Source organism: Lampetra fluviatilis, chromosome 52 (genome assembly GCF_964198595.1).
Source record: "Lampetra fluviatilis chromosome 52, kcLamFluv1.1, whole genome shotgun sequence".
Classification (NCBI taxonomy): Eukaryota; Metazoa; Chordata; class Hyperoartia; order Petromyzontiformes; family Petromyzontidae; genus Lampetra; species Lampetra fluviatilis.
This window is the reverse complement of record NC_136326.1, coordinates 6,117,768-6,255,345: the sequence shown is the minus strand read 5'-3', so window position 1 is coordinate 6,255,345 and position 137,578 is coordinate 6,117,768. Positions and strand designations below refer to the sequence as shown.

Sequence of the window (137,578 nt, the reverse complement as noted above, 5' to 3'; positions counted from 1 at the left end):
AAATCTATAATCTTTCGGTAAAGTCACGTAGTTAGACGAGCTGCTTGTGTTGCGATCGAAACGTCGTGTTTTGTTTGATTTTATTTCATTTCTAACTACGTGACTTTACCAAAGGAACCAGAGAGTATGGCCTGAAAACGATAACCCTCCCGTCTCGCGTTGAAGTCGGGTCTCTTGCGATGAGCTCCTAACGAACGCGCAACACAAAATCATCTCGTGGGTTGTCATCACCAACGCTGGCATTGTCGTGTAAATGGCGATGCTCTCAGATGCGCTTCTGCGACCGTCTGGAACGCTGTTTCTTCCGATATTAGGAAGCCACTGGAGCTAAGCACTATACACTACACTATACACTACACTATCCACAACACTATACACTACACTACACACAACACCACTAGACTGGATTGCAAAATGCATTTCTTGAGAACTGCTTTTTGTGTTTAGTTTGTTGTCCTTCCCCCACACACCCCCGATCAGCGCGCCTGGCTACGTACGGTGCGAAAGAAGTTCAACATTTTAATTGTCCGAGAGGCGAGATGAAGGGCGTGTCTGTCACGTGGTCGTGGACTTGGTGTCACAGCTACGCGTGGCTCGCACTCAGACTCAGACGCAGAGGTCGCAACCGGGTACCCGATACCCGTACCCTACCCGATACACGGCTACCCGTACCCGGCCGGGTACAGGTATCCGTTTGCGACCCTGGTGCGGCCGGGTACGGGTAGGCCGTGAGTCACTGGTGAGTAACTGTCACTCATTTCCCAACGTCTTGTCTCTTCTCACAATTCAAGTTCCTATAATCAACCCACCCGCGCCTGCAACATGGCTTCATCCCAGAGGTCGCAATCAGGTACCCGATACCCGTATCCTACCCGTACCCGGCCGGGTACAGGTAGAGGTAGGGTCCGGGTACGGCCGGGTACGGGTAAGGAATCAAAACCCGTTTGCGACCTTTGCTCAGACGGCTGTGACGTGGATCCGTCGACGCTTGCTGTCTCTGTCTGGTTAAAACAACAACAACAACAACTTCAACTTTGAAACTTGGCCACAATAATGAGTACTTCCTGGCTAAGGGGCCGTCAATAAATGACGTCACGCGATTTTGGACGATTTTGGACCCCCCCGCCGCCGTTCGTCACACGGCGTCACAAAAAGTCAGACCCCCCCCTCAAATATGACGTCACAAAGCTCTGCCCCCCTCCCCAAAAATATATATAAAACATGCTTCAAATCGCTTTAAACTATTGTCAGTGTAGTGCCTGTTTAATGTGGCGCTGCACTCTGATGTTGTAGGAGAAAATATTTATTTAAAAAAAGTATATTTTATTAAGTTGAACGTGTTGTCTATATTTATTTAAAGTTGCGCATCTTGATGTGACGTCACATTTCTCAACCCCCCCCACCTCGTCACACATCGTCACAAATGTCTGACCCCCCCCCCCCCTAGGTGCGTGACGTCATTAATGGACGGCCCCTAAAACATAAAAAATCTTATCCGGTCCATCGACCACGGATGTTTGATTGTGCATATTCAGCAAGAATTGTATAACAGCGCCGTGTCTAAACCCACATCAGAATGTGGGTCAGTGACCCAAGTTCACGGCAGGTCACCGAAGAGATGGAAACAAGGACACTAGAATTTAATTGTTTCTTTAGTTCCCATGTTGCCCTTACATTAGGCTCAGAATCTGGCATTCACAACTTTTGATTGGTGTGAAAAGTGCTGTTAGCGAGCACCTATGAAGGCCGGAACGGCACACGAGGGGGTGGGTGGCCAGCACCACGCCCGGCAACTTGTATCTCCGCAGTGCCTATGTTTTACACATCGCACCAGATTCCTATTTGAGGCTGAGTTGACCTAGGGGAAGCCCAGGACTGGTTCAGATAATCGTCACTGGTGTTAGTGGCCGTGAGTGGGATTCGAACTCGGGTCGCCGGGTTCGTAGCGCAGCGCGCTAACCGCTACACAACCGCTCAAAAAGAGCCAGACGGCGTTTGTGCCAGGCTAGGTGCACTTTGAAACTACGTGAAGTGTCAACGACTCGCTGGCAGGAGGTCACGGGGCGGACCCAGGTGCCACTGGTCGACTGACTGAGATGACTGGCTGATGCACCACCTGTGCCCCCCTACTGTGCCAACTTGCTGTGCTATAGCCACCCTGCGCTCCGCTCGTTGTTGTGAGCGTCGCTCCTCCGCCCTCCGTTGTTGTTGGAGTGCGACTGCCTCCAACTGCCCAGGAGCGTCCTTCACGAGCCTCCTCCACTGAGGCCGATCTCGACACCGCCGGTACCAGTCATCGGCAAGTCCACTCAGCCCCACATCCTCCTGTAACCACATCACTCCATCTCTTCTCCAGCCCGTGCCGCGCCCGTTTAGCCCCCCTTCGATACCCGCAACACAGAGACACACACACACACAAGCACGTGCTGACATCTTCACAGAAAGTTGAACATATTTCGGGACGGGACTGGGGCAGTTGGCTCAGGCTGAATCTTCGCGATGCAGCGGCGTCGATTTCTCGGTTCGACCAGGACAGGACCGGTCGCATCCAACCCAGCCTCGCTCTCACCCGCAGAACCGCTCCTGTGATCACGGCACACGGAGAGGAGAGAGCTGCCAAACAAAAACAAGAGGGCTGTTATCCCCGTGGAGAGGAAGTCGCCCATGCCCGTGCTCTCAAGAGCCGTTAACGAGCGCCTATTACGAAGAGGGGAACGCCCCCCCCCCCACCACCACCCCCCCCCCCCTCTACGAGGGAGTGGTGTGGCCAACACCAGGCCCGGCCGCCTTTGTCTCCCCACAGGGCTGCTGGTTACACACGGGACGAGGCTCTCGATCTGAGTGGAGCTGGGAGTTTTTTCAGAATGTCCGCATGTATACTGCAGGAGGAATCCGATTAGCTATGAAGCTCTTTTTTTCACAGATTTCCAGTCGGAGCACGGGGTCAAAACGTACCAACAACAAAGTGCACAAACGCGATAGGAGCGCAAAGTATAGGAAAGGTTAACAAATCACTAAAATGTATACGAATAAATCGAGTCTATATTCTGTGGGTCTTTCTGTAAAGTCACGGGTTGTCTGAACGGGTAAAGCTCACCGAGCCATCAGTTTCTTTCTCAACGAAGTGGCTTATCAAGTGGACATTTAAAGCGGCAAAACACTCAACAATCTTAACGCATGTCTCGAAATACCCGTCCAGTATACAGTTTATATATAGACTGCATTGACGTGGATTGTCTCAGCTTGTCCTGGGATTGAACTCGGGTCACTGGGTGTGATGGGTGGCGTTCGCGGTGCGGTGTTCGGAACGATCGCGCGCGCTATTCTCAATCCACTGTTGGATGAAGTGCACCCCCCCCCAACAAAGACAAAGACAAAGATCCCCCGTATAGCCTTAACAGACTGTAGGGGCAAGTGCTGTTAGCGAGCACCTATGAAGGCCGGAACGGTACACGAGGGGGTGGGTGGGCCAGCACCACGCCCGACCGCCTTTGTCTCCCCAGTGGCGATGTTTACACACCGCACCAGGTACTCATTTAAGGCTGAGTCGACCTAGGGGAGGCCCAGGACCGGTTCAGATAATCGTCACTGGTGTTGGCCGTGAGCGGGAATCGAACCCGGGTCGCCAGTATCGTAGCGCAGCGCGCTAACCACTACACCACCGCTCTCCACACCCCCCCCCCAACACACACACACGCCCGCGTGTGGCTCATGCCTGTCGGTTGTTTATCCTTGCGATAGCGCGACCGGCTCGGACGGGTTCAGTGAAGGCAACGAACGGTAAAGCAAGGACCGGTTCAGGTATCGCTCGCCACCGATGTTATCCGTGGCCGGGAATCGAACTTAGGTCATCGGGGTTCACGGCGAGGTCCGTGCATCATAACGCCCGCCACTCCACCCCGTGAACACGTCCTCCGTGGCTCTCACTTTGGCTCCGGACAATGTGGGTGTTTATATTCTTGGTTCTTTCGGTAAAGTCACGTACATGTAGAAGGCAAACAATGAAAAAAAAATTATAGTTTGATATTTTTATTATTTTATTGTTTCCCTTCTACGTGACTTTACCGAAAGAACCAAGAATATGAATCGATGCAGTCACGAAAGCTTTAAATCAACAATATGGGTGTTTCTTTATTTTTTTAGATGCACGCTCTCATACGTGGTGCGTACCGTGCACTAAAAACGTAACACGCAACGCGTGATATTGCAGTGGCGCAGAAGAACGCATTACAACAACAACAACTACTACTACAACACATCTCAACACATTCAGCAATACGTATCACCGAAAGAGGACAACGTGTGCACTGTATGCTAAACTTCTTTCGTACCGTACGTAGCCAACCCTGCTAATCGGAGGTGCTGGTACATATATATACACACGTGAACAGGCGACGGTTCGGTCAACGACCCTTCATCACGACATAATTATCTCGCTCTCTATGTAAACCGTGTCGGTAATCATGGCCTTCCTTCCACTCAGCTCTGTCCAAGGATATTTATTCGAGAACTCGTGAAACTTCAGAGTCACAAATCTTAGGGGTTTCATTCTCCCGTCGAGTAGAGCCCCGGGGAGCTAAGGAGCTCATTTCTCATGGGGGGGAAATCGTCCAGCAGACAAAAAAAATCAACGAGTTCCACCATTACAGATTGAAAAAAAAACTGAATAAGGGCAATTATTTTGTAAAATTACATTCACACTTAAACTTTAACTTTCGTGAGCCAAGGAGCTCATTCTCATGGGGGTCACTCGGCAGTCAGACAACAATCAACTCATTCCACGATTACAGATTGAAACAAGCAAACAAAAACCACTGAATGACAGCAAATATTTTGTAAAATTACATTCACACGTAAACTTTCAGTGATCGTAAAATTGTCGTTTCAAATGAGGACAGAGATGGCAGAATGTAGATGCCAAGATACGAAACTGGGGGCTGTTCCAAACACGTTGGGGCAGCAGCTACATTGAATTAATTTTCATCCACATTGTGTGCGGGTCTTTGTTTTGAATTGTCCAACGGTAACTTAATTCGCCAACCTTTGCTGGCTTATTCTTCTTCGTAGACTTCACCTCTGAAATTCCTCGTCGAAACAACATTTATACATCATATTCAGTCTCGTGCTTTTTCCTTCCACGTTCAAGAAATCGAACCGCGCCTCCGCTCATGCTCATTCATTCACAGCAGATGGCGCTTAATAACAGAGCTAGCGACTGCACTTTGAAGGAGGGGGTCATTGTCTTTTGTGTGCCTCTGTGTGTGTGTGCACCGGTGTGTGTGTGTGTTACATGCACATCAGCCAGTCATCTCGGTCATCTCAGTCAGTCGACCCGTGGCACCTGGGTCTGCCCCGTGACCTCCTGCCAGCGGGCGTTCGACACTTCACGTGGCCTCAAGGTGCACATGGCCTGGCACAAGCGTCGTGGTGACGTCACCGCCACTTAGTGGCGAATGGCGGTTGTTGTGTGTGTGTGACGCTGTGCTACGAACCCGGCCACCCGAGTTCAATTCCCACTCACGGCCAACACCAGTGGCGATTATCTGAACCGGTCCTGGGCTTCCCCTAAGTCGACTGTGCCTCGAACGAGTACCCCGGTGCGGTGTGTAAGAACATAGTCACTGGGGAGACAAAGGCGGCTGGGCGTGGTGCTGGCCACCGACCCCCTCGTGTGCCGTGCCAGCTTTAATAGGTGCTTGCTAACAGCACCTGCCTTTCTCTCCTCGGTCCATTCGGGAATCTGAGTCTGTTACAATTTGTATATCGCGTCCTTTAAAACGCATGTGTCATTACAACAGCCTTTCTCAATAACTTTGCAAACTTCATATTCTTTGGACAGGCAGGTAGGAACCTACCTACGCGACTTTTCCGAAAGACCCCAAAGAATATGAATTCCTGCAGTCACGAAAGCTTTAAGTCAAGATGTACAAGCTTCGTTTAAAAAATAAAAGACGCTTTGAAACCTTGCACGATTTTTTCTACAGAAACCGGAGTTTATTATGACAATAATTATTATGATACACATAATCATTATTGTTTTTGTGCGTTTCGCTAATTATTTCGATAATCCTAAGCCGGCGGTCTGGACAAATATCGAGTGATACAAATGAATCCAGATTTGAAGTTTTCGTGACTGCAGGGATCTATACTCTTTGGTTCTTTCGGTAAAGTCACGTAGGTAATTAAATAAATAAAAAATAATTAAATGACGACGTTTCGGGCACTACACAAGCGTCCGTCATCAGGTGGGACAACCACAGCAAGAAACAATTGCTGAAGTGGGCAAAAGGGCTGCTGCAACAAGAGACGGACGCTTGTGTTGCGCCCGAAACGTCGTGATTTAATTCATTGTATTTCATGTCATTACCTACCTGACTTTACCGCAGAGGTCGCAAACGGGTTTTGATTCCTTACCCGTACCCGGCCGCACCAGGGTCGCAAATGGGTACCCGTACCCGTACCCGAAATGAGTGACAAACGGTGACTCACCAGTGACTCACGGCCTATCCGTACCCGTAACCGGCCGCACCAGGGTCGCAAACGGCTACCCGTACCCGTACCCGGTACGGGTAGCCGGATATCGGGTAGGGTACGGGTATTGGGTACCCGGTTGCGACCTCTGCTTTACCGAAAGAACCAAAGAATAGGAATTAATTCGTTGGGTTCGCGTGCAGTGATCCCCTCTCGGCACGACAGAGAGCGCTGCTGGGTCGGTTGGCAATCATCCCATGGGTCGCTTGGATATCTCTGAGCAAACAAAGTAACCGTGTAGCCATTTGCTAAGCCGTTGCGGGTAATTCCACATTGAGTAACCGTAATAATCTTCTTGGTTCTTTCGGTAAAGTCATGATAAAATAATTCTCATTATTTTATTATGTTTTATTATTATTTTATCATTTCCCTTCTACATGACTTTACTGAAAGAACCAAGAAGATGAATCCCTGCAGTCACGAAAGCTTTAAATGGAAATTTAACCGTAATAATGATTATTTTTTTAATATGTGTGTGTGTATATATAGCGGCGTCATTCATGCAAATTTTATCTCAAATCGCCGCTGTTTGCAGATTTCGCGCGCAGAGCCGCGGGATTTTTTTTGGAGGGGGGGGAAACTCCGAACGAGCTTGGAAGGCAAAGTGACAGCCACAACCGGCGCCACCCAACGCATTTCCCGAGCTCTGCGGTCCTACGTTTGGAATGTGTGGCTCAACTCAAAACGTGTGTAACAGGTGAGCAAAGACGTGTTAATACATAAATACAATTACAACCTTTTACTAAATTGAGTCAGTCGGAGTCGCGTGTGGGGTGGGGTAAAGTGTGGGTACTGCCACATTTCCCGAGATGCTTTGCCTGCGTGCAAGAGGGTTTCTAGAGCGCTCCCCCTAGTGGAGACCCTTCCGCCAACAGGCGCTTGGTCCAGCAATTGCAGGGCTGCACCTTCACCTTGCAAATGTTAATTCAGTTTTAATTGCAACGTGTAACAAGATACTGAAAGCAAAAATGACCACCAAAAGCCGGCAACAAAAATTACGTAACTTTCATTTCAAATAACTCGACGGAAAATCGTTCTTCCACATTTCACGCAACGGGTAGGGTCGATTGCCAAAGATCCCCCGCATAGCCTTTAACAGACTGTTGGGGCAAGTGCTGTTAGCGAAGGCTTACGAAGGCCGGCACGGCACACGTGGGGTGTGGGAGGTCAACACCACGCCCGGCCGCCTTGGGAAACCCGAGGACCGATTCAAATATCTCGCTACACTGCAATTGGTCTAGAGCGGGAATTGATTTCGTATCGCAGTGCGCTCACCTATGGACTACCGTGGTCCATTGCCACACAATCACGGTCGCTGTCTGCTCCAGACAGAGGCGACTGGCGGTCGTGTGCTGCATTAATTCTGCGCCCTCGTTTAAAGGGGTTGTTGGGGGGTCTCGGCAACTCGAAACTTCCACCATCTGGATTTACCGGATTTATCTCGCCATCTAAGGCACGGCCAAGATCCCTTTAAATGCCATCTTCGATATATGAGGGCCAGTAACACAAAGCCGGCGCTGAAAGTTGATATTATTTTTCGACACGCTTGGAGGCTTGGCACCCCCTGCACCACCACCACCGCCACCACCTACTCCAACCGATTGCGAAATCAGCGATATCACCCACACCAGCATGACAGGCCCATTGCAGAGATGGGGTGCGTCGACATGATGTCCTGTTTAGTCATGGGGTGAGTGCCGAATGTGCCCCCCCACCCACCCACCCACCCTCTTGTCGTGTGACACGCTGTCACAGAAAAGCCGACCTTCCTCGTCATCGGTAGAACCATTCAGGTTCAAATTTTTGGGGACGGGGAGTGGGACTGCGGTGGCGAGATGTTAACTCCCTCGCCTGGTCTGCAGGATGTCGTGCATGGGTTTCATTCACGATTTCTGACAACTGTTGTATATTTTGGGGTTTGCGTGTGTGTGTCTCTCTCTCTCTCTCGCCGTGGTCTTGTGGATTTTTCCCTCCAAGTTTAGTTTTAGTTCTATTTGGCTTCTATAGCACTGGTCAACACACTTTTTCTGGCATAAGGTATTCCAACGGTTTTAAGGTGATTTTGGGGGTGCTGATTCCAAATCTGGCATCAGCACCCCCAAAATCATCAGTTTTTAAGATCTCAAATATTGCATTTTCAATAAAAACTGCAGAAGAAAAGTATTAAATAAATGTGGATATCTACACAAAATGATATTATAAACACACTATCCTAGAAATACAGCACCATATTTTAACACTAAAGCAGTCACTGACTCGCAACAACTTGCAATCATAAGTGACAGAGTTAATTTCGGGTAAAATCAATGAAAATGTGGTTTGCCGATAGCATAAAAATGAGATGTGATAGGGAAAATCTGAGATCAGATTTGGAATCAGTACCCTGAAATTAGTCTAAAACAGCTGCAAAAGTCCAGGCCAGAAAAAAAAATTGTTGACCAGTGTTATTTACCCGCGACGATAAGCCACTTCGTTTATCTTCTTGGTTCTTTCGGTAAAGTCACGTAGAAGGGAAATAATAAAATAAAAAAAATTAAACATAATAAATTAATTCTCACGACGTTTCGGCCACAACGCAAGCAGCCGTCCTAAGGTGAAGAACAGGTCTGTCGGAAAGACAGCGTCTTTATTATTTCCCTTCTACGTGACTTTACCGAAAGAACCAAGACGATGAATCCCTGCAGTCACGAACGCTTTAAACCACTTCGTATAGCCACCATTTCCGGTCAGGTCGCATCTGAAAAAGAGTTAAGCAGCTTAGTGCGCCCTACCTGGTAAAATAAAAAATAATTGTTCCTGTTTGTGTTGTCCCCACCCTCTAATTTCAGTATAACCACAGACCAGGCGGTGGATAGCAACCGGACGGACGTGAGTTCAACTCCCAGTCGGAGTTGTGAGACGGGCAGGTGATGGTGGGCGGGTGGGGAGAGGCATGACTCATCATCACCAGGGGGGTTAGTAAAATAAGTACCACTGTCGGCACAAAGTCAAAGGTTACTGTCCCTGTGGATAGACTCGATCGCGTCATAGTAATGTGCAAATTCCACCACTGACTCTGCAGCGCTATGAACGAGAGATGAGCCACCAATGCCCCAATGCTCATTTGAGCAGGGCATCACTTTGACCCTGTTGACCTTTGCTGACTCTGCGTAAGAGCATCCGCGGAGTCGTTACGACTGACGACTCCATTGAGCTGTGAACGTAACACGAGCTACAGGTGCAGCCCTGCAACTGCATACTCACGGTAATGCTGGCGGGAATGTGTTGCACTTGAAGGAGCTCTAGAAAGCCCTCCTATCGAGGGCATTTTGGCCTCCTCTTCCACGCTGGTCAGACAGCTTTGGAAGAGGCGGGAGCAACCACACTTCACCCCACATTTGTAACTGATGGGTGGAGAGAGGCGCGTGGGTGCAAGGGAGTGGCGGTGGAGGGGGAGGGCGGGGTGAGGATTTCAGATGCTTTGCATCATTGACCTCTGGAGCGCAAGTCCAGCGCGTTAACCGTCAACGCACGGCATCGATCCCTCTTCGTTACCGGTAACGTCGGGTAAGATGCCCCCGGTGATGCAGTTGTACGATCCAAATCTTCGGCGAGTTGGCGGAGGGGTTGGGGAATTTTTGGTTGTAACGGTGTCACCGTTAGCTAATGGCCCGGGGTTCGTATCAGCCGGATATGTTCGGCTCGGCGACCCTGCACACCACATCCACGATACCTTTCGCCGCGTGCTGTGGCTATGAATCCCGTGGCACCGAACACTGCAGTCTGCCGACCACCCGAAGACTGCTCTCCGTTCCCCGGCACACCACATCCACTGCATCTCTCGCTATGAGCTGCGGGAATTAAACTGCCAATTAGTAGGGACAACAACAACAACAACAGCAGCAGCAGCAACAAAAACAACAACTACATGAGCATTTCTATAAATAATTTGCATTGCAAGCGTACGCACCCACCGAACAATGAGGTCTTTCTAGTGCACTTCCCTTACGAAATAAATAAATAAGCGGCCACACATATTTCTTTCTATTTTATTTATTATATAAAGAAATGTTACACGAGCTGCTGCGCCGGTGAAGTGGTTTGAGTGTGGCTTGGGATGGGCATGGGCGCTGAGTGTTGTGTGTGGTCAGAGTTCGAAACATCCCCTTGACACTTAAACGGAGCCCGCAGGCCCTGCCAATAACCACCCCCTTATTAATTACCATCTATAAATCATCATCAGCAGCAGCCATGGTCAATCCACTGCTGGATGGAGACATAAACCACGATACGGCGATTGGACGACTCGTCCATCACCCGACTGGACACCCCACAATTGCTAATTTTAAGAATCGGTTTGACCCTTACTGGCAATAAAACAGCACGTGTTAGAATGTTCAAACACCAAACCTTTTGCAAGGGATCATGTCTACATTAACCACAGGTACTTGATACTGGAAAAAATGTCCCTGCTAATTTGAATATAAAACTATAATTTAAATCTTGATTTGAAGCTTTCGTGACTGCAGGAATCCATATTCGTTGGTTCTTTCGGTAAAGTCACGTGGGTAGAAAATTAATAGATCACAGGTGAGAGAGCCTGAAGACGGTCACTTGTGTTGCGATTGAAACGTCGTGATCTATTAACACAACACAAGCGACCGTCTTTAATTAATTTTAAACTATTATTTTTATTCAACTATCATTTTAATTGTCCACGAATGGGATGCGTTTTCTTTATCATTCGTTGGATTTTCCGTCCACGTGCCCTCTCTGAACCGCATGCGTCACCAATCGATCAGCCGTGCCAATCAATATCCCCTGTGCTAAGACAGCGCTCCGACTAGCCACACTCGATGGCAACACGGACGGCGGCAAGTACGATTGTGTCACTTTCTTACGACGAACGACCGACAACAACAACAACAACAGCAGCAGCAGCAACAACTTCACACTCAACAATCACCGAAAGTCACTCGGAGGAATTTCCTGCTTGACTCTCTCGGACGCGAGTGAGCTAAACAATCGGGCAGCAGCAGCTTCAACAGCTTCAACAACGGCACGAACACCACGTGAACGTGGTTTCGTGACGAACGCGGAGGCGACGGCGGCTTCCGCAGATTTCGAAACCCATTGCAATCGTGTGCGCCGATCCTAGCGTGGCTTTGAATTGATGTGGTTGATACTGGTGAATGTGCGCCCTCTTCTTTAGCGCGGGCGTTATTTATTAATTTATCTCTTCGAATTTCCAGATTAACATCTCGGCTCTGCCGTGTGTGTTTTTTTAAACAACTGTAATGGGACACTCGCGAGGAAATCTGTAAGGCGCTTGCACGCGCGTGCGCGCGCGCGCCGTGTGTGGGGGCGTGCGTGTTGTGGGTGTGCGCGCGCGCGTGCGCGTGTTGCGTGCGTACGCGGGAGCGGTGGCGCAACGGTTAGCGCGCTGCGCCACGAACCCGGCGACCCGAGTTCAAGTCTGTGTCTCACGGCCAATAACAGTGGAAGATTATTTGAACCGGTACCTGGGCCTCCCCTAGGGCGGCTCAGCCTGAAATGAGTACCTGGCGCGGTGTGTAGCCATGGCCACTTGTGAGACACATTGCGAACCGGGCGTAGTTCTGGCCACGCACCCCTTAATGTGCTCTGCTGCCCTGTTGAAGATGCTGCTTGATAACAGCACTTGCCCTCACAGCCTGTTAAAACAATATATAGGGGACATTTGTGTTTGTATCTATCCGTGTGTGTGTGTGTGCGTGGTAGTGCAGCGGATAAAGCACTGCGCTACGAACCCGGTGACTCGAGTTCGATTCCTGCCCACGGCCACCAACATCCGTGGCGATTATCTGATCCGCTCCTGGGCCTCCCCCTAGGGCGACTCAGCCTCAAATGAGTACCTGGTGCGATGTGTAACCATCCCCACTCGGGGAAGGGAAAAAAGGGGGCTGCCTTCATAGGTGCTCGCAAACAGCAAGTTCCCCAACATTCTGGCCGAGGCCGTACGGGGATGTTTTTTTTTATTTTAGTCTTTGTCTGAACTTTGTGCGTAGGCGCGCACGTGTGCGCCCGTCCTCGCCAAAGCTCCGCCCTCTGGTGCTTGAATAGGTGCTCGCTAACAGCCCTTGCTCGCCCCAACAGTCTCTTACTGTTACAGGTGGGCATGTCGGCGCGCGCGTGTGCGTGCGTGTATGCGGGGAGTGGTGGCGCAGTGGTTAGCGCGCTGCGCTACGGACACGCCGAACCGAGTTCGATTCCCGTTCACGGTCACCGACATTAGTGACGATGCTAGGTGTCACCTAGGTCGACTCAGCCTCAAATTAGTACCTGTCGCTGTGTGCAAACGTCGCCACTGGGGAGACAAAGGCGGTCGGGCGTGGTGCTGCCCACTCTCCCTTCGTGTGCCGGTCCGGCCTTCATAGGTGCTACTCGCTAACAGCACTCGCCCCAAAAGTCTGTTGAGGCTGTTAGGTTAATTTACGATGCTGTGTGCGGGCGTGTGCGATATTCCGTGTGTGTTGTGTGTGTGCGAGATTGTGTGTGTGTGCGAGAATGTGTGTGTGTGTGTGTGCGAGATTCCGTGTGTGTGTGCGAGATTCCGTGTGTGTGCGAGATCCCGTGTGTGTGTGTGTGGAAGAGAGATTCCGTGTGTAGCCGTGTGTGTGTGCGAGATTCCGTGTGTGTGTGTGCGAGATTCCGTGTGCGTGTGTGCGAGATTCCGTGTGTAGGTGTGTACGAGATTCCGTGTGTGTGTGTGCGAGATTATTTGCATCAATCAGATGTAGCATCACCCGAATCTTAGGTGGATCTTGAGACAATAACACACGTTTTTTAATTATTATTATTATTATTATTGTACTCGTCCAGGTATGATGGATGGATGGATGATTGCGTATGCAGGTGGCGAGTTGGTATTTAAAAGCCGGAGTGGATCGCGCCTAGGTTAGCTCAGCCAGAAATGGCCCACATCAGCAATTGGGAGACAGGTTTACAGTGGTCACAGCTGGTGACCTCCTAACGGCAACATCGGATTCTCCGACACACAAACAAACACACTTCAAATAATGAAATGCAAAGTTGTATTTTTACATAAGCTTTTAACATTTCCTTTGAAGGCGGTGGGGGTGGGTGGGGGGGGATGCAACTTTTATAACGAAATTATCTTGTTTAAATGTTACTTGCCGAAGGCAGTATGCGGGTGGAGTGGGTGAATCGCGCAGTGGTTAGCGCGCACTGCGCTATGAGCCCGGTGGCCCGAGACCAGATTCCGTGCCACGGCTCGCATCAGTGGCGAAGTGCCATCTGAACCGGTTTTTGGTTACCGCTCCACCACCTAACCCACCTGAGTCCACCGAGGAGAGGTGGCCGTGAACGTAGCGCGATGCGCTAACCACCGCGCCACCGCTCCGCACATACGTACACACATGCATGCTCAACAAGAAATATTTCCCCTTACAGAATTCACAGACTGTTGGGGCAAATGTTGGTAGCGAGCACCTATGAAGACCGGCACGGCACACGAGGGGGTTGGGTGGACAGTGCCACACCCGACCGCCTTTGTCTTCCCCCAGTGGCGAAGCTTACACATCGCACCGGGTACTCATTTACGGCTGAGTCAACCTAGGGGAGAACCCAAAACCCGTTCAGAAAATCGTCACTGGTGTTGGTGGCCGCGAGCGGGGATTGAAACTTTGGTGGCCGGGTGTTTCGGCAGCGCAGTGCGCTAACCACTGCGCCACCGCTCTCTGCCTACACACACGCAATAACATACAAAAGACACGCGCGCGCACACACACACAAGCGCACGGGCGTTCGCTCCGAGGCAAAGGAACTCGCGTGGGTGTGTGCGCAAGTGTGCGTGTCAATCCGTCATTTGGAAGAAACTGGCTCAGTGCAAAGCATGACATAGCCGGACGGTCTCTAAACCCCGACTTGCAAAACCTGCCCAGCCACAGCGGCACGGGGGCCCAAGGATCAGCCTCTGTCTATTGCCTCAATCTACACTCTCCGGCCTTTGCAAATTCTGGAATATTATTCGATAAAGTCACGTAGGAAAGAACCAAGAAGATGAATCCCTGCAGTCAAATCGAAACATGTTCTTCGACTTGGTATCTCCTCTGTGGTGGCTCGGAGATGTTCACTACCTCGCCTGGTATGCAGGAGGTTGTGGATTCGACCCCCGACCCTGACGCCTGCTGCTGTATATGTGGAGTTTGCGTGTCTCTCTCGCGAGGATTGTTCTCCACATCGTCACGCGTTCGGAGTATTTTGGCTGCTGTAAATGTCCACACGATGATAAGCCGCATAGTTGAGCTCACCATTTGTGATAGCCAGTTACCCCTCTGAAAAAAGTGGACGCGTGGATTTTTCTCCGGGTCCTCCGGCTTTTTTCACCCCTCCACATTTAACAAACAAAACGCGTTTAGAAGTATTTGGCTGCTATAAATGTGGCACGTGATGAGCCACTTCGTTCAGCTTTCATTTGTGGCATCTAAAAAAGAGACATATTTAGCTCAGTGGGCCTTACTAGGTAATATAGAAACATTTTCTTGGTTCTTTCGGTAAAGTCACGTAGAATGGAAATAATAAAATAATAAAAATTTAAATTCTAAAATAATATCATTTTCACTCCCACCCCGTAGTGGGGGTTACATTTCGATTTAAAGAAATCGAAATTAAATCGAAATTAAATCGAAATTTAACCGCCACTACGGGGTGGGAGTGAGAATTATATTATTTTATTATGTTTTATTTTTATTATTTCATTATTTCCATTCTACGTGACTTTACCGAAAGAACCAAGAAGATGAATCCCTGCAGTCACGAAAGCTTTAAATCGAAATTTATAGAAACATTGTTGAGTTTTAGTTTATGTATGTGTGCAGTTTATAAACAAAGCATGATGCAGTCGCGAGTGATGGTTCGCCCAGTCGATCGACAGGCGGAGTGAAGTCACTTTTTCACGACGCTTGACCAGCGTGGAAGAGTAGGCCAAAACAACCTCGTGCGCGCCTTGTGCATGGATCTCCCTCTCCAGGAGGCCCCTTCCCGTCTGCAGTGGCGTGAGCAAGTCATTGCGGCGCTGCACCTTCGCCGCTCACATGCAAGGCCCTTTTCTCAATCCACCTCTGGAAGTGGTTTTCGTGGGTGATGGTTGACCCACAAGACCCACGTGGTGACCGTCAGCCGTGGCGGGGAATCGAAACTCGGGGATCGCCGGCTGCATAGCGCAGCACGGTTTCCACTTGGCCACGGGTCCCCTTGCACACAGATAAAGATACCCCCCCCCCGCCCGCCCGTATAGCCTTAGCAGACTGTTGGGGCAAGTGCTGTTAGCGAGTAGCACCTGCAAAGGTCGGCACGGCACACGAAAGGGTGGGTGAACAGCACCACGCCCGACCGCCTTTGTCTCCCCAGTGGCGATGTTTACTACAACACCGCACCAGGTACTAGACAACTTTAAATAAATCTATTTAGAAAAAAAACGGATTGTCCCAACAAATTTTAGATTTGAAGTTTTCGTGACTGCAAGGATTCATACTCTTTGGTTTTTTCGGGAAAGTCACGTAGGTAAAAAAATGTAATGAGCAAACAATTGAATTAAATCACGACGTTTCGGAGGCAACACAAGCTTCCGTCTTCAGGTGGAACCGTCACAGCAAAACTACTGAATCAAGCGATACAGTAATTGTAACTTGAACCGTCACTATACACGCAACGCACCCGGGTTACTCGTGTTGAGGCTGAGTCGACCTAGGAGAGGCACAGACACACACACGCGCGCGCGTATCTTGATGTGTCCTTCGGTAGACGTCATCGGCGTTGTACACTCACGAAGCAAAGGAGATGTCACGGGTCAAACCTTTGCAGAAATGAGATTCAACTCCACTCACCCTTCGCCTGAACACACACACAAAATATCCAAAACAAAAATGGAACCCCCACCGCTACCACCATCTTATCTTCTCTATACTCGCAGGTAAACATTCAGGTGCCAGTGCTACGTCTCCGCAATGAGCTGGACATTACCTGCACGTGAGTGGCCACCGATAAACACGATCATTCGGAGCGGGCAGGTAGGAACTTGGTCGGACAGCGCATTCGTGCACGGCAGACAGACACATAATCCCCGGTGGGCAGTGTGGAACCTGTTGTTCCTACCTGTATAAGTGTAGTGTATCGTGTATAGTGTAGTGTGTAGGTTAAACGTTGAGTTTTATAAGCGCACCACGGGGTGACCAGCCCCTCCCCACCCAGCCTCACTCCTCCCACCCCCCACCCAGCCTCACCCCACCCTCCCCACCCAGCCCCTCCCCACCCAGCCCCTCCCCACCCAGCCCCTCCCCACCCTCCCCTCTCCACCCAGCCCCTCCCACCCCCCCCACCCTCCCCTCCCCATGTGCATGACAGACAGACAAATAATCCCTGGTGGGCAGTGTGGAACCTGTTGTTCCTACCTGTATAAGTGTAGTGTATCGTGTATAGTGTAGTGTGTTAGGTTAAACGTTGAGTTTTATAAGGGCACCACGGGGTGACCAGCCCCTCCCCACCCAGCCCCACTCCTCCCACCCCCCCACCCAGCCCCACCCCACCCCCCTCACCCAGCCCCTCCCCACCCTCCCCACCCAGCCCCTCCCCACCCTCCCCTCTCCACCCAGCCCCTCCCACCCCCCCACCCTCCCCTCCCCATATGCATGACAGACAGACAAATAATCCCCGGTGGGCAGTGTGGAACCTCTTGTTCCTACCTGTATCATTTTACCGTCGTGAAAGTCATCGCAGCGGGGTCACGGGTGGCAGCGGGAGGGTTCGTCGCCGGTAACCGAATGATAAACAATTTCAACCAAACGGTTACCGGTTAACAACCCTGGCAGCAATGTCCAAAGCGAGTCTAACATTTCCCGACAGCGCCGTTCGTTCTTCATTGTAAGGTCACGTGGGTCACTGGCAGTCACTGGTGGCCTTTAGGGCGGCCCCTGACAGTCCACAACGAGTGACACCACCACCACCCACCAATCAATCATCATCATCGGGCTGCTGTCAAACTCCCCAATGGTTTCAAATTGTGTGGCGGCCACTCACTCACGCTGATGATGTCTAATCGGCGAAAGTGGCCCAAGTCCCCCCCCCCACCACTCCCGGTATCTGAAAAGTAGTGAAGAACACTGCCCTGGACACGTGTGCGTGCGTGCGTGCTGTGCGATTTCCCGGAGCGGCAGTTGAAACGACGGGGTGAGTTTATTCAATTCCGCCCGCCTCTGCAACTGGATTCGCCGCTGTCAAATGCCTGGTGCGTGGCATGTGACGGTGGTTAGGGGGGGGGGTGGGTTGCCTCGTGCTTTTTGGCACGATGTCCGACGTTTCGCGCCACGTTGCAGGGAGCTTCCTATTCAAGAAAATCCGGTTCCTGAAGAAGCTCCCCAAAAATGCGGTACGAATCGTCGGACATCGTGCCCGAAGCGTGCCAACAAGTTACTATCCAGAGCGGGGTTTTTTTTTGGGGGGGTGAGATCGCGTAAATCTGTGTCGTAAAAGCCCGCCACCACCCGACACTGCCAATTAGTGAGGTTTGTCACTAAACAGAACAATGATACTTCAACAACACAGGTGTGTCGGAGAGTAAACCCTGAACTAGTGGCTAGTTGAGCACGTTTTCATGTCCGTGACAACCCTTACTAATTGGCTGTGTCGGGTGGTGGTGGGTGAACGACACCACATTTAGATTTACTCGATTTAAACCAAACACAAACTTTATTACCAGTGTTAAAGCGATGGCTTTTTTGGCTGTCTCATTCACGTGCCCCCCCCCCATCACTCCCTCCCCACCCGCTCCCCCCACCCACTCCCGCACTCCCCCCCCCCACCCCCGAGTCCCCCCCCCCCACTCCCACCCGCGCCCCGCTACCCCCAACTTTCACCCCACCCACTCCCCCCTCCACTCCCTCCCCACCCACTCCCCCCCACCCATTCCTCCCCACCCACTCCCCCCTCCACTCCCTCCCCACCCACTCCCCCCCACCCATTCCTCCCCACTCCCTCCCCACCCACTCCCCCCCCCACCGCACGTCCTCATCTCCCCTCCTGCCTACATCGGTGGGGGTGTGGAGGGGGGTGTGGAGGGGGGGTATGGAAGGGGGGGGTGTGGAGGGGGGTGTGGAGGGGGGTGTGGAGGGGGGGTATGGAGGGGGGGGTGTGGAGGGGGGTATGGAGGGGGGGGGTGTGGAGGGGGGTGTGGAGGGGGGGTGTGGAGGGGGGGGGGGTGTGGAGGGGGGTGTGGAGGGGGGGGTGTGGAGGGGGGGGTGTGGAGGGGGGGTGTGGAGGGGGGGTATGGAGGGGGGGGGTGTGGAGGGGGGGTATGGAGAGGGGGGGTGTGGAGAGGGGGGTGTGGAGGGGGGTGTGGAGGGGGGGTATGGAGGGGGGGGGTATGGAGGGGGGGGGTATGGAGGGGGGGGGTGTGGAGGGGGGGGGTGTGGTGGGGGGGTATGGAGGGGGGGGGGTGTGGAGGAGGGGGGGTGTGGAGGGGGGGGTGTGGAGGGGGGGGTGTGGAGGGGGGGGTGTGGAGGGGGGGTGTAGAGGGGGGGTGTGGAGGGGGGGGCTGGAAAAATCCGCTCCGCTCCGGAAGCGCTGACACGGCAGCGGCTGCCCTCTCGCTCCGTCGCACCCAGCGGCAGCAGCAGCAGCCCGCACGGTGACACACGCGGAGTGCGTTGGGTAGCGGGGCTGGGTGGGCTGGGCGGACTGGGTGGGCTGGGTGGGGGGGGACCAGGGGGGGGGGGGCAATCGGTGGACTGCAGGGTCGGTCGGTCGGTCGATTTCACAGTTTCGATTCGATGGTCGGTTTTCATTTTCGCTCGTTCTTTCGAATCGGTGCCTGCGCAAGGCGGTTGTTGATTGTTGTTTCTGCGCAGATTACTATTTGCTTGTTGTTTCTGCGCAGATTTCTATTTGGTTGTTCCTTCTGCGCGGATTTCTATTTGGTTGTTTCTGCGCGGATTTCAATTTGCTTGTTGTTTCTGCGCGGATTTCTATTCGCTTGTTGCTGCGCAGATTTCTATTTGCTTATTGCTGCGCCCATTGCTCTCCGCTATTTTTTTTCATTTTGCTTTTGGAATCTCGGGCCACCCGGGTAACTCTCTCGCCAAAATGAGACCCAACGCTGTGACCCTCGAGTCGTCCCTACGGGTGATGAAGCCGACATCGATTTGAACTCGGGCCACGCCGACCCGAGTTCAAGAGGAGACCCTCCCGTCGAGCTGCGGTCTTCACTGCAAAGGCCCCAGGGACCACTCGCGGCCCCTGGGGGGACCTTGAGTGCGGGCCCTGACTAGCGCGTGGGCCTCCGACAACACCGACAATTGGTGAAAACACCCATTTGTTGGTATTGAGTGAGTGGGTGGGTGAGTGGGTGAGTGAGTGAGTGAGTGGGTGGGTGGGTGGGTGAGTGAGTGGGTGAGTGAGTGAATGAGTGGGTGGGTGAGTGGATGAGTGGTTGAGTGAGTGGGTGGGTGAGTGAGTGAGTGGGTGAGTGAGTGAATGAGTGGGTGGGTGAGTGGGTGAGTGGGTGAGTGAGTGAGTGAGTGGGTGAGTGAATTAGTGAGTGGGGGAGTGAGTGAGTGAGTGAGTGGGTGGGTGAGTGGTTGAGTGAGTGAGTGGGTGAGTGAGTGGGTGTGTGAGTGAGTAGGTGAGTGAGTGGGTGAGTGAGTGAGTGAGTGTGGGTGAGTGAGTGGGTGAGTGAGTGAGTGAGTGGGTGGGTGGGTGAGTGGGTGAGTGAGTGAGTGTGTGAGTGAGTGGGTGAGTGAGTGGGTGAGTGAGTGAGTGGGTGGGTGGGTAAGTGGGTGGGTGGGTGGGTGAGTGAGTGGGTGAGTGAGTGAGTGGGTGAGTTAGTGAGTGAGTGGGTGGGTGGGTGAGTGAGTGGGTGAGTGAGTGGGTGAGTGAGTGGGTGAGTGGGGGGTCCTTGAGTGCGGGCCCTGACGGGCGCGTGGACCTCCGACAACACCAACAATTGGTGAAAACACCCACCCAGCCCTCAACAGAGTGGTGATGTCTTTTCCGAGAAAGTGCTACTCCCCCCCTCCCCCTCCCCATGTGAAAATGAGTGAAGACCGCTGACATGGAGACTTCAGCGGAGACGGCTCAGCCAATAGAATGCCGCCTTCCTTCTCCTGCCCCCCCCCTCTCTACCTGTTCCACCTGAAGACGGAAGCTTGTGTTGCCTCCGAAACGTCGTGATTTTTATTTTATTTTTATTTTACTTTCATTCATTTTAAAAAAATTTTACCTACGTGACTTTACCGAAAAAAATCAAGGAATATCAATCCCTGCTCGTTTCTCTTAAGCCGAAGCGGTGTGCTTTCGCTAAGTTATCCCCACCTGAAGAAGGATGCTTGTGTTGCGCCCGAAACGTCGTGATTTAATGTATTTAATTTTTTTTATCTACGTGACTTTACCGAAAAAACCCAAGGAGTATGAATCCTTGCAGTCACGAAAACTTCAAATCTAGAAAGGAATTCAGGTGTCTATGCCATGTGGACTTACTTGGAGGCTATATTTATTTATGCATTGTCATTTGCGTTTCCTTCTCTCTGTTTGTGCCGCTGTTGTTGTTGTTGCATTGTTTTGTTGTTGTTGTTGCATTGTTTGTTGTTGTTGTGAGTTGTTGTTGCTGCATTGTTTTGTTGCTGTTACTCGCTGACCCGCCACCCTATTGGACATCTGCGAAAAGAGCTTCACAGATTTTCGGATTCTGCCTCCAGTTTAAATAAAGATTATGATTGTGACGGTGGTTGGGGTGGGGGTGGTGGGGATGAGATGTGTCGGTCACTACTTAAATCTACACCCGGGGTACTTTCCGCAAAAGTTGGCTTACGCGACGCTGGCTTATTTATTTAAACATATCAACAGTGCGCGCTTGACATATTGTGTTTTGACAATAGGCAAGTTATTAAGCTGTTAAATAATTTTCTGGCTCCGTTCAGAATTAGTGGATGTCTGGGCTAGCGGAGTGCAGCTTTGGGGAGCCTATTGTTAGTGTATTTTTGTACCCAGGTGAACGTACGGGTGGGTGGGTGAATGCGTGGGTGGATGTGTGTGTGTCTGTGTGGGTGTACCTGTGCGTGTGAATGTGTCTGTGTGTGTGCGGACTTGTAGCATAGCGGTTAGCGCGCTGCGCTACGAACCTGGCCACCCGGGTTTGATTCCCGCTCACGGACAACACCGGTGACGATTATCTGAACCGGTCCTGGGCCTCCCCAAGGTCGACTCAGCCTCAAATGTGTACCTGGTGCGATATGTAAACATCGCCACTAGGGAGACAAAGGCGGCCGGGCGTGGTGTTGGCCACCCACCCCCTAGTGTGCTGTGCTGGCCTTTATAGGTGCTCGCTAACAGCACTTGCCCCTGCAGTCTGTTAAGGCTATACGGGGGATCTTTGTCTTGTGTGTGTGCGGACCGATAGCGTAGCGGTAAGCGCACTGCGCTACGAACCCGGTGACCAACACCAGTGACGATTATCTGAAACGGGTCTGGGCCTCCCCTAGGTCGACTCAGTCGTAAATGAGTACCTGGTGCGATGTGTAAACTTCGCCACAAGGGAGACAAAGGCGGCCGGGCGTGGTGCTGGCAAACCTCTGCCTCGTGTGCTGTGCCGGCCTTAATAATGGGTGCTCGCTAACACCACTTGTCCCACCAGTTTGTTAAGGCTTTATAGGGGATCTTTGTCATTGTGACAGTGTGTGTTCACACGTGAGCTAAATGTGTGTGTGTTTATTTCTGTGTATGGTGGGTGTGTCTTTTGTAGATATGTGTGTGTGTATTTGGGGAGCGTCAGCGTAGTGGTTTAGCGCACTGAGCTATTAAACAGCGGAGGCTCGAGTTCGATCCCACTCACAGCCAACATCAACATCGTTGACTCATATCTGAACCGGTGCTGGGCCTCCCCGAGGTCGACTCAGCCTTAAGCGAGCACTTGGTGCGGTGTGTAAAGATGAGCACAGGCGAGACAAAGCTGGTCAGGCGAGTTGCTACACGGGGGAATCTTTGTCTGTTGTGTCTGCGGGAATGTGTGTCCGACAACTATCAAGGCTTAAATTTCGATTTAAAGCGTTCGTGACTGCAGGGCATAATATGACTTTGAAACCCCCCGCCCAACCTCCTACGCATTTCACAAGTAGTACTAATCACATACCTGCATTTCCCATAAATATGCTAAATTCCTCTTGATATGCAAATTATTTTGTCAAGGCGCCCTTCCCCCCTTTCCAACCCAGCTTAAATATACGCTCCAGGCGTGGTGGTGTTTCATTCAGACGCTGTCTCCCCGACATACCTGGTCTTCACCTGAGGACGGCTGCTTGCGTTGTGGCCGAAACGTCGTGAGAATTATTTTATTATGTTTTATTTTTATTATTTTATTACTTCCCTTCTACGTGACTTTACCGAAAGAACCAAGATATATCAAGGCTTAGTTTGCGAGGAATCACGACAGCTACGGGGCATCGCTTCGGATGATTTGGTCGCAGCCGCTGATAGTGGCCACGTGGACTTGAAATGTCTGTCTGCAGAGACCTCGGACGGAGAAGATGAACGCGCACCCGCCCACCCACCCACCTCCCCACCCACCCACCCACCTCCCTCCCACTCAACGTGAGCGACACTTTGACAGCACGCGAACTTGTCTTTGAACTTGACTTTTGGAACAAAGATTCCAGCGGCTCAAGACGAGAGAGCACCGAAATAATTTCGCAGGTGGCCCACTGTCGTAATGCCATTCCTTCCCCTTTTTTCTTTTTTAAACAACGAGAGAGAGAGAAAGAAAAAAAACTATCCAGGGGCTGTTTTTAGAACGCCCGAAAAAAAAATGGAAATATATTTTTATATTTTTCTTTATCCATCCAATCAGCACGCCCAGTGGCCCTTTCCCCCTGGAGGTGACGAGCACTCACGTGTGTCCACAAGGAGACAGAGAGAGAGAGAAAGAGAGATGGATAAAAGAAGATAAATCCTAGGTGGGGCAGCGAGGCGGAAGTCGTAAGTATTAAATCCACCCTGTGTGGAGATGACGGTGGTGACGGTGGTGGCTGTGGGCAAGCATGAGTGAATCTGCGACTTGGATGATTCTGTGACTTGCCCGGGCATGCCTGCTGCTCACAGCTCTAACCTAACCGTCTTCACCATCATTATCGTCGTCGTCTTCATAATCATCAGCGGCAGCAGGAGCAACATTGTCGGTAGCCGCAAAGGCAGTAGCGATGAAATTGATTTTCGTAAAGCAATGATTGCAATCATTGCAGGTGTTGGCGTAGTGTTGTTGGAACGTTTTGACCTGGCCCTTCTAGACACGTGTGAAAACAATAGTGTACATCTCATCGGATTCCTCCAGTGTGAATAAATATTCTGATTATAGCTGCAGGGTTTCACAAACTCCAGTGCTCGCGGGCCCACACCGCCACCACACTCCGTCTTTCCACCAACGCACTCCTCCCCATTCAAATATACATCAACTCGTCCCACACTTCACGCACCCGATGATAGTTGAACCCGTCCCACGGGAGACAAAGATTGGGTGCTACTCGCTAACGGCACTTGCCCCACCGGTCTGCAAAGGCTATACGGGGCGTCTTTGTTTTTATATAACCGCAAAAATTACGCGCCGTTTGCTTTGTAGTGGACAGTTAAAGACCCCGTGACGTCGTCCGCAGGAGGAGGACATGATTTGCCTGCGCGACGCTACAAATGTCCCAACTTGTTTTAAACGTTACCCATCAATTACTCATTTGGGAATATACAAAAAAAATCTATCCCCTCTCCACTTTCTCTCTCTCCCTCTGACTTCTGCAAGAATTTGGCAGATCCCTCGGTTTCAATTTGGCAGATCCCTCGGTTTCAATTTGGCAGATCCCTCGGTTTCAAGAGATCCATCTTGAAACTGAGTTGTGGGATTCGGTGAGTCTATCCTGGGGAAACCCGCGGCGTCGTCATTGTTACAATGGGTATTTGTGTTATCGCGTGCACGGTATTGCAAGGAGCCATGGTTCGTGCTTACATTGGCACACACAATTCTGTCGATTTTGAGCAATGCGCTACAATAACGAGACTTCATTTCTGAATAAACATTCGAGCTCTTGCTATTTTATACAAATGTCTAATAGAGCGCGGTTATTTTGTCATTTATGCGCTCTTGAATACGTACATATTTCAACGTAGGTTTCGCAATAATTCTACAATGCGATTGTAATGGCAATAAAAACCCAGTCAAACGTTGGATGTTGTAAGAACGTTTTCCCAACGTTCGTCCAACGGTTCCAACCACACGCAAATACGTTTTGGCCAAACGTTAGCGCGTGTCCAGGAGAGACCTCCACCTAGGAGATGGAGCAATGCGACGAGTCTGCGTTGAGCTACTTGATGAGTTGTCACATCGCAGGATCGGCTTGGATTAATCATTGCTGATGCTGCTGATGATGATGATGAGCGAAGATGAAAATGAATCATTGCCAGACCTCTGTTTTTATTTTTTTTCCGGATTTCTCTTATTTTTCTTCTCCTGCCGATTAGCATGGTTGGCTACGTACCACTTGATACGTGCATACAATCCACTGCTGGATGACAACTTCCTCCGTGACAAGTCGCTCATGTGGGCTGTTCGATCATACCTCACCATACTGGCCAGTATCGGTTTGGAGAAGATGGTGCGAAGGAGGGGCAAGGCCGGTTTGAGGTGCCAGTCGCCGCCGCTGACGTTAGCCGTGACCCGCTGTCAAACTCAGGCCCGCTGGAGGGTTGGCCACGCGCCGCGCTAACCATTGCACCACCGCTCCACCATCAGCGAACGCGCATTGCCCGTGACGCATCTGCGCTTGCCAGTAGACAAAGTGTAAATAGTGAAAATGGAAAGGCCAGGGGAGATATGAGATAAGGGCCTATGCTGTATCGCTTTTACCGGAATGTATACGGTAATTGAGTCAATAATAGATGCTCTTGATGGATAGGTTCATAGACATGAGCAGAGAGGATAAGGAAGCGGTTTAAACTTACGAACGGGTACTTAGACGGGCATGTAAATTGCGAAGGTGTGCTTGCATTTTGAATGCCACTGATTCACTCACGCTAAACTTGTGGTGTACGCGCGCACAGAGGCGCAGCTCCGCAATCATTTCCTTACGTCACTGCTGGCGAAATGGCCTCCGCTATTGTGAGCGGTCTTTGGCCTACTCTTCCACGCTGGGCGCAGACGTCTTGGAAGTGGTGGGAATAGCCAGATTTTATCCCCACCACCTTCTGCCATGAAGCCGTTAATACCGAACAGAGGCTGTCGTGGAGATTTAGGTGGGAATTGCGCACTTGTTTCAATTCACTGCTCCGAGAGTGTTTCAATTCACCGCTCCGGGAGTGTTTCAATTCACTGCTCCAGGAGTGTTTCAATTCACCGCTCCGGGAGTGTTTCAATTTACTGCTCCAGGAGTGTTTCAATTTACCGCTCCGAGAGTGTTTCAATTTACCGCTCCGGGAGTGTTTCAATTCACCACTCCGGGAGTGTTTTAATTTACCGCTCCAGGAGTGTTTCAATTCACCGCTCCGGGAGTGTTTCAATTTACCGCTCCGGGAGTGTTTCAATTCACCGCTCTAGGAGTGTTTCAATTCACCACTCCAGGGGTGTTTCAATTCACCGCTCCGGGAGTGTTTCAATTCACCGCTCCGGGAGTGTTTCAATTCACCGCTCCAGGAGTGTTTCAATTTACTGCTCCGGGAGTGTTTCAATTCACCGCTCCAGGAGTGTTTCAATTTACCGCTCTGGGAGTGTTTCAATTCACCGCTCCAGGAGTGTTTCAATTCACCGCTCCGGGAGTGTTTCAATTCACTGCTCCGGGAGTGTTTCAATTTACCGCTCCGGGAGTGTTTCAATTCACCGCTCCAGGAGTGTTTCAATTCACCGCTCCGGGAGTGTTTCAATTTACCGCTCCGGGAGTGTTTCAGTTCACCGCTCCGGGAGTGTTCCAATTCACCGCTCCGGTTGTGTTTCAATTTACCGCTCCGGTTGTGTTTCAATTCACCGCTCCAGTTGTGTTTCAATTCACCGCTCCGGTTGTGTTTCAATTCACCGCTCCAGTTGTGTTTCAATTTACCTCTTCGAGAGTGTTTCAATTTACCGCTCCGGGAGTGTTTCAATTCACCGCTCCGGGAGATGGAGTCCAGTGCGCCGCTAACCATTGCACAGCTGCAGCTTTCCTTAATTAAATACACGTGGGTGTGTATATTTAAAAAAAGAAAAATCCCGTTAGGGTTTATTGCAAAATAATTGTCACTTGTAGAACGGTACCATTTAAAAGTATAACACCGATTTAAACAAACATTTGTACGGATTACTTTTTTTTTAAGTTCCATGGCTATGCTTTGATTCATTATTTTTTTTGGTGGTGGTGGTGTGGTTGCAGGGTGTGAGGCAGAGGAAGAGAGCCCTTTAAACATTTCTCATTGTTTTGGACATTTAAACAGAGAGAGAGAGAGAAAAAAACGCGTCCCTCATTCTTATTGGCTTTAAAGTGTTGGGTTTCAGCGTCAGTAATTCTTGTCAGAAGCCAAAAAAAACTACTAACTCGAGAAGAGAAAAAAAAATCCCGAGTTACGCTATTTGCACACCGAGCGCGCACGCACGCACATCGGGAGAGAACGAAAGAGACCCACCCACTCTCCTCCACCCACACACACACACCCTCCCTGCCGAACCCGTCCACCCGTCCACCGCAAAGCACACTCACTCACTCACTCATCCCCCCCCCTCACGCACACGCACACAGAGGCACGGTTACTTTGGAACGACGGCAGCCAACTGGCCACGAAGCAGGCAAGCCCAGCCAGCCAACTTGCACGGTTCATATTCTTAGGTTTTTTCGGTAAAGTCACGTAGGTAAAAAATTTAAATTAATGAAAGTAAAATAAAAATGAAATAAAAATCACGACGTTTCGGAGGCAACACAAGCTTCCGTCTTCAGGTGGAACGGTCACAGCACGATAGCTGTATCAAGTGACGGAAGCTTGTGTTGGCTCCGAAACGTCGTGATTTTTATTTTATTTTTATTTTACTTTTATTAATTTTAATTTTTTACCTACGTGACTTTACCGAAAAAAATGAATCCTTGCAGTCACGAAATCTTCAAATCTAGAATTGCACGGTTCATTTTCAGCCTGGATGGGTTGTTTTATGTGTGGGGTGGCAGTTGCAGTGACAGCGGTGGTGGTGGAGGTGATGGTGGGGGGAGTTTGGGGTTGTGGTGGCGGCGCTGCTGGTGGTGGTGGTGACATCATTGGTGTGCGGAGAGCCGGTCTGACGGCATGCTCCGAGCACACAGGCTCTGGGTGGGGAGGGGTGGGGAGGGGTGGGGGCGACGGGAGGGATCCAGATGATGGGTGGGTCACTCCTCAAGCTTCTCGTGACCGCACTCCCTCCCCTGGGCTCTTTCTCACCGATCCGCGATATTTTTACATTTTCGGTGACGCCAATTGCGGTTTTAATTCTGGCATTTTTATATTTATTTTTTTTGCTTTAAGCCAGAGGCCTTGCACAAGTCACCGAAATGATGACAAGCTGTGGGATCCTTTTCAAATAGATTTTTTATTTAATTAATTCCTGGGGGTGTTTTTTTCCTGCCGTGCTTATGAAAGTGGAAGGTCCACCGCATTTTGATTTCTGTCGACGTTTCGCAATACGTGGCGAATGTTGCTCCGCCACCGAGACTCATCCAAACGCACGCACGCACACACGCACTCACTCATTCACGCACGCACGCACGCACACACACACTCATTCACTCACTCACACACTCACGCACTCACTCACACACTCACTCACCACACACACACTCGCACACGCACGCACTCACACACGCACTCACTCGCACACTCACTCACGCACGTACACACACACTCACACACACCCTCACACACACACCCACTCACACACTCACTCACACACACACACTCACTTACACACTCACGCACTCACTCGCAAACTCACACACGCACTCACTCGCACACTCACACACACACTCACACACACTCACACACGCACTCACTCATTCACTCACACACTCACTCACTCACACACTCACTCACACACTCACACACTTACTCACTCACGCATCCACTCACACACGCACTCACTCACGCACACACACACTCAGTTACTCACACATTCACTCACACACTCACTCACGCACACACTGACGCACACACTCAGTTACTCACACACGCACTCACACACTCACTCACTCCCGCACAAAGACAAATATCCCTAACAGGCTGTAGGAGCAAGTGCTGTTAGCACGCACCTATGAAGGCCAGAACGGCACACGAGGAGATAGGTGGCAAACACCACTCCCGACCGCCTTTGTCTCCCCAGTGACGATGTGTTCACACCGCGCCAGCTACTCATTTGAGGTTGAGTAGACCTAGGGGAGGCCCAGGGCGGGTTCGGATAATCGTCACCTGGTGTTGGCCGTGAGCGGGAATTGAACCCGGGTCGCCGGCGCGGTAACCGCTGCACAACCGCTCCCCACGCGCGCACACAGAATGATGTTCATCACAGGTGCTCATAGTCACAGACACCAAGCCTAACGGGCCCCACAAGGCACCACGCACAGTGATCTCCTTCACAGCAGCTACAGCAGTCACACAGCGCCCCTTACCAGTTCGATGGCGGTCGGTGAGGGAGGTGACAGAATTGATGGAGGGACAGGGGCAGGGAATGGAGCTGATTCTAGATTTGAAGCTTTCGTGACTGCAAGGATTCATATTCTTAGGTTTTTTTCGGTAAAGTCACGTAGGTAAAAACTATTTAAAATAATAAAAGTAAAATAAAAAATAAAATAAAAATCACGACGTTTCGGAGGCAACACAAGCTTCCGTCTTCAGGTGGAACCGTCACAGCACGATAGCTGTATCAAGTGAGAGAAATTCCAATTTACAAATACTGTTTTCTTGGTATTTCTCTCACTTGATACAGCTATCGTGCTGTGACGGTTCCACCTGAAGACGGAAGCTTGTGTTGCCTCCGAAACGTCGTGATTTTTATTTTATTTTTTATTTTACTTTTATTAATTTTATTTTTTTTACCTACGTGACTTTACCGAAAAAACCTAAGAATGGAGCTGATGTTTGCTGGGCTAGGTAAGGCAGCAATAAGGTGGAACGTGATGGTGAGTGAGGGTGTCTGACGGGTGCAGCGTGCATGAAATACAGTGATGGGCTATGGGGCACGTTTGGGAAGTGGTGGCATGGGCATGGGTGATGGTACGTGAAGGGTGGTACGGGCAGAGAGGTCTGGTGGCTGGATAGATGAGCTGATGGAGGAGCAGAGAGTCGGGCTGGGCAGCGATGTGTTTAATTGTATTAGTCACCCATGGTATCCCACTGGGATTTTTGCACACAGCGATGGTGTACGGTGATTTTTTTTCTGCAATGTTTTGCTGTCTTTTCTTGGATTTCTGTTTGCACTTAGTCACATATTCATCTTCTTGGTTCTTTCGGTAAAGTCACGTAGAATGGAAATAATAAAATAATAAAAATAAAACATAATAAAATAATTCTCACGACGTTTCGGCCACAACGCAAGCAGCCGTCCTCAGGTGAAGAACAGGTCTGTCAGATGTTTTTTTATTCATGTTTTTGTTTTTTGTTTGTTGCGGTTGCACCCGATTCAAGAGCCGAATGGCTCACAGGGCTATACCTAATAAATGAACTTGAATTTGAAGATGCTTGTGAGAAGTTTTTTTTATTATTATCGCGTAACCAGTTGAAAGGGACATTCCTGACATTGACTAAAATGACCATCACAGCAAACACCAGTTGGTATAATTTAATCCGTGACTGCAGATATAAATACATCATGCTGCTGTTCGTCCATGAGGCCATTGGATGTCCAGGCCAATATTATCCAGCGGCATTTTGTTGAAGCAGGCGAAACGTGGAACCGGTTTTTTGTCAAAATTTTGACTTAAAACTTTCGTGACTGCAGGAATTCATATTCTTGGTTCTTTCGGTAAAGTCACAAAGATAGAAAGTAAAAGTTGTACAATTAAAAATTGTAAACGAAACGTCGAGGGTTTTTTGCTTGTAATATTTTCAATTAAATAAAAAAAAAATTCTACATTTTATTGTACTACTTTTATTTTATGTTTTATTTGCTATCTACGTGACTTCACCGAAATAACCAAGAATACGGTTTATGGTTCTCTGGGTCTCATCATCAGCAGAGTGAGGGCTTTGTTAAACAGACGCTACCCCGATTTACCAGACGTTTGTAGAAACACTCCAAATAAACTGTCATCTCACGAGACGTTCGACTTTGCGGATGGCAATAAAGTCACGAGATTTCATTTCAACATATGGATTTACTTTATTATTTTAATAAATACCAAAAATAAAGGTCACGTGTTTTGTTTTTTAAAGAGCCGTATCATCATTTGTCTCGCTCTCCACACGCTGATCCAGATGTGTTGTGAGCCCCATTCCATTCTCTAAAAGGTAAATAAAAATGTAAGTAAGGTTTAGTAAAAAATAAATATGCAAAGGAAAAAAAATTAAGGCTCAATTAATTGGGGGGGGGGGGTCACAATACATCTGGATCAGCGAGCATGGCTTTTCTTCCACTCAACTCTGTCCAGAATGCTTTACTCAACAACTTTGCATCGCGTTTTTCCCAGTTGCATCCAACTGTTCAAATTGCTCGTCGTGTAGATTAAATCCCCCCGCCCGCCCCCGCTTCTTATTTTACCCAATCGAAGGTGCTAATCGCCACACCTACGATTAGCATGGTTGACTCCGTACGGTGCGAAAGAAAGTCAACAAGCATACGTGCTATAATGCTCCCGGTTCGAACAACAATTACGTTCCGTCTCTTGCGTTCTCATTACACGTCCAAAAAAACCCATCTAACTTTCCCTTATTTTCAGTTTTATTGTTTTGCAAACCTGCTACCCACGACACGTTTTTGCCTCTCATCCTGTCCTCGATCTCCGTCCTTATCTCGTCCTGACCTCATCCAATCGACGTCCATTCCTTGCGTCTCCAAGCAGCCGTGTGATTCCAAAGAGCATCACGTGATCGGCGCGGAGCATCACGTGATCAGCGCGGTGCATTCGCGACGGCCTGGACAAGCGATAAAGAACTTTACGACATTAACTTCACCATTAAACCGAATTATTGTTTTGTTTTTCTTCAAAACTTTTAAAGAAACTCAATGAAATGGTAGGGAGGCAGTTTATTCTTGAAATAACATTGTAATCTAATCTCAAGCAATCCGTGAAAGTTATGTCTTCATAGAACAACTCGCGTTCAAGATGAAAATCTACAAGAATCAATCCGTGCCGTTAGCTGTACGATCTTATAATACGGCTTAGACACAAGCACCCAAGCCCACGTCCTAAGCTTAGAGCACTGGCTGATGATTGCGTTAAGAGTCGGGGCATTTAAACACGTGGATGGAGTTTGAAACAAAAAAATATATAATAACCCAACAAATATGTCGGTTTAAATATAAACTCAATAATACATATTTATTAATAGTATCCCTCCCGTGTCAGTAAAGTTTGTGTTTTGACATTATACTGCCTGTAGGGAACACCTGCATTCCTGCGATTGGCCGGGCCTGTTGCTATGAAAGTCCGTGCTGTCGAAAGCTTGCACGGGGATTGGCTGACTCGTCAGATAAAATCAAAACTGTCGGCTCATCAAATCCAGACCATGGCAAAAAAAATTTGCATCCAGATTTTATCCACGCTTTGTTCAGCCACCACATCCACAACCACCACCACCGCCGCCACAATCACCGCCACAACCACCACAACCACAACGACAACTACCAAAACAAAATCCCGCGCAAAGCCAGTAACAGACTGTTGTGGCAAGTGCTGTTAGCGAGCACTTATGAAGGCCGGCACGGCACACGAGTGGGTGGGTGGCCAGCACCACGCCCGGCCGCCTTTGTCTCCCCCAGTGTAGATGTTTACACACCGCACCAGGTACTCATTTGAGGTTGAGTCGACCCAGGGGAGGCCCAGATTCGTAGTGCAGCGCGCTAACCGCTACACTACCGCTTCCCATTACAACTACCACCACCACAACCACCACCACAACCACCACCACAACCACCACCACAACCACCACCACAACCACCACCACAACCACCATAACCACACAGCAGTTCACCTCGCTTCTATTTCTGCGTCTTCGCTCACGCTGCTCCCTTACGGAATTCCTTCCCATCGTTGCTTCTCCCACGTTCTGAAAACCATCATGATCATCATCATGCCGATGACAATAACCACCACCTTGCTCAATTCAAGTGGTGGCAATTCCACATTCCTACTGTGAAGGGCGGGGGGAGAGCAAGTCCATCCATAGGACAACCACTCACTGTTGACTTCCCCACAAAGTGATACATATTTTATCAACCGCGGAGGGATGATGATTATGATGATGATGACGACGGGCTGAGTCAACCCCAACCAGGAGTTGAACTCGCAAACTTCCGATTTGCGAGCCGCTCGCTCAACCGCTGAGCCACGTGACCGGATTTTATATTTCCAATAGTGCTGTTTGTTTCTGGCCGTTTCGAATGACAGACCTTTGGGTCTGAACTCAGAAACTCAGCGCAACCGCAAATTATATTCTTGGTTCTTTCGGTAAAGTCACGTAGAAGGGAGATAATAAAATAATATAAATATAAAAAATAAAAATTCTCACAACGTTTCGACTTTAACACAACCAATCATCATCACGTGTGAAATCCACAGCAATAAAAATCCACAGCAAAAAAATCTTGCTGTGGATTTCACACCTGATGATTATTGCTTGTGTTGCAGTCGAAACGTCGTGAGAATTTTTTTATTGTTTAATATTTTTATTATTTTATTATTTCCCTTCTACGTGACTTTACCGAAAGAACCAAGAATATGAATCCCTGCAGTCACGAAAGCTTTAAATCAAAATTCAACCGCGAATTGTTCTAAAGCCATCGGTGGACAGCTGCTTGGGAGACTGCCGTGTCACGACGCACTATGGCTCTGCACTTTAACATCATCGAGATTGAAAACGCATTTTTTTCACAACAGTTCGTTGTTTTTACGTTTGTTGTCCTTCCCCCGCCGCACCTTTGATTAGCACGGTTGGCCACGTACGGTGCGAAGGAAGTTCAAAATACGTGCATACATCTCGTACGCAGAATCGCGTCTCGTTGGTGCCGAGTGGTGGTGCCGTGCGTTTGGCACCTGCCCTGGTTGCACCGAATTACCCACCTCCCCACCCCCCACCCCCCCACCCCACCCACCCCCCAAATATAATCATCGATAATATTCAATGCAATATTATCGACCAACTGCGTTGTAACCCATCACATTCCGCTGGGTGTCAAGTCGAGTGAACACGTGACGTCTTTCAGTGGCACCAATGTGCCATTGAGAGCGCCGTGACATTGAACAGACCCCGATGGACATCGGGAAACAAATGGGCATCACCTGCCGCGCCCGGAGATAGAATCGAACCCGCAACCTCCGTGGGATCGCGAGTTCGGTGACGCTGCCAAACCGCTGCGTAACGCAAGCCGCGCTGTCCTCACAACGCCCGTTTAACCTCAAGGGCGAATCCCACTTCACAAGGTCAACAACTCTATCTGTTCGCGAATGGATTGAACTCCAGCCAAGGCAGCAGCTACCCTCATGCTCAGGTGTGTGTCTGTGTGTGTGTGTGTGCGTGCGCGCGCTCTCTCCGACTCACAACACAACTCATGGGCGCGCGCATACACGCGCACACGCACGCACCTGCATATTAGAGCCGATGCCAAAAATGTCAACAAGACACTGCCAGTGAAATTGCTCTGACACCTTAGTTTACAGGCAAACGTGGGTCTGTCTGACTTACACTGCTCCCTCCCCACCCCCAGTTTCTCACCCCTCCTTCCCCTCTGCCCCCCCCCCTATCCCATACCGACCTCCTATTTCGTTTTCGTTATTTATTCCATTTGAATGCTGCCACAGTTCGTGTATGTATGTTGAACTTATTTCGCACCTACGTAGCCAACCGGGCTAATCGGAAGTGTACGTGGCGTGAATGAGTAGGTGAGTTAAGTGAGTGAGTTGGTGGGTGGGTGGGTGAGCGGATGAGAGAGCAGAAGACTGAGTGGGTGAGTGAAGTAAAAGGGCGAATGAGTGGGTGAGCGAGTGAGTGAGTGGATGGGTGACTGAGTGGGTGAGCGAGTAAGTGAGTGGGTGAGTGAGTGGATGAGTGGGTAGGTGAGTGAGTGAATGGGTGAGGGAGTGGTTGAGCGAGTGAGTGAATGGATGAGTGGGTGGGTGGATGAGTGAGTGAATGAGCGAGTGAATGTGTGGATGAGTGGGTGGGTGGGTGAGTGAGTGGATGAGTGGGTGGGTTAGCGATGGTGCCAGTCTTTTTTTGCTTAACCCACCCACCACCGTTGCCCACTCAGCAGTACACGTGACCGTCACATCGCAGTGAGTTGGTCGCTTGCAATGGGGCAAAGTGCGTTTGCTTCCAAACTCTTCCCAGGACTCATATTCTTAGGTTTTTTCGGTAAAGTCACGTAGGTGAAACATTAAAATTAATAAAAGTAAAATAAAATCAAAATCACGACGTTTCGGAGGCAACACAAGCTTCCGTCTTCAGGTGGAACCGTCACAGCCACGACAGCTGTATCAAGTAAATAAGAGATTGCAGGAGCTACCAATCCGTTTATATAATGGTTGGAGAGGGGGGAAGGGCCAAGTACAGCACACTTTTTATTCATATGGTAAGGTGAGGCTTAAGAGGGTGAGCCTTTGTTATGGAGAGGTACGGTTTGTGACTCAACCTGTGACAAGGAGACAACCACTAAACATGGTAGACCAGGACGTCTGGCGCAGTGTGGATGAGTCGGCCAAAATGCCCTCTGGTAGAGGCCCTTTCGCAGGCAGTGGCATGTGAAAGCAATTGCAGGGCTGCCCCTTTAGCTTGTGTTTATTAATTATTTGGTTATGTGGGTTTGTTTGTGTATACCCTGCTTTATTACTTTGGCGCTGTGTGTGTCCCATCGCGAGACGAAGCGGGTCACTCCTGGAGCAGTACGTCGCTTCGTGTTGCAGAAAACGGCCCGCGGAAGTGGGTATTACAGAGCTATACCTCTGATCAGAATCAAAATATTTATCTAGACTGCAGGAGGAATCCGATGAGCTGTAAAGCTCTTTTTTCAGAGATGTCCATTCGGGGGAACGGTGTCAGAACTTTAGAACAACAAACAATACAAAATAACACGATTGGAGTGCAAAGTATGGGAAAGACAAACAAATCACTTGAAAAAATAAATACAAATCAAACTGAAACAATTTTTGTGTACCTTACCAGGTCAAGCCCACTGCGCTATCAGCTTCTTTTTAAAAAGCGACCCCGGCGATCACAAATAATCTCGCCCGACGAAGTGGCTTATGATCGCGTGGACATTTATCGCAGCCGAACAATTCTGACTAATGTGACCGATGTGGTCAGGACATAAAACGTTATTTTGCTCATCATTATTTTGTTTATTATTCTATCGCAAATGAGGAACGGGGGGACCGATTCGCGCGTTGACAAAACGGCCGAAGAATCACGCCCGCTCCGGCAGCCTCGGCACGGCGCCTCCGTTCGCAGATCTCTCGCAAGAGCGGTCGCAAGCCCTTCGCGTTCGGCAGAAAAGGGCCCCGCGAAAGTGGGTATTACAGAGCCACCTCTTAGACCTTCCCACCCCCCCGCCCCCATTCAAATGACGGCACCGTCTGCCACTCGATCAAAATCAACACCTTAATTCTCAGAGCTGAAATTTGTCCAAAATTAAATGCGATGTGGTTTGTTTTTGTTGCGTGCAGTCATTAGTGACCTGGCTGAGGCCGTCAGCTCACGACAGGTTTCATCACCCGCTTTCATCACAGGCAGTGACTGCAACATCGATTAATTGACTGATTTAATGCATTGAAATAAATAAATAAATTTGCCCATCCATTCTCCATCCACCTACGAATGAAGGTGTCCTTTAAGCCATGTCCGATTCAAGAAGGGGGGAGGAGGGGGGGGGGGTTTGACCATACTTCACCATGCTGTTCTTAGGTTTTTTTCGGTAAAGTCACGTAGGTAAAAAATTAAAATTAATAAAAGTAAAATAAAAATCAAATAAAAATCACGACGTTTCGGAGGCAACACAAGCTTCCGTCTTCAGGTGGAACAGTCACAGCACGATTGCTGTTCCACTGAAGACAGAAGCTTGTGTTGCCTCCGAAACGTCGTGATTTTTATTTGATTTTTATTTTACTTTCATTAATTTTAATTTTAATTTTTTACCAACGTGACTTTACCGAAAAAAAACTAAGAATATGAATCCTTGCAGTCACGAACGCTTAAAATCTAGAATTCACCATATTGGTCAGTGCTGGTTGGTGAAGGAGGGGGAGGGGAGAATGAAGGGAGGGGCCGGTTCTGATATCATTTTGCACAGATGTCAAAGCCAGGGCTGGGTTCCTTCAGTGTTGCAAAATCTGAAGGAATTATGCGCTTATGCAATTTGGACTTACATACTTTGATTCTTCATATTAAGTTACTTTCATGACTTGTTTTTGTTGTCTGATGTGTTATTCTTGATTCTTTCGGTAAAGTCACGTAGAAGGGAGATAATAAAATAATATAAATATTAAACAATAAAAATTCTCACGACGTTTCGACTGCAACACAAGCAATCATCATCAGGTATGAAATCCACAGCAAGAAAATTTTTCAAATTTTTCAAATTTTTCAAATTTTCTTTTTTATTGTTATATATTTGTATTATTGTATTATCTCCCTTCTACGTGACTTTACCGAAAAAACCAAGAATATGAATCCCTGCAGTCACGAAAGCTTTAAATCGAAAGTATTATTGTTGTCGTGCCTTGCTGACCCCGTGCCCCATACCGGACATCTGTGAGAGAGAGAAAAAACGCTTCATAGCTCATCGGATTCCCTCCTGCAGTCTAAATAAGCATTCTGATTCATACTCTTTGTTTTTTCGGTAAAGTCAAGTAGGTAAAAAATAAATAAATGATAAACAACTGAATTAAATCACGACGTTTCGGAGGCAACACAAGCTTCCGTCTTCAGGTGTATTTAATATCAGATTTTATTTAGTTGCATTTTCATTTATTCATTTTTTTTAAAACAATCAATCAAATAAAAAAAATGAAAACAACGAAATTAAATCACGACGTTTCGGAGGCAACACAAGCTTCCGTCTTCAGGTGGATTTAATTTTAGATTTTATTTAGTTGCTTTTGAATTTATTCTTTTTTTTTTAACAATCAATCAAATCAAATAAATGAAAACAACGAAATTAAATCACGACGTTTCGGAGGCAACACAAGCTTCCTACCTAGATGACTTTACCAAACAAAACCAAAGCGTATGAATCCTTGCAGTGGCGAAAACTTCAAATCTAGAATTAAATTCGGATTCACAGCGGAGCGCGCTCAGCACCGCGTGACGAGTGGCTGCAGACGTCTGGAACGTTCTTCCTGCCCATATTATTCGGAAGCCACTCGGGCTATGCACACTCAAATCATCCACGTTGAAAACTCACTTCTTCGGCACCGCTTCGTGTGGTCAGTCTGTTGTCCTTCCCCCACACCTGCCATAAGCGCGGTTGGCTACGTACGGCGCGAAAGAAGTTCAACACACGCACGCGCGCTAGCGCAACTCGCAGGAGTTTCCGGCAATGGACACGTGGTTATGGCTGCAGGGTTTGGTGGTAGATGTTGTTTATGTCGTTTATTGTGGAAATTCGGTCACGGTTCCTATGATCACTGTTGCATTGCTTGCATAAAGGTGTCAGTTTTTGTACCAGTTGAAAGGGTAAAAACCTATTACTATATTTTGCCACTGGTAAAGGAAGTCTCATAGTGTAATGCTTACCCCGAGCTCTCAATACTCTGATAGTGCACTGTTTTTGAGTTGCACGCCTTTTGGCGTCATCTGGTCCTACACCAATGGAGACTAGGCTCTAAGAAAAGCTGTCTCGGGTGTGGACCAATCAACTTCAAGGACAGTGCATATCATTATCATCATCAGAGTTGTTTCTTTTTTGTTTGCATTTTGACTGCTTGTGTTGTGGTTATTACAAACATGATGCCTTGTATAAAGGTGTCAGTTTTTGTACCAGTTGAAAGGGTAAAAACCTATTACTGTTGCATTGCTTTTATGGCTTTATTTTGGTGGTTTCGAAAACGTATTTTGGTTTGGCCATGTTTGTTTGTTGTAGTACGGAGTTAGACTGATGGCCTTAATCTACGTTGTCTTGTGGTTGTTGTTGTTGTTTGACTTGCATCCCACTGGGATGTTTGCACACAGCGTTGGTGTACGGTGCTTTTTCTGTTTTTCTCTGGATTTTCTGTTTGCACATAGTCACTTTAAGATGTTTTCTTGTTCATGTTTTTGTTTCTTTGTTTGTTGCGGTTGCACCCGATTCAAGAGCCCAATGGCTCACAGGGCTATACCAAATAAATGAAACTGGAAACTCGAATCAGCCGGTCGCTCGATTTATCCTTGAGCATCGATAACTACACAAAGCGGCTCTCCGCTCACTTACTGGACTGGCTTAGCCCCGCGTTGCTTGTTTCTGGTCGCAGTGGTCAGGAATGCGTGGGACGGACGCTGCTGCAGTTTGAACGAGAGCTGGAACTGGTCCCAACGTGGATCGAGGAGGCTGCTACAAACGAGCTGTTCTGGTTTGTGCAGGAAGAGACCGTGGTTCATCCAGTCGCGGTATCTGTGTCCTGCCGACTTCTTAGTTTCGGTAGGGGGTGAGGTGGGGTTGGTGGTGGTGGGGGGGTATGAAAGTTGAGCCTCCCCCCACCAAACAACCCATCCCCCTTCTGGATTTGAAGCTTTCGTGACTGCGAGGATTCATAATATTCTTTGGGTTTTTTTTCCGCTACGTTGTCCCCACTTGAAGAAGGACGCTTGTGTTGCGCCCGAAACGTCGTGATTTAATTTAGTTTTCATTTATTTTATGTATTCTTTACCTCCGTGACTTTACCGAAACAACCAAAGAGTATGAATCCACGTCTCCTATGCGGTATTCATCTAGTCAAGTCAAACAACCGTTGGAACGATGCGACACGTAGGCTTTCGCGACACAATATATTCCATAATAGAGGTTGTTTTTGGGGTTAAATCGCGTAAATATAAATGCGTCGTTAAACCCGCCACCACCCGACACAGACAGTTTTGTTTCCGTGCCAAACTTTACAACTTTGTCTGTGTCGGGTGGTGGCGGGTTTAACGACACATTTGCGCGATCTAACCCCAAAACAACCTCTATTATGGACATTTAAATGATAACACTGACTTGGGACCTTGTGGTGCGTTAAAAATAAAGAAATCTATATTCCAGGCCGTAGCCATGAAATCAACATTGGGGGGGGGGACCAAATCTTCCAGGGTGTCTAGGGGGGTCCCAACCCAGAAAAATATCGACATTTGAAAACTAATTTCCTGCCTAAAATATTAAAAGATTCACGAACACGTGGGATGGACTTTTACTTATTTTTTACAATAATGTCGAATAGTGTATTGTATTACATTGCTCTGTTTTAACTTTTTTACCATTTCTTGTTTCATTGTATGTAATGGCAGAGATTAGGGATTAATAAAGTACAACCATAACCACAATCACATACACAGAAATCTATGCATTGAATTACATGAAGACAAGTCTAGATATTGTGGCCAAGGTTTAGCAAATTGTTGTTTCGATTTAAAGCTTTCGTGACTGCAGGGATTCATCTTCTTGGTTCTTTCGGTAAAGTCACGTAGAAGGGAAGTAATAAAATAATAAAAATAAAACATAATAAAACAATTCTCACGACGTTTCGGCCACAACGCAAGCAGCCGTCCTCAGGCGAAGATTATTATGTTTTATTTTTATTATTTTATTACTTCCCTTCTACATGACTTTACCGAAAGAACCAAGAAGACAAATTGTTGTTTTTATTTAAATAGCATAGCAATTATTTTTTATAGCATAATATTGGGGGGGGGGGACATTTTGAGCATATTTAAATATTGGGGGGGATGTGTTTCCCCCCCCCCCCCCAAATATACTATAATTACGGCCTTGTCTATATTATTTTACCAGGTAAGGCCCAATGAGCTACACAGCTCTTTTTCAGAAGCGAACTGGCAATCACAAATGATAGCTCAACTAAAAGTGGCTCATCAACATGTGGACATTTATGGCAGCCAAATACCCTAAACGCGTGAATTTTGATAATAAATGTGGAGGGAAAACCCAGAGGATCCGGATAAAATGCACAGTACAAATATACAAAACAAGCGTCAGGGTCGGCATCGAACCCACGGCATCCTGTATACCAGGCGAGGTAGTTAACATCTCCTAGCCACCGTGATGAAAATTATGATGAGAGAAGAGAGACACAGACTCCAAATATATAGCAGGCGTCCAGGTCGAGATTGAACCCACGGCCTCCTGTATACCAGGCGATGTAGTTAACATCTCACCGCGGGAGAGAGAGACACGCAAACTCCAAATATACAGCAGCAGGCGTCAGGGTCGAGATTGAACCCACGACCTCCTGTACACCAGGCGAGGTAGTTAACATCTCACCGCGGGAGAGAGAGACACGCAAACTCCAAATATACAGCAGCAGGCGTCAGGGTCGGGATCGAACCCACGACCTCCTGTACACCGGGAGAGATAGTTAACATCTCCTAGCCACCGTGATGAAAATTATGATGAGAGAAGAGAAACAGACTCCAAATATACAGCAGCAGGCGTCAGGGTCGAGATCGAACCCACGACCTCCTGTACACCAGGCGAGGTAGTTAACATCTCCTAGCCACCGTGATGAAAATTATGATGAGAGGAGAGAGACACAGACTCCAAATATACAGCAGCAGGCGTCAGGGTCGAGATTGAACCCACGGCCTCCTGTATACCAGGCGAGGTAGTTAACATCTCACCGCGGGAGAGAGAGACACGCAAACTCCAAATATACAGCAGCAGGCGTCAGGGTCGAGATTGAACCCACGGCCTCCTGTACACCTGGCGAGGTAGTTAACATCTTCGAGTAAGGGTACAGAGAGAGGAGCGTTACTCAGTGCAGAGCCACAGCCGTGACCGTTGCACGGTTCGGTACAGAACTCTCGCGTTAAGGAGAAAGGATGAAGGCGCAAGCCCTGCAATTGCCGTGCTCACTCCACTGCTGGTGGAAGGGGATTCACGATAGAAATGAGAGAAATAGATCTAGAGAACAGCCTCTTAGAGAGAAACATTTTCGGCCTCCTCTTTCACGTTCGCCAGACGCCTTGAAAATAATAATAATAATACTATAATAATAACAATAGACACGATTGAGAGCATGGACGTTTTTCGCGAATTGGATGCAACGTTCAATCGATAATGAAAATATAATAATAATAACAGCCTCTATTTTATGCAGCGCCTTCCGTATCGACATATCTCAAAGCGCTGTACGTAAAAAATATATACACTCGTAAGTATAGATAACATCAAAGCGAAGGAGAAAGCATCTGAGCGAAATCAAATACGTATGAATTTATTTATTACCTTTTTTTCTCGTGTATTTGGTGCTCTAACTGTGTAAAAGTAGCGTGTAAAAAGCATTCGCTGAATAAATAAATTTAAAAACATACGACAACCACTCACTGTTGACTTCCCCACAAAGTGATACATAATTTATCAACCCCGGAGGGATGATGATGATGACGACGACGGGCTGAGCCAACCCGAACCAGGAGTGCCCACACTTTAACCCACACTCACTGTGGTGCCACCCGTGTATTAGTACCACACATGATGTACTAACGCTTCCTCCATCTCTCAAGACCTCTTCGTTGTTGTCCCTCGGGTGTGCTTTCTTTCTCTCCCGTTACGCTCTGACATTCATTGTTTAAGGGCGCCTTATACATTAAAAATGCTCAATATAAATTAGAATAATACTGGTAGGAACCTCCTGGTTACACCAGCCCACAGGGGATTATTGTGTCCGTCCGTCCGTCGTGCAGGGAGGGGCTGGGTGGGGAGGGAGGGGCTGGGTGGGGGGTAGGAGGGGTGGGGAGGGTGGGTTTGGGGCTGGGTGGGAAGGGTGGGGCTGGGTGGGGGGTGGGAGAGGTGGGGCTGGGTGGGGAGGGGCTGCTCACCCCGTGGTGCCCTTATAAAACTCAACGTTTAACCTACTCACGCCGGCTTGTCCCCGCCCTCACAGTCTGGCATATTTGCGGAATACACCACGCCGCCGTTGACCCTGGCCATTGACCGAGCAACCCAACGTTCCTACCAGCTCCCTCCGCAGCAGGAATGTGTTCGGTTCCAATCTTTCACAGACTCGCGGGGAAGCTTTCCGTGAGCGGACAGGCACCTCCTACGGCCCGGCCACGGCGCGCGAGGGAAGTGGAGTGGCCGGAACGGCGCCCGCGGTGCCCGGCGGTGTTCATCGTGTCGGTGGCTCGCGTGGAGAGCCGAGCTGGGGCGTAGCGCAGCCGTCAACGAGTGGGGGGTGGGTGGTGGTGGTTTGGGTGGTAGTGATGGTTTGGGTGGTGGTGGTGGTTTGGGTGGTAGTGGTGGTTTGGGTTGAGGTGGTGGTGGTGGTTTGTGTGGTAGTGGTGGTGGTTTGTGTGGTGGTGGTTTGTGTGGTGGTGGTGGTTTGTGTGGAGGTGGTGGTGGTGGTGGTGGTTTGTGTGGTGGTGGTTTGTGTGGTGGTGGTTTGTGTGGAGGTGGTGGTTTGTGTGGTGGTGGTGGCTTGTGGTGGTGGTGGTGGTTTGTGTGGAGGGGCGGTAGTGTAGTCTTGGTTAGCGCTACGCTGCTGCGCTACGAACCCGGCGACCCGAGTTCGATTCCCGCTCGCGGCGCCAACAACACGGGCGACGATTATTCTGCACCGGTCCTGGGCCTCCCCTAGGTCGACTCGGACCCAAACGAGTGCCTGGGCGTGGTGTTGTTCAACATCGCCACTGGGGGAGACAAAGGCGGCCGGGATGCGATGCTGGCTACCCACCCCCTCGTGTACCATGCCGGCCTTCGTAGGCGCTCACGAAGCACTTGCCCCGACAGTCTTTGAAGGCTATACGGGGGATATTTGTCTTTGTGAGGCGGAGAGGCGGGGGGTGGGGGGCGTGAGGGGTGGGGGGCTCTCGATTGCTGTTTTCTCGACCTGGCGGGGTCGTGATTTAGGGGAGGGGAGTGTGGGGATGGGGGGGTGGTGATTTAGGTGGGGGGGGTGGTGGGGGTGGGGGGTGATTTAGGGGGTGGGGGGGGCTACACCTGTTAGGAGGGGGGCCCCCACCCGGCAGTCGCATGACAGACTGAGGCGTGACGAACGAGCGAGACGGGTCCAGGAGGCACGGCCGTAACCGCAACGCGCCCCACCACCACCACCACCCCTACCACCACCAAAGATAAAGATCCCCCGTATAGCATGAACAGACTGTTAGGGCAAGTGCAGACAGCGAGTAGCGCCCTTGAAGGCCGAGGTGGTGGGTGGATGGGTGGCCACAAGCACCACGGCCTAGACGCATTTGTCTCCCTCCCCCAGTGCTGACGTTTATACACCGCTCCACCAGGTAGACATTTGAGGCTGAGTCGACCTAGTGGAGTCCCGGGACCGGTTCAGATAATCGTCACCGGCGTCGGCGGCACCGCGTGCGGGAATCGAACTGGGGTCGTGGCCGGGCTCGGAGCGCAGTGCGCAAACCGCTGCGCCACCGCTCCTCCGCCCTTACCACAAACAAACAAACAAAGATCCCCCGTATAGCCTCAACATACTGTAGGGGCAAGTGCTGTTAGCGAGCACCTATGAAGGCCGCAACGGTACACGAGGGGGGTGGGTGGCCAGCACCACGTCCGAACGCCTTTGTCTCCCCGGTGGCGATGTTTTACACACCGCACCAGGTACTCATTTGAGGCTGAGTCGACCTAGGGGAGGCCCGGGACCGGTTCAGATAATCGTCACAGGTGCCCTTACCACCACCACCACCACCCCCCACACGGGGAAGTGTTAACAACAGGTGAGGAGTGTTTCAGCTCAGGGCTCGCGAAAGCTGACGGCGGTTTAGGAGATGGGAGTGGTGGTGGGAGGGCCTTCATCCAGCAGTGGATTGACCATGGCTGCTGACGATGATGACGCTGTTGACGTCTTGTGGCCCCCGACTTTCGTCGATGCGGACGATGTCAGCCTCGCTGCGTCGGCCACGCGGCACTGGTTTGACCATACTTCACCACACCCCGAGTGAAGGCGCGATAAGGATGTATTGCGGGAGCACAGAAACACAGTACAACTGTTGAGATTCTTAGGTTTTTTCGGTAAAGTCACGTAGATAAAACATTAAAATTAATAAAAGTAAAATAACATAAAAATCACGACGTTTAATGTTTTACCTACGTGACTTTACCGAAAAAACCTAAGAATATGAATCCTTGCAGTCACGAAAGCTTCAAATCTAGAAACAACTGTTGATGTTGCCACCAGGAGCCTACAGTAACCATGCACGATCCAGGCTCAACCGTGCTTAACTTTCAACATCCCAGAACCGGTTAAGATATCGCGTGCCACTGATGTTTGCCGGGAATCGATTGCGTAACTCTGCATGGATCTCACAGCGCACGCAGCGCGATCACCACCGTGTCCCAACGGAATCTCGCTTGGGTCGCCCCAAAAAAACCGGCGCGCCCGCCCTGGGAATGTGGAATTTCCACTGCATCGCCAGTGTAGAAGCGCACTGACGTCGTCACGAAAGTGCGTGGGAGTTGAGCGAGCGAGCGAACGAGGAAGCGATGATAGAAGTGAGGTGTGGTGTTGCTTTCACTTCCCCCGTAGAAGTTGGGCTTCGGTTCCTACCCTGGCTCTACCACGACCCCCCCCCCCCCAAACAAAGACAAAGATGCCCCGTACAGAGTGAACAGACTGTTGGGGCAAGTGCTGTTAGCGAGCACGTCTGTAGGCCGGCACGGCACACGACGGAGTGGGTGGCCAGCACCACGCCCGGTCGTCTTTGTCTTCCCCAGTGGCGATGTTCACACACCGCTGCGCCAGGTATTCATTTAAGGCCGAGGCGACCTAGTGGAGCCCCAGGACCGGTTCATATAACCGCTATCAATGGTGATTTAAAGCTTTCGTGACTGCAGGGATTCATCTTCTTGGTTCTTTCGGTAAAGTCACGTAGAAGGGAAGTAATAAAAAAATAAAAATAAAACATAATGAAACAATTCTCACGTTTTATTTTATTATTGTATTACTTCCCGTCTACGTGACTTTACCGAAAGAACCAAGAAGACGCTATCAATGGTGTTGGCAGTGAGCAGGAATCGAACTCGGGTCACCGCTACACCCCCCCCCCCTCCATACCTCCTTAACAGAGGCGACTTCTCAAAGTTCAACTCGAATAAGTATAACCCGTAAAAACTAAGTTTTTCACTATAAAAATCCTTAATATGCGTGGCGGCTAGAGTCCTCTCGTCCTCTGGCTTGAGATGGCTGCCACCTATGGGTCAGATGATTGTCTGCCAGCATTAAGCAATTGATAATTAAATATTTAAAATTTTTCCCTAAACAGTGTAAAATTTTGGGAATTTTTTTCCCGAACATTAATTGTCTCGCACAACGAGTCTGTGTGGAAAATGTCAGCTCGATTGGATCAAGGGGAAGTGGGTTAAAAAACGACCGAAAGATTTGCACGGTCGTAAACAAGCAAGCAAGCACGCAAGCAAGCAAGCACGCAAGCAAGCACGCAAGCGAACTTAATATAAAGGATTTAAAAATTAACCCGTAAAAACAAAGTTTTTCACTATAAATCCTTTATATGCGTGGCGGCTAGAGTCCTCTCGTCCTCTGGCTTGAGATGGCTGCCACCTATGGGTCAGATGATTGTCTGCCAGCATTAAGCAATTGGTAATTACATATTTACATTTTTTCCCTAAACAGTGTAAAATTTTGGGAATTATTCTTCTCGAACATTAATTGTCTCGCACAACGAGTCTGTGTGGAAAATGTCAGCTCGATTGGATCACGGGAAGTGGGTTAAAAAACGACCGAAAGATTTGCACGGTCGTAAGCAAGCAAGCAAGCACGCAAGCAAGCACGCAAGCAAGCAAGCAAGCGAACTTAATATAAAGGATTTAACAAAAAAGGCCGATTAGCACCACGGCCTACACCGCACGGGACGACTTTTCGTGCGCGAGCTAAAGGCGAAGCCCTGCACGAGCTCGCTCGGGCCGCTGCCGGCGGATGATGGCCCAACCGTTTGGTTTGCAATTCGGGCTTGTACCACCGCTGACGGCGCAGTATCACGATGTTTTTATTAAATCCTTTATATTAAGTTTACTCGCTTGCTTGCTTAGGACCGTGCAAATCTTTCGATCGTTTTTTAACCCACTTCCCGTGATCCAATCGAGCTGCCATTTTCCACACAGACTCGTTGTGCGTGACAATTAATGTTCGTGAAATTTTTTTCAAAAATTTTTACACTTTTAAGGACAAAAATATTATATTTAATTACCAATTGCTTAATGGTGCCATGCAATCATCTGACCCATAGGTGGCAGTCATCTCAAGCCAGAGGACGAGAGGACTCTAGCCGCCACGCATATAAAGGATTTATAGTGAAAAACTTTGTTTTCACGGGTTTACTTGTTACATGCACAAGGTATTGTGTACAAGTGGCCGCATGCGACTCGTGCATTTCTAAATAAATAAAAACGTCTCTTCTTGATGCTTTTGGTTGTCGGCCCGTGAGCATGGAAGTCGTCCACTTCACCATGGTAGTCGTCCAGTTCACCACGAAAGTCGTCCAGTTCACCATGGAAGTCCACTTCACCATGGGAGTTGTCCAGTTCACCATGGAAGTCCACTTCACCATGGAAGTCCAGTTCACCATGGAAGTCCAGTTCACCATGGAAGTCCAGTTCACCATGGAAGTCGTCCACTTCACCATGGAAGTCCACTTCACCATGGAAGTCCAGTTCACCATGGAAGTCCAGTTCACCATGGAAGTCGTCCAGTTAACCATGGGTGTCGTCCAGTTCACCATGGAAGTCGTTCAGTTCACCATGGAAGTCCACTTTACCATGCAAGTCGTCCACTTTACCATGGAAGTCGTCCAGTTCACCATGGGCAGGAATTTGACAACTTGCGGCTGTGTGCAATAATAATACACACAGCAGGATCAACAAGCTCACGGCAATTCGTCTATCGGCTTGTCACGTGCGGTGGGGTAAAGTGTGGGTACACCTACCGCCTCGTCAGAGACGTACTGGCCAGCGTTTGGGGGGGGGGGGGAGGGGAAGAGTAGGCCAAATGCCACCGAGACCGAGAGGGCTCCCTCTCGAGCTCTCTCTCTCGGGAGGTGGAGGAAGCTCTTGCAGGACCGCGCCTCTGTCTTGTGCCGTGCAATAAACACACCGGTGGCCACTGATACACATCAAAGCAGTGCTTGTCACAGCAATATTTAGCTTCTGTTATCATCTCTTGCGCCTTGATTTGTTTTTTTTAAATACCCTCCACTATGGCAAATAACGCAACATGATTTGGTTGTTTTTCACGCTAACACAAATGCCGTCTTGTAATGCCAGCCTATTTTCCATTTGGGATCATAATTACTACGTTATTTTAGATTCCGTATCGGCTGACCTGATAAGGTTGCCACCTCTAAGACAGAAAAGCCAGGACAAATCATCGGAATAACAAGAATATCTTTCTCGAGCAGAATAGGGACAAAACTACGAGGTAAAAATGCATCGTCTTCGGTAATACAATATATGTTTTATTATTATCATGTCTCGATTTAAAGCTTTCGTGACTGCAGGGATTCATCTTCTTGGTTCTTTCGGTAAAGTCAAGTAGAATGGAAATAATAAAATAATAAAAATAAAACATAATAAAATAATTCTCACGACGTTTCGGCCACAACGCAAGCAGCCGTCCTCAGGTGAAGAACAGGTCTGTCGAGAAGACAGAGACTCTGTCTTCTCGACAGACCTGTTCTTCTTTCCATTCTACGTGACTTTACCGAAAGAACCAAGAAGATATTCTCATGTCGTTGTCTTGAGTGCTAGATTCGTTAAATTATTATTACGCCAAGATTCCAGACCATTTTATGTCCCTGGAAAGACAGATTTCCCAGGATGTCCTCTGTGTGCTATGCATAAGGATCACTCCCCGAAACATCGCCTATCATATATTTGGGGCACAGTGGTCGATAAATGTTAATTGCCTCGCCTGGTATACAGGAGGTCGTGGATTCAATCCTTACCCTGACACCTGCTGTATATTTGGAGTATGCGTGTCTCTCTCCCCGTGGTCGCGTGGATTTTTCTCCGGGTCCTTCGGGTTTTTTTCCACCACATTTAGAATCAACAGCACGCGTTTAGAGTATTTGGCTGCTATGAATTTCCACGTGATAAGCCACTTCGTTGAGCTATCATTTGTTGCCAAGCCTCTTCTGAAAAAGAGCTGTATATCTCAGTGAACCTCATCTGGTAAAATAAAGATATTCGTAAAAGCAGTAGCTTCCTCTTATCGGGCCACAGTCTTATTGACAAACGTGTTGACGTTATTTTGCCGTTGGTTATTAATGCTTGGGCTCTCTCTCTCAATAAAAAAACTCACCCAGACCCTCAACCCTCTTTTCCACACAGCAGCATGACGATGATCCGACCCGTGGAAGAAACCCAAAAAAAAATGCCAGGGCATTCGGCAACCTTAGCCGAGCTCCGACTCGCAATGATGTCATTCCGGGGTCCCTTTAAATCGCAGGGAGTTTACAATGAGGCCTGCCTCAGCTCCACTGAGAGGTTGAGAGAGAGAGACTTGCGGTAAACACGGGAGCTACAGAACCGGCTCTACCACCTCCTCCTCCTTCTAGCCCGCAGGTGATTAATGCCCGATATGACGTTATACATGTGTGACTGTTACCTGGGCTCCCGTGGCAAACTGCTGCTCGCGTTTTGTTTTTAATTCATCACAGTCATTGTTGTTGCCATCATAATTGTCATCTTTATTATCATTATGAAAAATTATTTTCATCATCATATTATTGTTATTCTACGTTATCACAAGTTTCTGAACAATCTTCTTGGTTCTTTCGGTAAAGTCACGTAGAATGGAAACAATAAAAATAATAAAATAAAACATAATAAAATAATTATCACGACGTTTCGGCTACAACGCAAGCAGCCGTCTTCAGGTGAAGAATGAAACACTGCTAAGCTTGGAGCGTATATATAAGCTGGGTTGGATGTGGAAGAAGAGCGCCTTGACAAAATAATTTGCATATCAAGAGGAATTTAGCATGTTAAATTCTTTTGTCAAGGCGCTCTTCTTCCACCTCCAACCCAGCTTATATATACGCTTCAAGCTTGGCAGTGTTTCATTCTTCACCTGAAGACGGCTGCTTGCGTTGTAGCCGAAACGTCGTGAGAATTATTTTATTATGTTTTATTTTTATTATTTCCCTTCTACGTGACTTTACCGAAAGAACCAAGAAGATGAATCCCTGCAGTCACGAAAGCTTTAAATCGAAATTCTGAACGATGTTTCACGTTTCCCTCCACGTTGGGCATTGAAGATCCTGAAGAAGCCCCCATCAATCACGACGCGCTTGCAATGATCCGCGCATGCTTATTAAATAATTAAAACTCTTTGCTTATTTCGGTAAATAAAACAAATCACAAATTGTCTTTTGTTTTATTATATTTCTACCCACGTGACTTTACCGAAAGAACCAAAGATATATGGATTCCTGCAGTCACGAAAGCTTCAAATCAATCATTAATATTCAGCTATGATGGTAATTAAGTTTGAAGTTCATTTGATCGGGTGAGAGCTCAAGAAAGCGGGCATGAGTCTCCAGAGGTGTGGACTCGAGTCATGTGACTTGGACTCGAGTCAGACTCGAGTCATGAATTTGATGACTTGCGACTCGACTTGGACTTGCATAACAATGACTTTGTCCCACCTATGAGATGTGGACTCGAGTCATGTGACTTGGACTCGAGTCAGACTCGAGTCATGAATTTGATGACTTGCGACTCGACTTGGACTTGCATAACAATGACTTTGTCCCACCTATGAGATGTGGACTCGAGTCATGTGACTTGGACTCGAGTCAGACTCGAGTCATGAATTTGATGACTTGCGACTCGACTTGGACTTGCATAACAATGACTTTGTCCCACCTCTGTGAGTCTCACGTGCAGGAGTGACTATTTGCAATTGCTGCTTTCGCGACCAATGTTACGAGGTCACCCCCCATGGCAATGTCCTCTCAGATGCATTCCGCTCCTTGGCCGCAGCTCCGTAATTATTCTGTGGCCATCGTCTCATCTCGCCTTGCCGGAACCCGCTGACTTGTTTTGTGGGATGATGACGACGATGACGATGTTGTCACGAACCTCCGAGTGTTTTCTAAATCTCCTCTATCTCCCTCTCTCTCTGCCGTCTCGCAATATAAAACTCATGCGTGCGTCTCTCGATGGTCATCCGACATGGAACAAAGACGGTCGGCGTCTTTGTTCCATGGCCAGCGCTTCTGTGACCGTCTGGAACGCTCTTCCCTTCCGAATCTTCGGAAGCCGCTGCAGCTGTGCACTTTGAATCATCAGCTAGCTTGACAACCTCATTGCTTGAGAAGTGCTTTTCGTGTTTAGATTGTTGTCAATTCCTCGCACCTCCGATGAGCGCGTTTGGCTAACGTACGGTGTGAAAGAAGTTCAACATACACACACGTGCATACGTACGCGCTTCGTCACACGAATGTCCCCTTGTTTTCTGAACCACGTGTGGCACGCGGCCGTTATAGGGCGACACTCTCTTTCCCTCGACCACATTTAAGGCCATGCCGTTCCCTTTCATTGTCAAGTTCAAATTCGCAAATAGCAGTCCCAAAAGCCCCCCCCCCCCCATCGCTGTCTCTTCCCCTCCGTGTCTCATTCGCCCACGTCAACAAAACATTTGTGCCCCGGCCACGCACGTGCCTTCTGCTACAAAGAGCGCGCGTTGTAGCAGTGTAGAGCGTCAAGACACTGAATCAGAGGCTGATCACAGAGGGAGACAGGGGTAGGTGGGGGCGGGAGGGACACTTTTTTTAAGGCCAGTTTGAGACTACTTTGAGTTTACCAGAGTTGTTTGCTTGTTTGACGAATAATCCGTTCCAGGAAATTGTCGCTATGCGGCAACCGGCGGTGTCTGTGTGCGGTCAGGGGGTACGCGCTTAGTTATTATAGCTTGGGCATAGTAGGGGGCACAGGTGGTGCATCGGCCAGTCATCTCGGTCAGTCGACCCATGGCACCACCTGGGTCTGTCCCGTGACCTCCTACCGGCGGGCGATCGAGACTTCACGTGGCCTCGAAGTGCACGTAGCCTGGCACAAGCGCCGTGGTAAGGTCGCCGCCACTTAGTGGCGAATGGTTGTTGTTGTTGTTAGCACGCTCCGCTACGAACCCGGTCACTCGAGTTTGATTCACGTTCACTGCCAACACCGATGGTGGGTATGTTAAAGAAAGAAACCGGTCCTGAACTTCCCCCTCGTGTTGTTGAGTTTGAGTTCATTTGATTTGTTACACGAATGATGCCGTTTGGCCAGTTTTACCGCTTGCTTTACACGGGAGATCCGTGGTGCGTTAGTACAGCAACAACGACGAAACGATCATTAATATTGTCGAGAACGAGTACAGATCCCTTAAGGATTATTACAAAATAAACTTAAATGGTGCGGCGTGCAAACGTCAGCACTGGGAGAGACAAAGGCGGCCGGGCGTGGTTCTGCCCCCCCTCCCTTCCCAACCCTCTTCGTGTGCCATCCCAACCTTCATAGGTGTTCGCTAACAGCACTTGCCCCGACAGCCTGTTAGAGGCTATACGGGCCGTGACCTTTGCCTCATGTTGTTGTTGTGTACTGCCCGTGGAGCTGGCTGCACCGTAGGGCACACCGCGCGTGGACCACCTTGCACCATGGCTCTTGCGCTCTCACAGATACCCCCTCCACACACCTCACCTCCTGAAGGGGCCGTGCGTTGTGCGTGCATCGAAGGGGTTGTTCGGTGGAGCGGTGGCGTAGCGGTTAGCGCGCTGCGCTACGAACCCGGCGACCCGAGTTCGATTGGCCGCTCACGTGCCACCAATAATTAGCCAGCGGGTTTGATGTTGAACCTGTTTCTCGCTGTCAAGTAGCCGACCCGGGGCTAAACGGAGATGCGGGGGAAGGACAACAAACTAAACACAGAGAGCCGTTCTAAAAAATATATGTTTTCAATCTAGAACTGCTTTTGACGATTATCTGAACTTGTTCTGGGCCTCATCTAGGTCGGCTCAGCCTCAAATGAGTATCTGGTGCGGCGTGTACGCATCGCCACTTGGCAGTCCGTTGTATAGATGTGTTAAAATCAATGCCACAATCCTATTTGCTTTGTAAGAATAAATATACTAAACCGATGTATCGTGGCTTTTGGTCCACCCAGTATTATTTTTTAAACAACATTCAGTGGAAATTTTCCGACATTGCAAGATGGCAGTTACGCGCGCAAGTGAAAACAAAAATGTTAGCATATTTTTTCGTCAAAGTGGATGACTTTAAACAACGAAAAATACAATAGAATAGATTATTTAAAAATATCAAACTGTCTTGCGCAAGCACGGCTTTGATGTCCACATCAGGCCGCTGTTTTCACAGCGCCACGGCGAGGTAAGGGCGCAGCCCAGCAATTGCCTAGTTGACGCCCCTGCTGCCAGATGGACCTCCCAACCGCAAGAGGCTATCGAGAGCCCCTCAAGAGGGTACTTGGCCTACTCTTCTACACCGACTAACCGTCGTTGGGAGAGCTGAAAGCACCGCCCACTTTGCCCCCACCTCCCCCATCTTCGCTACTGCCAACCGATGGGATCGTGAACACTGCTGGTTGTGACAAAGAGGTCCATTTAAGAAACTTGCACAATAACGCAACTGCCCTGCTTGGAGATGGAATCGAACCGTGGCTTGCTGCTGCTAATCACCACCACCACCACCACGACGACCAGTGCGGAAGTAGCAGCCGTCCCCCGCTGTTTTTGTGTGTGTGTGTGGGATGTGAGCGAAGTTTAAATGGTGCATCTGCTGCCCCGGGGTGTCTGCGTGACACGAGAGCGACGCGATGAATAACACTGCCGAGTGGTTTGTGAAACCCGGGTAATGAATGGCACCACCATCTCCATCACTCATCCGCTGTCTCTCTCTCTCTCTGGCCCGCTCTCTCTCGATCTCTCTCTTTTTTTTCTATCTCTTTTCTTATTATGTTTTCTTATTTTTTCTTTATACTTTTTTATTTTTCTTCTCTCATTTTTGTTCTCTTTTTTATATTTCGCTTTCTCTCTCGCTCTCTCGCTCTCTCTCTCACACATTTACTCGCGGTATAAATCACAACGGAGAAAGGCAGCAATTTGGACGATGCCTCCTTTGACTTCGAGCTTTTGTCCTCAGATGTTCTTGGCTCCCGTCCTTATTTGTTTGTTTGTTTCAATTGCCTGTCCCACTAAACACACGATGCTGGCCCAAAGTTGCATCTTCACCGGGTTTATGACCAGCAATTTCTGTCTTTTCCCCGCCACTAAACATGTCACATCGCACCAAGGTCACGACCATTTGGTTGACCCAACGTTTAATTTTAGATTTGAAGCTTTCGTGACTGCAAGGAATCATATTCTTAGGTTTTTTCGGTAAAGTCACGTAGGTAAAACATCAAAATTAATGAAAATAAAATAAAAAGAAAAATCACGACGTTTCACAGCCAGATTAGCTGCTAATCTGGCTGTGACTGTCCCACCTGATGACGGAGACTTGTGTTGCCTCCGAAACGTCGTGATTTTTGTTTTTATTTTTACATTTATTTTCATTAATTTTGATGTTTTACCTACGTGACTTTACCGAAAAAACCTAAGAATATGACCTAACGTTTGTTCGACGTTGCCTGTTGACCGGGTTAACGGTTAGCGACGGCCAATCGTGGCGCAGTTTTGAGCCCCGATACGCACGGTGCATCGACCCGACGATTAGCACGACTTGGCTACGTACGGTGCGAAAGACGTTCAACATACTTGCATACATACAGTACACCCATGGTCAACCAATGGAAATTTAAGAACGCTAGCTTCTGTGAAGATCGCCCGGCGCGGCAAGATTCTTTTCGAAGGCAAATCATCGAAAACACAAATTGAGCACGGACACGTCAGCTACAACTTACTGTGTTTCTGGCGAATTGCCCGATGATGCTGGATGCAATTACCAGCGAAACGTCGTACTCAAAATGTTCAATGTAGTGCTTTCACGCTTCAACACACCAGTGGGCTAAAGCAGTGAACTATTTGTCTTTTGTCAACGTGACACTTTTTTACTGATTGGCCGTGTCGGGTGGTGGAGGGTTACGACACATTTATAAATAACGCGATCTAAACCCAAAAACGTTGATTATGATTACTGCGTTTCATCAAACCCCTGTGTGTATTTCTTAACATTGTAAAAAAAACAACATTTCTCAATTGAGACTCGAAGTGGTTCAAAGGCTGCGGTGAAGGTTTTCAACCACAGACGTCGACCTTCACAACCAATGTCACAGGCGACGCGTCGCTCGGAGGGGACATGCCGTGGGTTTTACTCTCCAACACGCAACCGACGTGCGCTGAACTAGTAACGTATCGGCGCGTCGTGGTCACGTGACGCACCGTGCCGATTGCCTGCGTCGGGTGGTGGCGAGCTTAGCGACACATCAAAATTATTACACGCGATCTAACGCCCGACAACAACCTCGATTCTAAATCATCGTTAGTCTATCGTGACGATGCTTCTGGCGCGCCCGCCTCCCCCACCCACTCACCCCCCGATGTGCACGAGGTCCAAATCCCCTTTGACCTTTTTGATACAGAAAGAGGAACCCGTGGCCGTAGAGAACGCGCCCGTGCAGGTTACCGGACATCACTCAAGCGGTTTATAAGAAGCCAGTGGGGGGGGCGGGGGAGGAGGGGGGGAGGGGCGGGGGTGGGGGCTTGAGCGAGGAGGCGTCGTGCCAAGAAGGGACAAGAGAGTGGTCGGAGTGGCACCCAAGGAACGCGACGCGTCTGAACTATGAACTACGCCGTTTGCATTTCACCAGGTAAGGCCCCACCGCCCCCACCCCCACCCCAGAAAGGGCATCTCGCACCCCCCAGGGGGTGCGTGCACCCCAGGTGAAGAAGAAGAACCACTGGCCCACGTGTGGATCAGTATACTGACTCTCTAAGACAAGGTCATGCAAGACGAACGGTTGTTCAGTTGGACGTCCGAAAAAAAAAACTATCAACTAAAGTTTGTTTTATTTTATTTTACCAGGTAAGGCCCCACTGAGCTACATAGCTCTTTTTTTTCAGAGGCGTAACTGGCTATCACAAATGGTGAGCTCAACTATGTGGCTTATCATCGTGTGGACATTTACAGCAGCTAAAATACTCCGAACGCGTGACGCTGATTGTAAATGTGGAGAACAATCCTCGCGAGAGAGACATGCAAAGTCGAAATATACAGCAGCAGGCGTCGTCAGGGTCGGGATCGAACCCACGACCTCCTGTACACCAGGCGACGTAGTTAACATCTCACCACAGGAAGAGAGACACACGCAAACTCCAAAAATACAGCAGGCGTCGTCAGGGTCGGGATCGAACCTTACGACCTCCTGTATACCAGGCGAGGTAGTTAACATCTCACCATGGGGAGAGAGAGACACGCAAACTCCAAATATATAGCAGATGTCAGGGTCGGGATCGAACCCACGACCTCCTGTATACAAGGCGAGGTAGTTAACATCTCATAGCCCCCGCGGCGTCCATGGGACGTTCCTCTAGGAGACGGAGCGATCAAATAAGCGCGTGGCCCAGATGCTGCGGCAGCTAAATACAATAATCGTCGTTGGCTCGTGAGTGACGGCCGCGTCTCTGGAGAGGCCTTCATCCAGCAGTGAATCCATCAGCTTGCTCATCTCTGCAAGGAGCGTCCACCATCAGATGAACTTCAGTTATCCACGCAGCTGCGTTTGGCTGCTGCCATCGAACAAAGGCGGGGGTCACCGCATCGTGTGGCGCTTTCAGATGCGCTTTTGCGGCCGTCTGGAACGCTCTTCCGTTCCGATATTAGGAAGCCAATGAAGTTATGCACTTTGAAATCACCATCTAAGTTTAAAACTCAATTATTTGAAACGGATTTGTGTGTTTAGATGGTTGTCTTACCCCCACCCCCCTCCCCCCCGGGCACCTCGGAATGTCACGGTTTGGCCACGTACGGTGCGAAAGAAGTTCAACATTCATACGGTACATACACCACGGCTGATGATGACGACGATGGCGATCACGAAACGCCTGCGAAGAACGTGGTTCTGCCATTCTGTGAATCATCCCCCCCTCGCCCCGCCCCCCTCCACCCCCCCTCGCCCCGCCCCCCTCCCCCCCGCTCGTCCGTTTGAGGGCGATAAATCTTGGGCAGACAATTTCACCAGGGCGTTATGTGGACCCGTCATCGTGGGCGTGGGCTCTCAGAGACACGCGCGATGAATCTAGGAGCACATCAAAATCGTCCCCTCCGTGCGCTGTTGTTGCTGTTCGCGTTAAAGCGGTGAAATCCCTTAAGCCGCACAGAGACGCGGTCGCGCGTGCGAGTCTCTGTGTCTCTCCAATCTTAGCTCTCGGTGAACGGGTTTCAGGCCCGGCTCAACAATTGTATCGTCGGCGTCGGCGTCACTCGCGATCTTACTTCATCATCGGTGGTGTGCATTGTCCGGATTATGAAGCGCACATCATTTCTGTTGTTTCTAATTATGTTCAGTCAAAAGTTTGGGGGGGGGTAGGGGGGGTTGTGAGAGGGCGGGGGGGGTCTGAGGTGCGTCTTATAATCAATCAGCTGTAAAACGCAGCTATTCCTTGTATTTTACCAAGCCCCGCTGGGCTAAATAGCTCTTTTTCAGAAGCGAGCTGGCCATTAAATGATAGCTCAACGAAGTGTTTAGTGGCGGACAAATACTCTAAACGCGTGTTCATTCTAAATGTGGAGGCAGAAAAAAACACAGAGAGAGAAAGAACATGCAAACTCCAAATACACAGCAGGCGTCAGAGTCGGGATCGAACCCACGACCTCCTGTATACCAGGCGAGGGAGTTAACATCTCTTCACCATGCAAACTCCAAATACACAGCAGGCGTCAGAGTTGGGATCGAACCCACGGCCTCCTGTAGACCAGGCGAGGTAGTTAACATCTCTCCACAATGCAAACTTAAAATACACAGCAGGCGTCAGGGTCGGGATCGAACCCACGACCTCCTGTATACCAGGCGAGGTAGTTAACATCTCGTCACCTGCAACTGTGGTCACAAACCAAAAGCGAGCCATGGAACCCACAACAACGACGACTCAATCCTCGATTCACAAATACGAAATGCAGGAGGCATCATCATCATCATCACAGCGCCGATTCATCACTCCGCCACGTATCCTAATGCAGTCATCCGGCTCATGCCACCGCTTCGATGTAACACCCACGGCCCATTGATCGCTCGACATCAACATCAGCAGCCATGGGGAGAAGAAGACTCCGGGACTGGGATAGCGTCGAGGATGAGCGGTCCCAGCGTCGCGCTGCGTTTGGCAAAAAAAAGAAAAACGCGCGTTCAATGTTTGGTTACTGCGTGCCCACTGGGACCCACTATGCCCGATTCTCACAGCGTCTGGTTGCGCTTTGCCCGTGTCGTATTTTACCCCTGTGTGTCTGTGGAGATATGTGGGGAGCGCTTAGCGCGCTGGGCGACAAAGCCAGCGGCCCAAGTTCGATTCCCGCTCACGACCAACACCAGTGACGATTATCTGAACCGGTCCTGGGCCTCCCCTAAGTCGACTCAGCCACTGAGGAGACAAAGGCAGCCGGGCGTGGTGCTGGTCACCCACCCTCTCGTGTACCGTGCCGGCCTTCATAGGTGCTCGCTAAATCGCACTTGTCCCAGCCGTATGTGGAGGCTATACGGGGGACCATTGTCTTTGACCTGTTTATATGTTTCCAGAAATAATAATAAAATTGACCATTTGTTTGGGGCGAATGTCTTACTGTTCCGGTACGTAATACAATCCGGAAACTGTGTAATGGACAGTATGCCATACGATGCAGAATGATATTTATTATACAGCTGACAGCCCCAGCTATTGTAGATCGTAAGAAAGATTTGAGTGAAAAGCTAATTTGGTTTCGCCTCCTCCTCCTCCTCCTCCCATTGTCATCGATTCGTCTGTCTGTTTATCTAAAACCTGATATTTCTGTGTGTTTGTGCGAGCGCTCCGCACTGTGCTTCCCTATTGTCAATTGTGAACTTAAATTGCTGGCCCCATCTCGGTTCACTCTCTCGAAACCCCTCTTCGGATTTCAGTGCCATTTATAAGCGAAACGCATCTCGCCCGTTGATATTGACTGAATGACTAAACATAAATATATACTTGAATGAATTTAAGAAATAATCATTCGGGCATGAAAGTAGAGACGGGGTGGTTTTGGCAAACCTGAGTTCGATTCCCGCCCATGGCTACAGCATCAGTGGTGGGTGATGGCTGGACCGGTACTGAACATTCTCTCCGTTTATCGGACCCCCCCATGCCCAGTGTGGTGAAGGATGATCAAACTAGCCACATGACCATTGTTTGAATTGAGAATGGCTGAAGTTGTATTATCTTATTCTCAATAACCACGCTTTCGAGCGACTCTGAGTTTGGCTCTGAGCTTGGCTCCGCGCCTCTGAGTTGTGGCCGTTACGTCCGCAAATTTGCGCGCGTTATAAATTGCATTATTATTAATATTATAAGATGCACTTTCCCCCCCCCCCCCCCCCATGTATTTTAAAGCAAAAGTTTGTAACATTTCTGAGCGTCTTATAATCCACGTAACACGGTATTATTACTCCGCATATTAATAGCCGTATACTTCGTGACAATTTTCCCGTGGTGACCGCTACTGCTGCTGAGCCGCCCGAATGTGGCAATCGTCGTCATCGTCATCATCGCCATCAGGCAGCAGCAGCAGTGAGACTGACGCTTCTGGGAGGTGCGTCTTACTTTCCGGGAGCGTCTTGCAATCACGGCGAATGCGCAATTGCCGCAACAGCCGCAATGACCGCTATATTATTGAGCCTCCCAAATAGCCACCACCATCATCACCACCATCATCATCAGCAGCAGCAGCAGCCGCAGTGGCAGCACCGATGTGGCTACGTTTGAACGCGGCCAGGAGTCTTAAACCGGAGTAAAAAAACACGCCCTTGAGTAATGACACGGGGTAATTAAGAGGACCCGCACGCCATCATTGTGTTCTGTGTGGTTTGCAGTGAGCACACAGGCTGCAGCGGTCGCCCGCTGAATAGAGCGATCGGTCAGTCCCAATACCCAGGGGGTGTGGGTGTTGGTGCCAGAATAGCTGAGGGTGTGGAAGGGGTGGGGTGTAGAGAGAGAGTTGGGTGACTCGGGAGGAAGCGATGGTCGGGCAGCTATCATCCTGGACGGACAGTCGCCTTCCCATTCGTTCAGGACCACAAATTTACGTCCCCGTCGTCATCGCCTGCAGTCACGCGAGTTGCCGTTTGGACCCGACGAGACTCAGACAAATTTTTGACTTTTAAAGAACTTGTAGCTGAGCGGAGTTTACGAGAACTCGAAAACAAACACTGCCGCCCAACTAAATTTCGATTTAAAGCTTTCGTGACTGCAGGGATTCAACTTCTTGGTTCTTTCGGTAAAGTCATCACGTAGAAGGGAAATAATAAAATAATAAAAATACAACATAATAAAAAATCAAACATAAAAATATATATATTATTTTATTATGTTTAATTTTTCTTATTTTATTATTTCCCTTCTACGTGACTTTACCGAAAGAACCGCCCAACGAGTACGGATTCCTGCAGTCACGAAAGCTTCAAATCAAGATTGAACCGCCTCTGCGTGGATGGTTTCCACACAACAGTTAGATCTTTTAACAGACTGCGAGACAAGAAAGCTCAGCTGATCGAGTACATTTCCTCTCGCCTTAGCAGTCCGCCTGCTGCAATGTTCCACCTGAGGACGATGGCTTGTGTTGCTATCGAAACGTCGTGATCTGTTGTTATTTTTTCTACCTACGTGACTTTACCGAAAGACCCACAGAGTATAAACACCGCCTTGTTGTGAAAGACCCAGCTCAGCAAGATCCCTCTGGTTTCGATCTTCCACGTAGCTCACGGTCCACTCCGAAAAATCGCATCCACGACACAGACCGTGGCAGTATTAGATGCTGGCTACCTGATGCACAAATGGAAACTTTTTTTTTTTTAACTCCAGTCGTCCTCTTTGGTTTCTTCGGTAAAGTCACGTAGGTAAAACAAAAAAATAAAATAAATGAAAACAACTAAATTAAATCACGACGTTTCGGAGGCAACACAAGCTTCCTACCTACGCGACTTTACCAAACAAAAACAAAGCGTATGAATCCTTGCAGTCACGAAAGCTTCAACTCTAGAATCTCTCCGGTCGTGTGCGACTGTGGGTCACCCAGAACGATGTGTGACGAGGGAATGCCACGATCCACAAATGCGAAAGAGACATCACAGCCATGAACCAGAGGTGGGACAAAGTCATTGTTATGCAAGTCCAAGTCGAGTCGCAAGTCATCAAATTCATGACTCGAGTCTGACTCGAGTCCAAGTCACATGACTCGAGTCCACATCTCATAGGTGGGACAAAGGCATTGTTATGCAAGTCCAAGTCGAGTCGCAAGTCATCAAATTCATGACTCGAGTCTGACTCGAGTCCAAGTCACATGACTCGAGTCCACATCTCATAGGTGGGACAAAGTCATTGTTATGCAAGTCCAAGTCGAGTCGCAAGTCATCAAATTAATGACTCGAGTCTGACTCGAGTCCAAGTCACATGACTCGAGTCCACATCTCATAGGTGGGACAAAGTCATTGTTATGCAAGTCCAAGTCGAGTCGCAAGTCATCAAATTCATGACTCGAGTCTGACTCGAGTCCAAGTCACATGACTCGAGTCCACATCTCATAGGTGGGACAAAGTCATTGTTATGCAAGTCCAAGTCGAGTCGCAAGTCATCAAATTCATGACTCGAGTCTGACTCGAGTCCAAGTCACATGACTCGAGTCCACATCTCATAGGTGGGACAAAGTCATTGTTATGCAAGTCCAAGTCGAGTCGCAAGTCATCAAATTCATGACTCGAGTCTGACTCGAGTCCAAGTCACATGACTCGAGTCCACATCTCATAGGTGGGACAAAGTCATTGTTATGCAAGTCCAAGTCGAGTCGCAAGTCATCAAATTCATGACTCGAGTCTGACTCGAGTCCAAGTCACATGACTCGAGTCCACATCTCATAGGTGGGACAAAGTCATTGTTATGCAAGTCCAAGTCGAGTCGCAAGTCATCAAATTCATGACTCGAGTCTGACTCGAGTCCAAGTCACATGACTCGAGTCCACATCTCATAGGTGGGACAAAGTCATTGTTATGCAAGTCCAAGTCGAGTCGCAAGTCATCAAATTCATGACTCGAGTCTGACTCGAGTCCAAGTCACATGACTCGAGTCCACATCTCATAGGTGGGACAAAGTCATTGTTATGCAAGTCCAAGTCGAGTCGCAAGTCATCAAATTCATGACTCGAGTCTGACTCGAGTCCAAGTCACATGACTCGAGTCCACATCTCATAGGTGGGACAAAGTCATTGTTATGCAAGTCCAAGTCGAGTCGCAAGTCATCAAATTCATGACTCGAGTCTGACTCGAGTCCAAGTCACATGACTCGAGTCCACACCTCTGCCATGAACTAACTCCGCTGTTCCTACTGACGCGTTTATCTGCTCGCTTCACCAACCTGAATGTGAAATTTCAGTCGTCGTTTCTGCGTCGACATCAACAGCCGTGGGACGGGAATAAGAGACGCTAGACGAACATTTACAGTTTCTAGATTTGAAGCTTTCGTGACGGCAAGGATTCATATTCTTAGGTTTTTTTCGGTAAAGTCACGTAGGTAAAAAAAATTAAATAAAAATTAATAAAAGGTAAATAAAAATAAAATAAAAAATCACGACGTTTCGGAGGCAACACAAGCTTCCGTCTTCAGGTGGAACCGTCACAGCACGATTGCTGTATCAAGTACATTTTTTACCTACGTGATTTTTTTTACCTACATGACTTTACCGAAAATAACTAAGAATATGAACATTTACAGGCTCGTCATCTCTAATTAGACTGCCACGAATCTCTTTTTGACAGATGTCCAGCATGGGGCGGCTCATCAAGTTACAACAATAGCAAACAATGCAAACAAAGAACCAATACTAGTGCACAGAAGAGAAAGTGGTGAGCAAGTCACGAAGAAGAAATCTATTACACCAGCCCACAGGGGATTCTTGTGTCCGTCCGTCCGTCGTGAACCCAAAAATGGGAGGAGTGGGGCTGGGTGGAGAGGGGAGGGTGAAGAGGGGCTGGGTGGGGAGGGGCCGGGTGGGGAGGGGAGGGTGGGGAGGGGCTGGGTGGGGAGGGTGGGCTGGGTGGGAGATGGGAGGGGTGGGGCTGGGTGGGGAGGGGCTGGTCACCCCGTGGTGCCCTTTTAAAACTCAACGTTTAACCTACTCACGCCGGCTTGTGCCCGCCCTCACAGTCGGCCATATTTGCGGAATACACCACGCCGCCGTTGACCCTGGCCATTGACCGAGCAACCCAACGTTCCTACCAGCTCCCTCCGCAGGAATGTGTTAAAATGTGCATTATATAAGTCCGATTTATCAAGATTGGACGAGACAGAACCAACACCTCTATGCAGTAACAAACAACAAAACAGTCCCAGGCCACACCAATTGCGAGGATGAACGCAAGTTTTGTTGTTGTCGTTGTTGTGAAGTTTCAATGAGCTGCTCGAGCAAAGGGATTTGGCTGCACAGCGACAGACGAGTACCGATTTCTGAGCGCTCCATTCGAGCAGCAATCCATTGATGAGTTCAAGGTCATTCAAGGTCAAGCTTCAAATCTAGAATCAAGGTCATTTTGTTTCACCAGGTGGGTGATGGGGAGGGGGGGTTGGAAACCCTGGGACCAGGGTAGAGTCGCTTGTTTGCATTGCGATTTGCTGATGAAATGCGCTTGATAATGTGGATAGATTTAAGTCTCGGTTTGAAAAAAAACATTTTCTTAAGTCAGTTTATTCTATTTAGCTTCTGCTTCTCTCTTGGACTCATCCTTATTCTTACAAGACGCCCTGAGACATTAGTGAAAGGCGCGTTATAAAATAATTGTAAATTTTGTATTCTTATGTTTATAAAGAGTGACCCGGGCCAACAACATCACACCAGCAAAACAAATCACGCGAAATAAAGTACACAAATGAAACAAGCAAATAGAGAGAAACAAACACCTCTATCCCTAATAATAAAAAAAACAAATGTTTGGAAGGAGTAAGATCGCGTCAATATAAATGTGTCTTTAAACCCGCCACCTATCCGACACAGCCAATTAAGTAGAGTTCGTCACTCTTTGGTGCTTTCGCTAAAGTCACGTAGGTATAAAATAACACAAATCACGACGTTTCGGGCGCAACACAAGCATCCATCGTCAGGTGAGAAAGCCTCAGCAGCAGACCATGCTTTCCAACCTGATGACGGACGCTTGTGTTGCGCCCGAAACGTCGTGATTTGTTTTATTTTCTACCTACGTGACTTTACCGAAAGAACCAAAGAGTATGGATTCTTGCAGTCACGAAAGCTTCAAATCAAGATTGAACCGGTGCCTATGTTGGAGAGTAAAATCCACAACATTTACAATCTCCTCCCTCGATCCTATAAGAAAATGTTTCACCCTTTCTGGCAATAACACGGTTGTGTTAAGATGCTAAAACACCAAACTGAAACCTTTTGCAAGGAATCGTGTCTGCGTTAACCGCATGTGATTGTGGTGAATATGCAACAACAAAAACATGCTCTGGTTGTACAAGATGCATTTGTCTTTGAAACTGATTGGTCCACACCAGAGACAGCTTTCTTTAGAACCTAGTCTCAAACAAAAAGTTAGACCAGAGGACGCCAAAAGGCGGACAGCGCAACGACAATGCCACTGTCCAGGACATTGAGAATTCGGGGTGAGTAGCTACATCATGGGACTTCCATTGCAAGTGTCAAAATATAACAACAGGTGTTACCTTTTCTGGCGACAAAACAGTTGTGTTAATCTGTTAAAACACCAAACGTAAACCTTTTGCAAAGGAATCGTGTCTGCATTAACCAAATATGCTTGTGGTGAACATGCAAACAGAAAAACACGCTCTGGTTGCATGTGATGCATTTGTCTTTGAAATTGATTGGTCCACACCAGAGACAGCTTTCTTTAGAGCCTCGTCTCGCTACCGGTGTTCGCCCAGAGGACGCCAAAAGGCAAAATGTTCCAGTTTGGTGTTTTAACATATTTACACAAACCCTGTTTCATTGCCAGAAAGGGTAAACCCTATTTTATATTTTGATACTGGCAACCCACAGCAGACATTCCTAGGAGAAAATAAATAAATACTGGGCTAGCTGAACGCAGTGCAGATTACATGTTTTGCTTTTCCTCTTAATACTGCTCCATTAATTCGGTATTCAAACTGACGGTCATGGTCACACTGGGCAGTACTTTTATGATAGTTGTGATTATCTTAACTTCTGTTTCTGGGTTTTGTTTTTTCAAAATATATACCGGTGTTGTTTGTAGGTTATTGGTTTCACGATGTTTGCGTTCATACCTCTTCCAGTAGCTAAAATAAATATCAAACACCAAAAATAAAAGAGAGATATCACGATGTCCCTCGATACTGTCACGTGAGAGAGAGAGAGAGGGCAGAGGTCGCAACCGAGTACCCGATACCCGTACTTTACCCGATACCCGGTTACCCGTACCCGGCCGGGTACGGGTATCCGTTTGCGACCCTGGTGCGGCCGGGTTCGGGTAGGCCGTGAGTCACCGGTGAGTAACCGTTTGTCACTCATTTCGGGTAGGGTACGGGTACGGGTAGCGTACGGGTACCCTTACCTGGCCGGGTACGGGTACGGGTACCCGTTTGCGACCCTGGTGCGGCCGGGTACGGGTACGGGTAAGGAATCAAAACCCGTTTGCGACCTCTGAGAGAGGGGGGGGGGGGAGGACACGTGCCAAGGATCGTGCGTTACAATCACATTGATGGATGTGGCGGCTGAGGGGGGGTGGGCAGGGAGGGGAGGGGTAGTGGGGGTGTGGGGGTCACCCCCCCCCCACCTGCCACCAACACTCGCACGCCTCCCTCGAGCGATGTGGCAGCAGACGAGCGGTGCCTCGCGTCGCAGATACAGTTACACGTGGGGGGGGGGGGGGTCAGCCCTTGATTGTGTGCGGGAAACAAAGAGCGGCAGGTGTGTGTGTGTACACGTGTGTGTACTAGTATGTGTGTACACGTGTGTGTGTGTGTGTGTGCCTGGTGCGGTGCGTAAACATCGCTACTGGGGGAGACAAAGGCGGCCGGGCGTGGTCTTGGCCACGCAAGCCATCGCGTGCCGTGCTGGCCTTATAAGGTGCTGCTCGCTAACTGCACTTGGCCCAACAGTATGTCACGGCAATGCGTGGGAATCTTTACCTTTGCACGTGTGTTCGCACACACGCACACGCACGCACACGCACGCACACGCGCACACACACACACGCACACACACACACGCGCTATTGAGAATGTATCCGCCACCGGTTGTATCTCTGCTCCGGTGGACAAGGCTTGGGGCCGTTTTCAGAGTGAGTTCGGGTCCGTGGTGCACACAAACAAAACAAAGATCCCCTGTATCAGACTGTTGGCGCTGTTGGCGAGCACCTATAAAGGCCGGCACGGCACACGAGGGGGTGGGTGGCCAGCCCCACGCCCGGCCGCCTTTGTCTCCCTAAGTTGCGATTTTTACACACCGCACCAGACACTCATTTGAGGTGGAGTCGACCTAGGGGAGGCCCATAACCGGTTCAGACAATCGTCACCGGTGTTGGCCGGCCAGAAAATCAAAAAAATGTTGTTGACCAGTGTAATTAGCCATCATAGGACCTCCTTTGCCAGTACCAAATATGATAATCGGGTTTTTACCCTTTTTTCTGGCAACAAAACAGGTGTTAAGTTGTTAAAACACCAAACTTAAACCTTTTACAAGGAATCATGTCTGCATTAACCACAATACTTGTGGTCAAAATGCAAACAAAAAACACTCTGATAATACACCGTTTGAGACGAGGCTCAAAAGAAAGCTGTCTCTGGTGTGGGCCAATCAGTTTGAAGGACAATGCAAATATTATCAGTGTGTTTTTTGTTTGCATTTTGACCACAAGCATTGTGCTTAATGCAGGCATGATTCCTTGTAAAAGGTTTCAGTTTGGTGTCTTAACAACGTAACACCTTTGTTGTTGCCAGATAAAAGGGGAAAAACCTATTCTCATAATAGGTAGCCAGTGCAGCTCATCGTGTTTCGAACGCAAATGATGGGCGACGTTTCAGGCAATGGCCCTTCTTGACATATCCTTGAAGACCCCTCCCCTTCAATTGTCCATTGAGTTCCTTGGCTTGGGTGTTACACGACCACCACACCCCCATGCCCCATGATACCACCACACACTCACTTGTCACCCACACTCGCTTATTTCAGTTGCAGCTTTTTTGTTTTGTTAAACGTGATGCACAAACGCGCCTTAAAGCCCTGTGTTTTCCTTGAATTAGGGATTATACGGGCGGTAAGGCACTAACTTTCACTGGAGTATAAAACGGTACGCGCCGCGCGTAATAATGTTATATGGTTGCACCCACAACAGTCTCGCGATCACGCGGGCACGAATCAACGCGTCGTGAGGTCCAAGAAAACGCGAGCTGGTGACTCTGCTCCACAGATGAAAGTAAACCCTGCCCGGTAACTCTCAAAGCCGTGGGGGGGTGGGGGCAACGTTGAACCAACGTCGGTCCAACGGCTCTAACCGCATGCCAACGTTGACCCAATGTTGTCTCAAAGTTGGCCCGTTTTACCGTGCATATTACGAATCGTAAAGCTGCACATTGAAGTCGAAAGCGAACGCAATAAAAAATAGAATGTTGTTCCTTCGATGTTGGCCAAGGCGATACGGAGCGGGGAATTCTCCGGCTTTTATTTACCAAATGGGCGCGCGGCTCGAGGAGTTTTTTTTACGAGAGAGCTTCAGTCGGCGTAGGGCGTGTGGATAAACTGATTTTCTCTCCCCACTCCCCACCGTCTTCATGACGGCTGTTAGGGGACATCCATTTAGTATGTACGCATGGAGGGGGGAGGGGTGGGTCAACCCAAACGTGTACCCTTGCGTATGGGGGGTCTACTGGCAATGTGCGTACGCATAGGAAACGGAGGGGGGGGCGGGGTGTGAAGAATCGATAATAATTTGTCAATATTGGCCTTCGACTGAGTTAGATAGTCCGGCGGTGGACTATTTGTTTGCTTAAACACGTGAATATTATTCATCCTTGATCGTTTCTGCGTGGATTAAATATCGGCCGTTCTACAAATTCGGGGGGGGGGGGGGGGTGCGTCAGGCGCACGTACGCAGGTGGGGGGGTGTAAAAAGTCCGCGTGTGTACAGGGAGGGGGAGAGGGGTCACGTTTTGACAGATTTTCGTGTACGTGCTCAATGGATGGTCCCTTACTGCTGTTCAGCGCTTCTGTTCGTCTCCTCTTGTTGATCTTCGCGGCGCTTTGGGCCATTTGCTTTGGCGTGAAAGGGACGCTGCGTTCAGTTACATTTGTCAATAACTCCACGGTCTTAAAAAAAATAGATATACGTATGTTATAGGCGAGGTTTCGAGCAATGGCCCTTCTTCATAGCACATGCGTAGGGAGCCCAGATGGGTAGTTGCGGATCGTAAGAGTTGAAGACTGCACTTTACAACGTGGCCTTTGGAATGATGTGCTATGAAGAAGGGCAATTGTCCGAAACGTCACCTATTTATTTTTTGTTTTCTTTACAGTGTTATTTTCCGACGAATGTGTTGAGTTTTTTGTTGTTTGTGAATTGTGCTAGTGCATCACTGCCAATGCGACATTAACAGCACCAAATAATTATAGATTTGAAGTTTTCATGATTGCAAGGATCCATAATACTCTTTGGTTCTTTCGGTAAAGTCACGTAGGTAAAAAAAAATGTAAATAAAAATGAAAATAACTCAATTAAATCACGACGTTTCGGGCGCAACACAAGCGTCCGTCACCAAATCATTTGTGTTGCATTAAAAACGAAATTACTGTTATTTCAACTAAGCAAGGCAACCCTGAGCTAAATAGCTCAACGAAGTGCATCATCATCATCATCGTGTGTAAATGTACAGCAGGAGCCAAACACTCTAAACGCGTGACGTTGATTTCAAATGTGGCAGAGAAAAAGCCGGGCCCGAACAAATTTATCCACGCGACCACGGCGAGAGAGAGAAAGACAAAATGCAAACACCTCCGATTACACTGGTCAAGACACTTTTTCTGGCATAAAGTATTCCAACGGATTTAAGGTAATTTTGGAGTGCTGATTCCAAATCTGGCATCAGTTTTTGTCTATCACATCAGGTTTTTGAGATATCAAATATTGCATTTTCAATAAAAACTGCAGAAGAAAAATATGAAATAAATGTGGATATCTACATAAAATGATATTATAAACACACTATCCTAAAAATACAGCACCATATTTTAACAGTAAAGCAGTCACTGACTCGCAACAACTTGCAATCATAAGTGACAGAGTTAATTTCTGGTAAAATCAATGAAAATGGGGTATGCCGATAGCATAAAAATGAGATGTGACAGAGAACATCTGAGATCAGATTTGTAATCAGCACCCTGAAATTAGTCTAAAACAGCTGCAAAAGTCCAGGCCAGAATTTTTATTTTTTGTTGACCAGTGAATTATCACGGTGGGCTAACGTGACGTTAACCATACACACAGCAGGCTGAGCGCCCCCTCCCCTCCCCTTCTAAATTTTCACTGTCAATTCAAAACCCGTTTGGTACAAAAACCGAGGAAGTGCGATTAAGGAGCGATAGGTTAGCTGTCCCAGCCCTTGTCTTCGCATACACACACACAGAGGTGGTGAGAGAGAGAGAGCCCAGAGCAGAATTCGCGATAAACACCAGCAGATCGTTATCGCTCGCTGCCCATTGTTTAGTGTTCGCCATTTGTTTAGAGTTTGTTCCACATTGACCGCGTGGCAGTCCCTCCTGCCCCAGCTCTCAGCTGTTCCATGCGGTTGGCCCCTTTAAAACGGGGGTCACGCTCAAGCAGCAGCGTTGATTATTATCACTGGCGAGCCCACTTCCTTCTCCCGGTTGGTCTGTCTGTCTGTCGAGGAGCGATTTAAACGACCAAAATTGTAATCATCATCATCATCAGCAGCAGCGTAGCTGAATGAAAACCTCTCCAGGCCGCAGCCTCCACACAACAGAAATGCGCACATGCCGTCAATAGCAACACACTGTGTGTGCGTGGTCTTAAAGCTGGGGGGGGGGAGGGTAATACAGCAGATGACGTTTCGGCCGATGGCCCTTCTCCATAGGCCAGTAGAGAGACAGAGTTGACAATAAGAGTTGGAGAGTTGGAGACCGCACTGGTGTATCCCATTGGGGGCCTGATGAGAATGACATAATGACATTTTAAAAGAGTTATTTTTATTACTAGTTTTTATGTAAATCGACATATGAGCATTTACTTAGCAGTAACGCTATTGTGTAACAAACAACCTTTTGACCATTCGAACGATCACAAAGTATGTCTACTCAACAATAATAAACTCAATATGGGACCTTTCAAGATGTCACAACACCAAACAGAATCATGTTTCATTGCCAGAAAAGGTAAAACCTATTATACTGGTAGGAACCTCCTTGTTACACCAGCCCACAGGGGATAGTTGTGTCCGTCCGTCGTGCAGGGAGGGGCTGGGTGGGGAGGGGCTGGGTGGGGAGGGGAGGGTGGAGAGGGGCTGGGTGGGGAGTTTGAGGCTGGGTAGGGAGGGGCTGGGTGGGGAGGGTGGGGAGGGACTGGGTGGGGAGGGTGGGGCTGGGTGGGGGGTGGGAGGGGTGGGGCTGGGTGGGGAGGGGCTGGTCACCCCGTGGTGCCCTTATAAAACTCAACGTTTAACCTACTCACGCCGGCTTGTGCCCGCCCTCACAGTCGGCCATATTTGCGGAATACACCACGCCGCCGTTGACCCTGGCCATTGACCGAGCAACCCAACGTTCCTACCAGCTCCCTCCGCAGGAATGTGTTTATATTTTAACACTTGTAAGAAAGCTCCCATGTTGTAGCTGCTCACCCCAAGCTATAAATGCCCTGATAGTGACATTGTCTTTGTGCTGTTCGCCTTTTGGCGTTCTCTGGTCTAACACCGTTTGAGACTTGGCTCAAAAGAAATCTGTCTCTGGTGTGGGCCAATCAGTTTCAAAGTCAATGCCAATATATTATCAGAGCGTACTCTTTGGTTCGTTCGGTAAAAGTCACGTAGGTAGAAAAATAAAAGAAAAAATTATAATATTATCAGAGCATGTTTTTTTGTTTGCATGTTTACCACACATACGTGTAGTTAATGCAGACAGGATTCCTTGAACAAAGATTATGTTTGGTGTTTTAACATCTTGACACAACTGTTTTATAGCCAGAAAGGATAAAACCTGTTGTTAAGTAATAAACTCGTTTAGATAAAAAAATAAAATGTTGCTAGAACGTCGCATTTTATCCACTCAACATAAGCGGCATTAATCAGAATCCCAATATGTATTTGTACTGGAGGAATCCGCTGAGTTAGAAAGCTCCTTTTTTCACAAAACCGTCCGAGTAGCGGCTGCTAAGAACGTTACAAACAACAAACAAAACAACAACAACAACCCCCACGGTGGTAGTGGTGCAAAGTACGGGGGGAGGCAAACAAACGCAGAGCGTGCAACACGTGGGATGGCTCGCGCGTGCGTGCGCGTGCACGTGATTGTTTACATTTCTGCGCAACAAGCCCCGGGTGTTGTTTTCATGCCACTGCTGCTGCTGCTGCTGCCACTGCTGCTGCTGGGGGAGGAGGTTTGAACAACAAGCAATCAGCAGCCACAATCGCGAAGACCCGCTGCGATGCTCTTGAAAAGGGGTCGCAAGTGAAACAGCAACAGCCAAGCAGTCGAAGCAGCAAGCGGAAATCATAAACGTGGATTCTCGGGATTCTTCGGATTGCCTTCAAATACCTGAATCTCAGAGAGGCAAACTAAAAGAATGTTTTTTTTTCGTTCACAAACAAAAAAAAATCACGATAACCGATACCAGCGGCTGGCTGGCATCGCGTTCTCGACAGTTCGCTATTATTACTTTTATTAATTTTAATTTCATTTTTTACCTACGTAACTTTACCGATAAAACCTAAGAGTATGCCTTGCAGTCACGAAAGCTTCAAATCTAGAATTAATACCCTCTACGGGAGGAATTTCCACCTGAAGATGGAAGCTTGTGTTGCCTCCGAAACGTCGTGATTCATAATTTTATTTTATTTCTATTATTACTTTTAATAATTTTAATTTTATTTTTCACCTACGTGACTTTACCGAAAAAACTTAAGAGTATCAATCCTTGCAGTCACGAAAGCTTCAAATCTAGAATCGTTGTGAAAAGTTCGCGACCGACCGATCATCTGTCCACCCCTCGTCTCTCGTCGGTATATCGTCATCTGATCTACACTCCCACTCTCACAAAGTTTAGGGCATTCACGCGCACCTGTTATAACTGCGGCGACGGCGGACGATGGCAAATTGTGAGTTCCGAGTAACAGAATGTCACGGATTCGATGAGCCGTGTCACTCCGATGATACATAAAAAGCGGGGGCGGTGGTGGTGATGTTGGTGGGGGAGTTTTGCATTCCAGCTCTTCCTAAAATAGCCTGGCCTCACCTCGCGCTGCAAGGCACTCTACCTGGGGTTTTTTTTAATCATAGCTGCAATACCTGGCCCGAGCGTCAACACCAAAACCGCAGGAATTCCGTCTATATAAAGGGATGCGTCGCCACGTCCTTTTGCGCTATTTTTGGGAGGTTTTTTCCGTCGCGCAAGTAGTTTAGTTATTTATTTGCTTATTTATTCATCTAATCGCGGAGGCATTCGCCGAGTTGTCTTTTAATAAATGTGTTCGTAAGCGCTGTCTTCTTCCTCTGTGACGCCCGTGTTCTGGGTTCTTGAGTAAAATATTTTTAAAAAATCCGTATATTTTTTTAGTAACAAAAAAAATGTTTTCATCCATCCTACTATTTTATTCCGATTGTGCCCCTGCACGTGGTCAGGTCAACGAGGTGACTGGAAGCCGTCAGTGCTCGGATCTGCCGGGAGAGCGGTGCACGGATGCGGATGTAGCAGAGCTACCACTGAGACTCCTCCGAGCGACGCTCAACTGCTTTGTGTTTCGTAGCCGACACAGCGAGTAGTGAAATCGGCCAGATTTACGTAACGCCAAACCACAACGGTAACTGGCAAAATAACAAAAAAAAAACGGAGAGATTTTATTAACAGTACCGCTTGGACGTGAGCAAACCCCCACACTCGGGTCGTCTTATGGAGAGACTGGCTCCTGCCGTGGGAATGTGGAATATCCACGTGAGCGTCACCACACAGCTCCGTACACTCCGGCTTGAGTCTTGTACAGGAAGTGGGTGTGGCGGAGTGGTGGCAGAGTGGTTATCTCACTCGGCAAGAATGAGCCCAATCACTCGATTTCAGTTCCCTGGCACGGCCAACGTCAGTGGCGAGTGACGAACGAAGGCGCTCCTGGGCACCCCACCCACCACCCCTTTAGCAAACGGCGGTGGGCAGCAGTGGTGAAGTATGGTCAAACAACTCCCGCGCTCACACGGCCGTCATCCAGCAGTGGATTGGCAGCTGCTGCGAAACGAACTCGTTTTTTTGCTTTTTCAGAGCGCACGTGAATTCCAATCTGGAATTTAATTTCGGCAATCCGAACCGGGAAAACTACGGTGGGGAAAAAAAAAAGTTAAAGGTGCAGTCCCTGCAATTGCTTGCTCACGAGACCGCTGGCGGATGAGCCTCTGCTGGTGGTAGCTCTAGAAGGCCCCTCGAGTGGATATTTGCCCACCACCTTCTCGTCGTCCTCCTCCTCCTCCTCCACAATGATGGCCAGGCGTGGTGAACGAGAGTCGCGCGGTACTGCGATTAAAACCAAAGTAAAGTCTGTTCTCCTATAACACAGTGATGGTTGCGTTCCTAAAGAACACTGCGTTATGGACTTTCGTAAAAAAAAATTCTAGCTGTGATTTTCACACCTGATGATGATTGCTTGTGTTGCAATCGAAACGTCGTGATTTAATTTACGTTTATTTATTTTTATTCCATTTTTAATTAATTTTATTTTCATCTACGTGACTTTACCGAAAGAACCAAAGAGTATGGATTATCGAGCCCACGAATCGAAAAACATTCCGTGCTCTACTTTCTTTTGACATGAAATGAACGAAAGCAAAATCGATGCGCGTGCCACTACGTTCGACTCCCGCTCATAGCCAACACCAGTGACGATTATCTTAAGCGGTCCTGGGCCTCCCCTAGGTCGACTCAGCCTCAAATGAGTACCTGGTGCGGTGTGTAAACATCGCCACTGAGGAGATAAAGGCGGCCGGGCGTGGTGGTTGGCCACCCACCCCCTCGTGTGCCGTGGTGGTCTTCATAGGCGCTATACGGGGGATCTTTGTATTTGTCTTTGTCAGTCAGCAGTTGATCAATAAGGGACTCTACGTCATTACTCCGACTACGTTTGTTTTCCCGGTAGAGCCTCACTGAGTCTCAAGACTCCCTTTCAGGATTGTCCCGCCGTGTGATCTAAAGTAGCGGGTATGGCGATGCTGTTGCCCCCCCCCCCCCCAAAAAAAAAAATAAACATCAGTGTGTTATTCCAAATAATTAGCCGATTTATTTTTGGTTTCACAACTGCGATATTTTGCCCAATGCCAGTTCAATTGCATGGCTATTTCTTTGTTATTGTATCAACTGTGCGAGGAATCCAAAGAAAACACCTCCATGACGGGATAGGGAACATTCAAGTTCAATTTCATTTTTTGGTATAGCCCTGTGAGCCATTCGGCTCTTGAATCGGGTGCAACCGCAACAAACAAAAAACATGAACAAAAAACGTCTTAAAGTGAATATGTGACTAAGTGCAAACAGAAAATCCAAGAAAAGACAGCAAAATATTGCAGAAAAAAACACCGTACACCAACGCTGTGTGCAAAAATCCCAGTGGGATGCAAGTCAAACAACAACAACAACAACCATGAGACAACTTAGATTAAGGCCATCAGTCTAGCTCTGTACTACAACAAACAAACATGGCTAAACCAATACACTTTTCGAAATCACCAAAATAAAGCCATGAAAGCAATGAAAAAGCAATCATAGGAACTGTGACGGAATTTTCACAATAAATGGCATAAACAACATGTACTACCAAAACCCTGCAGCCATAGCTGGCTGCATGAGCCACTCCACAAACTACATGCAGAAAGTTGCCCGGTTCGGGGATTGAACTTGAACCCAGGTGGCTCGTCTTGCTCCGAGGCCATCGTGCTCATGTCCCGATGCACGTCCACAACCAACAGCCAGCCCTATCATCTACCCTTCAGCAAGACGGGGCCATTGCCCTTCAACGTTATTCTGGCGAAATTATAGAGCGTGGGCGTAAAATGTTACTCGGCGTGCATCATGGGTGGCTATCGTGGATCGTCACGTGGAGGGATTTTGCCGGGGCCTGGCGCAGAATCCGGACGTCACTCCACGGATTGGATTTGTGCTACAATTGGGTGGAGCAAGCCGGGAATTAATCTGAATGGTTTTGGAGCGCACAAAAAAAATGAAAACGTTCGAATGAGAGATTTGCTGGTCTCAAATCGAGTGTAGTTTGAACGCGACCGAATATTATTCATGAGGCACCCACATCCCTCGTGCGCGGGGCAAACGAAAGTGCCTGGCACGAGGTGGCTACAGCGATGATGTCGCAGCGACGCATCCCTCTGCCGATTTGAATGATGAGACCCATTGTCCGAGGGGCTTTTTCTTTCTCTCTCTCTGTCTCTGTCTCTCTCTTTCTCTCTCCAGTTTATCCGGATTCCTGTCGCTCCAGTCACCAAAGAATGCTCGATTGTCCGGTACAGCCGCGGAAAGAGAGAGAGAGAGAGACCTATACCTAAGTGGCGTAGGTCTTTCCCGAAAAAACTAGATAAGACACGGGCGTTCTTGAGAGTGAATGAGGGCTATGCTGGGTGGGGCGGTGGAGGAATCACCTTAGGACGACTTCTTTTGTAGCCACCACAGAGGCGAGCTGGCCACACGTTTTGATAGCTCATCAAATGGGGGGGGGGGGTGGGTTTATATCATCATCATCATCATCATCACCGCACGTGGACATTTATAGTAGCGCATACTGTTAGGTTTTGTCGGTAAAGTCACGTAGGTAGAAAATAAAATTAAAAGTTAATAAAAGTAATAATGGACATAAAATAAAATAATAAATCACGACGTTTCGGAGGCAACACAAGTCTCCGTCATCAGGTGGGACCGTCACAGCTAAAATTACTGCATCACTGTAGCTGTGACGGTCCCACCTGATGACGGAGACTTGTGTTGCCTCCGAAACGTCGTGATTTATTAATTTATTTTATTTCCATTATTACTTTTATTAACTTTTAATTAAATGTTTTACCTACGTGACTTTACCGAAAAAACCCTAAGAGTATGAATCCTTGCAGTCACGAAAGCTTCAAATCTAGAATTTTAGTAGCGGCCAATTGTTTTTAAATGCGGAGGGGGGGAGGGGTGGGGAACGATCCACGTGACCCACGCGGACTCCACCACAAATACAACAGCAGGCATCGTCAGGGTGCAGGGTCGAACCTACGAACTTCTGAGTACGCATCTTGATTTGAAGCTTTCATGACTGCAGGAATCCCATACTTTTTGGTACTTTCGGTAAAGTCAAGTAGGTAGGAAAATAAAATAAATTAAAACAAATCACGACGACTTCAGCATTTTCTCGCCGTGGTTGTCCCACCTGATGAAGTGCGCTTGTGTTGCGATCGAAACGTCGCGAGTAAGAGGCGAGGAATGAGTGCAGAGTTCGATGAGTGCCTCGGGTAACACCGAAGACAAAGAGCTCCCGTGTAGCCTTAACGGACTGTAGGAGCAAGTGCTGTTAGCGAGTCGCACCTACGAAGGCCGGCACGGTACACGAGAGGGAGGGTGAACAGCACCACGCCCGACCGCCTTTGTCTCCCCAGTGGCGATGTTTACTACACACCGCACCAGGTACTAGACAACTTTAAAAAAAATCGATTTAGAAATAAAACTAATTGTCCCAACAAATTTTAGATTAGAAGTTTTCGTGACTGCAAGGATTCATACTCTTTGTTTTTTTTCGGTAAAGTCACGTAGGTAAAAAAATTAATGAAAAAACAACTAAATTAAATCACGACTTTTCAGAGACAACACAAGCTTCCGTCTTCAGGTGTAACCGTCACAGCAAAATGACTGAATCAAGTGATACAGTAATTGTCACTTGAACCGTCACTTGATAAAATAATTTTGCTGTGACGGTTCCACCTGAAGACGGAAGCTTGTGTTGCCTCCGAAACGTCGTGATTTAATTTAGTTGTTTTTTCATATAAGTTTTTTTACCTACGTGACTTTACCGATGAAAACAAAGAGTATGTCCCAACAAAATCAGCGGTAAAATATTTCACAAAAAACCAGCGCTAGAAAGCAGAGGGCGCGATGTCCACAGTTTTTGTTGCTAATAAAATTAAATGCTTCCGAGGACAAACGCGTATTTGTAGTTCCTACAACATTGTTTTGGTTATTTGATGACAATAATATAACTAATGGTTAAACCGTAAATAATTGTAGGGGGCGGGTGGGGGGGGGGCATTTTAACACGAACACTGGGTTGACCTGTGGGCAGAGCGGCTCTCGGCCATGATAATGTGGAATAACGCACTGGATGCATTACACCCAAAGACAAAAATTCCACAGTATAGCCATAGCAGACTGTTGGGGCAAGTGCTGTTAGCGAGCACCTATGAAGGCCGGCACAGTACACGAGGGGGTGGCTCGCCAACACCACGCCCGGCTGCCTTTGTCTCCCTAGTGTTTGATGTTTATACACCGCACCAGTTATGACTTTTAGGCTGAGTCGACCTAGGAGAGGCCCAGGACCGGTGTTGGCCGTGAGCGGGAATCGAACCGCTACACTACCGCTACCCACACCGCATCACACCCCACACCCACACGAAATGTAGGATGCATCTAAGAGGACCACCGTGGCGGAGATGGAGCGATTGAGCATCTGGTAACCTCCAGGAACAGGAGCGCATTTCCTGAGCCGTACAATCTCGTTCAGTAACTTTAGCCTAGCGGGACCTTTAGTGCATCGGTCAGTCGATTTAAAATCGAATTATGTTGTTATCATTAAGCTCACGATGCACTCATTCAATCGCGCCCGCGTGTGTAGGAATCAATTGGTATGGAATGAATCCAGGTGGGTGTACCGTTTGTTAAATTTCTTTCGCACCGTACGCAGCCAAACGTGCTAATCGGAGATGCAAATGACCCTTACGGCCGCTAGAGGCCGCTATATTCACCACGTTGTTCAAAGAACATATACAGGGTGTTTGCAAAATATAGACCCGATTTGAAATCGCTATATCTCTGCAACCATGAACAGCCCATGAATGAAACTCTTACCACTTGGAAGGGCGAGGCATAGAGTTTCAAATGATTACCGCTAGATGCCTCTCCCAGCGCACAAACAGCCCCTAGCCTCAGTCATTCGCAAGACCCACTGCCTCAACGTTGGAGAGGTCGTACGGGTCCCCAAGACTTGGCGTTTCACTCTTGGCCCCCAAGATCACCCCCAGACATCAACTCACCCTGCGACTTTTTCTGGTGGGGATGCGTCAAAGGCCCGTGGTGTTTTTGTGCCACCGTTAGAGACTGATCTGGATGACCTCGAAAACAGAATCACGGCAGCGGTGACCTCAGTGGAAGAAGCCACTTTGAGAGGCGTTTGGGACGAATTCAACTATCGTCTCGATGTTGTCCGTACAGCAGGCGGAGGGCACATAGAGCATTTATAAAATGGTTAGTAAAACTTAATAACTCATTAAACCGTTTGCAACTTTTTCTGTAAATGTAAGATGTTGCCATCGTGAAATATCCTGCTTTAAAATTGGGTCCATCTTTCTAAACCACCCTGTATATACAAAAGAGTAATATCCCGGTTCACAGATTTCAAAATCTGACGTCTTCTTTATCCTGCACCACTGAAAACCTCCAATGACAAACATTCACAGCCCAAGTACATGTGTTTTTTTGGGGTTTAATCTACAACTAGCATCATCAGGTGACAGACAGATTTGGCTGTTACCTGATGAAGCTAGTTGTAATTACTGGCGAAACGTCGTACTCAGATTGTAAATGTCGTGGCTTGGCTCTCCAACACACCGGTTAGTGCTGTACTAGTATACTACACTATACATTACACTGCTATATACTACACTACTATACACTGCACTACTACACACTACACTACTATACACTAGTACACTATACACTACACTACTATACACTACACTATTATACACTACTATACACTACACTACTATACACTACACTACTATACACTACACTACTATACACTACACTACTATACACTCCACTACTATACACTACATTACTATACACTACACACTACACTATACACTGCACTACTATACACTACACTACTATACACTACACTACTATACACTCCACTACTATACACTACATTACTATACACTACACACTACACTATACACTGCACTACTATACACTACACTACTATACACTACACTACTATACACTCCACTACTATACACTACATTACTATACACTACACACTACACTATACACTGCACTACTATACACTACTACACACTACACTATACACTACACTACTATACTATGCACTACACACTAGTGCTGTACTAGTATACTACACTATACACTACACTATACACTACACTATACACTACACTCTACACTACACTATACACTACACTATACACTACACTACACACTAGTACTGTACTAGTGACGAATTGGCCACGTTCTGTTTACGTGACAAACCTTACTAGTTGGCTGTGTCGGGTGGTGGCGGGTTTAACGACACAACATTTATATTATTTACGCGATCTAACCCTAAAAAACAAAAACCCTTATCACGGATCCCGGTTAACGTCGCGATTCTGAAAGGTGCGACGACGAATATCGAGACGACGTTCAAACGAAGCGATCGACAGAGACGTCGTGGGTGCTGGAGGCCAAGGCTGAGAGACGACGGATAATGAGAATGGATTCAAGTTTATGTTCATTTATTAGGTATAGCCCTGTGAGCCATTCGGCTCTTGAATCGGGTGCAACCGCAACAAACAAAAACAAAAACATGAACAAAAAGCATCTTAAAGTGAATATGTGACTATGTGCAAACAGAAAATCCAAGAAAAGACAGCAAAATATTGCAGAAAAAGCACCGTACACCAACGCTGTGTGCAAAAATCCCAGTGGGATGCAAGTCAAACAACCAACAACAACCACAAGACAACTTAGATTAAGGCCATCAGTCTAACTCTGTACTACAACAACACAAACATGGCTAAACCAATACACTTTTCGAAATCACCAAAATAAAGCCATGAAAGCAATGAAACAGTGATCATAGGAACTGTGACGGAATTTCCACAATAAATGACATAAACAACATGTACGCCAACGACGCTGTCAGCGACGTTAAGTGTGGGGTGGGTGGGGGGGGGTTGGTGGGGGGGTTGGTGGGGGGGTTGGTGGGGGGGGTTGGTGAGGGGGTTGGTGGGGGGGTTGGTGGGGAGGTTGGTGGGGAGGTTGGTGGGGGGGTTGGTGGGGGGGTTGGTGGGGGGGTTGGTGAGGGGGTTGGTGGGGGGGTTGGTGAGGGGGTTGGTGGGGGGGTTGGTGGGGGGGTTGGTGGGGGGGTTGGTGGGGGGGTTGGTGAGGGGGTTGGTGGGGAGGTTGGTGGGGAGGTTGGTGGGGGGTTTGGTGGGGAGGTTGGTGGGGGGGTTGGTGGAGGGGTTGGTGAGGGGGTTGGTGGGGGGGTTGGTGGGGAGGTTGGTGGGGGGGTTGGTGGGGGGGTTGGTGGGGGGGTTGGTGGGGGGGTTGGTGGGGGGGTTGGTGGGGAGGTTGGTGGGGGGGTTGGTGGGGAGGTTGGTGGGGGGGTTGGTGGGGGGGTTGGTGGGGGGGTTGGTGGGGGGGTGGGTGAGGGGGTTGGTGGTGGGGGGGTCGAGGCGACGCAAATCAGCTGGCGGTTGTGTTCACAAAGTGACGACGTATTGGCGAAACGACGCATAAGGGGGAGACGTAAGGCCGTATGTGTGTGTGTGTGATACGCGTTGGCGGAGCGGTGGCGCAGTAGTTAGCGCACTGCGCTACGAACCCCAGCAACCCAAGTTGTATTCCCGCTCACGTCTAACGTCAGTGGCGAGTGATACCCGAACGGCTCCCACTTCATTGACCCGCACTGACCATAAGTGGTGAAGTATGGTCAAACAATCAGTCCCGGTCGGGTCTCCGCTAGGTCGACTCAGCCTTTAAATTTAGTATCTGGTGTAGTGTATAATATTTTTTTTTTTAACTAATTTCTCCCCCAAAAAAAAATCTGCACCGGAGTAGCTTTTGCGTGGTCTGGTTTTCTTGTTCTTCAGCACTGGGGGAGACAAAGGCGGCTTTGTGCGTGGTCTCGTTTCCCTGCACACACCACACGTGGCCTTCAATAGGTGCTCGCCAACAGCACTTCCAAGCGGTGTTGCAGGAGGCTAAACTGGTCAGAATAACCTACTGTACCGTGATGGATGAGTCCATGCGGTGCGAACGCAGAGAGCCCTGCGGGTGTTCTGCGTCTGTTCGAGAGCGTGTGAGCAAATGAAAAGCTGTACAGGTGAGAGAGGTGGTGGGGGGGGGGGTTAGGATGAGGTGAGAGGGAACAGGTGAGGTGAGAGTGACGGACGGTGAGAGTGAGCGCAGGGGCATGCAAGGCGTAGTGGTGAGGGGTGGAGTGAGTGAGGCAGGTGAGTTTGGGTTAGGGGAATTGAGCGGTGATGGGTCAGCGATATCGGTGCGGTGAATGAGACGGGCGCATTCGGGGCGACAGGTGAGATTGGTGTGAGAAAGGTGAGTCTGGGATTGTGTGATTAGCCAGGTGAGCGTGTGGTGAACCAGGTAAGTTGTGGTAAGCTTGCGGTGAGACGGGTGACGTTTATAGCGAGCCTAGGTGAGTTCGGCACGGCAGGACTCTGAATCAGGTGAGTTGTGGTGAGGCAGGTGACGTTCATAGCGAGCCCAGGTGAGTTCGGCACGGCATGAGTCTGAGCCAGGTGAGTTGTGGTGAGGCAGGTGACGTTCATAGCGAGCCCAGGTGAGTTCGGCACGGCATGAGTCTGAGCCAGGTGAGTTGTGGTGAGGCAGGTGACGTTCATAGCGAGCCCAGGTGAGTTCGGCACGGCATGAGTCTGAACCAGGTGAGTTGTGGTGAGGCAGGTGACGTTCATAGCGAGCCCAGGTGAGTTCGGCACGGCATGAGTCTGAGCCAGGTGAGTTGTGGTGAGGCAGGTGACGTTCATAGCGAGCCCAGGTGAGTTCGGCACGGCATGAGTCTGAACCAGGTGAGTTGTGGTGAGGCAGGTGACGTTCATAGCGAGCCCAGGTGAGTTCGGGACGGCATGAGTCTGAGCCGCCAGGTGAGTTGTGGTGAGGCAGGTGACGTTCATAGCGAGCCAGGCGAGTTCGACACGGCATGAGTCTGAACCAGGTGAGTGAGTTCGGGGTGGGGACCCCATGCGAGGGTGCGGTTGCGCCCGATCAGCTGACGCGATCCGGTCGGACAGGTGTCACCGTTATCCCACCGACTGCGCGTGCGCCTGGCGCGCACAGGTGAAGGGTGCGCGCGCGCGCGCGTGCGTTGCAGGTATATATAGCGACGCGGGTTTGAACACGAGCTCCCTAACGGAATGGTCGCGAGCAAACCAGCACAGCCAGCTCGACGATAACAGGCTGTGTGGAGCAGAGCAAGGAGACTGTTAGACCAGAGACTGTTATGAACACACCGACTGAGATACGACGCAGAGAGACGGCCGTTCGTGCGCTCAGACACGCGTAGACAGAGAAGACGCACACGCACGCACGCACGCGCGTTACAATCGATTGAACGTCAGCGTGTTTTAGTTTGAGTGCAGTTCTTCTATTTTTCTTCTTCTTTCAACCGACGGCGTTGGAGGTGACAGAGAGAGGTCAGTCATGCCCAGAGCTTTCCTCGTCAAGAAGCGCTGCCCCAGCCAGGGCAGCCGACAAGCTTGGAGTCAGCTACGGGACGATGAACGAGCAGATCACTACATCCCAGGTAACTCACCCGGCTCACTCGCCAGGCTCACTGTGTCTCCTGGTATAACTACACCCACAGGTACGGACCTCACCTGCTCCCACTTACCCGACCCACCTGCTTCACCCGACTCAACTATTTGCGTCAAAAGTAACTCAGCTGTCTCACTCCACCTGTCTCGGCACAGGTAAAGTTACCGGCATCACTCACCTGTTGCACTGGCATACGCTACACCCCAGGTATACTCAGCTGCCTCGCTTCAATCGCCTCACCTGCCTTACCTGGCTCAGTGATCTTTTGGCAGCAATAGCAGTCACCCCTATTAGATTAGTAGGGCACGTCATCTGCGTTAATGTGGGACCATTTTAATTCGCTGTGACATTTGTGAACGTAAATCGTGTAGAATGTTATCGATAATTATAACTAATTAAGGGTATTTGTCGCGCTGGATTTGCGGAAGCATTGACTGACGATTTCGAATCGGTAAATTAATGCGAGCGACCGCGTTTAACTACCAGTTGGTCACGCATCCAGACGGTCGCGGATTCGCCTGTCAATGCGCGCTTCCTCCGAGTGATCCACAACACGGAATGTGCATCGTGTGCTCTCGTGCGGGCATCTGTTCCGTGCCCGTTCATCTCACCGCATCGATGCCCAGCTGCTGCTGCTGTTGGTGTTGTATGACACGTACGGTGATTCTCACCATTGCTCTCGAGCATATTCCGAGGAAGCGCAATCGGCAATGGTCTCGTGACGAAGACAAATAATCCATTCGGAAATCTCGCAACACTGCGAATGCAAGCCCTCGTGTCGAACACTACCTCCGCTTAATTCAGCGAGACATCGCCTGTGTTGCGGCGAGATGTTTCTTTATTTATTCGTGTTGCAGTCATTGGTGACTGAGCTCTCTCTCTACTCCTCAAAACTCGGTTTAATCACGGCGCGATTGAAACCTGAATTCGAACCCAGCCGCTCAGCGGTCTCACATCTGAGCCAACGTGGCCACTATCAAGGTTCGAGTCATTTACTCGTCGCCTTTGACCAGTCGACATCTGTCTCAATACTTGCGGGACAGCAGGAAAAGAGCAACGCGATCGGTATCCGCGGGGTGTCCAGGAGATGGCAGCACCGCTACGGATCCTTGAATCCATCCGTGCGGCGCTTTCAGTGTCCCTCCCCTCGTGTGCGTGGTGGGTTTTCTCCGGGGCTTCCCGGGTTTTCTTTCCACACGGAGCCAATCTGGACATTCGTGGAATTGGACAAACTTCCCAATGTGGCAGGGCCCTCCTGACAATACAAAAAATGCCTTGAGACTCGGGAATACGCTCATGGGTAAATAAAGGTCTTCTTGGTTCTTTCGGTAAAGTCACGTGACTTTACCGAAAGAACCAAGAAGATGAATCCCTGCAGTCACGAAAGCTTTAAATCGAAATTTAAATAAAGGCCGTTGTGAACATTACAACAGCACCAGATTATTCTGTACGGCGTGCGCTGCAGTATTGCATCGGCCAGATCAGTGCAAGGTTAAATACATCGCACAGCCTCATGAATGATTTCGAAGTCCTCTTCTTCATAGCGAAACAACAAAAACAAAAAGAACCTCTCTCCCATCTTAAACGGCAGAGGGCGATAGAATCCGAGCCATCGGTGTCTTCGCCTCGCGAGTTCGAGGAAGTTTGCCCGCAGGGCACGGCGCCGTGACTTTGCGGGGGTCTGTCAGCGGCGTGGCATTTTACTGAAACGATGTAACACACGCGCAAAAAAAAACTAAACAAAAAAGAGAGAGCATTTTTTTTGTTTATCTCGATAAAGTCTCGACTCTAAAGAGATTCGTGATTTCTTCCTCCCCTCCCCCCCAAAAAAAATGCCGCACCTCCGATCAGCACGGATGGCTACGTACGGTGCGAAAGAAGTTCAACATACAATAATTAATTGAGGGGGGGGGCGGTTAGGGGGATATAATTCTATTGTACAGTTATATTCCAGCCGTTGTCCATCCACTAAGTGATCCTAAATCCACGTCGGTCATGGGTGGGGAGGTGTGCGGAGGTGGGCGCGCGGGGGGGGGGGGTTGACCATACTTCACCGTTTTAGTCAGCGCAGGTTGCTAAATGTGGTGGCGCGGTGTAAGGATCGGTTCTGATGTTAGTGGCGCTAACCACTGCGCCACCGCTCTTCCGTTCATTCCCCTCCCCACCCACAACGCCCACTCTGGAACAAATGATTCCATCACTGACCGGAGCGACGTTGGGAATTTCAATCCTCAACCGCATGCAAATCAGCTGACTTTCAAGCGCACATTCATCACGACTCTCGCCTCTTTAAACGTCACGGATTAGACGCGGCCGACACGCAACGATGAGCGTTGGTGGCGACACCTTCGTCGCTGTGATTCGCTGCAACGTGGCAGCACGCAGTTGCCACATTTGGGTGACGTCTCCCTCTCTCTCTGTCTCTCTCTCGCTCTCTCTAAATATAAATGCCGCGCTGTGGATGAGCACTCCGCAAACCACGCAAGACCGAAAACAGCACGACTTCTACAACAATTCTGGCAAATCGCCCGATGAAGCTGGTGGTTGTTGTTGTTGTTGTTTTAATCAGCAGGACTAGAAAAAATCGATTTAAAGCTTTCGTGACTGCAGGGATTCATCTTCTTGGTTTTTTCGGTAAAGTCACGTAGAAGGGAAATAAAAAATAATAAAAATAAAACATAATACAATAATTCTCACGACGTTTCGGCTACAACGCAAACAGCCGTCCTCAGGCGGAAAATGAGGACGGCTGCTTGCGTTGTGGCCGAAACGTCGTGAGAATTATTTTATCATGTTTTATTATTTTATTATTTCCCTTCTACGTGACTTTACCGAATGAACCAAGAGGATAAAAAAAAATGTCGTGGGTTTTACTCTCCAACACTCCGGGTCTGCTGCAGTCGTAGCCAATTGCCACTTTTTATTTTCGTGACAAACTTTACTAATTGGCTGTTTCGAGTGGTAGTGGGTTAACAACACATTTATATCCACGCGATCTAACCCAAAATAACTTTTATTGTGGACGCAAGAGGCAGTGGAAACCCTCGTGGAATATATCCCTTAACCGTGACACACACACACATTCAGAAAAGGTCAAGTAAAACATAAAAAAGCGCAGCCCTGAAATTTCCTGCCCACGCCACCGCTGGCGGATGGGCCTTCTGCTCGAAATGCATCGAGAGTTTTACCTCTCGCAGAGAGTACTTTGGCCTACTCTTCCACACTGGCCGGACGTCGTGGAGGAGATTACCCACACTGCACCCCCACCACACGTGACCTGCTGAACGACTGTTGGACAGAGGCAGGGAGTGGTGTTAGTTGCGGTGGTGGTTGTGGTGGGGCGTGGAAGTTCAGAAACGTGCACCCTTTGCTTCGGTGCCGTAATTGGGCTAAGGAGTGGAGCCAACGCTGAAGCCGCGTGCGGTTAACGTTACTGCTGCGGGTCAAGTTCAGACACTGTGGAGAGGAGGGAGGGGGGGGGTCATCCAACCGGTAACTCACAATGACAAAGATCCCCCGTACAGCCTGTAACAGACTGTTGAGGCAAGTGCTGTTAGCAAGCACCTATGAAGGCCGCCACGGTACACGAGGTGGCCAGCACCACGCCCGACCGCCTTTGTCTCCCCAGCGACGATGATTTTACAGCACCGCACCAGGTACTCGTTTGAGTCTGAGTCGACCTAGGGGAAGCCCAGAACCGGTTCGGGTAATTGTCGTCGCTGGTGTTGGCGGCCGTGAGCGTGAAATCGAACCCGGGGCGGCCGGGGGTTTGTATGGCAGCGCGCTAACCGCTGCACCACCGCTCCCCCGCGGCTACCTCATTCACAACGAACACTCGCGCTGTGCGGAACGACACGCGCCTCGATCGTTGTTGACACAGCGAGAGCGGGAGAGGGAGAAAGAGAAAATAGGCAAAAGTGATCTCCTGCTCAGATGAGCATTTTGATCCTGATAATTGTTTTTTTATCCTTCTATCTGGTAACAAAACTGACACCTTTTTTACAAGGAGTCATGTTTGCATAGACCACAATACCTGCAGTCATAATGAAAACAAAAAACATAACTCTGATAATGTATGCACTGTCCTTGAAGTTGATTGGTCCACACCCGAGACAGCTTTCCTTAGAGCCTAGTCGCACATGGGTTGGACCAGATGACGCCAAAAGGTTTGCAACAACAACAATGACGACAACGGAGGAGTGTTCAAAATCAATCGAAAGATTTCGAAGGTTCATAGTAAGTGATTTGATCTTGTAGCGATACGATCGAACCGAAAAGGAAGCCGATTACGAAGCAAATTGCGATCATCTTCAGCAAATTGTATTTTGTTCCGACAGATTAGTGAGTTAATCAGTCATCCAATTCAAGACAGCGTCTGAATGTCTTCCCGACAGACCTGTTCTTCACCTGAGGACGGCTGCTTGCGTTGTGGCCGAAACGTCGTGAGAATTATTTTATTATGTTTTATTTTTATTATTTTATTATTTCCATTCTACGTGACTTTACCGAAAGAACCAAGAAGAAGTTCAATATACTCTTTGGTTCTTTCGGTAAAGTCACGTAGGTAGAAATGAAATAAAACAAATGACGACGTTTCGATCGCAACACAAGCGAACCTCATCACGTGGGACAACCACAGCATCTGATGACGACCGCTGGTGTTGCGATCGAAACGTCGTGATTTGTTTTATTTCATTTTATTTCTACCTTACGTGACTTTACCGAAAGAACCAAAGAGTATGGATTCCTGCAGTCACGAAAGCTTCAAATCAAGATTGAAGTTCAACACACACACATACATACCGACCACAAATTCACATATGAATAATAATGCTAAAATACATTCACAGTTGCAGTCGTAAATAACCTGTGATTTTGAGTTGTGCTCTCACTTCAGAATTGTACACGTCTCTTAGGCATTGCAAATACAACTCGTGCACGATTCGAGCCAAACGCTGACTGGTAGCACACACAAACAAATCTCAACACGGGCATGCATACACCTGACAGGTATAGCTCTCGTTAGACAGGTGTACATCTAATACTAACTAATTTATCATCCTTTACTTAACAAGCTGAAAGTATCTCATCTCCCGCATCAACAAACAAAAATCAAACGCCTCTGGTGCCTAACTTTGAGCATGAAGCCAGCGGTGGAAATTCCACATTGCTATGGCAGGGGTTGCGTCTGTCCATAGTAGGACAACGGCTGTTCCAAAGTAGTACTCGCTTAATCGACCTTGTGGGCGGGGAGACGATGATGGGCCCAATGTGGTGTGTCAAAGGTGAACAGCCATCGATTTGCATATTTGGATTGAAAATGGGAACGAAAATAAAACGAAAAGCGTTTGGAATGGGAGGGGGGGCGGAAGGGCGGGGTGAAGGGGGGCGGGGTGTGGGGCGGAGGGGGCGGGGTGGTGGGGGATGTTCTTGGTGTCCGTTTTTTGTTTATTCTAAATAAATATTTGAGATGTTTTCCGCGATCAACCTCAAACATTTTTTTATTTCTGAGTCAAACAAAAAAAAATCCACTTGCTCAAAGTACCAGCCACCCGGGCCATTGCGCACCTCCGATTAGCACGGTTGGCAACGTACGGTGCGAAAGAAGTTCAACAAACACGCACGCGTTTACAGAAAGAGTAAGCAGCATCAGTAGCAGCTGCAGCGGCAACGGCAGCTTTAACGGGCGGAGCGATACGCGGGTTTGCAACGGCAGCGAAAGGTTGAGAGGGGAGCCATGCGTAAGTGTGGCATGCGCTGGATAACGTAAACAGCCACGGACCCCAAACAATAAAGACAACGTTGCACTGAGTTAGACAAACTTTGAACTTCACGCTGAAGGTCGGGTTGGTGGTCCACGAGTCCTGCACCTCCGCTAGGTCGACTCAGACTGAAATGAGTACCTGGTGCGGTGTGTAAACTTCGCCACTGGGGAGACAAAGGCGGCCGGGCGTGGTGCTGGCCACCCAACCAATCCCTCGTGTGCCGTGCCGGTCTTCGCTAAACAGCACTTGCCCCAACAGTCTGTTTAAAAGGCCACCCCCCGAGGGATCTTTGCGCGTCTGTGTGCGTGTCTCTGTGTGTGTGCGTGTCTGTGTGTGTGTGTGCGTGTCTGCGTGTCTGTGTGTGTGTGTGGGGAGCGATAGTGCAGCGTTTAGCGCGCTGCGCTATGAACCCGGCGACACGAGTTTGATTCCCGCTCACGGCCAACATCAGTGACGATTATCTGAACCGGTGCGGTGTGTAAACATTGCTAATAGGGAGACAAAGGCGGCCGGGCGTGGTGCTGGCCACCCACCCCCTCGTGTACCGTTCCGGCCTTCATAGGTGCTCGCTAACAGCACTTGCCCCAACAGTCTGTTCAAGGCTATACGGGGGTTCTTTGTTCTTTGTGTGTGCGTGTCTCTGTGTGTGTGTGCGCGCGCGTGTGTCACGGCACGTGGCTCGCGTGCGCGCGCCCGTCGCCACGGTGGAGCGCGCGCGTGCGTGCCGTGTCAGCAACATCCCAACCCCCCTCCCTCCCTCCCAGGGCTGCCCGCCCTTTCCAGGAAACTCCTCTTTCCTTTGTCCCACACGCACACGGCGCGTGTGACGGCTGTGATGTTGAAGCACCCACCACCCACCCACCCACCCCCCCTATGTGCGCTTCTTATATAACGCACACGATTCCACTCTTGAGCAGCCGCCGTTCGGACCCGTATCTCGCACTCATGTTGGCAACCCAACGCTCCTTATCTGCCCACTCACTCACTCCGCTCTCCTATCTGTACCCTCATACCTGCCCGGTTTAATCTGGTGCATCGCCCGCTCCACTCCCAGGATATACACGAATAATGCTGTTGAGGCATTATCTCTCTCTCTCTGGGAGAGGCTTAATAGAGTTTCATACTGGTTTGGGACGGCTCTGTGCGTGCGCGCGTGGTACATAAAAAAAATTCCACGGCTGTTGTCAGTTACATTTGCAACTCGATATATTTGAACAGTTTCTGAACGAATGAAATTGATGGATTTTTTTTGTCGTTGCTTATATTCAGAGCTGTCTAATTATTTTCCCCAGCAGTGAAAGGCGGCATTTTAATTGACAATGGGTGGGTTTTTTCTTCTTCTCTGAAACACATTGTTAACCCACAAAGGATATCATTTGTTTTCACCCAGCAGTATGCATGGGTAACACCCACGCTCAGTCGATCGGCAAGCTAGCGTGCGGTGTGGTAAACTATGGGTAGTCCCACCTCTTCGGAGACGCAAATGGCCAACGTTAACAATTAGACCAAATACCCCAGAGAGACTATGAATTTGAAACAACTTTTATTGCCGCCAGCAGCAACAGCACTGGAGGCGATTTCGATATGAAATACACAAAGTCACCAGCAAACAAATGAAAATAAACGCTACAAATCCACGCGCTGTGGCGCTAAAAGCACCGCGCACAACACGAAAGAAAAGTCACGTGGTGGTGGTGGTTGTGGTCATCGCGCACGCCACGGTGACGTGCGAACACTTCAGAAGATGAACACGAGGGTTCCGTCCACGCTGGTACAGAGGGAGAGAGAGAACTCCCTCGAGTGAAGGCCATTCCGCCAGCAGTGTAGCGTGTAAAGAAAATTGCAGGGCCGCGCCTTCAGCTACCGAAAACGTATTAAACTCCGACTGTTGGCTCAGAGTAAAAAAAAACCCTAAACTTTATTACCGCTAAAAGAGTTACGTTCGAACGCTGGTTATCTTCAACTAGAAACACATCATCACAGAGCGCAGATAGCATCACTTCCCGCACTGTGTGCTTTTGTTGTTTACGCAACCCCTCTAAGAGAATGTGTCACACCGCTAAACGCTGTCATGAAGAGCAGCCGGAGGTTTTTAACACATACCGCGGATATGATGTGGAAAACCCGAAGTGCCGTTGAAGTTATTGAACTTGGGTGGGGGGCGGGGGTTCACTGCCTCGATGCTCATCCCAGCGGGAAATCACTTTGACTTTGATTTTCCATGCAAAAATTGGAGGGGGGTTTAATATTTCAAAAAAAGTTGTATTGTTAGATTACCTTTTAAAATCAGCACGCCGTGATTGGGTGTTTAGATCGGCTGCCCACCACCTACATCGGAGTAGAGTTGCAGATGCAAAAGTTTCGGATTGTCGGATGTTAACTTGGGATTGTTTTCGGATTTTACATATTATTTCCCGGTCGCGAAGATGATGCAACGTTTGTAAACGCTTCTTCTTGCCAACAAAAGTGACGTCACCGGATGCAAACGTGGTGGCCAATTTGTCGGCAAGATGCACGGACGTGGCCTCTAGATTTTAAGTTTTCGTGACTGCAAGGATCCATACTCTTTGGTTCTTTCGGTAAAGTCACGTAGGTGAAAAAAAATGAAAATAACTAAATTTATTTTTAAAAAAATTCAAAAAAATTATTTTGCTAATTTTTTTTATTATTCTTTTTATTTTCACCTACGTGACTTTACTGAAAGAACTAAAGAGTATACAAGACGTGGCCTCATATCTTCCAGGATCATTCCCCGAAAATCCCACGACGACAAACATTCGGTCCGTGCCGACATTTCGAATCCGTTCAGTTGTGCATGCAGTTACACAATTGTGTTTGGTGTTAATCCGAAGAACGGGGACAGTCCATACGGTTGTCCCCAACGGAGGAAAATAGTTGCCAGAATCCCAAGCGTGTTGCGTGGAAATTTAGTGGGATTTACCTCTTAAGCTAAAACGTTTAAAACATTTTAGATTTTTTTAAAGTTATTTTTTGTACCTTTCCTATACTTTGCAGTCCTGTCGTGTTGTTTGAATTGTTTGTTGTTGCGACGTTCTGAACTGCCCCGACTGGACACAAAAAAAATGTTCATAGCTCATCGGATTCCTCCAGCATAAATACATATTCAGGCGGTGACGTCACCACGACGTTTGTGCCAGGCCATGTGCACCTTGAGGCCACGTGAAGTGTTCGAACGCCCGCTGGCAGGAGCTCACGGGGCAGACCCAGCAGGTGCCACGGGTCGACTGACCGAGATGACCGAGATGACTGGCTGATGCACCACCTGTGCCAACTTACTGCGCTTTCATCTTCTTGGTTCTTTCGATAAAGTCACGTAGAAGAGAAGTAATAAAATAATAAAAATAAAACAAAATAAAATATGTTTTATTTTTATTATTTTATTACAAATAAAACATAATATAATATGTTTTATTTTTATTATTTTATTATTTCCCTTCTACCTGACTTTACCGAAAGAACCAAGAAGATGAATCCCTGCAGTCACGAAAGCTTTAGATCGAAATTTACTGCGCTTTTATCCACACGGCGCTCCGCCCGTTATTGTGAGCTCAACCTCGAAGTTCAACACGCGCGCGCTCTCACTAACTACGATCGTTCTTCCCCGACAGAGGCGATGGTGACGAGCGTGCCGACGCCCCTGGCGTGGGGCACTCCGAGCGGTGGGTCCCCGTCGCACGCCGGCGAGCACGAGGCACCGCCCGTGGAGAGGCCCGTGGGCTCGCAGACGGCCGAGACGGCGCTGCCCATGCACTACAGCAGCGGCAGCAGCAGCAGCGGCGGCGGCGGCGGCTGCTGCGGCAGCGTGGACGTCTGCAGCGGCAGCAGCAGCAGCTGCGGAGGCAGCGGTGGCGCTGCGTCACCGATGAGCGACATCACCAAGGTGCGGTGCGGGTAACCACCGCGCGTGGGAGCGGTGGCGCTGCGGTTAGCGCGCTGTGCGACGAACCCGGCGGGTTTGAGTTCGATTCTCGTTCGCGGCCAACGCATGGTGACGATTTGTCTGAACCGGGCATGGGCCCTCCCCCCCCTAGGTCGACTCGGCCTCAAATAAGTACCCTGGTGCGGTGCTGTAAAATCATCGTTACTGGGGAGACAAAGGCGGTTGGGCGTGGTGCTGGCCACCTCGTGTAGCGTGGCTTGCTAACAGCGCTTGCCCCAACAGTCTGTTCAGGCGATAAGGGGGAACTTTGTCTTTGTGTGTGCAATTGTAAACAAAACCAATGTATGTTGGACTTCATTCGCACCGTACGTCGCCAACCGTGCTAATCGGAGCTGCGGTGGCGGTTGGTGATGGAGGTGGTGATTTAACCCAGGAAGTGTTGAGAACGTTAGGTCCAACGTTGGCGTGTATTGCAGCAGGGTCTTAGGCCAGCGATGCTCTCTCCCCTGTACATATGCAACGTAACCGTTCGACCAACGTTGGTTGAAACGTGGTTGAAATTTCGATTTAAAGCTTTCGTGACCGCAGGGATTCATCTTCTTGGTTTTTTCGGTAAAGTCACGTAAAATGGAAATAATAAAATAATAAAAATTAAACATAATAAAATATTATTCTTTGTGTTTTATTTTTATTATTTTATTATTTCCATTCCACGTGACTTTACCGAAAGAACCAAGAAGGTGGTTGGAATTGTTGGACCAACGTTGGGACCTAACGTTGCCATATGGTTGGAGCCCTCGGACTAACCTTGGCCCCAAAGTTTGCACGTGGTTGGAACTGTTGAACCAACGTTAATCCAACGTTGACAAGTGATTGGAACCGTTAGACTAACGTTAAACCAGCGTTCGACCAATGTTGGCATGTGGTTGGAAACATTTGGCCAGCGTTGGTGCAACGTTACCGGGGCACTCATAAGAAGGGTACACACCAATAGTGGCTTCATTCAACTTCACATATATTTCTAAATGTTAAGTAAAACCTTTCATTTGGTGATGCTCCATTGACAGTGGTGCACAGGTACAATTAACAACACGACACATCGTAAAAATTATATAATAGGCGACGTTTCGGGGCAGTGGTCCTTCACAAGACAATGGTCATTGACCGAAACGTCGCCTATTTATCTTCTTCTGTCGTTTTTAGGGCCGCAGTGTTATTGTTGACGAATGAGTTGGGTTGTTTTTTTTTATTATATTTTGGTTGTAAATGTGAAATAGCATTCTCGGCTGTTCGAGGATCTGAAGGGTAAAGCCTCTGATTTGACAGTTGCTGCGTCATGACCTTGAGCAAACACGCACAGGAATGGAACACGGAAACCCGCAATCTTATATATATTTATATATAAGTCTTAAATGTTTATTTTCTTCACCTCTAAACATTTCCCTCTTTTCGTGTTGTATTTTTATTTAAATGTATGTTTCATGTTCTACGCTATATACATTTATTTGTTTCTCCCCATTTTAGATTCGCACGGCTTTTAAAGTCTGTTTAAATTATGTTTCTGTGAAATCCTAACGTACACTTCTTATTGTTATTTAACAGATTTTGCTTTGTAATTATTTTATGCTCGTTACGCATTTTCTGGCTTTCCACTATTTAAAACTCGTTTTTCAATACTTTCAAAAATGCATTCTCGTGTATAAGAGAAACTATTTCTTACAGTTCGACTGTATAATCAGAGCGAAGTCAAAACCAGAAAGTCAACATTTTTTAAACATCCATAAATTTTGCACACGCAAACAGGTTTTTATTATACATACAGTGCTATAAAAACGAAGTGCTATTCATAAATTGTCATGCTCCAATTATAATTATCTGGACAGCTGTTCGTAAATCCCACTGTTGGGTAGCCCAACCACAAAACTACGGGGGTTGTTTGACCATACTTCACCACGCTGGTCAATGCGGTTTGGATATCACACAAGCGTCTGACTTTAGCCTTGGTCGGGACTTGAACTCCAATTGCCGGGGTGGACGGTCAAGCAACCGTCCACGATTCAGGCGGCATGGGAAGGCCTCCATCCAGCAGTGAGTTTATCAAGAAAGGGATGTTGGATAAGTTGTTTTGAATTACTTTATTATCTTACGTAAAGACGACAGAATGTGCTGTAATCTCAATGTGCAATCATTTACAGCTCGTCGGATTCCTCCAGTATAAATAAATATTCTGATTTTGATTTGTCTACATAAAGGGCATTGATTTGAAGGTCAAATTCCTCCTTGGGGCAATATGAGCAAAGAGAGTCGCGCGTAGCTCGATGAGAGATTAAAACTTCACACAAATGACGTTGCTGCTGATGCTGCTGCTGCGTTGGCCGTGGTGCACAAGCACAGTTAAGAAGCGAACAAAAGCATCGACACATTCGTCAATAACGCTGCGGCCTTCAACGGAAAATATATATATATATAATGGCAATGGCCCTCCATATCACTAACACAAATCCCTGAACCATGGCCAACACAGAGTCCTAGCTTTACGTCTTCTTTCTGACGGGGATTCCATATTGGCGATTAGATGTTACATACCTCGCCTGGTATACAGGAGGTCTTCGGTTCGATCCCGACCCTGACGCCTGCTGCTGTATATTTGGAGTTTGCATGTTCTCCGGGTCCTCAGGTTTTTCCAAGAACATTTAGAAACGTGCATTGAGAGTGTTTGGCTGCTATAAATTTCCACGCGATAAGCCACTTCGTTGAACTATCATTTGTGGCCAGGTTGCTTCTGAAAAATAACGAAATAATTTTGTCAGCCTTACCTTGTGACATAAAACAATATAAATAAATCACAATACGACGATTATCGCGATGCCAGTTTCCCTTAACTTTGTTGTTCAGCATGTTTATTGTTTTACTTGTGTACTTTGCTGTAACTTTTGTACTTATTCAGGTTACTCAAAGGTTATACAGCTGCAGTTCACTCTAATTCAGGCTGCCGTGAATATTTATAATAACTACAATCTACAACACTTACGAGCCACATTCAATTACGTAATGAAATTCACTGAAAATTATCACGTCATATAACCCCCCATTATGTCAACGAGTCCGCAATGCACTGATTTAATGGCGAATAGCTACTGTCAATTTTTTTTTTATTCAGGAATGAAAATACTATTTATTTGATCTTTTAAAGACGAGCGGCGACAATCGCGGCAATATTTTTCCGCAACGGACGACACGGCAATGTAAAATTTCGATTTAAAGCTTTCGTGACTGCAGGGATTCATCTTCTTGGTTCTTTCGGTAAAAGTCACGTAGAAGGGAAGTAATAAAATAATAAAAATAAAACATAATAAAATAAAATATTATTCTACGTGACTTTACCGAAAGAACCAAGAAGATGACACGGCAATGCTTGTAACCTCACGTTCCTACTGACTCTTACCCCCCCCCCCCGGTTCGCCACGCGCGGGTTTCCACCCCGTTAGATGGAGGACGGCGGCATGGGCCACCTGTCGTGCCACCTGTGCGGCAAGGCGTTCCACCTGGTGCGCATGCTCAACCGCCACATGAAGTGCCACAGCGACATCAAGAAGCACGTGTGCAACTTCTGCGGCAAGGGCTTCAACGACACCTTCGACCTGAAGCGCCACGTGCGCACGCACACAGGTGAGGGCGGCGGAGGTCGTGCCCCTTTTTTATTAAATCCTTTATATTAAGTTCACTTGCTTGCTTGCTTGCGTGCAAATCTTTCGGTCGTTTTTTAACACACTTCCCGTGATCCAATCGAGCTGACATTTTGCACACAGACTCGTTGTGCGTGACAATTTATTTTCGTGAAAAATGTTTTCCATAACTTTACACTTTTTAGGAATTTTTTTTATATTTAATTACCAATTGCTTAATGGTGGCAAGCAATCATCTGACCCATAGGTGGCAGCCATCTCAAGCCAGAGGACGAGAGGACTCTAGCCGCCACGCATATAAAGGATTTATAGTGAAAAACTTTGTTTTTACGGGTTAATTTTTTGGCAATGCTCACTCCTCCACTAGCCACCAACACCTACCAATCTTTTTTCAACCAAATAAGACCTCTTCTTGGTTCTTTCGGTGAAGTCACGTAGAAGGGAAATAATAAAATGATAAAAATAAAACATGATAAAATAAAATTGTCACGATGTTTCGGCCACAACGCAAGATGCCATCCTCAGGTGAAGAACAGGTCTGTCGGAAAGACAGCGTCTGAATGTCTTTCTGACAGACCTGTTCTTCACCTGAGGACGGCTGCTTGCGTTGTGGCCGAAACGTCGTGAGAATTGTATTTTATTATGTTTTATTTTATTCATTTTATTATTTCCCTTCTACGTGACTTCACCGAAAGAACCAAGAAGATGAATCCCTGCAGTCACGAAAGCTTTAAATCGAAATCAAATACGACCTACTGAGCCATATAGCTCTTTTTTTCCTAAGCGACCTGGCTATCTAAAATGATAGCTCAATGTTCAAGTGGCAGTTCACTTGTGAATATTGATTCTAAATATGGAGGGGAAAACCGGAGGGCCCAGAGATAAATAACACGTGACCACGGGAAGAGACACGTGTAAACTCCAAATATGCAGGCGTCAGGGTCGGGATCAAACCCACAACCTCCTGTATACCTGGTGAGGGTGATAACATCTCACCACCACAAACCCACGCAATGAAAACCGAACTGAATTGTGAAAAATTGTATACCAATATGCCCAAGAAAGCAGTGTTTTACCCGCCAAGATTTATGGTTCACAAAAGTGGACACTGACAACGTGATTCGAACAAAGAAGCGTGGAGACGTTGCGTGCTTAAAGTTACACTGAGAGCAGAGAGATCGTACGCATACTAGAGACGTACATAAGTGGACTTGGGCAGACACGTCGCCGGAAGGGAGAGGAATTATGCAGAGGTGGCTTTACCATAGAGACGGAGCGATTAAATAAGCTCGTGTGCAGCAGCTAGATGGTGTGTCGCATTGCAAGACCACGACAGATGCCTACAGCTTGGGGAGACTTTCAGCAAGCAGTGGGTAAATCATGGCTGATGATGATGGTGGTTTATGATTGGGAGATACGATCAAGTGAGGGTCCCTTTAAAACTGACTTTTTTGTTTACCTTTTCTCTCTGCATGCTTCGCTTCTTGATGTGTGGGAGGAGTGGGCGGTAGGAACAGACAGAGATTGGGGGGGGGGATTGTTTTATATATAGTTAGGTTTGTTATTGAATTAAAACTGGATATATCAGATGAGCAGGGAGTGGTGGCACAGTTCAGAGCACACACCGCCACACTGTGAACATGGAAATTTGGAGTTTCATTCCCGGCCATGGCTGACTTTGGTAGCAAGTGGTATCTGAACTGGTGCTGAAAAACCTGAACTGGTCCTGAAAAATGCGCATCGTCTAATTTACAGATGCGTGTATTAGTGAAAACCCCGACCGAGAATTCAATAAGATAAACGCACACACACGTATCTAATGCTACACAGTCAAAATTAACCCGTGTGTGCTTTCTAATCCACGTGCTCTTCTTTTTCTCTTGCCAAATTCATATATTCCCCTTCCTTTTCAAGTTTGGCTTTCCAAACGCACTCCAACCTGTTCTGGACCATATTTTAATTCCACCATTTGTATTCAAGTCTGCCTTCACTAGGCACCATCAGTACACACAATCCGCCATGTTTCCCAGATCATTTCTAACGACGGATATCTCCACGTTTCACCATTTGTCGCAATAGAATAAAATGATAGTTTTGGAATCGTACAATGTCTGAATGCCAAACTTATCGATGCCAAAATGGTTTACGCTTTCGCTTCCTCTATCTCTCGCGTACGCACGTGCCAGGGGTGCGTCCGTACAAGTGCGAGGCATGCAGCAAGGCGTTCACCCAGCGCTGCTCGCTCGAGTCGCACCTCAAGAAGATCCACGGCGTGTCGCAGCGCTACGCCTACAAGGAGCGGCGCACCAAGCTGTACGTGTGCGAGGAGTGTGGCTTCACGGCATCCAACCAGGAGGTCTTCGTCGTGCACCTCCGCGAAAGCCACCCCGACAGCGCACAGCTGCGCAAAGTGACGCGTCGCCCTGCTTGCATCCAGACGGCGCTGCAGCCCAGCAACCGCTAAATTAAAATGTATACATACTTATTAATATACACAAAACCAACGACGACAACAACAAAAAACTATTTTTGCAAATGGTGCAAAAAAACGACAAGAATGAAAATCTGATTTTTAGTTTGTGGAGGAGGCCATTTTGTGCGGTTGCCATTTTGTTTGGTGGCCATTTTGTGGCAGCAAGGATATTTTTATTAAGAAGCCAGCGCCCTGTCTTTCTCAGAACGTGGCTTCCATAAATAAGGAAATTGTAATAAGCGTGCTTATCCATAATGTTTTTTATTATCTTTAAAAATATATCTTGTGAAAAACACAAAGCACTTATCTTAGGTGGCGGTACCGTGCCTGCTGATTTTGATACAATTGAGAAACTTGGATTCCTCTGAATGCTTTGGAAAGCTCTGCACTCAAAACTCCCAGTACAGTAATGATTTTCTCGTGCCAGGGCAGAGGAATAGTTTGCATGAAGAATTGAAGCGATAAAAACCCATATACATAACAATTAAACAAAAATTACAATCCCAAGCAGCGTGTTTCACACTCCAATACTTGGGTGAATACAATAACGTGAATTCAAACAATTTAACATCTACTGGAGGAAAAAAACTGAGCAATATATGTAAAGCATTTACTTCATAAGTATGTTCGAACATAACAGGTTTTATATTATGTTGTGTGAAGATAAATCAGCGAAAAGTGATTTTCCTTTTAAAAACACACAACGCAAACTTCCTTGTAAAACAAAAAAACCCGACCATTCCAGAAACTCATATTTAAACAAATCCTTCACGTGGGTGGGGAATCTTTACATCCACATTAGCCTGCATTGATACCCAGTATTTCGGGCATTATGCTACTGATAATAGTGGTAACAAAAAATGCACACGCGCGGCTTTAAACTCATTCGGCCAAGAACAGCAACGGGCGGACGCGTGCGATTTGACCTCTTGTCTCTCGCCAGTGGGTGCAGCCACACACTTTTGACCAAACAAAATACTTCACGACTCTTTTTTTTCCATTCTTACAGAAGCGTATCGGCACGCGCAGCGGTTAGCGCACAGAGATATGAACCCAGCTGCCAGTGTGATCCCCCCCCCCGCAACAGATAACAATCAGTGGCGAGTGGTGTCTTAACCGGTCCAAGGCGCAATCCCCCCCCCCCAGCCTTATCAACCAGCACTAACCAGCGTGGTGAAATATGGTCAAACAACCTTGGGTTGTCACCTTTGAGGTATCCAAAAAACAGGACATTGTGGCAAGAAAACTATTTGACGATACAGAAAGAGGGGATAAGTAGATGTAAGTGAATAGTTTTGATTGAGTGGTGTATGAGTATTGTTATTATTACACATTTGACAAAAACCGGGACTTTTAATGTCACCGGAAGACTTATAGATTTCCCAGAACAGGAGCTACTACGAAAATAGGATTATCCTATTACAACCAGGACAGGAGGCAAGGCAATCGTCCAGCTTTTGATTTAAGGAAGGGCGGTAAATAATTTTATTTCTAAAGCGGACTAACTTGAGTGATTGATGGATATCTCTGCAGAACATTTACGGGCTATTGCCAACATTTTACAAATGTTTGAGGCCGAAGTTTTCTTCTTTTTTTTAAGGGAAAGAAAAATGTGCTTGATCATCACCGCCTAGATGCCTTCGCGTTACTTTGCGGACATAAATCTATTAAACTGACAGCGTCAACTGCATCGCTAATACATCTGAAGGAATGCAGAGTTGCAGACTTTTAAAAAATTAAATCGCACCGAGTGAAGAGTTTGACAAAGCTTCAGGCCACAGCCTTCTGGGGGTGACACCACACCCACTGTAGTCATAAAAAAAAATATGTTGCTCAGGTTTTTTTTCCTAATTTTTTTTTTATACGAGGTATCCAAAGGCAACGGTAAAAAATATCAAGAAACTGGTTTTGGTTCCAGTCAAACGGGGCTCGGGTGCGCGCCTGTTGAAAGGCACCTTGAGCTGCGGTTCACGTTGTGTAACGTTCAATTTATTTGTTAACCGTTCTGATGAGTTTTTTTTTACAAACACTGTAATGGGTGATTCTGCGCAAAGGTTTATCATCAGCGCACGTTGCTTGTGGATGGCACCGTGACAATAACCGCGGCCTCGGTGTCACAGGGAATGCAGTGGCACGGCGCAAGCGTGCAGCGGTGCATTTAGAGCGTTTTCGCCTATGTAGTCATCATCAGGCACGATTTATCTCACTGGGATTCCACGATGCCATCGACTGCACGGTGGTCGCTTCTTGCGGGGCACGTTCTCTCCCTTTGGCTGCCTGCAGAATTGGTCAAAAGTGTTACAGTAAAAGCATGATAAAAATATATATACACACACACATACTCAGAGTTGATCACATTAAGGTGAGTTCCTCGTAAGATTAGTGCACTTATTCTGCTCTAAGTTGAGCACAAAAAGAGAGCGTCTTAAATATTAGCCGTAACGTTAGATTCACAGCTGCGTGGTATGTAGTGTTCTCAATTATCTTTGGCCACGGCTCGTGTATGTCCTTACTGGGTGGTGAGAGAAATTAGACCATTCGTCAAACATATGCGTAGGCATATACGTAACATGCACATGCATTTACATTTCATTTCGTTCAATACTGTACATGCAACGAACCCATTTTAAAAACTCACCCCATTGATGATTTTTTTCTTATAACGAAATATGTGCACGTATACCACTGCCATTGCAGTCCCTAATTTTCTTGAATAATTTGAATGTCTATACAATGTAGGCCTTACATTAATGTTTATGAGTGTGTGTGTATATATATACTTTTTCAATTCTATGCAAAACCAGGAGTACGATAGTTGAATGGAACGGTTACTGATTGGGTCAACTTTTCAAAAGGTTTCTCCATTTTCAAGCGGCTTAATTTCTTTCAATCGAATGTAGACTGTTATTGAATTGAGTTGTTTTTTTCGTGCATGAAAATAAGGACAAACATAGCCATTTATATTTGGGGGGGGGGGACCTGTCAGGGTTTTTTGTTGTTGTATTTCTTTTTTTACATTTTTATAAAATCGCGAGCGAAGCTGTGAGTCTTCACACGAATGAATACTTCAGCACTGAGGACTTCGTTGGATTCAAACCCAGAATCTGATCCACGACAGATGTTTTTTCTCCAGATCATCCAATGAAAATGTGCACGTTGAAAACGGATGCACTCTCGTCGTCTTCCTTTCAACGTAATTCCTTCGGAAATATGAGGGGAAATTTGAAAACAATACGCCGGAACTGTGAGTGTGTGTGTATGCGCTTCGAAGATCTGGATGCAGAGTAGCGGTCTGTTCCTGTGAACAGACAGCAACGAATCAGGCTTTAACTTTTTTACGTACCGAACATTTTCTGGGTCGCTGGCAGACTGGCGTAGTAGGTGGCACAGCCCAAAGCGAGAGGTATTCTGGTTGTGGTGTGCCGGGTGAGGAACGAAGCCCTGCGCATGATTGTGTTGTATGGGCAGGCCCATTAAAGGCTATTGTGAGTTTTAATGTGCATGTCACCTAATATGAAAAAATTGTGGTACACGGTCTTTGTGTGTATATATATATGTTTTAGTCTAGAATGTTTCAATTTTTTTACAGGGTGACATTCAAACCCCCTTCATTTCTCACCAGGATAATCATTGCGGGGTCAATGGAATATTTGTTAATGGTATTTGGCAAGTGCTGTATATGTTGTATATAAATCAGTAGCTCTGTTCCCACCCATGAATGAATTCAGTTTGGGTTTTCCAGAAAACCTTCATTGGGCCCAGCCATACGAGCCAATGATCAATGGCTGCCTGTAACAGCAGCCATTCACAATTCTACCCAAATTCTGGAAGACGATGACTGTATTGATTCGGCATGGAATGGAGTTACAGTGAATTCTTGAATTCGTTCCTATTGTTTTTGTTCATGGGAAACTTGCAATGCTGTTGTTTTTTTAAATGGAGTTTGCCTGGAGAATGTAAGGATTATAATGAAAACCATATTGGTGTCTGAGATTATTTCTGGGTATCGGTGAATATCGGTGTTTTATTGTAGAGCCAATGGCCTGTAAGGTTAGCTGTCTACCAGTTATGCCATTAATTGGTGTTGACTGGGTAATTGTGTATTTGTATTTTTTTTATATACGAGTGGGCTGGGTTCAAGGAGGGCAGGTGTCATTGTGATTACGATAGAGGGAGGCAGGAAAAGGTGTCTATATTTTTTGTTCGAGTATCACCTCAAATGGAACACTAGACTGCCACTAAAATGCACAATAGATAACGCTTAAAACTGGAAGGCGGGCCTTTGACTGAAAACAAGTATCCAGCAATGAGGTACAACCCGAAAACAAAAGTCTGAGAGCTACACAACACAACCGCCGATACCTACGTAACACATCGCTTGCGTGCTCTGCGTTGTATTACTTGGTATCAGGTGTTCCTAATTGAGATAAACAAAAAGGCTTCAACATCGGAACCTGGGCTCCGGTGTAAACCGTGTCAGACGTCAGGCGTTCCACTACATGTCTAGACGTTAGTACACAGAGGCTAGTGGCCCATGACACGAAAAGCAAACTCCGAAAGGGGGCTAAGACTGACAGACAAAGGCAGAACGGGAGTCACGTTTGTGCCTTAAAAGGAAACACAGCCCAGAGCCTCTTTCTATAGCAACGTCAGTGTTTGGTCACTCCGTGATGGATGCAAGTGAGCGAGGCTTCTGTATTTGTAGAGTTCTCAGTGGCATGTGTAGAGTTTGCACACTGGGCCGTACGAGACACTTCCACTTGTACACTGACCTGGCCAAAATGCACGTAAGAACAATGTGTTTCTTTAACACGTAGCAGGCTTTAGCGACCAATATTATTCATAATCAACGTTTTTGGGTTTAGATCGCGTTATTTATAAATGTGTCGTAACCCTCCACCACCCGACACGGCCAATCAGTAAAAAAGTGTCACGTTGACAAAAGACAAATTAGTTCACTGCTTTAGCCCACCGGTGTGTTGAAGCGCGAAACCACAACATTTACAATTTGAGTACGACGTTTCGCTGGTAATTGCATCCAGCATCATCGGGCAATTCGCCAGAATGGCGAAACGTCGTACTCAAATTGTAAATGTTGTGGTTTCGCGCTTCAACACACCGGTGGGCTAAAGCAGTGAACTATTTGTCTTTTGTCAACGTGACACTTTTTTACTGATTGGCCGTGTCGGGTGGTGGAGGGTTACGACACATTTATAAATAACGCGATCTAAACCCAAAAACGTTGATTATGAATGTGTTTCTTATTAAGGCCCCTTTGTCAGAGCTTAACAGTTTCCTCGGTCGCATCGGCAGCTCAACTTTTGCACAGGTCCTGTATTTTGTCGGAGTATATCAGACGGTTGTAATTGTGTAACGTTGGTGGTCTTGCATGGTCTGCAGAAATTCTGGATGCGTAGAGTGACAATTAAGTTTATATATATACACACACACAATATTGCTTGATTGCATTACATTTTTATAAAACTCCACTGTTTTTTTCGGGAGAGCCTCATGAAATCTCAAGACTCGTTTTCGAAGGTTCTTATAATCGGATACTTAGCCAATTCCGTTTTGATTATATAACGTTTAAGGATATTGTAGTACCCCGAAAAAAAACCTCATGCATCGAAGGGGGACCGGATATCCCTCGGAAATTTGTATAGGATAGATCAGCAACATTAACCGCACTGCCATCTACTGGGCACGCTTGTATCACAGCATCTTCTCGTGTGGTGATGGAGGCGGTGTTGATTCACAACCCTCGCCTGAGAGATGCCACATTACAGGCGTTCGTCACCGCGCCTAACATTTTAGTTAATTTATGCAAACTTATGCCTGCCCAAAACATTTCTGTCACTGAATATTTTTTTTTAGTTTTAACATTCGAGACAAGATTGGAGCTCGGGTCCATGTAAAAGAGGCCCTCCCCCCTCTCTTACTTGCGTAGAGTTGCCACCTATCCTGGTTTTCCCAGGATCATTGTTGTTAGGTAGATTTCCCGAGACATTAAAAGTCACAGTTTTTTTTTAAATCAGAATACACCGCTCAAAACAATGCATTTACATGTAGTTCTCTTTTATGGTATTGTGAGATATTCTAATTCACCTTCCCATGTTATGTACTGGGTTTTTTTTGTACCTCAGAGGTGGAAACCCTTATACTTGCTATCTAAGTATTGTGCCTCGTCTGCCACTACATGGATATGAATGTAAATTATATGTTTTTTTATTTCAAAGATGGCAAAAGTGCCTTTCTGCGGATAATGAGCCATTATTTTTTATGTCCCTTTCAAAAGCTTACATCTTGTGTCACGAAAGAGTGGAACGCCCATCTTGACACAGAAGGCAAAGGTATCCGCGTACCGATTGTGAGCTGCACTACATTGATGAAACACGAGGTAGTGTTTTCGGGATCGGTGACCTTGAGACTCCAGGAGATCGGGAGGCTGGAACTGTTTGCAACTTTTGTGGATCTGAATGAGATTAATTTTTGTTCGTGTGTGACTTCTTGCCAGGATTGGCGCCATTCCAATTACACATTTCAGCTGCCGTCATCAGTTGAGACATTATCATACAAAACTACATACATCCCCTCATGTCTTCTTGGTTCTTTCGGTAAAGTCACGTAGAATGGAAATAATACAATAATAACAATACAACATAATAAAATCATTCTCACGACGTTTCGGCCACAACGCAAGCAGCCGTCCGAAACGTCGTGAGAATTTCGATTTAAAGCTTTCGTGACTGCAGGGATTCATCTTCTTGGTTCTTTCGGTAAAGTCACGTAGAAGGGAAATAATAAAATAATAAAAATAAAACATAATACAATAAAATAATTCTCCACCTCCAACCCAGCTTATATATAAGCTCCTAGCTTGGCAGTGTCTCATTCTTCACCTGAAGACGGCTGCTTGCGTCGTAGCCGAAACGTCGTGAGAATTATTTTATTTTATTTTTATTATTTTATTACTTCCCTTCTACGTGACTTTACCGAAAGAACCAGTCGTGAGAATTATTTTATTATGTTTTATATTTATTATTTTATTATTTACATTCTACGTGACTTTACCGAAAGAACCAAGAAGATGAATCCCTGCAGTCACGAAAGCTTTAAAACGAAATCCCCTCATGTGTTTGCCCTATTACCCATGACTCCTATTATCAGCAGGAGCTGTAGGGTCCGTGAAAATTGCCATAACCTGTAGCCCTTTTTTCTCCTCGATTATCTGCAGTATTCTACTGTGGAAACGCTTCGTGTCATCTGAAAGTTGTTTTTTTTGTGGGAATAAGGATAAAATCGCCAAATTCCACATTTTGTTACCGCAAATCATTGGAGTAACGTCATTGATCAATGACGTCGCTGGTACAGCAATGGCATCGGTGATATTCGTCTGCCGCATCACCACGGATGAGAGTTCTACTACACTTCAGTTGACGTGCGTGCGTAAACATTACCGTCGCAAAAGTGGCGAAATTCTCAAACCCGGTCTCCTGTAATTTAGCTTCAAAGTAGAACTGCCTTCTTTGTACTTGAGGGCGTTTTCGTTTGACTTTCAGAGCCTAACTCAATGCATCACCATCGTGTGCTTAGAACCTCGCTAAAGTCCTGATAAAGTTGACATGAACCATTATGATTTATTCAGCCGCAGGTCCTCCTGCAACACCGTCCTGAAATGTAAATGCAATTCAGCACATTTGTAATTGCCATATAAATTAAGAGCCTGGTTTGCACTGTAATTGCGTGCAGTGCAATTGTGCGAAACATGTTTCATCTGTTGTTTGTATCTTCGAGGGGTTACTACAGTAATTCTAGATTTGAAGCTTTCGTGACTGCAAGGATTCATATTCTTAGGTTTTTTCGGTACGTAGGTAAAACATTAAAATTAATAAAAGTAAAATAAAATAAAAATCACGACGTTTCGGAGGCAACACAAGCTTCCGTCTTCAGGTGGAACCGTCACAGCCACGACAACTGTATCAAGTAAATGAGAGATTACAAGAGCTACCACTCCGTATATACAGTATAATGGTTGGAGAGGGGGGAAGGGCCAAGTACGGCACACTTTTTATTAATATGGTAAGGTGAGGCTTAAAAGGCTGAGCCTTTGTTATGGAGAGGTACGGTTTGTGACTACAGTAATTTGAATGTGTTTTCCCCGTCCCCGTGGCTCCGTCATGAGTACACCACAACACGCCGTTGTTCTCAATTCTCCGTGTGACTGTGCACTATGACACTGCTTGTTTATTAGTTGGTCTGTTGTGGAATTTCTGTCGGTTGTTGTTTTTTTTGTACAATAAACAAAAATTGTGATACAAACTTTGAGCCTTGAATCGATGTCTACGTTGCACTGCGTTGCAATCCTTCATCGATCCACTGCTGGATGGGGGTCATGGTGTTTGTCTGACCGGTTCACGACACTGGTTAGTGCCGGTTGGTGAAGGCAGGGAACATGCAGAGTACTGTCCAACACAGGTACTGCACAACAATGGACTTTCCTGCACTGCCCTCTTCTGTACATGTGTTGAACTTATTTCTCACAGCGCGTAGCCAATCGTTGCGGGGGAAGGCCAACAAACGAAAAAGAAAAGTTCATAAAAACAAAAGCCCCTGTCAACAATCTTCACTCCAGTTGGAGGTCGATCACCTAGGAGCGTATCATCCCCGTAGACCAGGGGTGGGGAACGTCCGGTCCGCGGGCCGTATGAGGCCCGCGAAATCATTTGGGTTTGGCCCTGCCAAGGCAACCGCAGGCGGGACTCGAAATTCAATAAATCTAGGAGCAAACCTGGCAAAGCAGTTGCGAGTAGCAGCAACATCATCAATACCAGCTACCATCACACGCCTCACCAAAGAGAAGCAGTTCCAGCCATCGCATTAGGGGTGAGTTAATTAAATGTTTGACCAAATATAACGGGCTAATTCTAGATTTGAAGCTTTCGTGACTGCAAGGATTCATATTCTTAGGTTTTTTCGGTAAAGTCACGTAGGTAAAACATTAAAATTAATAAAAGTAAAATAAAATAAAAATCACGTTTCGGAGGCAACACAAGCTTCCGTCTTCAGATGGAACCGTCACAGCCACGACAGCTGTATCAAGTAAATGAGAGATTACAAGAGCTACCACTCCGTTATAAATATCCAAATGGCCCTTGGCAGATAAAAAAGGTTCCCCACCCTTGCCGTAGAAGATGACAGGGTGCAAGACCTGCACATTTTCGCTCACGCCACATCTGGGTGGAAAGATTATCCACTAGGAAGAGCTCTAAAGCAGTGGAGTGAGAGTCATTGGTGAATAATCACGCACGAATCTGCCAATATAAAATTAATACGATAAAAGGTCATACCTGTCATCCCATACGGTTTACCCGTATTCTTGTAGAGAGAAATTGAGTTTTCAAGTCGATATGGTTCAATGCGGGACGAGGGGGGGAGAGGCTTGAGAAATGTGACGTCACATCAAAAATGCGCAACTTTAAATAAATATAGACAACACGTTCTACTTAATTAAATAGACTTTTTAATAAATGCTTTCTCCTACAACATCAGAGTGCAGCGCCACATTAAATACGCACTACAATGACAATAGTTTAAGGCGATTTTGAAGCATGTTTTATATTTTTTGGGGGGGGGGGGGGGGCAGAGCTTTGTGACGTCATATTTGAGGGGGAGGTCTGACTTTTTGTGACGCCGTGTGACGAGGGGTGGGGGGGGTCAAAAATCGTCCAAAATCGCGTGACGTCATTTATGGACGGACCCCTAAGTCGATCTGCAAATTTGCAATGCAGACTCTGAGGGATGGAAGGAAACGTTCCTATTTTCTTTTGCAATTGCCACGCCGGTGAAATCGAACCCGTCGACTTATGGATTTCAATTGCCGTGTGCTCACCGTGATAGAAATATTTCACTTCGGAAATTTGAATTTCCCGCAATAATAATGACGTCATGTAGCCCCGTTGCTTCGTCGTCGTCTCCTCACATCCCGGTCCCGTTTCACGAATTTGAATTTCCCGCCCGCCGTGACGTCACCGATTTTGTTTTATGTATTGTTAAAATGACGTCACGTCGCACGTCTCCTTCTCAATCGCCCCCGCCCCCTCAGATCTCGGTCCTTTTTTTTACGAACTTAAACTTCCGACCGTTAAAATAAATGACGTGCAAGGCGTGCAACTCCGTCCCCTACATCGTGATCCCGTTTTACGAATTTAAACTTCCCGCCGTTAAATGACGTCACGTCCCCCGTCTCTTCCCCCCTATCGTCATTTGACGAAATTTACTTCCAGGCGCGCCATGACGTCATCAATTTAGATATTGTTAAAATGACGTCACCGCGCCTAATCACTTTTCCCCCCACACATAACACGGCATCTTTTTAAGAATTTTACGTCATAGGTTAGTTTTATAGTTAAATGACGTCACGTCGCGCGCCTCCGTCTGCCCCCCAATACTTAATAGCCGCCGTTAGCCACTGCCAGGCCAGGTGCACTTTTGAGGCCACGTGAAGTGTCTCGGGACAGACCCACGACTGAGGGGCCGTCCATAAATGACGTCACACACATAGGGGGGGAGGGGGGTCAGACATTTGTGACGATGTGTGACGAGGGGGGGAGGGGGGGGGGTTGAGAAATGTGACGTCACATCAAAATGCGCAATTTTAAATTAATATAAACAATATAATTGTTATAACAATACAAATTTTTATTAATTTTCATTTTTAACTGCTTTATTATTTAAATTTACTAAGGTCACCTTTTATTTACTCCATGAAGGAGGATTTAGCTTCTCCATGGGAGAATGGAGAAGCATAAATGTTGAAATTTTTGGAATGATTGTTATTAAACATTTTGATTCTAATGATTCTACCAGGGCTTTTCATTCTGTGGAATGAATATGTGATTATTATAATTGTACTCTCCATTTTGCTTCGTTCTACTACAAAGTTTCAAGTATATTTTAATAGTTCTAATTACTTGTAATATTTTATAATTATAAGAGATTTTCAATATAATATTCTGAACATCTGCAGTTTTAGTTAGACGCTGAATATTTTGAAGTGAATTTTATGCTCAATTTCAGCTTTCCAACGCCTCCTTTTTAATAAATGTGTTCTCCTACAACATCAGAGTGCAGCGCCACATTAAATACGCACGACAATGACAATAGTTTAAAGCGATTTGAAGCATTTTTATTTTCAAAAAATATATATGGTTTTGGGGGGGGGCAGAGCTTTGTGACGTCATATTTGAGGGGGGGTCTGACTTTTTGTGACGCCGTGTGACGAGGGGGGAGGGTGGGGGTCAAAAATCGGCCAAAATTGCGTGACGTCATTTATGGACGGCCCCTGACTGAGATGACTGGTAGATGACTGAGATGATGATTGGGAAGATGACTGAGATGATCGGTAGATGCACCACCAGCTGTACCCCATTACTGTGACAACTTGCCGCATTTTATCCGCTCATTGTTGTGAGCGTTGCTCCTCAACAACTTCGTTGTTGTTGCTGGAAGGGGTCGCGACTGCATCCAACTGCCCAGAAGCAGCAGCGTCCTTCACGAGCCTCCTTTGCTTCCTCACCACCACCACCACCCCTCACCAACACCACCCCCTCACCACCACCACAACCCCTCACCACCACTACCACCCCTCACCACCACCACCCCTCACCACCACCAACCCCTCACCACCACCACCCCTCACCACCACCACCCCTCACCACCACCAACCCCTCACCACCACCACCACCAACCCCTCAACACCACCAATCCCTCACCAACCCCTCCCCACCATCACTCCTCCCCGTCCCTCACCACCACCACCCCTCACCACCACTACCCCTCCCCACCCCTCACCACCACCACCAACCCCTCACCACCCCTCCCCACCACCCCTCACCCCCCCCCCCCACCACCGCTCACCACCACCCCTCACCACCCCCACCACAACCCCTCACCCCTCCCCACAACCAACCCCTCACCACCAAACCCCTCACCACCCCCACCAAAACCCCTCACCAACCCCTCACCCCTCCCCACAACCAACCCCTCACAACCCCTCACCACCACCACCCCTCTCCACCCCTCACCACAACCCCTCACCACCCCTCCCTACCACCAACCCCTCCCCACCACCACTACCCCTCACCACAACCACCAAACCCCTCCCCACCCCACCCCTCACCACCACCCCTCACCCACCCCTCACCACCACCACCACCCCTCACCACCACCACCCCTCACCCACCCCCACCACCAACCCCTCACCCACCCCTCCCCACCACCAACCCCTCACCACCACCACCAACCCCTCACCACCACCACCCCTCACCCACCCCCACCACCAACCCCTCACCCACCCCTCCCCACCACCAACCCCTCACCACCACCACCCCTCACCCACCCCCTCACCACCCCTCACCCCGCCCCACCCGCGCGCGCAGTGACGTCACCGCTGTGTGTGTACAGCTGACGTCACGGCGCAACCATGATGGTGGGTCCCTGCGCGTTCGGCTCAGGAAGCAAAGCTCGTCCGCTCGCTTCACCACCACCCCCATCTCAACAAACAAAGAACAAACACACAACAACAACAACAACATCGCTAATGTAAACTTACTGTCGTCCTCAGGACGGAGTGGACGATGACCCGGAGTTGATGGCGGCAGCTCCGGCAGATCAAGTGAGTGGAATGGGCGCGGCCCGTTCGAAAGTTTAATAAAAGTTAATAAAGTAGCGACTGGTGACTGATTAAACACGATGGCAGTGAGATATACGAAGCTTCGATTGTCGGTGCGTGTTCCATCGGGAGCTTCCAGCGCACGCTTATAGTGAATCGATTTTTTTTTGGTTAAAGTCTCCGTTGTCTTCACGGTGCACCTAGCCTGGCACGGGCGGGGCGTCGTTGCGAATGGCGGCTTTCTTGTGCGGGTGTTGTAATCCGGATTGGCAACCCTCTTCTCTAAGCTGTATTTTTACTACGCACGCACAGATAACAACTCCGACGGCTGCTTGTGTTGTGGCCGAAACGTCGTGAGAATTTTTTTTTTAATCATTGTTTTATTTTTATTATTTCCCTTCTACGTGACTTTAACGAAAGAACCAAGAAGATGAATTCCTGCAGTCACGAAATCTTTGAATCGAAATTTAACTTAACTCTATTACAGCAAGTATGTGGTTATATGCGAATTTAGTCTTTGGGTCTCTGCGATTCTCTGGTTCTATGTGAGTCTAGATCTCTGTTTGAGTCTGTGGGTCTCTGTAATTATGTGGTTCTATCTGAGTCGAGATCTCTATTTGAGTCTGTGGGTCTCTGCAATTATGTGGTTCTATCTGAGTATAGATCTCTAGTTGAGTCTTTGTGTCTCTGCAATTCTGTGATTCTATGTGAGCCTAGATCTCTGTTTGAGTCTGTGGGTCTCTAATTCTGTGGTTCTATCTGAGTATAGATCTCTCCGTGAGCCTTTGGGTCTCTGCAATTCCGTGGTTCTATGTGAGTCTAGATCTCTATTTGAGTCTCTGGGTCTCTGCAAGTTTGTGGTTATGTGAGTCTACATATCTCTCCGTGAGCCTTTAGGTCTCTACAATTATGTGGTTCTTTGTGAGTCTAGCTCTATATTTGAGTCTTTGGGTCTCTAATTCTGTGGTTCTATGTGAGTCTACAGATCTCTATTTGAGTCTGTGGGTCTGTAATTCTGTGGTTCTCTCTGAGTCGAGATCTCTATTTGAGTCTTTGGGTCTCTGCAATTCTGTGGTTCTATGTGAGTCTACAGATCTCTCCGTGAGCCTCTGGGTCTCTGCAATTCTGTGGTTCTTTGTGAGTATCGATATCTAGTTGAGTCTTTGAGTCTCTGCAATTCTGTGGTTCTATCCGAGTATAGATCTCTATTTGAGTCTGTGGGTTTCTGTAATTCTGTGGTTCTATGTGAGTCTACAGATCTCTATTTGAGCCTCTGGGTCTCTGCAAGTTTGTGGTTCTATGTTGAGTATCGATCTCTATTTGAGTCTGTGGGTCTTTGCAATTCTGTGGTTATATGTTGTGTCTACAGATCTCTATTTGAGGCTGTGGGTCTCTGCAATTCTGTGGTTCTTCGTGAGTCTACAGATCTCTATTTGAGTCTTTGGGTCTCTGCAATTCTGTGGTTCTTTGTGAGTCTAGATCTCTAGTTGAGTCTTTGGGTCTCTGCAATTCTGTGGTTCTGTGTGAGTATGGATCTCTATTTGAGTCTGTGGGTCTCTGCAATTCCGTGGTTCTATGTGAGTCTATGGATCTCTATTTGAGTCTTGGGGTCTCTGCAATTCTGTGGTTCTATGTGAGTATGGATCTCTATTTGAGTCTTGGGGTCTCTGCAATTCTGTGGTTCTATGTGAGTATGGGTCTCTATTTGAGCCTCTGGGTCTCTGCAATTCTGTGGTTTTTTGACAGTTTGGGTCTCTGAAAACACGGCACTCTTGTGTGAGTGTGGCTCTATGTGAAGTTAGGTATCTGCGAGTTTGGATCTCAACGTCTGCTTCAGTGTGACTGATATATGTCAGTTCAGTATACACGTAACGAATACTGTATACAGCGAGTTTTGTTTTTATAGCATATCAGGGCGACCGCAACGCAAGAAGCCATAAGCATTGGTCACGATTATTCTGCAGAAAGCAGCAGTGAGTCATAAACAGGAAAGATAAATAATGAAACCCAAAACTTAATCCTAACAATTCTAGATTTGAAGCTTTCGTGACTGCAATGATTCATATTCTCAGGTTTTTTCGGTAAAGTCACGTAGGTAAAACATTAAAAGTAATGAAAGTAAAATAAAACAAAACAAAAATAAAAATAAAATTCACGACGTTTCGGAGGCAACACAAGTCTCCGTCATCAGGTGGGACCGTCACAGCCAGATTAGCTGCATCAAGTGAAGCAATGATTCAAAATGTAATCCCTTATAAGCAAGTTGAAGGGGGGGAGGAGAGGGGGGGGGGAGTTCATCAGAATGTGGTAGCCAATGAATGGAACGTATCGGGAGGGAGGGGGGTGGGAGGGGGAGGGAGCCAACAAAACATTTGGCGACGGCTTGGACGCGGCTGCTGCGCACGCCAACACAATGGGCAGAAAGGGGGGAGGGGAGGTCTGATACACATGATAGAACAAAGGAACGAAAATGCCCATGTTTATACCAATGCAGGCTGAAAAATGAAGAGAGTACTGTTAAAAATAACTGGGGATGTTAACACTCGGTGAAGTAAATTAAAATAGTGCCTGTCAGATAAGATGGTCCAAAAAGTGTAATTAAGTCTTTTTTGCGTGGTTAATAACATCTTTCCAGTGATTACTGAGTTTGTACCCATCATCACGGTTGAAATTATGTCTGTGTTTGTATATTTGTATGGCTTCGTGTACAAACCTTTGATGGTAGCCAGGAGGCTTGCAGAGAACCTTGGTCTCGGAAAAGACAATATCATGAGAGCCCGCCGAGTTGTAGCAATGATCGGCAACGGCCGAAGAATCAGTTCTGCCGTGTTTCAGATCTGACTTGTGCTCGCGGACACGATCAGCAACATGACGTTTTGTTTCTCCAATGTAGCAATCACCACAAATGCAACTCAATTTGTAGACTCCAGGATACTGTAAGTCAGGAACGACATCCTTCACAGATGGAATCAGATCACGGATTTTATGCACTGTGCTGAATCGGACTTGGATCTTATGTTTGTTTAGAATTTTGGAGATCTTTTTGGTCACGCCTGCTATGTATGGTAACGTGATAGTTTTGGTCGGAGTTTCATGTGGTTGTTTCTGTGTGGTGGGAGAGACAGCTTGGCGGATAGTACGGTCAGAGTATCCGTTCATCCTGAGGGCCCGATGTACATGTCTTAATTCATCAGTCAGGTGGTGTTGGTCAGAAATGCCATGGGCTCTGTGGTATAGCGTTTTGATGAGAGAATTCTTTTGAGATGGGTGGTGGTGGGAATCCGGTTTCAGGTAGGAATCTGTGTGGGTGGCTTTCCTGTAGACAGAATGTCCCAAGGATCCGTCAAGCCTCCTCTTAAACAGAATATCCAAGAATGGTAGTTTACCGTCTTTCTCCACTTCCATGGTGAATCTGATAGATGGGTGTCTAGAATTGATGTGGTCCAAGAAGTGGTTCAATGCTGGGAGGCCATGTGGCCAGATGACGAAAGTGTCATCCACATATCTCTTCCACAGGGAAGGACGCAGGGTGGATGTCTGGATGGCGTCTGATTCAAACTTTTCCATGAAAATGTTGGCTATAACTGGTGACAAGGGGGAGCCCATAGGGGTACCCTCATTCTGTTTGTAGAAGGTGCCATTCCAGGTAAAATAGGTGTTGGTGAGGCAATGCCTAACCAGCGCAGGTACATCAGAATTCAATCCCTGTTGGACTAAGTCCTCAATTATTGTTAGGGTGTCCGGTACTGGGACTTTGGTAAACAAAGATACTACATCAAAGCTGACGAGAATGTCATCAGGAGATAGTACCATGTCCTTAACCATAGAGACTAATTGGGTTGAGTTGAGTACTGCCGAAGAGGTCTTGCCTGTGAAGGGGAGCAGAGTATCTGATAGAAAACGGGCTAGTTTGTACGTCGGGCACCCCGCTACGACCCATCGTGTCGACGATAAACTCTCCGACGTACAAACTAGCCCGTTTTCTATCAGATACTCTGCTCCCCTTCACAGGCAAGACCTCTTCGGCAGTACTCAACTCAACCCAATTAGTCTCTATGGTTAAGGACATGGTACTATCTCCTGATGACATTCTCGTCAGCTTTGATGTAGTATCTTTGTTTACCAAAGTCCCAGTACCGGACACCCTAACAATAATTGAGGACTTAGTCCAACAGGGATTGAATTCTGATGTACCTGCGCTGGTTAGGCATTGCCTCACCAACACCTATTTTACCTGGAATGGCACCTTCTACAAACAGAATGAGGGTACCCCTATGGGCTCCCCCTTGTCACCAGTTATAGCCAACATTTTCATGGAAAAGTTTGAATCAGACGCCATCCAGACATCCACCCTGCGTCCTTCCCTGTGGAAGAGATATGTGGATGACACTTTCGTCATCTGGCCACATGGCCTCCCAGCATTGAACCACTTCTTGGACCACATCAATTCTAGACACCCATCTATCAGATTCACCATGGAAGTGGAGAAAGACGGTAAACTACCATTCTTGGATATTCTGTTTAAGAGGAGGCTTGACGGATCCTTGGGACATTCTGTCTACAGGAAAGCCACCCACACAGATTCCTACCTGAAACCGGATTCCCACCACCACCCATCTCAAAAGAATTCTCTCATCAAAACGCTATACCACAGAGCCCATGGCATTTCTGACCAACACCACCTGACTGATGAATTAAGACATGTACATCGGGCCCTCAGGATGAACGGATACTCTGACCGTACTATCCGCCAAGCTGTCTCTCCCACCACACAGAAACAACCACATGAAACTCCGACCAAAACTATCACGTTACCATACATAGCAGGCGTGACCAAAAAGATCTCCAAAATTGTAAACAAACATAAGATCCAAGTCCGATTCAGCACAGTGCATAAAATCCGTGATCTGATTCCATCTGTGAAGGATGTCGTTCCTGACTTACAGTATCCTGGAGTCTACAAATTGAGTTGCATTTGTGGTGATTGCTACATTGGAGAAACAAAACGTCATGTTGCTGATCGTGTCCGCGAGCACAAGTCAGATCTGAAACACGGCAGAACTGATTCTTCGGCCGTTGCCGATCATTGCTACAACTCGGCGGGCTCTCATGATATTGTCTTTTCCGAGACCAAGGTTCTCTGCAAGCCTCCTGGCTACCATCAAAGGTTTGTACACGAAGCCATACAAATATACAAACACAGACATAATTTCAACCGTGATGATGGGTACAAACTCAGTAATCACTGGAAAGATGTTATTAACCACGCAAAAAAGACTTAATTACACTTTTTGGACCATCTTATCTGACAGGCACTATTTTAATTTACTTCACCGAGTGTTAACATCCCCAGTTATTTTTAACAGTACTCTCTTCATTTTTCAGCCTGCATTGGTATAAACATGGGCATTTTCGTTCCTTTGTTCTATCATGTGTATCAGACCTCCCCTCCCCCCTTTCTGCCCATTGTGTTGGCGTGCGCAGCAGCCGCGTCCAAGCCGTCGCCAAATGTTTTGTTGGCTCCCTCCCCCTCCCACCCCCCTCCCTCCCGATACGTTCCATTCATTGGCTACCACATTCTGATGAACTCCCCCCCCCTCTCCTCCCCCCCTTCAACTTGCTTATAAGGGATTACATTTTGAATCATTGCTTCACTTGATGCAGCTAATCTGGCTGTGACGGTCCCACCTGATGACGGAGACTTGTGTTGCCTCCGAAACGTCGTGAATTTTATTTTTATTTTTGTTTTGTTTTATTTTACTTTCATTACTTTTAATGTTTTACCTACGTGACTTTACCGAAAAAACCTGAGAATATTAATCCTAACACTTATATTTTGAGGTTGTAATATGACAAATATACGGTACAATGGTATGCATACATCGGAAAGTGAATGCAGATAGGTCACGTTACACATTGCGGTGTATTCTACACCAGGGCTTTCATATTTATACATTATTCATAAACCGGCTTGGCAAGTTAGATATAAAAGTTAAACAACCATGAATTCTAGATTTGAAGCTTTCGTGACTGCAAGGATTCATATTCTTAGGTTCTTTCAGTAAAGTCACGTAGGTAAACATTTTTTTCATTTAAATTAATAAAAGTAAAATAAAAATCACGACGTTTCGGAGGCAACACAAGCTTCCGTCTTCAGGTGGAACCGTCACAGCACGACAGCTGTATCAAGTAAATGAGAGATTACAAGAGATACCACTCCGTATATATACTGGTTGAGGGGGGGATGGGCCAGAAACGGCCCACTTTTTATTATTATGGTAAGGTGCGGCTTGAGACTACGGCTAGACTACATAACAAAGGACTGAGCCTTTATTATGAACCATGAATTGCTGCATGTTCATGCCACTGTTGGTGAAAGAGCCTTCATTCCGAGGGAGTTGTAGAGGGCCCGTCTAGTGAGGACATTGGCCTTCTCTTCCATGCTGGACAGACATCTTGGAAGAGGTGGGAGTTAGCCTCGCTTTACCCCACCAACACGCAAACTGCTGATCGGCTTGACACATGTATACTGCCGGGGGTACACGTGAGTCTTGATTATCCGTGTCTCTGATCGGTGGATTTTTTTTATAATTTTACACGCTTTATTTAACTCACTCTGTTGTTGTTGTCGTCGTATCCTCAAATCTTGTAACTCAATTTTAACACACTTGCCAATGTGGTATAACTGCAAACTTGGTATACTGATGTCATACTGATGACAATACCATATTCTATCATAAAAAATAAACAAAAAATTGTTTAACTATCTTTTTACACGCTTTCTATGAACTCACTCTGTCTGTTGTTGTTGTCGTATCCTCAAATCTTGTGACTCAATTTTAACCCACTTCCCAATGTGTCCATGCTCAACTAATGTTGGCTGTAAATCACCACAGTCCCATACGTTATGCCAAGCCTTGGGGCCACTTCCTGGAGTCGTGGAGTTCTGCCATTACTCGTACGGTACATTTCCTTAAAGCGTGTTTAAAAAAAAAGTATTCTTCAATATAACTTATTTTTTTCCGGCGCACGGTTGACTCTAGGCAGAAGATGAGGACTCCTCAGATTCCCCGCTGCAGGTGGAGATCTCCGATGCGCTGAGCGAAAAAGATAAAGTGAAGTTCACGGTGCAGACCACGGTGAGGGCGGCTGCTGCTCGGCCACGCTGGCCAGTGCACATACACAAGTTCCAAAGACAAAGACCCCCCGTATAGCCTTTAAATACTTTTGGTGCAAATGCTGTTAGCGAGCAGCATCTATGAAGGCCAGCACGGTACAGGAGGGGTTGGGTGGCCAGCACCATGCCTGGCTGCTTTTGTCTCCATAGTGGCGATGTTTACACATTGCACCAGGTACTCATTTGAGGCCGAGTCGACCTAGGACAGGCCCAGGACTGATTCAGATACTTCGTCACTGGTGTTGGTCATGAGCGGAAATCGAACTCGGGTCGCCGAGGCTCGTAGCGCAGCCCGCTAACCGCTAGACTACCGTTCCTCACAAATACTCTACGCGCACAAGCGCATACACGTGTGTGCACATAGGTGCTAATGTGTCATCAACCGTGGTTAGTCCACTGCTAAATGAATGACTCCGCTTGTCGCCATTTCACACGGTTGTGCGATGCTTCGACTAATTTAAGGCTGCGTTTCATGCTGAACTACCACTGGATGAATACATCTCACTACTTGACCATGCTGGCGAGTGTGGTTGAAGGTGGAGTACATAGAAATGGAATCCCAGAAGTAAAGTACAAGTGATTGTGCAACATTTCCCTCTGCCGCCCACCAATAACTGTTTAAGCTTCAGTTCCTTATCACCTCCAGCGGTGCACAGTTATTATTGCATGTGACTTTGTGTAGCGACGTATTGCAACTCATAAGTCAATGTCTAGGTCTGGTTCCCAAGTAGATGGCCACAGAGGAGGCTAAATGGGTATAAGCAGTGAGCAGCAGAGGTCGCAAACGGGTTTTGATTCCGTACCCGTACCCGGCCGCACCAGGGTCGCAAACGGGTACCCGTACCCGTACCCGGCCGGGTACGGGTACGGGTACGGGTATCAGGTACCTGATTGCGACCTCTGGGATGAAGCCATGTTGCAGGCGCGGGTGGATTGATTCTAGGAACTTGAATTGTGAGAAGAGACAAGACGTTGGGAAATGAGTGACAAACTGTTACTCACCAGTGACTCACGGCCTACCCGTACCCGGCCGCACCAGGGTCGCAAACGTGTACCCGGCCGGGTACGGGTAGCCGGGTATCGGGTAGGGTACAGGTATCGGGTACCCGGTTGCGACCTCTGGTGCGCAGTAACGGTCGTGTGTCGTCACACACCCCCCCTCACCCTCCCCCCGTCCGCCCACACAGACGTCTCTGCCGACGTTCAAGAAGGGGAAGCTGTCGGTGTCGCGGCAGCACGAGGAGTTCATCTGGCTGCACGACTCGTACGTGGAGAACGAGGACTATGGAGGCATCGTCGTGAGTGCCTGCCGAACGAGCACCTGGGAGCGATACGCGTGGGGCTTTTTGTGTTTAGTTCAAGGGGAGGGCGGCACCCTGCTGCTCCAGAGCCGCATGCGGCTCCTTAAAGGAGTGCTTCATGACGTAATTCGCATGCATTGCGGCTCTTGACATCTAGAAAAAAAAAATACCGGATTTTTAAAAAATGCCGTTATTTTGGTTGCCGACCCCTGGTTTAGTTTGTTGTCCTTCCTCCGCACCCCCAATTCGAACGGTTGGCTACATATGGTGCGAAAGAAGTTCAACATACATTGAGCACACGGACACGTCTGTGCCACACCGCACACGTGGGATTGTCAATTATAAGTCAGCGTGTCGTGCTGCGTTATCACACCGACATGTGCAATTTTAACTAATTTATGCATAATTTTTTGAGGTGGCCAGGTAGCTCAACAGTTCAGTATCTTGTAGGTTGGTTTGGTCGACCATATATCGAGGTGTTTCTCACATGTCTTGACTTTATTTCGAGTTGACTGTCTGGTGGCTGAGGTCAGTACTGAGCTGACACCGTTGACATCCTTGGTTCAATTGGAGACAGTCGTCTTTAATTAAAACAAGTTCTCAGGTGTAGCCCTGGCACCAATGACTCCTTCACGTAAAAAATTGTTCTATATTTAATTGGGATAAATTCTAGATTTGGGAATGACAATTATCAGTCGGAACTGTCCTTATTTAATACGTGCCCCCAGTTTTTACTTCGAAATACATGAGGAACAAAGTGTGTGTTACCATCTTGGGAAAATGGCAAGTGTGCTAACTGTTTATAACTACATGTACATGTAGTGGCTTTGTACGTGTTTGTGTCTGTGTGTGTATGTATATACGTGGGTTAGGGGAGTAGTAGAGTAGCGGTGTTGGCACGCAGTGCTCCCCTCACGGCCAACACCAGTGACGACTATCTGTGCCGGTCCTGGGCCTCCCCTCGATCGACTCAGCCTCAAATGAGTACCTGGTGCAGTGTGTAAACATCGCCACTGGGGAGACAAAGGCGGCCAGGCATGGTGCTGGCCACCCACCCCCTCGTGTACCGTTCCGGCCTTCATAGGTGCTCGCTAACAGCACTTGCCCCACCAGTCTGTTAAAGCTGTATGGGAGGGGGGGGGGGCTCTTTGTGTTGTGTACGCGTGTCCTGTTCCTGTGCGACCAGATCCCGCCGGCGCCTCCGCGGCCCGACTTCGACTCGTCCCGCGAGAAGCTGCAGCGTCTGGGCGAGGGCGAGGCCACCATGACCAAGGAAGAGTTCTCCAAGATGAAGCAGGAGCTGGAGGCGTGAGTTGCAAATGAGCGAGCGAGCGATCCTCATTCTCGCATCCGCGCTCTCTCCGTTATACTAGCGGTTGCCCCCTCAAGCTTAATCAGAATCCGAATGTTTATACTGGAGGAATCCGATGAGCTATAAAGTTATTTTTCACAGGTGTCCAGTACAGTATGTAGATAAGCCAGCTAAGATTAAGCCGCCTTTTGTTATGCTTCTGGGTGGGTAAATTAATTAAATACGAAAAAGGAGAGTACTGTTAAACGCTGGGGATGTTAACAGCTGTATTGATCAGCACTCCAGATGATTTGGATATTTGTGTAATTTACCTTGCAGTTTTGAGGCCGAGTTAAATGCATTATCGCGGTAACATGCAAGATTGTACACGTAACGGATCTTGTGTAAATCCAACAGGGTCAGTCAACACGGGTCGGGTCACGTTCACTCGGGCACTCCTGCGTTTGAGTAAACACAACTTCGTTGTTTTCTCCTCTCAAAATTTGGGAGTTACTCAACGGAATGGCTATCCCTCCTCCCACCAAGGTACGAACATCGGAAACACAACTCTGTTATGTTCTTGTGTGCGGTGCGACCATCCCACTGCAGAGAATACTTGGCGATCTTCAAGAAGACGGTGGCCATGCACGAGGTGTTCCTCTGCCGTCTTGCTGCGCACCCCATCCTGAGCCAAGACCGCAACTTCCACATTTTCCTGGAGTATGACCAAGAGGTAGTCACGTTTAAGCTCTTTGCAAGTATAACAGTTTGGGAGTCTTTATTAATAACCCTCTCCCGTTCCAGTGTGGTCCGTGTACGTCATCAGTTTGTCTTCCGATTCCGTTTCGATGACTTGCGTGTACATCATCAAAACGAAACCAGAAGATGAAATAACTTTATCGGTAGCGAGGCTCCCACAAGGCCATGCGGGGGGACGGCTTGTGGCACAGTTTGGCGTGAGCTATCATAGAGTGTGGTCATGTTGCTACAGTTATGTGCGGTGAATACAATGTTTTTTAAAACAATAGCGCTATGCCTCTCTAAATAAAATTAACTCTGAGCCGCTTGCGTGCAACTTGCAGATGTCTCGGGACGGGAAATTGTTAAGTGGTGAATTGGTCTGATCACGTTGAGATGTTTGACTGTTTTCGCAGCTCAGTGTGCGTGGCAAGAACACCAAAGAGATCTTGGGAGGGTTCCTGAAGAGCATGATGAAGTCAGCTGATGAAGTCCTGGTTTCCGGAGCAAAGGTAGAGTATTTTTTAAGCCCTCTCGTTACACATGGGTGGCCTGGTAGCCAATTTTACCTCTGCTAAGTTTGCAATGTTGTTATTGCAGCTGTCTGTTAATTTGTACGAGACATTTTTACCAAAGCATACTGATGTTAAATCGATCCAAACTACGTTTTTTGAGACACGGACGTAATATTATATTTTAAATCCCCTGTTTCAAAACATAGATGAAAATCTTCCCACAGACTGTCTATCGGTCATGAGGATTTAAACATATTTCACCATGCTGGTCAATGTGGTTTCCTGAAGAGGGGTTCAGGAAAGGTTTATGTGTCACTCCCCGCTGATGTTTGCCATGGTCGGGAATGAAATTCAGGTCGTTGGGTTCATAGTACAGTGTGAAGAACCGCTAGTGCCACTTTTTTTTCCGTTCACACAAAAACTCACAATAATAGACCATTTTATGTTTTATGTTGTAGCGCAAATGTTAAACCAATGTTTTGAAAAAAACATTAGTAACCATATCATTGCATCTTGGTGAAATTATATACCCTTAATTATTTTGTAAAACAACATTTCAAGCATCTGTGGCTGATCACATAGGTGTGTAAGCTGTTGTGTGCTTTTTTTTCTTCAACAAGCAGATATGCTCGGACACTTCTTTGTGCCTGCCCAACAATGCCTTTTATAGTCTTATGTCTGCGAGGCATGAAGGAAAGGGTTGTTTTACGAAGTCCTTGTATGTTCATGGCAATACATTTATGAAAACGTGTCCTGTCTAGTGCTCTCTTAAGTCTGGTTATGAGCACTGCTGTGAAATTCTAACAAGCTTTAAAACGCCCCGTGCTGCACTGGAATGACGTGAAATGTTTATGGGTTCTGTGCAGGACTCGGATGAGTTCTTTGAGCACGAGAAGATTTTCCTGCTGGAGTATCACATGCGCGTGAAGGAGAGTGCACTCAAGGCCGACAAGATGACGAGAGCGCACAAAAGTAGGTGGCGACACTTTTAAAAACTCGCTAATAGTTTCGTTTGGGTAAGATCCAAGGGGTCGACAAATCGAAGTAACGAAAAGAGATTTTTTTTTTCAAATTAATAAATAGCGTCACGAAGCAGCCTTAAAGAGCCGCATGGGGCTCCGGGTATAATGCCAATCTCTAACTTTAACCCTCCACCACCCAGCAACAAAGCCAAACAAATAAAGTTTTCACGTGGGCAAATATGCATATTAGTTTTGTTTCGAAGAAAAACTGTAATGTTTGCTAAGTAACATTTTGCCAATTAATCGAGTGATTGATTTTATTTCATTACAAGGGTAGTAAACATTCAACCTTGTTGTTTTACAATAAAAAAATATATATATACACACAGTAAAACCTCGATATTTCGGTATTTGATCATTCATAATTGGGGATAATTCTGCACGCCTGCACTTTCGGCATATATGCAGTATTAGTAATTCGCCATGAGCTGAATTGCCGTACTGAATGGTACAATTTCGGCATGCACGTGGAGCGACGCCGTCACCACAACCAAAACAATAATAATTATAATGCAAGTTATAACGCGCGCAAATTTGCGGACGCAACGGCCGCAACTCAGAGGCACGGAGCCAAGCTCAGAGTCGCTCGAACGCACGTGGTTGTAGAGGTGAGTCTTTAAGTGTCTCTTGAAGGAGGCGATTGAGGTGATGCTGCGAATGTGCAGAGGGATGATAGCGCTCCAGACTGTTGGGGCTGCCACCGAGAAGCGGCGCATAGACATGGCCATCCTGGATCTTGGTATCAAGAGGAGGTCGTGAGTCGCGCTGCGCAGGCATAGCCTATTGGCGGCATACGTGGTGAGCGTTAGTGCAGACCCGTTGCTTTGGACTTTACATTGTTGATGCACTGTGCAAACCAACCCTCTCAGAAATGTCGTCTACACCTACATCAAGAAGTAGTAGAAAGGGACTGTAGTATAAATCCCTTAGTCTGTGAGACAAATCCAAAGATTTGGATATAATTAATGCAGGGTCTGTCAATGCGTATGGTGTGTGAAGATTTTATCGGGGCAGGAGGCACTGGGGAGTAACCGTTGTATATAATTCGGAATATTGAATAATCCAGCGAGGCCAAAGCTCCATTTGTGTAAAATTAACAACGGTTTGCTGTGTTCTTGGTTCTTTTGGTAAAGTCACGTAGAAGGGAAATAATAAAATAATAAAAATAAAACATAAAATGATTCTCACGACGTTTCGGCCACAACGCAAGCAGCCGTCCTCAGGTGAAGACCAGGTCTGCCGGGGAGACAGGCCATTCAGACGCTGTCTCCCCGACAGACCTGTTCTTCACCTGAGGACGGCTGCTTGTGTTGTGGCCGAAACGTCGTGAGAATTATTTTATTATGTTTTATTTTTATAATTTTATTATTTCCCTTCTACGCGACTTTACCGAAAGAACCAAGAAGATGAATCCCTGCAGTCACGAAAGCTTTAAATCGAAAGGTTTTGCTGTGTTCATTATCAAAATATTGCTTGCCTTTCAGCATTCTCATTTTCCTAATCAACCAAATCATTTCGCATATTTGCCCATAAGACATTCTGCTGGGTGGTGGACAGGTTATAGTTATTGATTGGCAATATACCGACATGATCCGACACACAAAAAAACAACTTCCGCATCGTAACATTGGTCATGAAAGCCCACATAAAAGACGACACTTGAAACATTCGCTGCTCCTATGCGTGCCGTTGTGCATTACTCACTGTATGTGCACTTGCATATTTTACCGCTGTGCGGTGCATTGCGGCCTGGAAGCGTATTATTAAATAAAATGTAGAATACAATTACAATTCCTTGTAAGGGAAACAATACCAATGAATAACAATTGAATGATTACCAATGTATTATATCATTACAATACCCTCCCCCTCACCGCCTCAAATCACTGCACCTGAATGAGTTACATGATGACGTCACTCTGCTGCTGCTCTATTTAAGAACGGGAGCAAGTGGAGAGCCTCACCATTCTGGCAAATCGCCTGATGATGCTGGATGTAATTACCAGCGAAACGTCGTACTCAAACTTTAAACAATGTTGATTCACTCTTCAACACACCGGTGGGCTAAAGTAGTCAACTATTTGTCCTTTGTAAACGTGACACATTTTTTTACTGTTTGTTTCGGGTGGTGGAGGGTTACGACACATTTATAAATAACGCCATCTAACCCAAAAACCTTTATTATGAATAATATTGGTCGCGAAAGCCCTACGTGTGAAACTGCATTGCATAATTGCTACCTTATTTGCCGATGCTCTGGAAAGTAAGACATCCCAAACTTGCGTCCAGTGTCAGAAAAGTTACAAAAGCCTGGTCACATGCACACAGCCTTCTACTGGAGTAGAATGCAACCCCTAACTTTTACTTTAAAATGTAGGGGGGTTGCATCTTATATTTCAGAGAATTTGGAACATCTTTGACATCGTAGAAGGTCATTACGGTAATGTCAGGGCACATATATACACACTGGTTGTGGTATCAGTTTTTTTTTATCATCTCTAATCATATTTAAAGCCATCTGTCGATCCACTGTTGTTTGAAGCCCTGTCGGGCATCGAGGTTCACCTTGCTGCAGCTCACTGGTCAGTGTGTGTTCATTAAATGGCAGGGTTGGTCCCAGGAAGGGTTCAGATACAACTCCCCACTGATGTTTACTGTGGGCGGGTAATCAAACTCAGGCCTCTGGGTTTATAGCGCAACGGGCTAATGTTTGCGGGACACCACTTTGAATTTTAAGTGTATACATTTGTTTCCTTTAGTATGGTTACCATTGTCTAATTTTACAAATGTACAATTTGTTCGATAGATATCTCTGAAGATTACATTGGCATCTCCACGTGGCTCTACAGCATTGGGGAGCAGGAATATTCCAAGCTCAGCAGGTGAATATTGAGTGAATTTACCTCGCCTTCGTTGCTACGTGTGTAAATTCTGGGCGTGAAATTAATCGCGTTGATTTATTTCTCTTAAGAGTGTTACAAGGCTGACTTTATTTCCACTTTCTGTTTTTTTTTACAAATAGATTTTTGCAGCTGTCGTCTGACGTGTTTGAGAAGTACCGCGTGAGTAACGCCATTATTTATTTGTTTAATACTTACGTCTTTTCATTCAACAGTACATGTATTTTATGATCGTGGTGGGTTTGATGTGAATTGTGATTGTTGATGACGATGTATGATAGTGGTGGTGATAAAATAGTTCATGTCATATTGCTAAGATGGGCATTGTGGTCAATTTAAACTGCATTGTGTGCGATGATGCCATCAATATAGTTCTCTTCCCAGCCTAGCCGTTTACAGGTACATGTGCAGCCCATTTGTCAATCCACTGTTTGATGAGGGGGCCATTCCCTCACCATGGGGGTTATTTGATGATACTTCGTCACACTGGTCAGTGCATAATACAGGTTTTTTTTGGGTTAGATGGCATATATTTATATAAATGTGTCGTTCAACCCACCACCACCCGACACAGCCAATGAGTAAGGTTTGTCACTTAAACAGAATGTGCCAATTCGTTACTAGTACAGCACTAACCGGTGTGTTGGAGAGCAAAGCCACAACATTTACAATCTGAGTACGACGTTTCGCCAGTAATTACAACTAGCTTCATCAGGCGACAGCTCAATTGCCTGATGACGCTGGTTGTAATTACTGGCGAAACGTCGTACTCAGATTGTAAATGTTGTGGCTTTGCTCTCCAACACACCGGTGTGCTGTACTAGTATACTACACTATACACTAAACTACTATACACTCCACTATACACTACACTACTATACACTACACTACTATACACTACACTATACACTACACTATACACTACACACTAGTGCTATACTAGTAACGAAATGAGATCGGGCACATTCTGAATAATTAATTTCTGAACCTCGTGTGAACCTGTTCTCTGGGTCAGCTCGGCCTAAATAATCTCAAAACTGGCATCAGAACTAATTATTTTGGCCAAGGTGACCAAGTGTAATAAAGATGGCCCCATAAACTGCTCATGGCTGCTTTGGAGTGTTTCCCATCAATAGGTTCAGTAAGAGGGAAACTTGATTTGGCGCTTTCGTGACTGCAGGAATTACTCTTTGGTTCAATCGGTAAAGTAAAGTCGCGTAGAAAGAGAAAATAATACATTTTCAAAATAATAGCATGCTATTATTTAATGTATTATTTTCTCTTTCTACGTGACTTTGCCGAAAGAACCAAACAGTAAGAGGGAGTTGCTTTTGTCTACTTGCAGAAGCAGCAGGGCAGGGTGGCGTCGGACCAAGACCTCAAGCTCACCGATCTCCTGCGATACTACGTACGGGAAACCCAGGCAGCCAAGGTAAAGCAGTGAACTCCGTTGTGGTGTTACATTTAACCAACCCGTCATTATCGAAATGCATAAGCCAAGCATTTATCTTCGTACACTGCGATTGGTTTCACTATTAAGTGGATCTCCAAGACTCAGGTGAAGTTTTTTTTGCAATGGCAAGCAATTTGACTGCCAATGTTTTTACCGATTTTATAAAACACCTCTGCAGACACCTTTGCATGGCAAAGTTTTTTGGAAACATTTGTCGGGAAACTTTTTTCGGCAGTCGCATCATCAGTGCCTCATTGTCGCAGGCACATAAAAAAACAGGTACATAAACTCAAACACAGCGAATATATATTCGCTAACAGTACTAGCCCCAACATTTTGTATTGCTGAATGGTGTGTGAGCACAGTCAAGAAGGCATCTGCCAGTCATCTCAATCTGTTAACCCAGAACACCCTGATCTGTGTGTCCCATCGCCTGCCAGCAAGCGATGATTCGCTAGCGTGCAGGTGACGCGTGTATTTGGCTGCAATACATTTCCACGTGGTAAGCCACTTGGTTGAGCTGTCATTTGTGGCCGGGTCGCTTCTGAAAAAGAGCTATATAGCTCAGTGGGCCTTACCTGGTAAAATAAAAATAGTTTTATAGTTTTCGGTTTATTCAACACTTTCACATGGCCTCAAAGTGCACCTAGCCTGCCACGAAGGCTGTGGTGAGGTCACCAAACGACCGTTTTCTTGGTTCTTTCGGTAAAGTCACGTAGAATGTAAATTATAAAATAATAAAAATAAAACATAATAAAATTATTCTCACGACGTTTCGGCCACAACGCAAGCAACCGGTCCTCAGGTGAAGAACAGGTCTGTCGGTGTTCATTCAGACGCTGTCTTCTCGACAGACCTGTTCTCCAACTGAGGACGGCTGCTTGCGTTGTGGCCGAAACGTCGTGAGAATTATTTTATTATGTTTTATTTTTATTATTTTATTATTTCCCTTCTACGTGAGTTTACCGAAAGAACCAAGAAGATGAATCCCTGCAGTCACGAAAGCTTTAAATCGAAAAATAAAAATAGTTTATAGTTTTCGGTTAATTCAACACTTTCGCATGGCCTCAAAGTGCACCTAGCCTGCCACGACCGCTGTGTTGAGGTCACCAAACGACCGTTGTTAACGTCGTGCCCAGGACCTGCTGTACCGGCGCGCGCGCTCGCTCGTGGACGCTGAGAACACCGGCAGGGCCCTGGACAAGGCGCGTGCCAAGGGCAAGGACGTGCAGCAGGCGGAGACGCAGCAGAAGGTCGCCATGCACAAGTTCGACAGCCTCTCCACGTCGGCACGACAGGGTACACGCCTGGCGAGATGTTAACTCCCTCGCCCCCGATGTGCGGGAGGGCGTGGGTTCGATCCCAATCCTGATGCCGATTGTTGTGTATTTGGAGTTTGCATGTCCTCTCTGATCGCGTGGATTTTTCTGCAGGTCCTCCTGTTTTTCCCTCCACATGTAGAATCGGCGTGTGTGTTGAGAGTATTTGGCTACTATAAATACTCACGTGATAAGCCACTTCCTTGAGCTACTACTAATTGTGGCCTGGTCGCTTCGGAAAAATAGCTAATATAGCTCAATAAAAGTAGTGGTCGTAGTATTTGCAGCACTTGGATTGTTGCCATTTGGTTACCCATCGCACAACGGGACGGCATAGCAACATAGTTTTACATAGGACAGCTGTTGAAGGGGGACTGGAATAAAAATTATAAAAAAATAAAGAAGCAGAGCAGAGTATGTTTGCGTGCTTTTTGGAATGCTAAATATGATGTTGAACAATCATGGAAATTTTCATTATGAATAATGCCTACCATGGTAGCATGCCGCAATGCATGCTTAGAATTACACTGAGAAACAAAGGAACATGGATTAAACAATTTGCATGAGTTAGAGCAATCGTATTGACTGTTCAAAAATAAGTAAATGGGCTTGTGCAGGACACGTATGTAAGCGGAATAATGGCTGGTGGTTCAAACTAACAATGGTGTGGGGGCCCGAAGGAAATGAAATATGCCCGAGTGGGTATACACTGCTCAGAAGGATCGATTAAATGTATTTAAACTATTTACTATTTTTATTTTACCAGGATAAGGCCCACTGAGCTATATAGATATTTTTCAGAAGCAACCTGGCCACAGATTATAGTTCAACCACAAGTGGCTTATGTGGAAATTTACTTCAGCCAAATACTCTTTAACATGTGCCACCAATCTAGATTTGAGCAAAAAACTTCAGCAAAAAATGTTCTTGCTGTGGTTTTCCCACCTGATGATGATTGCTTGTGTTGCAATCGAAACATCGTGATTCATTTTATTTTATCCTACGTGACTTTGCCGAAAGAACCAAAGAGTATGTGCCACCAATCTTTAAATTGCACAAATCTTGTTGGCAAAGTTTGCAACTATTACACCCTTGCAAACGAGAAGCCCCCTCCCCCGAAGGGATTAATTTTAACTAAATCCGGTTTAATCGGCAGCGTGTAGATGGATTGTTGCATTGCAGGATGGGAAATGTTGGCTGTGGTTTGATGAGAACTTCATTCAGAGATAGGATTGATCGTGGCTGATGATGATGATGATGGGAACGTATATGCGTGTGTTCGCCGTGCACGTTTGACCTGCATTTTATTGCGCTGTTTCAGAACTGATGGACTTCAAGATGAGGCGAGTGGCAGCGTTCCGCAAAAACCTCGTGGAGATGGCCGAGCTGGAACTGAAGCACGCCAAGGTACGGCGACGACATCAGACGATACTAACACTGGCAGACGATACTAACACTGGCAGACGATACTAACACTGGCAGACGATACTAACACTGGCAGACGATACTAACACTGGCAGACGATACTAACACTGGCAGACGATACTAACACTGGCAGACGATACTAACACTGGCAGACGATACTAACACTGGCAGACGATACTAACACTGGCAGACGATACTAACACTGGCAGACGATACTAACACTGGCAGACGATACTAACACAGGCAGACGATACTAACACTGGCAGACGATACTAACACTGGCAGACGATACTAACACTGGCAGACGATACTAACACTGGCAGACGATACTAACACTGGCAGACGATACTAACACTGGCAGACGATACTAACACTGGCAGACGATACTCACACAGGCAGACGATACTAACACAGGCAGACGATACTAACACTGGCAGACGATACTAACACTGGCAGACGATACTAACACTGGCAGACGATACTAACACTGGCAGACGATACTAACACAGACGATACTAACACTGGCAGACGATACTAACACTGGAAGACGATACTAACACTGGCAGACGATACTAACACTGGCAGACGATACTAACACAGATGATACTAACAAGCCAGTCTGCTACAGGGCCTTTGGTATGATTGACATGAGATTATGATGTAATGCGCTCTTGAGATGATGAAGTGTTTAAGCACCCTGTAAATGCAAATCAGAATCTTTATTTCATCCTGGAGAATTCCGATGCGCTTTGAAGATATTTTTCTCAGATGTGCAGTAATCAGCCTTATGAGGATTCGCCTGTTCCGTGGAATGAAACTTACGACGGGGGATATAATAGAAGCGTGATGGCCGTCATACCTAAACAAAATGACGGTCACACGTGGCAGCAATCTGACCTCATGTGGCATGGTCAGTGCATACTCTTAGGTTTTTCCGTAAAGTCACGTAGGTAAAAAATGAAATTAAAATTAATAAAAGTAATAATAGAAATTTTTTTAAATAAAAAAATAAATTTTTAAAAATCACGATGTTTCGGAGGCAACACAATTCTCCGTCATCAGGTGATTTACTAGATTTGCTGTATCAAGTGAGGCAGGGATTCCAAGATGCATCTTGGAATCCCTGCCTCACTTGATACAGCAAATCTAGCTGTGACGGTCCCACCTGATGACGGAGACTTGTGTTGCCTCCGAAACGTCGTGATTTTTATCATTATTTTATTTCTATTATTACTTTTATTAACTTTAATTTCATTTTTTACCTACGTGACTTTACCGAAAAAAACCTAAGAGTATGAATCCTTGCAGTCACGAAAGCTTCAAATCTAGAATGGTCAGTGCACCTTACCCACTGTTGAAAAGCCATGAGATCAATTCAACTCGCCCGATCACTTTTTCTTGGGTCAATAAATTGACTATCACTTTGTTGGAAGTTAGCGGTGGTCATCCTGTGGAGTTCTAGATTTGAAGCTTTCGTGACTGCAAGCATTCATACTCTTAGGTTTTTTCGGTAAAGTCACGTAGGTAAAAAATGTAAATTAATAAAAGTAAAATAAAATAAAAATCACGACGTTTCGGAGGCAACACAAGCTTCCGTCTTCTGGTGGAACCGTCACAGCACGATAGCTGTATCAAGTAAATGAGAGATTACAAGAGCTACCACTCCGTATTCTGTGGATTATCTGCCCCCCCCCCCCACGTCGGAATGTGGAATATCCAACAATGGCCTCAGGGTCGCCAATGGAGATGAGCTACTACCCACTGCTCTCGTGAACACGCCGACTTGATTTTTTAATGAGGTTCCTCACGTGCCATGCTCTTCCAAATGCTCGAGTGGATAAACCAAATTATCAGGTCATGGATATTTTTTTGTTCATCTCGACCTCGTTTGCATCAACTACATTTTAAGCTTTCAAATGACTCCCCCATTCATTATAATTGGTGCAGCGATCTGGGAAAAGTTCTCTGGACTAAGATACATGCATACAGAATATCCACCGATTATACGGATATCCAGCGCTGTATATACACTGAACAGAAGCAGCAATGTTAACTACCTCGCCTGGTACGCAAGAGGTTGCGGGTTCGATCCCGACCCTGACGCCTGTGTATTTGGAGTTTGCATGTTCTCCCTGGGTCATCCGGTTTTTCCCTCCAAGCTCAGAAACATGCGTTCAAACTATTTGGCTGCTATACATTTCGACGCGACGATACGTCGCTTTGTTGAGCTATCATTTGTGGCCAGGTCGCTTCTGAAAAAGAGCTGTTATAGCTCAAGTGGGCCTTGCATGGTAAGATAAAACATACCATTGGAACCTCATTTGGCAGTAAAAAATATGATAATTGTTTTTTTACCCTTCTATCTGGCAACAAAACTGACACCTTTTTTACAAGGAGTCATGTTTGCATAGACCACAATACCTGCAGTCATAATGCAAACAAAAAACATAACTCTGATAATGTATGCACCGTCCTTGAAAGTTGATTGGTCCACTCCCGAGACAGCTTTCCTTAGAGCCTAGTCTCACATGGGTTAGACCAGATGACGCCAAAAGGCGCGCTCTAAGGAAAGCTACCTCGGGTGTGGACCAATCAACTTTCAAGGACAGTGCATACATTATCATAGTTATGTTTTTTGTTTGCATTATGACTGCAGGTATTGTGGTCTATGCAAACATGACTCCTTGTAAAAAAGGTGTCAGTTTTGTTGCCAGATAGAAGGGTAAAAAACCAATTAAGATAAAACATACTTTAGTTTTTTAGATTAGTACAGTGTGCGTGAACTACCGAATTTTAATGCCGTGTGTTGTGTCGTACAGGCCAGTTTGCAGATGCTGAACAACAGCCTGACAGCGCTTCAGAACTGTTAGGGGACCAATGGATGGATGTACGCTTGAAGGCACCAAGTAGTCACGAATATTTGTATCTTCCGCACGCGTTGTGTGTCACAACATGAGGGCACGTTGTACGTTTATAAATCCTGACAAGCATCACTGAAAGGAGTGTTAAAAAAAACTTTTGTTTACTGTATTTTCCCTATGTAAATGCAATAAAATACAGAAAAAAATCTTCCATTTCTGGGTCATGGCAACTGATTTTCGCATAGGGTCTCATTGTAATTGAGGAAACAAAGTGATATTTTTGCCAATTATGTTAAATTGATATGTTATTAACTTTAAAGATTGGCACACCTCAGTCTTATTTATCGATTTTGAAGTCGTATTATGATACCATTCCTATATTAGAATTGTGTTCGGTGGAAATGCAAGAGAGTAAAAACTGGAAGCGCACAGGAGTTCACCAAATGTCCTAAGCTGCGTCCCCCTTTCTGTGGCTTGAATTAAACCACGCAACCAACAGCGCAGGCAACCAACAGCGCAGACAACCAATTACACTTGTTCAGGCACTGAATTCCTTTCAGTTCCTGAGGAAGCTTCCCAGCCCATGGATCGACACACATGACATGGCAAACAACACGCAATGCAACCCAAAACACATACCAGAGAGCTGTACGGCACAACCGTGAAAGCATATGGATTAGTACACACGCCACTATAATTTGCAGTGTCTCTCTGTGCCATGTCCCTTCTCAAAGACATCAGCGATTGCGTCCTTCCATTCAACTCGGCCCATGATATTTACTCAAGAACGTAGCGGCCAGTCAAAATTGCTCATGTACTTGATTTGCTGCCATTTGTACATGAGTGGTTATTGGTTTCCTTGAAAGGGTGGATAGAAATTATGAAGTTGATCTTGTATGCACTTTCTTAGTGGAAGTCAAAAATATGCAATGCTATGTACAAGGTTTACCTGGAATGGTTTATGCAAATGTATTTTTTCGTTAAAAAAATATCCATGCACAATTGGAATAATTATAACATGAAATGTAAAAATCACATTAGGTAACTTAACAGGGAGATAACAGCGAATTACTGAGAGTAAGGGTTATATCGATGTAACATTTTATGAGATTCACGCGAGCAGTGGATTTTAACCGCAAGGCTTGTTGCCCAAATGTATCCCAACTTTAAAAGTCAATGACTTCCCTAAAAGGAAACATGGTATGCAAGGTTTTGAGCAATAGCACTACTTGGTAATGGATGAGGGTCATTGTCTGAAACGTTGCTAATTCATAGTTTCCCTTTTTTGGGCAGAGTTATTTACAAATGAGAGTTTTTTTGTTATTTGTGCGCGTATGCACTGGTGCCAACGCAGCATCACAACAAATATATATTTCGTCCAACTCAAAAGAGTGAGTGCATCTCTTCATCAATTCCCCTTCACAAGGACGAGTGGATTGGTAAACCTAGACCTTGCTGGGCCCACAAGGACTGGAGTGAGAAAATAAAGCACTGACCCACAGTTTTCTTGGTTCTTTCGGTAAAGTCACGTAGAAGGGAAGTAATAAAATAATAAAACATAATAAAATCATTCTCACGACGTTTCGGCCACAACGCAAGCAGCCGTCCTCAGGGGAAGACCAGGTCTGTTGGGGAGACAGCGTCTGAATGTCGTGAGAATTATTTTATTATGTTTTATTTTTATTATTTTCCTTCTACGTGACTTTACCGAAAGAACCAAGAAGATGAATCCCTGCAGTCACGAAAGCTTTAAATCGAAATTTGACCCACAAGTTGTTGCCTGCTGTTTAACCCTACGCGTAGCTTAACTCGTAAGATCAAATTTGAAATTGACTAATGTAAACAGTTGAGAATCTTGTGTGTGTGAGTCTTGAGTGTGGAGACAACACTCCCTGTTGCGTGTTAATCATTTAAATAAGACTGCATTTACATCCTAAATCCGAACAAAAATCACCTATAATGCATCTGATCTCATAAATATTTGGCGGAAGTTAGGGTTGAACCCACTCCTTACATGGGCAGACCAACATACATAACAGGTGTTATGTTTTGAGGTTACATCGTGGGCAGCAAAGAATAGTGCTGTACAAAAATCATTAGAATACTTATATGCTTCCACTTAGATCCTACTACATTTCCTATGCATTACTTACGTATGTTAAACTTCTTTCGCACCGTACGTATCCAACCGTGCTAATCGGAGGTGCGGGCTCGTAAACTGCTGTCCCACCTTCATGAGAAACCCACTGACTAACTTAGGAGAGTTATCCATAATAGACTTTATTTTAGGTTAGGTCACGGAAATATGAGTCGTCAAACCAGCCACCAATCGACACAGCCAATTATGTTTATCAACTCGGTTCTTTCGGTAAAGTCACGTAGAAGGGAAGTAATAAAATAATAAAAATAAAACATAATAAAATAATTCTCACGACGTTTCGGCCACAACGCAAGCAGCCGTCCTCAGGTGATAACCAGGTCTGTCGAGGCGACAGCGTCTGAATGAAACAGCACCATGCTTGGAGCATATATTTAAGCTGGCTTAAATATATGCGTGACTTTACTGAAAGAACCAAAAAGATAAATCCCTGCAGTCACGAAAGCTTTAAATCAAAATTTATGTTTATCAAGTAAACAAAACATGCCAATTCGTTACTAGTGCACTCTGGGCAGTGGCGGCAGGTTTAACGACACTTTTATATTTACGCGATCTAACCCATAAAAACCTCGGATTATATTGGTCGCAACAGCTTGTGTGTTAAACTTAGTAGAGTGTCTTCTTGGTTCTTTCGGTAAAGTCACGTAGAATGGAAATAATAAAAATAACACATAATTAAATTATTCTCACGACGTTTCGGCCACAACGCAAGCAGCCGTCCTCAGGTGAAGAACAGGTCTGTCGATAAGACAGAGTCTGTGACTTTCATTCTACGTGACTTTACCGAAAGAACCAAGAAGAAGAGTCCCTGCAGTCACGAAAGCTTTAAATCGAAACTTAGTAGAGTGTGTTCGAAAACCCGTAGGGAAGCCCTCCTCTAACGGTGGGTTTACAATAAGGGCTGTGCATGTAAATACATCCCAAATGCATCCAAGTCTGCACAGTGATCCCAGTATTTTTGTTATTTCTCGTGTTTTTGTTAAGTTTTTCCACCTCTTGAGTGTGCAGAATGGTGCAGAATGAACAGCCAAGTCTCCCCAAAGAGAACTTAAATGTCACGCGATTGGCTGTGAGAATCTGCAATTGCACTTGAAACGCCCCAATAGTTTTGCATGCAGCAGCTGCCACAAGCGCGCTAGTTATTATTGCTGTCCAGACGACAGTCCCTGAACGTGGACCACTATACATACGAAGTGGGTGAAGCATGCATGCTCATTAGGTCATGATTAATGAACTGTTGTGTATGACTTCTTAGGAGCTTCTCTTTGGTTCTTTCGGTAAAGTCACGTATAAAGATAAAATAATAAATTAAATAATAGCATACGACGTTTCGATTGCAACACAAGCAATCATCATCAGGTATAAAATACATAGCAACTAAAATCTAACCAGAAAACTATAGACGGACATATAAGCAGACAGATATCACAACGATACATGAAGAGAGAACACACATAGGCACACAGAGAGAGAACGTCTCTGTGACGAGGCCTTAAATAGAGAGAGGGGGCGGGGGCGGAGAGAGGGAGGGGTTAGAGAAAAAATAGCATGTCAATGAGTAGGACGATGCGTGGTAAGCTCCAAATTAAGATTCTTAAGAGCTCACCAGGTTTATGCTTGCCTTTTTTGTTAACGTGTTAAGTGTTAAATTGCCGAGCTCTAGTAAGGTGGTTGTTACGTCTGCTGACATGGCATTCTCGTTATTAAAAGATGAGTCGTAAAATTACTGCTCCATTGTCTCGTCCTGAAATCACGAAACAAATCGACACGAGTTGCTGAAATATTAAAATAAGCTACACTGGTGAT

At 47.2% G+C, this 137,578-nt stretch overlaps 2 protein-coding genes across 2 annotated transcripts; both read left to right on the top strand.

Moving 5' to 3' along the window:
- The first annotated feature begins 83,003 nt into the window (after positions 1–83,003).
- Positions 83,004–98,933, top strand: LOC144949005 (putative transcription factor ovo-like protein 3). Its single transcript, XM_078878790.1, has 4 exons — positions 83,004–83,106; positions 92,512–92,783; positions 96,272–96,452; positions 98,656–98,933. The coding sequence occupies exons 1-4, from the start codon at positions 83,004–83,006 to the stop codon at positions 98,931–98,933; spliced, it is 834 nt and encodes a 277-aa protein (XP_078734916.1).
- Positions 98,934–111,395: 12,462 nt separating this feature from the next.
- Positions 111,396–137,274, top strand: LOC144949117 (sorting nexin-6-like). Its single transcript, XM_078878972.1, has 14 exons — positions 111,396–111,429; positions 111,565–111,615; positions 118,656–118,751; positions 119,977–120,087; positions 121,277–121,398; positions 121,991–122,114; positions 122,536–122,631; positions 123,501–123,606; positions 126,463–126,538; positions 126,679–126,718; positions 127,902–127,988; positions 129,149–129,308; positions 130,650–130,735; positions 133,573–137,274. The coding sequence occupies exons 1-14, from the start codon at positions 111,424–111,426 to the stop codon at positions 133,621–133,623; spliced, it is 1,212 nt and encodes a 403-aa protein (XP_078735098.1). The 5' UTR covers positions 111,396–111,423; the 3' UTR covers positions 133,624–137,274.
- The last annotated feature ends 304 nt before the right edge of the window (positions 137,275–137,578 follow it).

What these genes read in the sequence shown, in the direction of transcription:
- LOC144949117 (XM_078878972.1), top strand. An exon ending in CGGCAGCTCCGGCAGATCAA is followed by an intron (nt 111,616 to 118,655) that starts GTGAGTGGAATG and finishes GGTTGACTCTAG; the next exon opens with GCAGAAGATGAGGACTCCTC. An exon ending in AGGACTATGGAGGCATCGTC is followed by an intron (nt 120,088 to 121,276) that starts GTGAGTGCCTGC and finishes CTGTGCGACCAG; the next exon opens with ATCCCGCCGGCGCCTCCGCG.
- LOC144949005 (XM_078878790.1), top strand. Translation starts at nt 83,004, where the DNA reads ATGCCCAGAGCTTTCCTCGTCAAGAAGCGCTGCCCCAGCCAGGGCAGC. An exon ending in AGCAGATCACTACATCCCAG is followed by an intron (nt 83,107 to 92,511) that starts GTAACTCACCCG and finishes CTTCCCCGACAG; the next exon opens with AGGCGATGGTGACGAGCGTG. An exon ending in CGATGAGCGACATCACCAAG is followed by an intron (nt 92,784 to 96,271) that starts GTGCGGTGCGGG and finishes CCACCCCGTTAG; the next exon opens with ATGGAGGACGGCGGCATGGG.